General features: G+C 43.3%; 16 protein-coding genes, 1 non-coding gene and 1 pseudogene across 19 annotated transcripts; 11 read left to right on the forward strand and 7 right to left on the reverse strand.

Moving 5' to 3' along the window:
* Nucleotides 1-1501: 1501 nt before the first annotated feature.
* On the reverse strand, nt 1502-5419 carry LOC121054550. The gene is made up of 3 exons (XM_040524592.1): nt 3200-5419; nt 2441-2676; nt 1502-2353 (listed from the first exon to the last, which is right to left on the reverse strand). Exons 1-3 carry the CDS (start codon nt 5163-5165, stop codon nt 1781-1783), a joined length of 2775 nt encoding a protein of 924 aa, XP_040380526.1. The 5' UTR covers nt 5166-5419; the 3' UTR covers nt 1502-1780.
* A 2629-nt stretch (nt 5420-8048) lies between these two features.
* LOC102701550 lies at nt 8049-11929 on the reverse strand. The gene is made up of 3 exons (XM_006655511.3): nt 9747-11929; nt 8988-9223; nt 8049-8900 (listed from the first exon to the last, which is right to left on the reverse strand). Exons 1-3 carry the CDS (start codon nt 11710-11712, stop codon nt 8328-8330), a joined length of 2775 nt encoding a protein of 924 aa, XP_006655574.3. The 5' UTR covers nt 11713-11929; the 3' UTR covers nt 8049-8327.
* A 9018-nt stretch (nt 11930-20947) lies between these two features.
* LOC107304273 (serine/arginine repetitive matrix protein 1-like) lies at nt 20948-23175 on the forward strand. Its single transcript, XM_040524395.1, has 4 exons — nt 20948-20989; nt 21555-21915; nt 21992-22049; nt 22257-23175. Exons 1-4 carry the CDS (start codon nt 20948-20950, stop codon nt 22429-22431), a joined length of 636 nt encoding a protein of 211 aa, XP_040380329.1. The 3' UTR covers nt 22432-23175.
* A 2385-nt stretch (nt 23176-25560) lies between these two features.
* LOC102702102 lies at nt 25561-34039 on the forward strand (annotated as a pseudogene).
* Nucleotides 34040-37038: 2999 nt separating this feature from the next.
* On the forward strand, nt 37039-39963 carry LOC102713084 (serine/threonine protein phosphatase 2A 57 kDa regulatory subunit B' kappa isoform). Its single transcript, XM_006654695.3, has 2 exons — nt 37039-38797; nt 39329-39963. The coding sequence occupies exons 1-2, from the start codon at nt 37640-37642 to the stop codon at nt 39695-39697; spliced, it is 1527 nt and encodes a 508-aa protein (XP_006654758.1). The 5' UTR covers nt 37039-37639; the 3' UTR covers nt 39698-39963.
* A 1066-nt stretch (nt 39964-41029) lies between these two features.
* TRNAE-CUC lies at nt 41030-41102 on the reverse strand. The gene has a single exon. It is a non-coding gene; the product is annotated as a tRNA-Glu (tRNA).
* Nucleotides 41103-41182: 80 nt separating this feature from the next.
* On the reverse strand, nt 41183-43001 carry LOC102713363 (photosynthetic NDH subunit of subcomplex B 3, chloroplastic). The gene is made up of 6 exons (XM_006654696.3): nt 42706-43001; nt 42479-42592; nt 42299-42352; nt 42022-42084; nt 41820-41882; nt 41183-41379 (listed from the first exon to the last, which is right to left on the reverse strand). The coding sequence occupies exons 1-6, from the start codon at nt 42925-42927 to the stop codon at nt 41344-41346; spliced, it is 552 nt and encodes a 183-aa protein (XP_006654759.1). The 5' UTR covers nt 42928-43001; the 3' UTR covers nt 41183-41343.
* Nucleotides 43002-49318: 6317 nt separating this feature from the next.
* Nucleotides 49319-61983, forward strand: LOC102713634 (glutamate synthase 2 [NADH], chloroplastic). Its single transcript, XM_040524532.1, has 23 exons — nt 49319-49486; nt 50094-50575; nt 50698-50817; nt 50908-51021; nt 51132-51284; nt 51373-51473; nt 51782-51878; nt 52374-52483; nt 52625-52728; nt 52904-53083; nt 53169-53512; nt 53612-53676; nt 53752-54221; nt 54730-55599; nt 56980-57134; nt 57252-57413; nt 57627-59165; nt 59310-59528; nt 59721-59995; nt 60086-60391; nt 60538-60805; nt 60958-61212; nt 61327-61983. Exons 2-23 carry the CDS (start codon nt 50183-50185, stop codon nt 61588-61590), a joined length of 6564 nt encoding a protein of 2187 aa, XP_040380466.1. The 5' UTR covers nt 49319-49486; nt 50094-50182; the 3' UTR covers nt 61591-61983.
* A 2142-nt stretch (nt 61984-64125) lies between these two features.
* LOC107304204 lies at nt 64126-65129 on the forward strand. Its single transcript, XM_040524299.1, has one exon. It carries the CDS (start codon nt 64361-64363, stop codon nt 64793-64795), a length of 435 nt encoding a protein of 144 aa, XP_040380233.1. The 5' UTR covers nt 64126-64360; the 3' UTR covers nt 64796-65129.
* A 2710-nt stretch (nt 65130-67839) lies between these two features.
* On the forward strand, nt 67840-69717 carry LOC102713908 (60S ribosomal protein L35a-2). The gene is made up of 4 exons (XM_006654697.2): nt 67840-67999; nt 68098-68326; nt 68418-68460; nt 69456-69717. Exons 1-3 carry the CDS (start codon nt 67935-67937, stop codon nt 68457-68459), a joined length of 336 nt encoding a protein of 111 aa, XP_006654760.1. The 5' UTR covers nt 67840-67934; the 3' UTR covers nt 68460; nt 69456-69717.
* Nucleotides 69718-71470: 1753 nt separating this feature from the next.
* On the forward strand, nt 71471-76690 carry LOC102702382. Of its 2 annotated transcripts, none has more exons than XM_015837334.2 (15): nt 71471-71812; nt 71905-71976; nt 72106-72155; nt 72253-72306; nt 72503-72555; nt 72639-72711; nt 72987-73048; nt 73864-73932; nt 74141-74249; nt 74611-74678; nt 74917-75017; nt 75192-75287; nt 75412-75479; nt 76067-76112; nt 76205-76690. In XM_015837334.2, exons 1-15 carry the CDS (start codon nt 71633-71635, stop codon nt 76283-76285), a joined length of 1182 nt encoding a protein of 393 aa, XP_015692820.1. In that variant the 5' UTR covers nt 71471-71632; the 3' UTR covers nt 76286-76690. The 2 variants fall into 2 exon arrangements, with proteins under 2 accessions (XP_015692820.1, XP_006655576.2); XM_006655513.3 differs by having other exon boundaries at nt 71472-71812; nt 71899-71976.
* A 1193-nt stretch (nt 76691-77883) lies between these two features.
* On the reverse strand, nt 77884-84103 carry LOC102714186 (dynamin-related protein 5A). Its single transcript, XM_006654698.3, has 16 exons — nt 83727-84103; nt 83302-83365; nt 83109-83213; nt 82673-82774; nt 82366-82416; nt 82208-82269; nt 81871-81961; nt 81193-81257; nt 80737-80931; nt 80539-80658; nt 80342-80412; nt 79602-79827; nt 79416-79466; nt 78861-79089; nt 78484-78623; nt 77884-78302 (listed from the first exon to the last, which is right to left on the reverse strand). Exons 1-16 carry the CDS (start codon nt 83853-83855, stop codon nt 78174-78176), a joined length of 1830 nt encoding a protein of 609 aa, XP_006654761.1. The 5' UTR covers nt 83856-84103; the 3' UTR covers nt 77884-78173.
* A 4053-nt stretch (nt 84104-88156) lies between these two features.
* Nucleotides 88157-92729, forward strand: LOC102702663 (O-acyltransferase WSD1-like). 2 transcript variants are annotated; one of them, XM_040524212.1, is made up of 7 exons: nt 88157-88654; nt 90450-91062; nt 91172-91238; nt 91341-91422; nt 91512-91727; nt 91872-92009; nt 92331-92729. In XM_040524212.1, the coding sequence occupies exons 1-7, from the start codon at nt 88235-88237 to the stop codon at nt 92478-92480; spliced, it is 1686 nt and encodes a 561-aa protein (XP_040380146.1). In that variant the 5' UTR covers nt 88157-88234; the 3' UTR covers nt 92481-92729. The 2 variants fall into 2 exon arrangements, with proteins under 2 accessions (XP_040380146.1, XP_040380145.1); XM_040524211.1 differs by having other exon boundaries at nt 88158-88654; nt 90450-91064; nt 91331-91422.
* A 1035-nt stretch (nt 92730-93764) lies between these two features.
* Nucleotides 93765-96426, forward strand: LOC102714461 (cytochrome b561 and DOMON domain-containing protein At3g61750-like). The gene is made up of 4 exons (XM_006654699.3): nt 93765-94038; nt 94524-94920; nt 95382-95668; nt 95758-96426. Exons 1-4 carry the CDS (start codon nt 93880-93882, stop codon nt 96016-96018), a joined length of 1104 nt encoding a protein of 367 aa, XP_006654762.1. The 5' UTR covers nt 93765-93879; the 3' UTR covers nt 96019-96426.
* Nucleotides 96427-102240: 5814 nt separating this feature from the next.
* LOC102702944 (flocculation protein FLO11) lies at nt 102241-106917 on the forward strand. Its single transcript, XM_015837359.2, has 5 exons — nt 102241-102526; nt 103254-103910; nt 104945-105293; nt 105428-105505; nt 106436-106917. The coding sequence occupies exons 1-5, from the start codon at nt 102438-102440 to the stop codon at nt 106490-106492; spliced, it is 1230 nt and encodes a 409-aa protein (XP_015692845.2). The 5' UTR covers nt 102241-102437; the 3' UTR covers nt 106493-106917.
* Nucleotides 106918-109864: 2947 nt separating this feature from the next.
* On the forward strand, nt 109865-114285 carry LOC102714737 (T-complex protein 1 subunit beta-like). Its single transcript, XM_006654700.3, has 11 exons — nt 109865-109971; nt 110550-110606; nt 111020-111085; nt 111219-111330; nt 111573-111701; nt 112077-112148; nt 112374-112489; nt 112662-112738; nt 112920-113405; nt 113498-113813; nt 113903-114285. Exons 1-11 carry the CDS (start codon nt 109969-109971, stop codon nt 114047-114049), a joined length of 1581 nt encoding a protein of 526 aa, XP_006654763.2. The 5' UTR covers nt 109865-109968; the 3' UTR covers nt 114050-114285.
* A 1328-nt stretch (nt 114286-115613) lies between these two features.
* LOC102715020 (probable purine permease 4) lies at nt 115614-117200 on the reverse strand. Its single transcript, XM_006654701.3, has one exon. It carries the CDS (start codon nt 117138-117140, stop codon nt 116034-116036), a length of 1107 nt encoding a protein of 368 aa, XP_006654764.2. The 5' UTR covers nt 117141-117200; the 3' UTR covers nt 115614-116033.
* A 5408-nt stretch (nt 117201-122608) lies between these two features.
* On the reverse strand, nt 122609-127310 carry LOC102703220 (aspartic proteinase NANA, chloroplast-like). The gene is made up of 2 exons (XM_040523809.1): nt 126379-127310; nt 122609-123649 (listed from the first exon to the last, which is right to left on the reverse strand). Exons 1-2 carry the CDS (start codon nt 126975-126977, stop codon nt 122806-122808), a joined length of 1443 nt encoding a protein of 480 aa, XP_040379743.1. The 5' UTR covers nt 126978-127310; the 3' UTR covers nt 122609-122805.
* Between the last annotated feature and the right edge of the window lie 8453 nt (nt 127311-135763).

Below are 135763 nucleotides of genomic sequence, written 5' to 3' on the forward strand. Positions count from 1 at the left end.
GCGCGCCGTGGCGGCGTCCCTTAGGCCAATCTCAATGGAAGTTTCATGGGCAATAAATAGGGTGACATGTAGACATTTTTGATCATGTGGCAAAGTATTAATGAAGAGAGATGAAGTGAGTTTCATAAAGATGAAATCTTTTATGCACTGTTACCTAGATAGCTTGTGTCTTGCATATAACCTAGAAAACAACAATAGATGAAACTATACATTAAGAGGGGATGTTTTATCCTAGTCTCAAACTCTTTAGATGATATGTCATTCTAGGTAATAGCGCCCACGAGACTTACGTCGAATATGGCCTTAGCATACCTGCGTGCCGTGCCGCCCGCGCGGAATTGATGGGTGGGTCGGCGGCTGCTCCGTTGAGCTCTTGCGCACACGCGACCCGACCGCGAGCGGCACGGGGTTGGGGTTGCGCTGCGCCTGCGGGGGCTGGGGACGTGGGGCGCGCGGGCGGCCGCGTGCCTTTTGCTTGCGTGCAGTTACCGAAAATTGCCTGCCGCGGTGCACGTCACGCGCGGTTCGTCGCCGTGATGCTGGAGGGCAACGGGCCACGTCGCGCGCGGCGTTTCATCGGACTCGCCGTGGGATCGATCACGAGGTCCGTGTCGACCCATTATGCCATGCAGTCTCTCCAGCACGTGCTGTGCACGCGCCGGTACGTGTGGCCGGAGTCTAATGCCCGAGCGTGCGCGCGCTCTCACGATGCGTGAATCTATCCATCTTATTTTTTGCCAGGTAAACGTGTTAGGTTTTGTTTCATTTTTGGCCATATTCACGTTATTTTTGGGCTTGGGCTTTTGTTATTCTGCTAGCTGGCCAAACTAACTATGAATAGAGACCAACAACTTGGATCTTATAGGCCATATGTATGTTTTTTTTAATTCATTTCAAATTTATATCTATAGTTATAAATTTTCAATGCACAAATTTTATATCATAAGGTCCCTATCTATAAATTTTCTATGTGCATAATTCTGCGTAATGTTTCTTTAGGTCATATTGATACACTGATTTATATGTAAAAAGTTTGCATATAGAAAATTTATATATGTATACGTAAACTTTATAAACTTTTTACGCATAAAATATAGAAAATCTAACTAGCTAATAATTCGCTCATGGGCCTAAAAAGACGCTGGGCCATGTGGGCTTTCCTCCCAATCGGAATGGCATGAGCTTGAAGTGAAGGGGAAGATAGCGCATTAGACCGCCCCACTATTTGACACAACGCAACGAAGAAGACATCGGTTGATATCAGCTATGAAAATTTATTAATAAATGTGTTTCCTTTCAGAGCACGTAAGGTTCAATTGAGACCGGTATTTGCTGCGTATCACGAAAGTTACATGCCATATACTCGAATACTCGAAAATTCCCCGGCAACGGCGATATTTCTTTTTTTGGCTGCTTCAATTGATACCAGCATTTGCCGCATATCGAACATTCCAACTACAATCATCCACCTGAATTCCTGCACACAGGCACACAGCAGCACACAATGGAACGAAGACGAAATTTACATGCCATATACTTGAATACTCGGAAAATTCTCATTCCAACATTTCAGGTAAAACGGGGGCTGAAACATACCAAAACACAGCTCGCGCGCGATTCACATTATCTGAGACACCAATGGCAACAGTTCTATACCTGGTCTTTCAAAAAATGAAAAAAAAAAATGTGCCTGAACAATCAGGATATGAAACAGTCCGAAGTCTCGCAAGCTAAAAGGAAAATAGAACGGCAACTCTGTAAAAAGCCACACGGGCATTATCTACATGGACCAGGCAACAGTCAGCGAAAGCTGAGCGAATTGGAAGTCTACCTCCTGAGAGAACAATGCATGAAACTTTGGCACAAAACCAAGGCACCATGCCTTGCTCACGCCATTGAATACTCCTTCCAGGTAGATCTCCATGTCGCCATGCAGCTCCGTCGCCACCACAAACTGAAGGGAGGTGTTGTCGCCGCCACCGTATTTGCCATCAAAAAGCTCAATGTCATCATCTATCCAGCCTGCCCGAGCTGTGCAGCGCAAACCAATGCCTTCGGGAGGCAGAATGAGCGCCTGAAGCTCAATGGTAGCCTCGACGCCTTTCGAAATCATAGCGAGCTTCAGGCGCATCACTGGAGTAGAGTGGTTGCCACAAGGTAGAATGGACAGCTCATTGACTCTGGACCATCTGCGCCCCTCTAAACTAGGATGCTCTACTACTCCTTGGATCAGCTCATGGTAACTGTCAATGCCATCACCTGTTCTCTTCATCTCCAGGTTGAACTCAAGCAAGATATCAGAATTACTATCAATGGCTCTCCGAGGGCTCAATGTTGGCAGCCGCAAAACACCCTGAAAAGTTGATCAGTATTCCATAGTTTTCATCAATTACGTTTGGAGAAGTTAATAAGAAGATTGAGGAAGAGATGGAGTGCATACATGTTGTGATTGGACAGTCAATGGGTGATCCATTTCTCTGTTGAAAATGTAATTGCGTTGTTCATCTCGGAAGTCCCTAATAGCGACAAAACCGGATATGTCGAGTTTGCAGGAATGGAGAGAATCAGCTACAATGATCTCGAGGGTGTAGACTTGCAACATCCTGCTGGGTGAGCAAGTACACCACTCCAAACAAACAAGTCTAGGATAAAGCTTCCTCTTAGGATGCAACTTTGCTGGATTCAAAGAATTAATTAATTAGTATGGTATTATGATCTGCAACAAACAAAAACTAGAAACCAAGCAAACAATAACCAGTACCCAGACCTTGTCTTAGAGAAAAGAATGCAAGACTTGGAGAAAAAGTACGAAACACAGGCATATATTTAGTTACTTGAATTGCAAAGTTAAGCCTCCTTAGCAAAGCCCCAAGCAGTAACCGAATTCCTCAACTGGTAATAACATACAGCCAGAGAGTTAAGGAAAAGCGGCTGTTTCATTTCCCGAGTGTTATTTTTTTCCCTATAACACTACATTAAGGCTGTTGTTACCTTGCTATCTGTGTTACATTACATGAATTGGTAGGCGTTTTCTTATGTAAGCAGTAAGCACAATCCATTTTGCTATATAAAGTATGCTAATTAAGTTCACAACCAATATGTTGGTCATAGTGATCACCATTTTGTACCCAGGTTAACAAGCAGCAAACAAGTGGTGCTCATGGAGATGCACTTCAGATGAATATATATATGAACTTACATTCCAATTTGTCAGACAAGATCCAATAGTGGAACCCTGCGAAAGGTTCACGCACTGGGAGCTCTGCCCTTCTGGTGCTCCTGCTGCCTGGCTTACACATGAAATAATTCCAACCCCTCCTTGGTTCAGGCACCGGTTGTGTGATCGGCTCCATGACTAGCTTAAGCCGTTCCTTGCGCCACTCTTCCCTCATCCTAATTTCCTCATCAGTTGGAAACTTGGGTACATATGGCTCTGAAACCTTCACCCAATCAGATTCCCCAGGAGATTCAAACAACAAGCTGTACTCACCTTCCCCTTCCCCTTCCACTGATAGCTTCCCAGATAGGGATAACACATTATGCCTCAAATCATCATTTTCTTGTTGCATGTGGTGATACAAAAGTCCCTGGTCTTCCTCTGCTTCTGATGCAAAGATGGAACTAAGTCCAAAATCCTGTTCTTCCCTGCTAGTCATTGTGGCATTTACCTGGCGAAGCTTCCTATTGAGCTGAACAAGCAAACATGAACATGGTATGGGGTTTTTACCATCATTCTTCCATTCTAGAATTTGGTGTGTCGAGCTCTCTGCTGAGGTGCAGGACAAGAATGTGCAACTGTTATCATCATCATCATCATCTCCACAATGGATGCTAACTGTGATTCCAGTCCAGCCAGTAAGAATGGTTCCATCATTGAGCCGTATTGCTAGATTGTCTGCTAGGAACTTGAAACTCAAAATCTGATCCACCTGTGGTGACACCGACACCATTGCCACTGCTCTTAACGTCTCTGTCTGGCCTCTTTGTTCTATGAAGTCGAAGGTCTTTGGGTCCAAATAGCCTTCCACAAATCCCACTACCTGAAGCTCCACCGTTGTCAATGGCAGAACGAATCTGTCATAACAGGCAAGCCTCCAACGCATGTCCTGAGGACATTCTTGTTCAACAAAGTTGCAGAAAACTTCCCTGTTGGTGCCCAGTGACAGTTCAAACCTTCGGAGCATTGCTTCATCAGATGATTCCCACTTAATATCCCCATGACCTAGAGGAATGTAAGCCATGGGCTTCATCTCCAGCTCGTCACTTTTCCTGTTCAACTCTTCTTGCCTCCTCCTCTCCTGCTCTTGTTTCTTGCTAAGTATCATCTTTTCTTGCTCCTCTTGCTCATACATCTGGTAGAGCGTCCGGGCCAGCTCCTCCAATGTGGCCGTAATGTTGACGAAATCATGGCCGACCCTAGTGTACAATTTCTGCTCCGACCATTTAGAGGGGACACGGAACCATCGTTCGGAGAAAGTGATGGTGACTGTTGCATTGCCGGGGGGCAGGAGGAAGAGCTTGTCATGGAGGCGCACTCCGAGTCTTGCCGACCACAGCTTGGAGATGAGGGCAATGCAGTCGCCTCCGGGGCCAGGAAACCGCCTGATGACGGCCACCACCCTCATCGGCACGGAGTCTCGATCGAGCGTCTCTCCTTTGCCGGACAGCCCGGACTGCGATGGCTTGAGGCGGAAAAATGAGATGGCGCCCAGCTGGCCGCCGTCATCTTCCAGTTCCAGACGAGACCCGTCCGCGACGAGGCGGACGAGGCGGAGGGGGCCCCCGCCCTCTCGCTCGGCGCTGAAACGAGGGGTCTCCTTGTGCGACCACAAGGCCTGCCCTCTCCGGACGGAGAGCTTGATCCTGAACAGTCGGTGGCAACGACGCGGTGGCGCAGAGTCCCTCTCCTTGCCGCGAGTGGGTTTAGCGTGCATCCACTCCCGGCGCACCGGGTCGTCCCCCGGAACCAGGATGAATGGTGTGAGCAGCTGCTTCAACAGATGGAGATGAATCTCCTCCTCCTCTTGATGATGACCTTTCTCTTTCAGAACGATGGGGATGGAGAAGCCTCCATGGCTTGTCGCACGCGCGTCTGCTACTTCCATTGTGTCTGCCGCCGCCGCCGCCGCCGCCGCCGCCCCCGCCCCCGCCCCCGACACGATCATATGGAACTAGTTTTCTGAATCCAATGGAAAATACCTTCTCGCCGCGGTTGCACTCCGTCGTTCGCGGCCGCCGCAAATCCTGGGACCTCACCGTCTCACCGCGGCCGCCGCCTCAAACCCTCGCGGCCAACGATCTCTGTATCTAGGATCAGGTTCGCTCCGATTAAATCGGAACAAGACTATTGAAGCGAGACGGAAAGCGGCCGAGTTTGAAGCGAGTCGTTCGCAGGGGGGAATTTGGGGAATAATCTCCCTTCTTCGTTAGAAAAGGGCAGGAGCGGGTATGAATTATCCTTTTCTTTTTCCAATTCTTTTTAAGGGTTAACTAGGGATTTCCCGTACAGTTCTACACGGGATAGCTAAATTAGATTTAAAAATACATATGGCAAGTGAGTATAAGCCTTCTTTTAAAAGTTTTTTCTGGGATTGAGTGAGAATGGATCTCTCCCTCCCTTTCTAAATAGGGTCATGGCCTGTAGGGGTCACCATAGTTAACTCGGTCCTACCTCCTACTGGCAGGTAGATCTGTTAGAGATATAGTTACATACAGTTAGACATAAAAGAGTCTAACAGAAACTCTAGAGATAAAGATAAAATTCTAGAGAGATACGATAGAATATTTATCTTGTACTCTAAGTTTCTATCTCCTATGTACTCTATAAATATACCCACGAGGGTCAGTGAAAAAAACAACAGATCATAGATTTCTCTCCCATCTAATATTTTCCACATGGTATCAGAACGTAGATCCCAAAACTAGCTACCGATTTTGAGTCCTCGTCGGCACACCGGCGGCAAGCTGCCGCCGGCGAGCCCATCTAACCGGTCAGTTCAGACTTGCGGCTACAGTGCACCAATGGCAAGATCGTTCAGACCTCCGCTCGGTGGCAGCCATGCATCCCCAGCTATCCATCTTCTCCGCACAGCAGAGAGCAAGGCGGCGAGGAGACAACCAGTGTCATCCATTTTCAGCATGGATACAGTGCATGCATTCTACCTTTCAATTAGTTATGTAACTCAATATAACAATAGTTGTGTTAGATCAATTTCTTTTTAGCCACCATATATCATCTGTAGATTAGATTATATTTCTATCAATATTTAGTATTAGATTAGTTCCTTCTAGCTATTATAGAGACGAATCTTTTGAGCCTAATTAGTCCATAATTATCCATAAGTGCTACAGTAACACACATACGCTAATGACAGATTAATTAGACTTAAAAGATTCGTCTCGCGGTTTCTAGGCGAGCGGTGAAATTCGTTTTTTCATTCGTGTCTGAAAACCCCTCCCGACATCCGGTCAAGCGTCTGATGCGACACCCAAAAATTTTCATTTCGCAACTAAACACCCCTTAAGCTGTGCCGCGACGAACGTGACCGCGCGCCGTGGCGGCGTCCCTTAGGCCAATCTCAATGGAAGTTTCATGGGCAATAAATAGGGTGACATGTAGACATTTTTGATCATGTGGCAAAGTATTAATGAAGAGAGATGAAGTGAGTTTCATAAAGATGAAATCTTTTATGCACTGTTACCTAGATAGCTTGTGTCTTGCATATAACCTAGAAAACAACAATAGATGAAACTATACATTAAGAGGGGATGTTTTATCCTAGTCTCAAACTCTTTAGATGATATGTCATTCTAGGTAATAGCGCCCACGAGACTTACGTCGAATATGGCCTTAGCATACCTGCGTGCCGTGCCGCCCGCGCGGAATTGATGGGTGGGTCGGCGGCTGCTCCGTTGAGCTCTTGCGCACACGCGACCCGACCGCGAGCGGCACGGGGTTGGGGTTGCGCTGCGCCTGCGGGGGCTGGGGACGTGGGGCGCGCGGGCGGCCGCGTGCCTTTTGCTTGCGTGCAGTTACCGAAAATTGCCTGCCGCGGTGCACGTCACGCGCGGTTCGTCGCCGTGATGCTGGAGGGCAACGGGCCACGTCGCGCGCGGCGTTTCATCGGACTCGCCGTGGGATCGATCACGAGGTCCGTGTCGACCCATTATGCCATGCAGTCTCTCCAGCACGTGCTGTGCACGCGCCGGTACGTGTGGCCGGAGTCTAATGCCCGAGCGTGCGCGCGCTCTCACGATGCGTGAATCTATCCATCTTATTTTTTGCCAGGTAAACGTGTTAGGTTTTGTTTCATTTTTGGCCATATTCACGTTATTTTTGGGCTTGGGCTTTTGTTATTCTGCTAGCTGGCCAAACTAACTATGAATAGAGACCAACAACTTGGATCTTATAGGCCATATGTATGTTTTTTTTAATTCATTTCAAATTTATATCTATAGTTATAAATTTTCAATGCACAAATTTTATATCATAAGGTCCCTATCTATAAATTTTCTATGTGCATAATTCTGCGTAATGTTTCTTTAGGTCATATTGATACACTGATTTATATGTAAAAAGTTTGCATATAGAAAATTTATATATGTATACGTAAACTTTATAAACTTTTTACGCATAAAATATAGAAAATCTAACTAGCTAATAATTCGCTCATGGGCCTAAAAAGACGCTGGGCCATGTGGGCTTTCCTCCCAATCGGAATGGCATGAGCTTGAAGTGAAGGGGAAGATAGCGCATTAGACCGCCCCACTATTTGACACAACGCAACGAAGAAGACATCGGTTGATATCAGCTATGAAAATTTATTAATAAATGTGTTTCCTTTCAGAGCACGTAAGGTTCAATTGAGACCGGTATTTGCTGCGTATCACGAAAGTTACATGCCATATACTCGAATACTCGAAAATTCCCCGGCAACGGCGATATTTCTTTTTTTGGCTGCTTCAATTGATACCAGCATTTGCCGCATATCGAACATTCCAACTACAATCATCCACCTGAATTCCTGCACACAGGCACACAGCAGCACACAATGGAACGAAGACGAAATTTACATGCCATATACTTGAATACTCGGAAAATTCTCATTCCAACATTTCAGGTAAAACGGGGGCTGAAACATACCAAAACACAGCTCGCGCGCGATTCACATTATCTGAGACACCAATGGCAACAGTTCTATACCTGGTCTTTCAAAAAATGAAAAAAAAAAATGTGCCTGAACAATCAGGATATGAAACAGTCCGAAGTCTCGCAAGCTAAAAGGAAAATAGAACGGCAACTCTGTAAAAAGCCACACGGGCATTATCTACATGGACCAGGCAACAGTCAGCGAAAGCTGAGCGAATTGGAAGTCTACCTCCTGAGAGAACAATGCATGAAACTTTGGCACAAAACCAAGGCACCATGCCTTGCTCACGCCATTGAATACTCCTTCCAGGTAGATCTCCATGTCGCCATGCAGCTCCGTCGCCACCACAAACTGAAGGGAGGTGTTGTCGCCGCCACCGTATTTGCCATCAAAAAGCTCAATGTCATCATCTATCCAGCCTGCCCGAGCTGTGCAGCGCAAACCAATGCCTTCGGGAGGCAGAATGAGCGCCTGAAGCTCAATGGTAGCCTCGACGCCTTTCGAAATCATAGCGAGCTTCAGGCGCATCACTGGAGTAGAGTGGTTGCCACAAGGTAGAATGGACAGCTCATTGACTCTGGACCATCTGCGCCCCTCTAAACTAGGATGCTCTACTACTCCTTGGATCAGCTCATGGTAACTGTCAATGCCATCACCTGTTCTCTTCATCTCCAGGTTGAACTCAAGCAAGATATCAGAATTACTATCAATGGCTCTCCGAGGGCTCAATGTTGGCAGCCGCAAAACACCCTGAAAAGTTGATCAGTATTCCATAGTTTTCATCAATTACGTTTGGAGAAGTTAATAAGAAGATTGAGGAAGAGATGGAGTGCATACATGTTGTGATTGGACAGTCAATGGGTGATCCATTTCTCTGTTGAAAATGTAATTGCGTTGTTCATCTCGGAAGTCCCTAATAGCGACAAAACCGGATATGTCGAGTTTGCAGGAATGGAGAGAATCAGCTACAATGATCTCGAGGGTGTAGACTTGCAACATCCTGCTGGGTGAGCAAGTACACCACTCCAAACAAACAAGTCTAGGATAAAGCTTCCTCTTAGGATGCAACTTTGCTGGATTCAAAGAATTAATTAATTAGTATGGTATTATGATCTGCAACAAACAAAAACTAGAAACCAAGCAAACAATAACCAGTACCCAGACCTTGTCTTAGAGAAAAGAATGCAAGACTTGGAGAAAAAGTACGAAACACAGGCATATATTTAGTTACTTGAATTGCAAAGTTAAGCCTCCTTAGCAAAGCCCCAAGCAGTAACCGAATTCCTCAACTGGTAATAACATACAGCCAGAGAGTTAAGGAAAAGCGGCTGTTTCATTTCCCGAGTGTTATTTTTTTCCCTATAACACTACATTAAGGCTGTTGTTACCTTGCTATCTGTGTTACATTACATGAATTGGTAGGCGTTTTCTTATGTAAGCAGTAAGCACAATCCATTTTGCTATATAAAGTATGCTAATTAAGTTCACAACCAATATGTTGGTCATAGTGATCACCATTTTGTACCCAGGTTAACAAGCAGCAAACAAGTGGTGCTCATGGAGATGCACTTCAGATGAATATATATATGAACTTACATTCCAATTTGTCAGACAAGATCCAATAGTGGAACCCTGCGAAAGGTTCACGCACTGGGAGCTCTGCCCTTCTGGTGCTCCTGCTGCCTGGCTTACACATGAAATAATTCCAACCCCTCCTTGGTTCAGGCACCGGTTGTGTGATCGGCTCCATGACTAGCTTAAGCCGTTCCTTGCGCCACTCTTCCCTCATCCTAATTTCCTCATCAGTTGGAAACTTGGGTACATATGGCTCTGAAACCTTCACCCAATCAGATTCCCCAGGAGATTCAAACAACAAGCTGTACTCACCTTCCCCTTCCCCTTCCACTGATAGCTTCCCAGATAGGGATAACACATTATGCCTCAAATCATCATTTTCTTGTTGCATGTGGTGATACAAAAGTCCCTGGTCTTCCTCTGCTTCTGATGCAAAGATGGAACTAAGTCCAAAATCCTGTTCTTCCCTGCTAGTCATTGTGGCATTTACCTGGCGAAGCTTCCTATTGAGCTGAACAAGCAAACATGAACATGGTATGGGGTTTTTACCATCATTCTTCCATTCTAGAATTTGGTGTGTCGAGCTCTCTGCTGAGGTGCAGGACAAGAATGTGCAACTGTTATCATCATCATCATCATCTCCACAATGGATGCTAACTGTGATTCCAGTCCAGCCAGTAAGAATGGTTCCATCATTGAGCCGTATTGCTAGATTGTCTGCTAGGAACTTGAAACTCAAAATCTGATCCACCTGTGGTGACACCGACACCATTGCCACTGCTCTTAACGTCTCTGTCTGGCCTCTTTGTTCTATGAAGTCGAAGGTCTTTGGGTCCAAATAGCCTTCCACAAATCCCACTACCTGAAGCTCCACCGTTGTCAATGGCAGAACGAATCTGTCATAACAGGCAAGCCTCCAACGCATGTCCTGAGGACATTCTTGTTCAACAAAGTTGCAGAAAACTTCCCTGTTGGTGCCCAGTGACAGTTCAAACCTTCGGAGCATTGCTTCATCAGATGATTCCCACTTAATATCCCCATGACCTAGAGGAATGTAAGCCATGGGCTTCATCTCCAGCTCGTCACTTTTCCTGTTCAACTCTTCTTGCCTCCTCCTCTCCTGCTCTTGTTTCTTGCTAAGTATCATCTTTTCTTGCTCCTCTTGCTCATACATCTGGTAGAGCGTCCGGGCCAGCTCCTCCAATGTGGCCGTAATGTTGACGAAATCATGGCCGACCCTAGTGTACAATTTCTGCTCCGACCATTTAGAGGGGACACGGAACCATCGTTCGGAGAAAGTGATGGTGACTGTTGCATTGCCGGGGGGCAGGAGGAAGAGCTTGTCATGGAGGCGCACTCCGAGTCTTGCCGACCACAGCTTGGAGATGAGGGCAATGCAGTCGCCTCCGGGGCCAGGAAACCGCCTGATGACGGCCACCACCCTCATCGGCACGGAGTCTCGATCGAGCGTCTCTCCTTTGCCGGACAGCCCGGACTGCGATGGCTTGAGGCGGAAAAATGAGAGGGCGCCCACCTGGCCGCCGTCATCTTCCAGTTCCAGACGAGACCCGTCCGCGACGAGGCGGACGAGGCGGAGGGGGCCCCCGCTCTCTCGCTCGGCGCTGAAACGAGGGGTCTCCTTGTGCGACCACAAGGCCTGCCCTCTCCGGACGGAGAGCTTGATCCTGAACAGTCGGTGGCAACGACGCGGTGGCGCAGAGTCCCTCTCCTTGCCGCGAGTGGGTTTAGCGTGCATCCACTCCCGGAGCACCGGGTCGTCCCCCGGAACCAGGATGAATGGTGTGAGCAGCTGCTTCAACAGATGGAGATGAATCTCCTCCTCCTCTTGATGATGACCTTTCTCTTTCAGAACGATGGGGATGGAGAAGCCTCCATGGCTTGTCGCACGCGCGTCTGCTACTTCCATTGTGTCTGCCGCCGCCGCCGCCGCCGCCCCCGCCCCCGCCCCCGCCCCCGACACGATCATATGTAACTAGTTTTCTGAATCCAATGGAAAATACCTTCTCGCCGCGGTTGCACTCCGTCGTTCGCGGCCGCCGCCTCAAACCCTCGCGGCCAACGATCTCTGTATCTAGGATCAGGTTCGCTCCGATTAAATCGGAACAAGACTATTGAAGCGAGACGGAAAGCGGCCGAGTTTGAAGCGAGTCGTTCGCAGGGGGGAATTTGGGGAATAATCTCCCTTCTTCGTTAGAAAAGGGCAGGAGCGGGTATGAATTATCCTTTTTTTTTCCAATTCTTTTTAAGGGTTAACTAGGGATTTCCCGTACAGTTCTACACGGATAGCTAAATTAGATTTAAAAATACATATGGCAAGCGAGTATAAGCCTTCTTTTAAAAGTTTTTTCGGGATTGAGTGAGAATGGATCTCTCCCTCCTCTAAATAGGGTCATGGCCTGTAGGGATCACCATAGTTAACTCGGCCCGACCTCCTACTGTCAGGTAGATCTGTTAGAGATATAGTTGTATACAGTTAGACATAAAAGAGTCTAACAGAAACTCTAGAGATAAAGATAAAATTATAGAGAGATACGATAGAATATTTATCTTGTACTCTAAGTTTCTATCTCTTATATACTCTATAAATATACCCATGACGGTCAGTGAAAAAAACAACAGATCATAGATTTCTCTCCCATCTAATATTTTTCACATGGTATCAGAACGTAGATCCCAAAACTAGCTACCGATTTTGAGTCCTCGTCGGCACACCGGCGGCAAGCTGCCGCCGGCGAGCCCATCTAACCGGTCAGTTCAGACTTGCGGCTACAGTGCACCAATGGCAAGATCGTTCAGACCTCCGCTCGGTGGCAGCCATGCATCCCCAGCTATCCATCTTCTCCGCACAGCAGAGAGCAAGGCGGCGAGGAGACAACCAGTGTCATCCATTTTCAGCATGGATACAGTGCATGCATTCTACCTTTCAATTAGTTATGTAACTCAATATAACAATAGTTGTGTTAGATCAATTTCTTTTTAGCCACCATATATCATCTGTAGATTAGATTATATTTCTATCAATATTTAGTATTAGATTAGTTCCTTCTAGCTACTATAGAGACGAATCTTTTGAGCCTAATTAGTCCATAATTATCCATAAGTGGTACAGTAACACACATACACACATACGCAGTCACCAAGATGGAGGACCGAGATGACACAAAAGGAGATGCAGTCACCGAAGTGAAGGACTATCCATCAGAGATGCAATTGATGATGGAGAAACAAAAAAGAAAGATGGTGAAACATAAGATTTCAAATCCAGTAGCAATCGTTCGTTTCGCTCCCGTTACGATTGAGGGGGCATGTAAGAGATATAGTTGCATACGGTTAGAGATAACAGAGTTCAACAGAAACTCTAAAGATAAAGATAAAATCCTAGCGAGATACGATAAAATATATATCCTGTACTCCAAGTTTCTATCTCCTATGTACCCTATACCCACGAGCGTCAGTGCAAAAAACAACAGATCATAGATTTCTCTCTCATCCAATATTTTCCACAAGATCATCATGATGCTATGGCAGCCGATCCGCCGTCTTGCCGGGTCACCGTCGTGGTGACCTACTGTTGTCTTGTCGGTCTTAGTCCGTTAGAGGGTAGGTGGGCGTGTCAGCCATGTTGTCCTTGCTTGGTCCCATCTGTCAGAGGGTTGGTGAAGGAGGCGGCCACGCCTCCCTTGCCTGGTCCATCAGCCCGCGTCATCCCTAGGGTGGGCGACCGTTCCAAGCAACGGGTAGCCGTCCTCCTTCCTTCTTATGTTTGCCAGCTGTATTAAATGCGGCGGTGATGGTGTAGGGGTTGGTACCCTGACACATTAGAGGTGTGTCAGTCTTTCCAGAGGTATTTGACCATTCTTTGCCTCTTTTTCTGCAGAAGACGCCATCAGGGGCGTATACGTGCCTGCACCGCATTAAATATGGGGCATACGCACGTCTTCCTCTGCCACTCGGGTGACGCGTACTCTAGGTCATCTCCCATCGCAAATTCGAAGGTTGCAACCTAGGGCTACGCCCCCTCCTTGACACGTGGGCTTCGTAGCAGTCCAGAGACGCGCGGGTGTCGGGGCGGCCCGACCCCGCCCCTTGATCCGGCCAGGTATCTTTGGGGCTCACCGTGGGGGCACGTGTCTCTTGGGGCCTGACCCCCTTCCTAGGGATTCTTGGTCCCACAGCTGCCACACGCCGTACTCGCAGGGATACCCCCGAGCCCATATCTCTGACAGTAGCCCCCGGCATTTGGTGGGGCCCTCGGTTAAGCGCCGTTAAATGCCCCATTCTTCCAAAATGGGCCCGCACAATCTACCAGGAGTTGTGTGTGCTGCATGGACCGACATGGCCCAGGGATATCGTCGGATTGCAATGTTCGGTGCCGCTTAACCGTGGGTTGCTTGAGCTTCCATAAACTACATGCAGTGGTTTCTCTAGGCCAATCGCGCGAAAAAGGCGCACGGGAATCTAGGGGTCACCACCGCCCATGCAACCACTCGCACACGTCTGTCGTCTCTCGATCTCCCCGTGCATTATGGCGCGTGGGGATCGAGGAGCCGCAGTCGTTCGCCCGCCCGCCTGCATGCATCTGTTACTCGGTACTGCACGTCCGCCTGCACACGCCTACCATTTTGTGCCGCATCTTTTGCGAGAGCCGAGGCGACACGGATGTGACCGTAAGTGCACGTGGGAGTCGAGAGGGCGCATTGCGTGTGAAGTGGGAAAATTTTCCCGCCTCGCGCCTGGCACGTGGCCTCCACGGGGGCGAGGAATTCTAAAGGACGCCCCGGATAGTGGGAGCGCATCTCGGGGATACGGAAGATGAACGGGCACATTAGGGCAACCGACGAGTATAAGAGGGGGACCTTAGCAGCCTCGGCCTCCCTTTCTCGCTGCTAGCCGCACTTGTTTCCCAACTTCTTTCATCCACACTACTCTTCGCCACTTCTCCTCGTCGCTCTCATGGCGCGTGACAACACTCCGCTCCCAGGCTGTGTGCTCCCGTCGTCGCGGGTCCCATCCCGGGCGCAGACCGGCCTTCCTGAGAAGTTCATGCCGGCGGTGCTTGGGCAGGTAGTCGTCCAGCCGGGCGAGGCCCGTCCGGCGCCGTCATTCTCGGAGAAGGCCATCTTTATGGTCCCGTTCGCCTTGGCGGTACTGGTTCCGCCCTTCTCCTCCTTCTACGACATGTTGGGGTTTTACCAGATACAAATGTTGCACCTTGGTTCTAACTCTATTCTTTTTCTTTCCATCTTTGCGTATTTGCGTGAGATGTTTGTGAGTATGATGCCCTCTCTCCCCCTTTTTCGGCACTTCTTCATGCTTTGCCTACTGAAGGCCTCGTCGGGGATCGGGGGCTGCGCCTTTCAACCGCGTGTCAAGTGGACAAATGAGTTCAAAATAAATGGATGCAATTGATAACATGGAGAGGCTAGGGTTAGTTTGCATAAAGTGGTGATATGTAGCAAAAGAAGTAATTTAAATAAACTTAATAAAAAGTAAAGTAAATATTTGAATCATCCATTGTCCAACGTTACACCACATTGCGACAAGCCCAAACTACCAAGTGAACCATACAGTTTCAAATTAATCAAGTTATGAAAGGTGAGACTAATTTCGCTGAGTCTGGCAATTTGCCCCATAACCGCGGGCACAACTATTTGAATAGTTTTACTCTGATCAGAGGTGTACAACTTTACCCACAAGACATGATCTTACACACGTTACCGTGCACCGATGTATCACCACGATACCTCGGAATGGAAACCATGGTAGGATGTTTCACCTAAACCTCCTATCCAGTCGTATCCCACTGCAGGTTTCACCCACACCTTTACACCAAGACGGGCAACCCCTATTGTGCCTAAGTAAATTCAGAAGCAACATATGTCGTCGCAGGACCCATCCATGCTCCATCACACTCACTCTTGCCTAGATACGTCAGACAGAGATAAGCTAAGCTATGGGTCATACAGTTGCCCACTCTGCTTGGCTTATGGTTAGTATGTGTAATACTTCCAGGGATTCCCGAAAACCGTTCCTTAATTACCATGAGTGAGACTTTCAAAATTATGCACCCATAAACCACCGTGAAGCAATATTTTATTTATCATTAAACCTCACCGAGTAATTAATCATGATAACCAACTAACATTGTCCGGCATTAATTAAATGTTAACCCATGAGCTAGCTGAACTAAACATGGCTAAAAATTCCATAAGCCTAAATCTAATCAAATTACCCATGATGATAATCGATGGTAAATAATAGGTAAATGTCCGACAAATAAATAAAGTAAATTAAATAAAAACAACACATATTTGAATATAAAACTAGAAATTTATAAATGTAGGGTCAATATATTCAAGGTTAATGTGCCACTTCCCTTGTTCTAGACCTTGAGGAAGCTCAACAAAGACTTTGAAAAAGATCGGCGTGTCAGACGGATCGGAACTTACACGTCAAACAAGAGAAACAAGTAAAAATAGACTATAAAACTACTGAAACAGAGCAAGAAAATATTTCTAATAGATTCTCAACATTTTTATGGATTTAACGAAATTTGAATGGACTACAACGGACACTAGATGAATTTTCTGTGCATTTTAGAAGTTTTCTAGGTTTTTTAAGCTAAACAGAAAGTCCTGATTGATTTATTGCACAAATAATCGGAGGCGCTGACGTCAGCCGGGGAGAGGCGCCGACAGACGGGCCCCACTGGTCAGTGGTACCCGGTCTCAAGGCAAGCAGAGAGATGGGGAGGCCGGCTCGGTTCGGCCGGCTAGCCGACGGACGGGATGGCGGCGTGGCGGCGACCGGCGACGCGGCAGTGCCCGGCGACGGCGGAGACCAGTGGCGAGGGGCGGCGCGGCGACGATCGGTGGCGGCGGCGCACGGTGGCAACAGCGCGCGGCGATGCGACCCTAACGGCGACGCACGGCGGCGATGGCACGCGGCCACGCGGCTACGGCGATGTGCGCTAGCAGCGGCGGCGTAACGGCGTGCGCTACCGGCGACTACGGCGCGGTGCGGCGGCGGCGAGTGTGCACGGCGGCGGCTGGCGAGCACGGCGGCGAGAAGGCAACGACCGGCGGCGGCTACAGCGGGCGACAACGCGCGCACGGTGGCGAGTAGCGGCAACGCGGCGACGCCGCGCACGCGGGCAGTGCGGCGGGACGTGACTCCGCGGCGCGGGGATGACGCGATGGCGGTGAGCGGTGGCGGCAGCGGCGCAGCGAGCGGCGACGCGGCGCGAGGCGCGGCTGCGTGCGCACGGCGGCGACTAGGCAGCGACCGGCACGGCACTAACGCGGCGAGCAACGGCGCATGCGCGCGGCGACGGCTCACGCGGCGGCGCCAAGAAACCAGATATCTGTTTATGCGGCATATACTCACCAAAACAATTTTTAAGCAATTATTCACGAATAGAACGAATCAGCAATTAGTACAGAGTACAGTAAAGACATATGTAACGTCATCTTTAGTTCCAAAAAATTTTCTCCCAAAAACATCATATCGAATCTTTGACACCTAAATAAAGTATTAAACATAGATAAAATGAAAAGTTAATTATACAGTTATGTAAAAAATTGTGAGACGAATCTTTTGAGCCTAGTTAGTACGTGATTAGCCATAAATGCTACAGTAACCCACATGCGCCAATGATGAATTAATTAGGCTCAAAAGATTCGTCTCACGGTTTACAGGCCAGCCGTGAAATTCGTTTGTTTTATTTGTATCCGAAAACCCCTCCGATATCCGGTCAAATATCTGATGTGACATTCAAAAATTTTTATTTTACCCACTGAACACCCAACGCTCCGGAAAAAATATCAAGATCAAATTGTATGCGATGTCCCAGAGCAAGTAGAGACAGAATTCATTACCCACCGTCTACTGCAGCATTTGCAAAGCTCTTGCTAGCTACTCCGTAGGTCAGTACGTATATGCGCTGTACCAGACCTGCGACAGCTAGAGTTCAGAACAAATCTTCAGAACACGTAGATTCCTAGTAGATACTGTGATGCCAGTTCAAAATAACTGAATGAAATGAACTAGCTAGAAAGCAGGCAAAATTCCAATATCTTTTTGGCAGCGTTCGCTGGGTCGATAGTTAACTTATCCTCCTCATTTTCTACGCGCACGTTTCCTAAACGGTTAAACAGTGTATTTTTTGTAAAAATTTTTTATAGCAAAGTAGTTTTTTATAAAATCATATTAATCTATTATATATTTTTTAATAATTAATAATTAATTAATCATGTACTAATCTATTATTATGTTTTTCGCAGGTAAGTTAATTTATCCATGCCTCCAACCGAACGAGGCCGAGGCCATAGTAGTATACTGTAATGCAGCTATCAATACCAAATCTGTCAAAGAAAATATACAGAACACAAGAACACAGAGGCAGAGAGGTGGTTCCGTGGTTGTCGTCTGGCACTCTGGCGTGTGAGCAGAGGAAGAAGGCAGAAGCAGACGCGTGGTCCGGCGTGGATGTCAACGATATACCGGAGGCAGGAAGAGAGGTCGTCGACGTTGTCGACGCCGTCTGCCAGACCGCCACAGCCGTCGCCGCCGCAGCCACAGCCCGCCTCACCCGCCGTTGCCACCGTAGCCACAGCCGCAGCCCGCCACCATCGCCGCTCTACTCTCGTCTCTCGATCTGGCCCTACTGTACCCTAGGGTCAACTGGATTTGGCCGTCCCTTCGTCACTGCCGGGCGAGGCGGCGCCGCCATTCCCTTCGTGACTGCCGTCCGGCTGCTGCTGCTGGTGGTGCTGCGAGAGCTCATGGCGCCAGGGGCTCGACGACATGGCGCACGGTGACGACGGGACGAGAGAGGCGCGCGCGTGCGTATCTGTTCCCCACGCCCCCCGCATTCTCCGCCTCCTCCGCTCGCCGCCGCCTCTTCCTCCTCGTGGTCGGGCGGCACGGCGAGGCGTGCGGGAAGGCGTTGCGCGGACCAACCTCCGAGCTTGGTGATGGCGGGCTCACAGGGACGAACCGACGGAGTTCTGATGCAGCCATGCCGGCGTCGTGGCCGAGGCGCGGCGTCGAACACCCTCCGGGCGTCGCGGGCGTTTGACTCGGAAGAAACCAAGAGGGTCAGGCGGTCGGCGCCTCACGGACGCGTGCGCGAGTCGGAGTCTCGGTTTCACCGGCTTGAATCTGAGACGTCCGTGGTCTGTGGTGTCAGATCGGACGGATGGGAAGCATTGGTTGTGAATCACGGGATTTTGCTAAGCGTGCATCTGCTATAAATTACTCCTAAGCTAGTTCATTTTTTATGATCTCGAGCTAAAAAACAGAGAGAAAGAGAGAGAGAGAGCGCAAAAGGATAGAGAGAAAGAAAAAAAAATGAAGATTATCAAACATTTCCCGGTGTAATGTCTTCTCTCCCCGATCACCCCCAGTTCTTCCTTTTTGCCGGGATTTGGGGCTGTGCTTTGTTCCTGTTCGCCTTTTTTTTGTGCGCGTGAGTTTTCTCCTGCTCTTTGTACGTTTGTTTGGTGGTTTGTGCTTCTGCATTTTTGTTCTGGATTCTATTCTCTGCGCTGAATTCCGGATTTCTATCTCGTGTTCGGCCGTTTGATGAATCACTTCCATTTCGGGCCTCTGCTTGGTTGCGATTGCTATTCTGTACTCACCTAAGTTCATCGGTGTATGAAACCTCTTGCGTTCCGATCTCACCAAGATCCACCAAGTGATTCTCGAATCTCGAGTGTTTCTTCTTTTCCTTTTTGGAAAAAAAAAGGAAAACGCACGAGAAGTGCTTCTCCGTATTTTCGCATGAGGTTTTGATCCATAGCGTTTTGATCTTGACCTCTTCTCTTTCTCTTTACCCTTTGTTCGGTTCGAAGTTCGATGCGTGTGCCTTATTGGTAGACAATAACATTTCTTACTGTTGCATTTCTTACTGTTGCATGTTTGGTCTCTTGTTGCTGAGTTTATCGGCGTGTCCCACATAGTACATTCTTCGTTTGTTGACGTGGCTGAATAGATCTGCAAGAGTGTTTGTCTCGTCTAGGCTATTTCATTATTGTACCGTGCTGGATCTGGATGTTCCGCTATCGATTTTCTTTTGGTTCCTTCATTACTGTTTGGTTCGATCGCGGTGAACTCCATACGTGTCTCGAGCCAGCCAATGCAATCCGGTTGATGCATTATTTGTTCACTGTTTGGTCGCGAAATTTATATTGTGAAATCTCAGTGGATGTTTCTTTGTTACTGGAATATTTCATTGTTGTTGAGGCACATAGGCATCTTCATGGGATCTGGTCATCCGGGACAAGAACGAGGTGTTTTCGATTTTTCTTTTTTTTTTGTCCATTCCAGCTTCTTGGTTGATTCCTCGATAGTTTCCCTTAACAATTTGCTCGATCGCGATCAACTAAATGCGTGTGCGGAGCCATCCACACATGGATTTAGTTAATTCGTCCTAGTGCATTGGGCCGAGCAAATACCGTCGTGGATCTCGCAGGCTACTGTGTTCCGTATCCCTAGCCGGTCTTTCGTAATTTCACGCTCACGCACCTTGTTTATGTGATCTCCACGTTTCTTCGAACTACCGATCAACTTGTTAGTGTCGGAGACTTTTACTTTTCTTTTGGGAAGTAGCTGCTTCTTTTTTTTTTCCCTGCGTCAGATTTGAGTTTTAACTTTTTATGAATTTTGAAAAATTTGCAGTTCGAAGCTAGCACAGCTGGATGCGGAGGATAAAAGAAGAAATGCCGAAGAGGAGAGAAGAAGAAAGTCCGAGGAGGAGAATCCGCAGCAACAGGCATGAGTCGTTTTTATCCCTTCTCATTGACTCTGTTTGCTTTAATTAACTTGGATGTCCATGTTTATCAGCATTGTCAACGCGCATAATGGTCTAAGTGATACCATTAATCACTGCTTCCTTCGTGGTAAAATAACTTCATCTTTATATCATACTAGCTGAATTCTATGTTTTGCAAAAGATAAAAATATATTATGTTATTCCTATAATAAATAGAAATATATTTTTTATAAAATATGTGACATTTTTTTATATAGGAAATATCCATATCAATTTAATTTTACGTAGATATTACGAAGTTAAGAGGATAAATTATAAAAATGCAATAGGAGTAGGTGATTCACTCCCACTATCACTGGAGGCTTTTATAGCAGTAAAGATTATCATTTCATTCTATTGGTCTGCTAAACTTACTGGAATTCACGGGATGTGGGCCACTGGGCCCGATCACTCCATTTGCCGAATTTGGGTTAGATTTTGTCCTAAGTGGCATTTCATCTTTTTATGTAGGAATAAGTTTACCGGAGCTAAATTTAATATCAAGTTCATTTGAGGTCTTTTAACCCTAAAATAAAAAATTTCTACCATAAACTCGAATAAATCGTTAAAAAAATCCATCAGCAGTATTAGCTTAAATTTTATCTAATAGGTCCCACGTGTAAGGGTTTTCTCTGTTTTTTTTTCTTTTTATTTTCGGGTTCTCCTCTCTCTCTCCTTCCTCTCCTCTCTCTTAGGCTGGGGACGTACGGTAGGCTGAGGCAGGCTGGAGGTGCAGAGCGTGGCCGGCGGCCGGCGTGAGCTTGCGGCAGCCACGCGGCGGTGGCCCAGGGTTCAAAATTCCGGAATAAAAATTTCGAAACTTCAGCTGTTTCGGTGGGTCCCAACAGTAAGCGACTCTGGTTAAATATTTCGGTAAAAAAAAATCACCTAAATTTGGGGAGGTAACACTAGAAGGCCCGAAAATCCCCAATCCACGCGCGGCCAAAATTCGTCGTCTCCTCATCTCGCGTCGCTGTCTCGCCCACGGCCGCTAGCCCGCTGCCGGCGTCGGCGCCCGGCCTCCCCCAGGCCCCAGCCGCCGTCGCGTCGCTCCCCCACCCTCCGCGCGGCGGCGCCCGGCATCCTCCAGCCGTCGCGCGGCGGCGCCCGACCTCCCCAAGCCGCCGACGCGCCGCGCGCCGCTGCGGCGCCGCCCGGACTCCCCCACCGGCCGCATCGAGCCGTCCGGCGCCGCCGCGCGGCCTGAGCCGACAGCTGTCGCTCGTGCACCCTCCGGCCGCCGCGGCACCAGCGCTCGGCCTCCCCCAGCTGCCGTCGACCCCCACCCTCTGGCCTCTGCACGCCGTCGGCGCCCCACGGTCTGCGCGCCGTCGCCCACCAGTCCACCACCAGGAGGTAACTAGCAGCAACACTAGCAGTAAATGTTGAGTTCATCAAGTGCATCTTATGTGAAAATTTTACTGAATTTCAGATTCATCAAGTAAATCTTATGTGAACTCAACATTTACTACCACCACCAGGAGCAGGAGGTAATTAGCTTTTTTTTCTCCTCATATCTTGTCTTCTTTCTAAAGATATGCAACACCTTTTTATTAGCAAGCACTACAATTTAAAACCTAGTCAGCGAAATCATATAAATCATATAACTTTTAAAATTTAAATTAAAATATTGTTTGAACAAATTTCGTCCGAAATTTCTGAAATTTCGGTGACCCATTGGTAGCCTCGGTCGCCAGGACGGAGCGCGGGCTCCATGAAGCTGGCGGCGGGACGATCTCCAAGGACACACAGGCGATGCCGTTCACGCTGTTGATTGTGTTCCCATTCGGTGCCATGGAGGCGGAGTCAGTGGGCGCTGTGTTACCCGTGCACATGGACGAGCGGCTGGAGATGGTGCTTGTGGAGGGGTAGGCGACGTAAGTCCGCTTCTACACGAGCGTGTGCGGCAAGACGACGACGGAGCAGTCGGAGGTGGAGATGGGGAGCTACAATCTGCAGGAGGAGCTGCTCAACGAGAACTTTTCCGTGTTGGGACTGAGGGAACTGGCAGAGACCTTGCCCGATCCATGTCGACGGTGAACGGTGTCGCCTGCGCGTCCTTGAGCGGCGTGTCCAGCTTCACAGAACCTCGTCAGCTGCACGCCATCGTCGCCTGCCTGTCGTGGCCGCGGCACGTGCTCCGTGTCTCATACCTGGCTTGGCCGTCGCACGCTGTCGTCGCCCTCCTATCTTGACCACTGGACGTGCTTCGCTCCTCTTGTTCGCCTCAGCTACCGCACGCCATCGCCGCTGCCGCCTCGGCCACCGCACGCCGTCGCCATTGCTGCCTCGGTCGCCACTTCCCCCGCGGTTCTGTCGCAACCCACACCCCACTCACTGGAAGCCCGCGCCGGCCGCCGGCCGCGCGCAACCCAGCTCGAGAGAGAGGAGGGGAGAGAGAGAGGAGAGCCATATAGAAATGAAAGAAGAAAAAAAAGAGAGAACCCTAACACGTGGGACTTATCATATGTCACGTTAGCAAAACAGGTCAAAAATTGAGTCAATATTGCCGAAGGACCTTCTATAAACGGTTGAAGCCCTGTTTAGTTAGGGAAAAGAAAATTTTTGGGTGTCATGTTGGACGTTTGATCGGACCTCGAAAGAGGTTTTTGGATAGAATGAAAAAACAAATTTCATAGCTCACCTGGAAACCACAAGACGGATCTTTTGAGCCTAATTAATCCTTCTTTAGCTCATGTGAGTTATTGTAGCACTTATGGCCAATCATGTATTAATTAGGCTCAAAAGATTCGTTTCCCCCCCTAACTGTGCAATTAGTTTTTTTGTTTCATCTATGTTTAATACTTCATTTAGGTGTCTAAAGATTCGGTGTGATGCTTTTGGGAACTAAACGGGGTCCTTTACAAGTTTAGAGGCATATATTTCTGGTTTTGAGGTTAACGGAGCGGATTCGTACGGATAGTGGTCATACCATATCCTAAACCATAATTTTTAAGCAGATGCGGAGCAGATACGTATGTTTTTGGATGCGGATGCGGATTGTTGCGGATGTTGGAAATGGTGCAGAGTTGGCTCGAAAATGGATTATTATGACCAGATGTGATACGTACATGTGATCAATACATTGTCATGTAATATTGAATGAAAAATACTTGAGCTATTGATGGGCTTTTGATTTAGTGCTTTGTGAGTTAAAAAAAACTCGGATTATCCGCTAAAATGACTGTCGGATAATCGGGTAAAAAAATCGGATAATCCGCATCCGGATACTAATGATACCACATCTGTATCCGAATTCGCATCTCACTGTCCGAATCCGACTCCGTATTCGCTAGATAGTTGCGAACCACTACCATATGCTCAATTCGGGCGGATTCGGATCGGATATTATCCGATCCGTTAACACCCCTAGGTTAAGGGGCCTCAAATAAACTTGACGTTAAGTTGAGGGACCTCCGGTGAACTTATTTTTTCCTGTGTTTGCATTAGGTTTAGACTCCGATGGTTCATTAGATTTGTTTAATACAGTAACATATCCTTTTGCAATTATTTATTTATGGTTTAATGATTTTATAAGCAATGCCATGTGCAGCAGCCTCATTTTGATTTCACGCATGATCAACTAACTGGCTGTAGAGATAATCCCATCATCACCATTGATCTAGAGAAGAGATTGACAAGAAATAGGGTGAGATTTTACTGCAAGAAACTGATGAGTGCAATATCTGTGCGATACTGTACCCAGTTTACTGCAGGCAACAAGCCTATTTTACCATCAGAACCTACGTTAGCAAGCATAAGAGTTGATTATCTAGAGAATCACGCCTTTCTATGCTTAGATGCCTCTAACCTGTACTGCAAAGGAGTTTGGGCCAACGATAAGTTCCACGAAGCTAAGACATCCCACGCAATTGGAGGGATGGTAGAGGGGGCCCAAGCATTGGGGCAAGGGCACACCTACAAAGACCTGCTTGGAAATGATGATCCAACAATGGAACTTACAGAACAGGCAACGATTGCTGCATTGTCGGAGTTTTTCAAGCTTAACACTCCTCGGCAATGTACGGGCAGAGTGTTGTGGGCACTTGGATATTTCTCTCTCACCTTTATAGAACCATGTAGACAACGCTACATGTACCAAAAAGTCCTGATGGGTGAACCGGGTGAGCTTATCCCATGTCCCAGGGACACTGACCAATTCTATCATCGCCTAACCAGAGAGTGCTGGGTGGAGATCAGGTCGTGGGGGCACCGTTGTGATGTGCTCCACGATCACGATGACATTGATAAGCGAGTAAAATGGAGTGAGCTCGATGTGGAGGATGCACGAAAAAATGTTTTGGTTGTAAACAAGGGCGGCAGCAGATACAGGAGTAGCTCCTACCGGCTTGATTTACCCCCGAGAAGGGGGGTTTAGTACTTTTAGCATACATCAAAAAAAAAAAAGGAAAAAAGAAAAAAAAAGAGAAAAGTGTTGAAAATGAAAAAAAATCTTTTTTAGAAATTAGATGAGCGTTTCTGTTTCCTTTTTTAGCTACAGAAAATGAAAAAAGAAGTGTTTTATTGTGCTTCTACCAAGAAAGCAACAAGTCCCTACAGAAAGAGTCAAAGAGAGGACCTCTCTCCCTGGGTCAAGGCCTTCTTCCTCTCGCCACTTCTTCGTAGTGCCTCGAGCCCTCAACTGGATACTGGAGGTGGAGGGCCCATAGCCCACGCTGCACACGGTGCCCGCTCCTCCACAGTCCAGAACCGGTGCTCACGCTTGTTCATAGGCACAGCTGCTTGTACATGCGCCGCCCTCTCCTCCATCTCGTCGCGAAAGGTGATTTGTTTTTTAAAATGATATGGCCTTTAATGTTATTCACACTATTGCAGTCCCAAGCTCTAAATTTCTGATACTATGTTACCACTTGCTGCAATGCTGCCCCTGATTCAGGCCCTGATCAAGATGAAGGGTTGATTTTGAGCAGCAGGTCATTTGATCTAGATTTCATCTGTGTCTGTTGTTCCTTGACTTCTTTTGGTTGGTTGCAACTGCAGATGTATGTTCTACGGAGGTTCTCAATCATGTCCATTCGAGAGGCTCTAGGTGTCAAGAATGGTGGACCAAAAGATTTCTACGTGTGCTCTCTATCTTCAAGGTTCTGTGTTATCATCTCCTTAAAATAAAAAGTGTGGTTTAAAGTTTCCAACCTTGTAATCTGAAGTGATAGCCAATAAGGGTACTTCTTTGCAGACTTAGGCGATAAGAACTTCACAAGTTACATGGCACTGGTAAGTACATAACCATTTCAATTTTATCTGAATCTGAATAATAAAATCCATGATCGTAGTCGGAGTATGGGATTGCTAGCATCAGGATGGTTGTTAGGCCATACAGTGCATCTAAGTAGGCAACAAATATCCTATTTTCTTATGATAGTATGCTTTTTCACTCCTGGTTCATGACGCCTTTGGCTTTAGCTGTAGAAACTAGAAACTATGTCAGCTGATGCCCAATAAAAAGTGTGCACACTTCAGAGTCCTTGTGTAGTTCTGCTATTATCAACTGCTTTGCCAGAATGTGTATCCCAATTAGGTGATTTAAACAAACTTTATTTGGTATGAGGTAGCTTAGGTTCTGGAACTGTTTTACATGGATAATAGCATATAGAATAGGATTCAAGGGTAGATAGCACTGAACTACTGGGTATTTATATGAAAGCATACTAGTCATAGTTGTACAAAAGATGAAACAGGGTATGGTTTAAAAGTCATGCATGCAAACAGATTCACTCAAGATTTTCCACGAACACCTTCCCTAGTTGGGATCGAGCACAACCAATGCGTGTTCTGGGGCATAACGGCGAGATCAATACCCTTCGAGGGAACAAGAACTGGTAATTTTGCTAAACATGCTTATCTTCCTATTTATCATTTTCTTGTCAGCAAGAATCTTTGTATGCCTGTGAACGATGGAGCATGAATTTTATATATTTATATGCTAACTTGCACTGTTGTCCCATTTCCATGTTTGGTAGGATGAAGGCACGTGAGGGTCTCTTGAAATGTAATGGTCTAGGTCTAACAAGGGACGAAATGTTGAAACTTCTGCCTATAGTGGATGCTACATCTTCGGATTCAGGTTGTTGTTCTTTACCACAATTTACACATGATAAAAATAAAAGTATTGTATGCTGCTAGCTTGATGTCTAGGAAACAGTGTGTATATTTGGCATTGCATATCCCTTTTTTACTTGTCAAATGAAAGTATAATCATTTTTGCAAAGTTAATTTATTGACTGATGTTGTAAATTTAGGTGCAATTGACAATGTTCTTGAACTTCTCATACAATCTGGAAGAAGCGCACCAGAGGCTGTCATGATGATAATGATGATCCCTGAGGTGTGGCAAAACGATGTTAACATGGACCCTGAGAGAAAAGCTTTGTATGAGTTCTTTTCAGCACTTATGGAACCTGGAACCTTGGGATGGACCAGCTGAATAAGCGATGTACTCTACGTGGCATGCTGAAACTTAGAGAAACTCCGATCAAAATTTCCTTGGACGAGGTAGAACCTGCAAAGGAGATAGTGAAGCGTTTCTGTACTGGGGCAATGAGTTATGGATCCATTTCCTTGGAAGCTCATGTTTCCCTGGCTGAGGCTATGAACACACTTGGAGGAAAATCAAACACAGGTATCTCCTACCACATGGGGGACCTGATCTTTTGTTGAGTCAGTTACTTTAAAATGCTATGTGTTGCGTGCTTGCTATATAGTTCTAAGCTTCCTTGATTTTTCACATGATAACTTAGTTGGCTCTTTTAGACCATTTTAACATTGTTATTAAAAGATCACCTCAATTTGCTAACTTAGAATTATGAGTTAGTACTAGCAAAGTACTCATGCTTTCAAATGGAAATATATTACAAAATGTCAGATTCACTGCCACCATCAGTAGAGACATTTAAAGTAGTATAAATATATGCCTGAAATGTGATAGTTATATAATTGTCAAGCATGGGAGCAAAGGCCAGTTTACAACTATGAACCGTCCTTCTTACCTGGCATGGATTAAGCCTAATAGTTGGCCAGACTACACTTAAGTGGAAAGTTAGAAATCTAACATCCCCATTAGTTTCTAGAACAACTTTGGATGGTGTAGATTGAAGGGGTTTGTGCATATCGTTATTAGATAGTAGGAGAGTGACCACATAAGCATACAGTTGTAACACCATATGGCCCAGAATTCGTCCAATTCCTTGGCCTTCTGTGGCCTGCGGGGTGGGCCATTCATGAGTAGCACCACACTTGGGCTTTCCCTCGCTTCACCAAAAGGTTGATAAGATCATGAAATGTTATAGTTTTTGGTCAACAAGGCTTATATGCTATTTTAACTCTAGGTAAACAGTCATTGGTGTTTTACATAAGTGAATAAATCATGGGATCCTTTGACAAGTGTATATGGCTTTTCTTAGTTGATATGGCATTTAAATCATTGTTCTCCATTTTCAGGGCTAGTTGTCATTTGATACGAACCTTTATTTTTAATATGTTAGCTTGTAGACAGATGACTCCTGAACTCTTCCATATGCTACTCAGAAACAAATGGGAAGAAGCCTGTTGTTGCTCATTCAAGCACAGCAGCTAGGCTGATACAAAATTATTTATCAACTTTTGTTCATTCTATTCTCATTCTCTCTAATATTGCACCTCGCATCTGCAGATATGCATCTTATGTGAACCTGTTTATGACTTATTTGTTAAGAATATCAACTTACTAGTGAATTTGGCAACTGATTCCATTTTATATGTTAATTGGGATGCACATCTAAAAAGGTGAGGGAGGGGAGCAACCTTGTCGTATGGAGCCTCTTCCCGATGGTTCAAAGAATCCAAGAATAAGTGCGGTCAAGCAAGTTGCCAATGGAAGATTTGGAGTTTCCATTTATTATCTGACTAATGCAGTTGAGGTGCAGATAAAAATGGCTCAGGTGTTTGACCAGATTGGTTCTTGAAAACTATATAAACTACTTCTGTATTATCCGCGGAACACTGGTCTGGCTATTCATCAGGAAGTAGAAATTTATATCTTGTCACTAACTGTACAGGGAGCTAAACCTGGTGAAGGTGGTGCGCTACCAGGTCACAAGGTCATTGGCGACATTGCAGTCACTAGAAATTCTACAGCCGGTGTTGGGCTCATCAGCCCGCCTCCTCACCACGATATATACTCTATTGAGGATCTCGCACAACTTATCCATGACCTTAAGGTAAAGTCTCCTTTGTTTAAAAGGGAAGGGTATAGTCTCATGGTGATGTCTCATAACTACTTAGTGCAAGACTTTATTTTGCTACTTGCACATTTACTTCCTTATTAATTACAGTTCATGTCTCAATGTTTCAAATTAAATAACCTTTTTAATTGAAATCATGCGTGTTGCACATTACAAATTTTTGCTTGCTTATGCGTGTTGCTTCTTTCTACTGTAGAATGCAAACCCAGGAGCCAGAATCAGCGTCAAACTAGTCTCTGAAGCTGAAGTAGGAATTGTCGCTAGTGGTGTGGTGAAAGGCCAATCAGTGTCAAACTAGTCTCTGAAGCTGGTGTAGGAATTGTCGCTAGTGGTGTGGTGAAAGGCCATGCAGACCATGTTCTGATCTCTGGACATGATGGAGGCACAGGAGCCTCCAGGTGGACGGGGATAAAAAGTTCCGGGCTTCCTTGGGAGCTTGGATTAGCTGAAACACACCAGACTCTGGTGATCAATGGTCTGCGTGGCCGAGCTGTTCTATAGACAGATGGACAGATGAAAACTGGTAGAGATGTTGCCGTTGCTTGTTTGCTTGAAGCTGAGGAATTTGGATTTAGCACGACCCCTTTAATCACACTTGGATGCATTATGATGAGGAAGTGTCATACCAACACTTGCCCTGCTTGTATTGCTACACAAGATCCAGTGCTCCGTGCAAAGTTTGCTGGGAAGCCAGAACATGTCATAAACTATTTCTTCATGCTTGCTGAGGAGGTACGAGAAATCATGGCACAGCTTGGCTTCCGCACCGTTAATGAAATGGTTGGGCGATCAGATATGCTTGAGGTTGATCCTGAGGTACTGAAGGGCAATGAGAAACTTGAAAACATTAATCTCTCACGGCTGCTGAAACCAGCTGCTGAAAGTAGTCCTGGGGCTGTTCAATATTGTGTGGAGAAGCAGGACCATGGCCTTGACATGGCATTAGATAACAAACTCATAGCCTCCTCAAGAGTTGCCCTTCAAAACGGTGTTCGTGTTTTCATTGAGACACCAGTCCGGAACATTAACCGGGCTGTTGGCACTATGCTCAGTCATGAGGTCACAAAACGATATCACATTCATGGATTGCCTTCGGATACCATCCATATTAAGCTGAATGGGAGTGCTGGCCAAAGTTTTGGTGCTTTTCTGTGTCCTGGGATCACCCTTGAGCTTGAGGGGGACAGCAATGATTATGTGGGTAAAGGACTGTCGGGTGGAAAGATTGTTGTGTATCCACCAAGAAATAGTCGATTTAATCCACAGGACAATATTGTGATTGGTAATGTGGCTTTATATGGTGCTACAAAGGGAGAGGCATTTTTCAATGGTATGGCAGCAGAAAGGTTTTGTGTCTGGAATTCAGGTGCTCGAGCGTGACAGGAGGTATCGCTGTTATTCTCGGAAAAACTGGTAGGAACTTTGCAGCTGGCATGAGTGGAAGTATTGCTTATGTTTATGATGTGGATGGGAAGTTCAGAAGCCGTTGCAATTATGAGTTAGTTGACTTGTATGATGTAGTTGAAGAAGATGACATCATAACATTGAGAATGATGATACAACAGCATAGACTCCACACAAAAAGTGATTTGGCCAGATATATGCTCTCTAATTTTGATAATCTTCTTCTGAAATTTGTAAAAGTATTTCCAAGAGATTACAAGCGGGTTTTGGATAAACTAAAAGCAGAAAAGGCTGCTGAAGAAGCAAAGCAAAAGCTTGAAGCAACTAAAGCTCCAAACGGTATTTCAGTAAAGACAGAGGTAAATAAGGAATAAGCAGAATACTTTGTCACTCTGTATCTTTGATACTTGACTGGTGGAAGTTTATGATATCATTCCTAAAATAGTTATAGTTGTAATTATGTGAGCTTTCTAGTCTGACCGCAATTTTTTTTTATGCAGAAAGTGATAAACGAAAAGCCATCAAAAGGACCATCATGAGTTTCAAATGCTGTAAAGTACCGAGGTTTCATAACATATGAGCGAGAAGGGACTTCTTACAGAGATCCAAATGAGCGTGTAAAAGATTGGAATGAAGTTGCAATTGAATTGGTTCCTGGGCCACTACTAAAGACACAATCTGCTCGATGCATGGATTGTGGCACTCCTTTCTGTCATCAGGTGATACTTCAGTTTTTTTTCCCTTCTGTATCGGGCAGCTAGTTTTTTTTTTTGGCATAAATTACAATTATGCTTTCCAGTGCAACAGTTTTATACATATGTTGATTTTTGGCTCTTGATTTTTTTATTTTATTTTTTTGCCGGGAGGCTCTTGATTTCTTATACATGTACAATTGTAAAGGTTCTTGGTATGGTTTCTGTATTTTTCTTATATCAAACTTTTGCAGGAGGGTTCTGGTGCTGGTTGTCCTCTTGGAAATAAGATCCCTGAATTCAATGAATTGGTTCATCAGAATAGATGGCGCGAAGCCTTGGATCGCCTACTTGAGACAAACAATTTCCCTGAGTTTACTGGACGTGTTTGTCCTGCTCCTTGTGAGGGTTCATGCGTACTTGGCATTATAGACAATCCAGTATCCATAAAGAGCATAGAGTGCGCCATCATAGATACAGGATTTGAAGAAGGATGGATGGTACCACGGCCTCCACTACAGAGAACAGCGTGTGTGTTTTTAACAACTTTTTACTTGCTTTCCTATATAAGTTGAAACATGTAACAATAGCTGCATCTAAGCTACTTATTTTTTTGCAGAAAGAGAGTTGCTAGGCCTAGCTGCTGCGGATCAACTCAACAAAATGGTTCATTTTTTGACTGTGTTCGAACGTGCTGACCGTATAGGAGGCCTTATGATGTATGGGGTTCCAAATATGAAGACAGACAAAGTGGGCATTGTTCAGGGACGTGTTGATCTAATGACTAAGGAGGGGGTTAAATTCGTTGTGAATGCCCATGTTGGAAGTGACCCTCTGTATCCATTGAACAGCTCCGTTCTGATAATGATGCAGTTATTTTGGCTTGTGGGGCTACAAAGCCGAGGTGATTTAACACAAAAGCTAAAAAAAGTGGATTTTGTAGTTCTCCTTTGTTTACATATTTCTTGTCACCAGTTTTAAATTCTAAGCTACACAGTTTTATCATCCTTGAAACTCGGCTAAGTTTTAGTGCATTATACTTGAGCAGAAATCTCCGTATCCCTGGACGCAAGTTGTCGGGCATCCATTTTGCTATGGAATTTCTTCATGCCAATACCAAAAGTTCACTTGACAGCAACTTGGAGGATGGTAACTAAATATCAGCACAAGGGAGAAAGGTGGTTGTCATTGGTGGTGGAGACACAGGTACAGATTGCATTGGGACATCCATTAGGCATGGTTGCACCAACCTTGTAAATCTTGAACTTTTGCCTGAACCACCAATAAAGAGGGCACGTGACAACCCCTGGCCACAGGTTAGTTCCCTCATCATAAAAAAAGATAGCATCTTTATATTTTTGTAGTGAAAATATATTTACATTTTTAAAATTTAAGCATTGCTTTGCTCAAAAAAAAAAGCATTGCTTCATTACCATTGCCTGAACTTTTACTTACATTTCTGTGTTCTGATTCGATTATTGCCTTCAGTGGCCCAAGATCTTCCGTGTAGATTATGGGCACCAGGAAGCTGCTAGCAAAGGCAGAGGTATTTCAGTAAAGACTGCTGAAGAAGCAAAGCAAAAGCTGCCAATTGAAGCAACTAAAGCTCCAAACAGTAATTCAGTAAAGACACAGGTAAATAAGGAATAAGCAGAATACTTTGTCACTCTGTATCTTTGATATTTAACTTGACCGTTGGAAGTTTATGATGTCCTTCCTAAAATAGTTATAATTGTAATTATGTGAGCTTTCTAGTCTGACTGAAAATACTTTTTTTGTATGCATAAAGTGATAAACGAAAAGCCATCAAACCGACCATCACGAGTTTCAAGTGCCGTAAAGTACCCGGTGGGTCGCATGTGTAAGGGTTCTCTCTTTTTTTCCCTTTTCTTTTCTTCTCCTTTCTTTTTTACCGGGCTCTCCCCTCTCTCTCTTCTTCCTCCTCTCTCTTGGGCTGGGGCGCGCGCGGCGACAACAGCGTGCGGTGGCCAAGGCAGGCTGGAGGCGTGGAGCGCGTGCGACGGACGAGGCGGGTGGCGATGGTGTACGTCGGCCGAGGCAGGTTGGAGGCGCAGGGCGTGGCCGGTGGCCGGCGGCCGGCGTGGGCTTGCGGCAGAGCCTCGCGGCGGTGGCCTCGGTCGCCAGGACGAAGCGCGGGCTCCATGAAGCTGGCGGCGGGACGATCTCCAAGGACGTGCGGGCGACGCCGTTCACGATGCCCAAAGCCGTCGCCCGCGCGTCCTTGAGCGGCGCGTCCAGCTTCATAGGCGCGCACACCATCGCCGCCCGCCCGTGAAATATAGTGCGGTGAAATATGTAAATAAGATAAAGCATGCCCTTGGCAGAGTTAGCCGAAATATGTAAATAAGAGAGCGTACCCTCGCAGAGTTTTGAACTGCTACTCCCATGCAAAACCTGTTGTTAGATGGCTCCTCCTAGGAATGCACTTAATATTGTTTGCTTAACTTACAATGTTATAATTGAAATACCAAAATTGATTAACAAAATTGTCATAGACAAACTTAAAAGCATATGTTTTTTTAAGCATGACTAAGTAATGCTGTTGCCACATTCTGAAACCATATACGAAATCTCTTGCAGGTTGAATTTGCACACTGTGGAAGATTGGTGATGCTAGCCAAAAGGTAATTACTAGTGAATTACTGCCAATTTCGGCAGTATATCGCTGAGAACATGTTATTGCCAAGCTTTGATCTTCTGCAGCTGTTCAAGGACAACATCCTATATTGATTTCTCGTTTTCATTGTAAAAACCATTTAATGCAAGAGTTCTTGCGTAGCATTCAAGTAGATTTGATTTGTGCATGTACTGACATTGCTATGGCTATCTGATGTGCGCTTGCGGGGCAACACAGGTTCTCAGCAGATTGTGATCGAAGGGCCCCCGTGTGAGGACAAGTACAAGTTCTATGAGCTTCTCATTCTCAGTTCTACCTTCCGAATCGTCGTTTTGATTTTGATGTGCAAAGAATGAGCGAATAGTCAGTCGGAGGAGCCATTGATCAAATTTGTTCTAAGTTGTACTTTTCGCATGATCTGAGTGCGAGAATATGCTTTCTGCTTGTTGCCCACCCGGCCCAGTTTTAGTAAGCTGATTAGAGAGGCCCGAAAGATAAATGTACTGATAACAACTCTTATTATTATTATTATTATTGTTATTGTTATTGTTATTGTTCTTGTTGTTGTTCTTGTTGTTGTTGTGCACTTGATAGAGGTTTGTTCTTGATGTTGTGACTTTCGTCTTCTTCGAAACACTGAACTTTGCGCACAGAGTAGGTATTGTTGGAAAATAAAATAAAAGTACTCAAAGTGTAACGCGAATTGATTAAGTTTCCGAGGTGTCTGCTAGTAGCATATTAGCAGCAGCGGGTTGATCCCCATATTTGTCGATGGCCTCCGCCATGGCTTGCCTTGTAGCAATAAAAAATGCATAGTGATAGAATACGGGTCCATGAGTAGCGCTTCTGTGTGATGATTGTCTGCCCATAGATATATTTGTAAATGAAAAATAATTTATAAATAAAATTTTTATATATGTGTTTTAGTGATAAAAAATAAAATACGATAAGAAAAGTTCAAATTAAATATTAAAACCTTTAAATTTTGGCTTATGTTTACCTAAACCGAGCATTTGGGATAAATCTAAACATACTATTAAACCAGTTCTGTCTTTGCAAGCTGGCTATATTTTTGGACCGAGCTTATTATACTTATAAGCTATAATTTAAATTTTTAATTTTAAATTTAGATGAGACTTTTTATATTTTTCATCGTAGTTTATTTTCTAATGTTATTTTATACCACTAAAAACACATTTATAAAAATTTTATTTATAATTTATTTTTTATTTATAAATATGTCAATCATACACTCCCACAAAGAACATCCACAGGCTCGCGTGGATCGTCGTGCGGTCCCAACCGTCGGCAACCGATGCATGGGGTCAGATCGTCAGGGAGGTGGTCGTGGTCCGTCCGGCCACCACCGCCACCCCGTGACGTTTGCTCGCCATCGATTCTGCCCGCGGCCGCACCGCTCGGCTCGGCCGGACACGTGTACGGCGCTCCCCGCCCGTGCGGCCTGCGGGTGCCACTCCCCCATCGGACGGTCGAGGTTGCTCCGCCCGTGACAGCGTCGTTCGAATTAAAGGGGCTTCCGCCGACCGGGCCCGTCTCCTCCTGCCCGTGCTGATGGGCCGGGACTCCAATTAAAGGAACGTGTTTTGCGCATACCATGATACCACCCCCAAAGTTCTGAAAAATGCAGTACTAGTACTTTGTTGTTTTGTCGCTTTCGTGGGGCATTAGGCTATCTTAACTTCAATTCAAGAGATGTCTAAAATTAATGTGAATTTGGAGAATTGATCTATAGAATATAGCTCCAATAGTCTACCTACCAAATACATTCCTAATATTTACCCATGTTTAAAATTAGCTTACTTGTATTCTAAATTTGTGGCAATAATATATGTTTATAATACAAGTTATTCATTTTTATATTTCTGTTGGAGAAGTGTGTAATTTTTATGCCCAATAATTTTTAGATGAAACCAATACAAATTTTTAGAAAGTGACATTCTTTTGGAGATGCTCTTAACATTTTTATTATCTAAAAACTTATATTGGGTTCATCTAAAAAATATTAGGCATAAAAATTACACACTTCTTCAACAGAAATATAAAAATAAATAACTTGTATTAGGAACCCTTATTTTTGCCCCAAATTTAAGATATAATTTAAGGTAATTTTAGGCATAAGTAAATATTAAGAATACATTTGGTAGACTGTTGGAGATATATCTTCTAGTCCGATTACTAAAACTTGGGTTTAAAGATTAATTTTAGACGTCTGTTTAAGATGCCTGAGGTGCTTGACTACTGGCTAATCTCTCCTTGTAAACCAAGGATCTGGACTTTAATAAAGATCCAGATTTGCAGTTGTTTTTCTAATCGAAACATGGACATCGTCCTGCGTGCACAGCGCTTCTATAATCATCATGTCCGTACTACTACCCCACGTGAAAAAAGAATATAGAAGTAGGAGTGGTACTGTTCTACTAGAGACGACAACAAAGTACCCATTCTCTACCGTCCAGACTGGATGGTGATAAAACCGGCGAAATCTCGCTAAATTGATTTCAATATATAAGTCAAAAATTATATACTATTACACCATTAGCTAGTTTTATTTAGAAAATGCTATAAAGCGAGCCAATCTAAAAAGGAAAATACGGTGGCTGCTATAACTAATCAATAGATGGTTTACCATACCGATATAATTCAATTCAGATTTATTTACACCACCATCTCAAATATTGATTGTAATTTTATTAAAAGTAGAAATCAAAATCAATGTGTAAGTTATATTGGTTATAATATTGACAGTAGAATACTAGTCTATCTGTTTCAAGTTATAAATTGTTTTGCATGTGTGCTAAGTTAAATATTTTAAGTTTGACTAAATTTATATAAAAAGTAGCAACATCTATAGCATCGAATTATCTTTACTATAAAAACAAATTACCTATTAGACTTTAAAACCGAGTCAAGAGTATAATTATTTCCCATCAGATCAATTAAATCAGGTATATATACATCTGCATCCTGCCCTCAAATCCGAAGAAACCCATATCATGTGAAGTCCTGTTCACCAATACTAGTAACAACTTTGGCTTTATCTGCACATGAACGGGCACCATTGGATCCAACTGTAATTTTATCCTCTTCGAGGGTTCTTTCGCCATCTCACGATTCTGTGCCACATTTTCAATCTTGCAAGGGCCATTTTGTAAAAGCTTGCCACACATTTATTTTCTTTTAACTTTCCTCATCTCTTTCACACACCCTCGCTCCGTCCCTTCTTCTAACCGCTCATCTCAATTTTATCATTCATATCTTTATTTAATGATTATTTAAAACATTTTTATCTCTCATATCCATTTGTATTTCAGTAGATCATCTATATATAGCATCCTCTATATTTATTTGAAGGATTGAAAAGAGAACATCTAAATATAGAGTTTCTCTCTTCTAATATAAATGATATCTAAAAATAGATGATGACATAGATATCTGCTAGAGTTTAAATTTTCCTTGGAGGATAGGATAGATGAGTAGTTGTTGAGGATGCTCTTTATCTCCTCTCCTCTCCTTGGCGAGTCCAGTGCCCAATAGCAGCTAGAGGCGCCGGCCGCCATTGCTGCTCCCTGCACGAGCTGCTCGCCCCGCGCCACGGAGTTCGCCGCCGGCCGGCCCCAAGTGCATCTCAACCTACGCCAGCCTGTGCGCAAGCCCCTCCCCTTGCGCCGCCCTCCTCCGCCGGTGACCCACCCGGGCGGCCCTATCCTCTCCACCTGACGCCTCATCCTCTACATTGCCCCGCCCTCCGCTGACGGAGTCGCTGGCCTCGCCTGCATCTGGCATCCGAGCCTTCCCACCCTCCACCGACGTCGCTTGGCTTCGCCGGGACTCTCCGGAGGTGGCCTGCAGGCTCGGCGACGGCTGCTCACGGTCGGAGGAGCTCGCTGGTGGCCTGATCTGCCCAGTGGGGGTGTGGTCGGGGCCGACAGGCTCCCCGCGGACCAGATCAGGTGGGGGTGAGGTGGAGATTAGCTAGATCTTTTGGTTAGCATCCGCCATTGTTGTTCCACTCGGTGCTGGCCTTGATACGCTGGCTTGAAGCCTTGCCTGCGGCCATGGTTTTGGTGTGAGAAGCTTGGTGCAAGATGTGGAAAGGGTTCCTCAGCAAGCTGCCCCGGAAAAACTCGTCCTCTGGGAGAGGCGACCTCGACTCCGGCCAGTGCAGCAATGGCACGGCGAATGGGAACCCGATACAGCGCACCAGCAGCTGCGTCAGCATCCCGTCTGCTCGCTCCACTTCGACCATCAAGCGCATGTCATCCGCCATCTTCCCATCGAGCGTCGTGGCCGGCATTGAGCCCCTTGTTTCGTTCAAGGACGTCCCCAACTCGGAGAAGCAGAATCTGTTCGTGAGCAAGCTGAATCTGTGCTGTGCTGTCTTTGACTTCTCGGATCCGAACAAGAGCTCCGCGGAGAAGGATATTAAGAGGCAGACATTGTTGGATCTTATAGATTTTGTCGATTCCAGCAATTCCCGCTTCTCTGAGGCCGTGATTGCTGCTAGCGCTAGGATGTTTGCCGTCAACTTGTTCCGGGTGTTTCCTCCAAACTACAGGTCTGGTTCAGGTGGTGGCGAGGGTGATGAGGAGGAGCCGATGTTTGAGCCTGCATGGTGCCATTTGCAGCTTGTGTATGAGCTGCTACTGAAATTCATTGGAGCCTCATCCCTGGATGCAAAGGTAGGGAAAAAGTACTTTGATCACTCCTTCATTGTGAAACTGCTGAATCTTCTTGATTCAGAGGATCCAAGAGAAAGGGATTGTTTGAAAACTATTCTGCACCGGATTTATGGGAAGTTCATGGTTCACCGTCCTTTTATCCGGAAAGCAGTAAGCAATATATTCTACCACTTTATGTTTGAGACTGACCGGCATAATGGAATTGCTGAGCTGTTGGAGGTATTCGGAAGTGTTATTAGTGGCTTTGCGTTGCCTCTGAAGGAGGAACACAAAATCTTTCTTTGGAGAGTTTTAGTTCCTTTACATAAACCAAAATCAGTTGGCGTGTATCTCCAGCAGTTGACATACTGTGTGACACAGTTCATAGAAAAGGATCCGAAGCTTGCTAGCTCAGTGATAATTGGTTTGCTAAGATATTGGCCGATAACAAATAGTCAGAAGGAGGTGATGTTCCTGAGTGAGATCGAAGAGATCTTGGAGGCTACCAGCATGGCTGAATTCCAGAAATGTATGGTACCTTTGTTTAAGCGCATTGCTCATTGTATCAAGAGTTCTCACTTCCAGGTAACTTGCCCAAACAAATGTTTTGTTGCAATATACATTTCCCTCACCTAGAAAAGCAAATACTCCATATAAAAGTAGGCGCTGGTCCTGTGTGATTGATCAATTGCATGTTGATGAATTTACTATACTAGTCTCTACCACTTCACCTGGACATTTTATTATATAGGTGGTAATTTTTTTTATAGGTAGGTGGTAAAAATTTATGTAAACATCACTCAGTTGAATGGTTCATGATTATAAACATTCACTCAGTATATAGATTATTTTTGGTCACATTAGTTATGCAAGGTATGTAAATGTTAAATATGTTGACTTGCAAAATGGATGAGATAATAGATGTCTGATGGTCTGAAATAAATTTGGGCAGCAATAGTGGGCCATTGTGTTCTGGATATGGGGGTTGCTCTGTACTGTTAATATCACAAATGCGAGACATTTGAACCATAATTAAGAATTGAAACTGCCTCTTTGGCTGCCATGATCAACTTTTTTTTAATCCAAATAATTGTCTCAACGAGATGTTTCTTTCAGGTTGCTGAACGTGCGCTTTTCATATGGAACAACAATGCCATTATTACCTTGATTACACAAAACCGCCAAAAGATCATGCCTATCATTGTTCCAGCATTAGAACATAATAGCCAGAATCATTGGAACCAAGCTGTCCTGAATCTCACAGCTAATGTAAAGAAGATGTTTTCTGAAATGGACGAAGAACTTTTTTCGGCATGCCTGATCAAGTACAAGGAGGACGAAGAAAGGCAAGGTTCACTGGAATCAAAGAGGATGCTAACATGGGAGAGGCTAGAATCAGCTGCAGCTTTCCAGCCAGTGACAGGCCATACAGCCGTCCTGGTAGGCCGCCAACCGTCAGCAAATTTGATTGCGACCCTTATTTAGAATGTGTTCAGTGCAGATGAAAGTGCCTCACCTTTTGGTGATGCTCGCCAACTGAACAACTTCAGAGTTCACTATTTTGCCTTTATTTCCTTTTCATCTGTCTGTATTAGTAAGCAGTGCTGTAAGTTGTAACTATTTTCGTATGTTTATGCTCTGAAGGCAAGCATACCTGTAAGAGTACCCAGTGCTTACACTCCTTACTGTATCTTTGCCTATTTATTTATGAGCAATTTCCTACAGCTAAACCCACTCTTCTCATTGTTGCTCAAGCAACTTCTAATGTGCAGGGACGGGCACGGGTCGGTCCTTTGTTAATTTAGGATTGCATTTAGTTTGATAAGTAGTTCAATTTATTCAGCAAGTGTCGATCCTCAATTATCCGCGGTCCGCGGGCCGGGCCGACACATGACCATCCCTGCTAATGTGTTGGTTCAGTTTGATAATTTTCCCTATGTGGTATTCTTTCAAACCTACTAAATGAGCATTTGGTGTGCTTGAAAACAAAATTTGGTATGATCTTGGTGATGGTTCTCACTTTTGATTAGACATTTAGCTTTGGAGCAGTTTTGCTTGAACCTGTTGTTTCGCACGACCATTCATTCATTCAATGACTGTGTTTGAATGCAAATTCCTCTTTCGTGAGATACAACACAATATTTTTTCGTTTTTGCTTATAGCTATAAGTTAAATTATATAATTTTTATCTTAAATTTAGAGTTGATTTCGAGATATGTTTATTTTAATTTATTATTTTAGACTTTGCTTCTAGATCAATAAAAATAGATCAATAAGAATACATGTATAAAAATTTTATTTATTAATTATTTTTCGTTTGCAAATATATCTATTGATTTTTTTTCCACCAACCATCCAAAAGATGGGCGAAGAAATTGGAAGACAATTACCTCCATCTGTTATCCTCCAGCTTATTAGCCACAATGAAAATTAACAATTTTAGAGTTGATTTAAGTTTTCTTTTCTCAGAGGTTAGGTTGCTTTTAAGTCGCCATTCGAAACCAAACTGCGTGAGCGTGAATAAGTGAATACCTCCATCTGTTATCCTCCAGCTTATTAGCCACAATGAAAATTAACTTAATTTTAGAGTTGATTTAAGTTTTCTTTTCTCAGAGGTTAGGTTGCTTTTAAGTCGCCATTCGAAACCAAACTGCGTGAGCGTGAATAAGTGAATACCTCCATCTGTTATCCTCCAGCTTATTAGCCACAATGAAAATTAACTTAATTTTAGAGTTGATTTAAGTTTTCTTTTCTCCATTCGAAACCAAACTGCGTGAGCGTGAATAAGTGAATAACTAGCATTAAAAAAAATAAAAATTCCGTTGCCGGGACTCGAACCCGGGTCTCTCGGGTGAGAGCCGAGTATCCTAACCAGCTAGACTACAACGGATTGCTTTATAACATTTCATATGTAGCATAATTGTCTGTGAAGATCTGCTAGTACTTCATACAACTGAGAAGTAAAATTTGTCTACCGAAGTGTAAATTTCCATGACCTGGTATAATTTTACATATGGCCAGTAAATTCCAAGAGCAAAATCATTGCGTGCTTACGTGTTCAACAGTGCATAGCAGGTAGTACAACTTGATCGCTGATCACATGCAGTTAGTACATCACGTGTGCAGTACAATCATTTTTTCCATTGGGGCAGCCGTTGGACGACAACCTGCGCAAATAATTATAATCAACCGTATAAATCTCATTGAAGCTACTGTGAACAAATGCATTTTCGTGGGCCAAATTTGTTCGCTGGAAGAACACAAGTTCACCACCATTTTTTACAAAACAAGGAGACACATTTTCAGAAAGGCTCTTGCAAAAAAACTACCCATGCTCGCATTAGTTAGCAGTATTGTTTTTATTATTTCAAATTTGACTACTTTTAGTTTTATATGGTTAGACTATCATATATGAAATTTTCATGCTTATGTATAAGATGCAACACACTTGGTTAATACGTCACTACTTTAAGAATATATATTCTTTTTGCAAAAGAAAGTCAAGTGGCAAAGCGTACAGACGGATATACTCAAGTTAAGTGTCAAGTATTTGTAAACGAAGGGAGTAATGCTAACGAGAGTAGTTCAACGTGTTAAGGAGACATGCCTTGCCGGAATTTTCTTTGTTTCCAACAATAGTCTGACAAGCAAGCCTCCATGACTCCGGTTTCTGGCACAGACAAGAAACACAAAAGACACAATCTATTGGCAACTGTTTTAGAATAATCGGAAGCACATAGCAACAGCAAAGTTCAGGACCTCTAGAAGCCAGAAACAACATTGCCCAACTGAAAATGAATGCTGCATACCTTCTTCAGGTACCGATTCTCAGTGTTAGTTCTTTCATTCAAGAGCTCCTTACCACCAACTATCTGTGCGACATTAATAAAGACAATGTCTGGTTAACTAAGCCAGCTAAAGTTTTTAAGTTGCATGACTAGTAAGTACTCTTAGTAAAGTGAAATACTGAAATGTTTCAGGAGTTTCTATTAGAATTCAGATCATGAATCCACTGCAGGCTCGACCAAGCATTGGTTGATGCAAGAACTAGTGATGCCATCGATTAGGCAGAAGACAGCAGGGTACCTCGACGATGCAAGTGCCGCAGCTTCCGCCGCCGCCGCAGTTCATCACCTTCCCCTGAAAAAGAAGCAAGGCAACCCTCTCCGTTACACCGCAGCTTGGCCAGAAGCAATCTGACAAGTGACATTGGCACCAACAGCAAAATGTTCAGAGAAGGCCAGAGTGGGCGAGAGGAAGCCTCACATATGGCGCGTAGAGCTCGATCTTGTTCTCGAGCATGACGTCCCGGAGCAGCTTCTCGCCGCTGAGCGCCGCCGCCCGGTCCACCGGGAACAACCCATCGGCATCCGCCTTCGGCTGCGCATCACCAGGCAGGCGTCCATGACAGCACCCGAATTATCAGTCGGCCACATCACAAGCAATCGGGCGTATCCCTCACCATGCGGGGGGGGGGGCAACTAGGAACTTACTCCGACGAACTCGAGGTCGATTTGGGGCTTCGGCGCCGGCGCCGGCGCCGCCTCCGCGGGGGACACGTTCGGCGAGGCGGCGTTGGAGCACCTGACGGGGGACGCCCTGAAGCTAGCCTTGCGGTGGTGGTGGACTCGGGTGGAGACGCGGGAGGTGGTGGCGGAGGGGAAGGCCAGCGAGAAGAGCGCCGTGGAGGTGGTGGTGGAGCTCGTGGCCGCCATGGCTTCCCCCTTTTCTCCGGTGCGGACGTGGCTTCGCTGCTTCGAACGGCACGGTCTTTTTTTTAGCGGCAGGAGGCGCGTCCACGGTGGATGGGTGGAGGCCTCGCGCGCCACACGGTTTGGCTGCGCCGCTCTCGCCTCGTCTCGGCCTCGTTGGAAGCGCCTGGCTCTGGGCCGGTTTCTCGCGGGCCCACCCGAGGCGAGGCATTGCTGGGCCGCTTGCATGGATTGGGCCGGTTAGGCTGTGCCAGCCCAGCTACATTCAGGGGCGGCGTCGAGGTGGTGTGGTGCTTCCGGCCCATACAGATCGAGCTGCGTAGACCACACCAGTTCTCTCCGCAATTTAACAGCATTTCTGTTCTGCCAACATGAGTGCTACAGGCTACAGCCGGTTTTTAAAATATATGATGTCACTGAATTTTGTATATGTTTGATCATTTATTTTATTTGTAATTTTATAAGCTAAGATTAAAGCACGTGTAACGATGAATCAAGTCAGCACAGAATAAGTACTCAAAAACGTGTGGCTAAAAGTATTAAAAGCAGACGGAGTATCGGTCCATTCTCTGAAGATATTCTTCTCGGCTATGGCTGCATGGGAAATATCTTCATGTCAGCTTGCAGCGAATAGTACATTGCATGGAGATGTTGATATGAGTCAAGTTTGCTAACTAGCTAGCTAGCCACATATACGTCCCCGGCCAGGCTATCCGATACTGTTTGACGCAAATGTCCTTTTGGTCACAGAAACGGATCGACATCAATCAACCTGAACAATAGCTGCGGGCCTGCGGCGTTTGCAGCATCATGCCCGAGATGGTACATTACATATATGGAAAATTCCATCGACGACACGAACATGTTTGTCTGCAACCGCGCGCCACAGCCTGACCGGTGGTAGGATGGGAACCGATCAGTTGACGAGTAATCTATGGCCGATTTTAGTTTAACCAATCTTAAATAACCAATCTTAAAAATAAAAGTTGGTTTATTTAGTTAAATTAAATTTAACCATAGCTATCTACCGGGTAATCCATGCCTATCCCTTGCTGATTGTGACTCTAGTTTTTTTTTAAACTCACGCGGAGCTCAATTATAGTAGGTTATTTGTAATAAAATGACTATTACGATGTTCATATAATTAAATAAGCCGTTTTATAGAATAAAAGACAATGTAACGTGTGAGTAAATAAAAAGAAGAAGAAAAACATGTTTTGTATAAGACATGATTTATATATACACAATACCAGGACATAATGACATATAAATAACATTAAATTTTAAATTTTATGTGAATTAGTTGTGTTGCATTTAAGAGTGATGTCTAGTATTAGTTTATTGATGATATGACTGATATAGAAATAATGACTATTAGGATCGCTAGTATAGCTAATTTTCTCACTCGGACACTCCACTCCGTTTCTTATATTCTTGGACCCTGACACTTTGGGTGACGCTTTGGACATGCATATGGTTAGAGATTCTACAACCATACAATGCCCGGGACAGTTAACTGATCCAAAATTTCAGATCAAACACTCGGACATATACTAGCTAAACCCGCATCCTCATCGATTCTTTTTCTTTCCATGGATCATCGTCTGGATTCCGGATGGGTCAAGACGACATATCCTGCTCCTGCATGCATGGATCAAAATATCCTGCAGGTTTGTGGATAAACTCGAGGGCAATGACTGGCTACTAGTGTTGCGTAGCCAATTGGCGCCGCAGCCACTACCTGTCTACCGCTGACGACACGAGTGGCACTGGTATCATTCATCCCGATTAAAAATATTATATTTTTAGCCTTAAATTTTAATTAATATTGATTTTTTGTTAAAGTTTATTTTGGCTTCTAGATTGTTACGAATACGTATATAAAATCTTTATTTATAAATTATTTTACGTTTATAAATATATTGTTTAACTTTTTTTATAAAATATCCAAACAATCACCCGAGAAGACAATATCAGCTAGCTAGCACGGATTGCACTACCACATTGGTTGTCATCAGTTCAGTGAATTCTCTCGTCAACCTGGCCTTTCGATCTCTTCCAGGCTCAGCACGCCGAATCGCCCAGCAGCTAGCACACCGGAAAAAAAAACTGACTTCACCTTCAGTATGAGTCATGCATTGACGTCGTCCATCGCTAATTAAGCTAGCTGCAACTCAAGGGGAAATGGAACACCTCAAGCAGCTTTTGTAGAATCAATCAACATAATGGTGGTCACTTTGGCTGAGGGAAGACATAAACGTCGCCGCACACTATCATATCTAATGCAGGAATGATATACTCTCACCGTCACGAAATGTCTAACGTTGTTGACTTTCTTTATACACGTTTTATTTATTTATTTAAACTATGTAAAGTTATATATATGTATAAAAGTATATTTAACAATAAATAAAATGACATAAAAATAATTAATAATTATGTATTTTTTATAAGACAAATAGTCAAACATGTATAAAAAAATCAATGACGTCGAACATTTAGGTACAGATGGAGTATTAATATTAACCCTGATGCCAACTTGGATTATCCTGTAGGTAATATGCACGAATGGACGTGTGTTAGTTTGTAACCATGTCGTGTAAGTCCAAATTAACAATGTGAGACATGTGTAATCCTTCGCTATATATGTGGGCGGACGCAGGCTAGTCGAAGCCGTGAAGGGATCAGTTGATGGTGAAGTTTAGATCAGTGGATATATATTTGTGATCTGATCGACCTGCCTTTGTCGTTGCAAAGGTAGCAAGCAGTATATGGGATTATTTTTCTCTTTTTTAAGGAAGAAAATCTGGACTGGATGATACTATATCCACTTTACTTTGTTCTGGCAGGATCTTGAATCTATGGGGAGTTTTTGTAGTTGCAGCCAACTGTTTAAGCAATGGGATGCTTGTCTGGTGGTTGCCCCTTCAGTTCAGACGTGTCAGGCATGAAAATGATATGGGATTCATGGCACCTTCTTCTAATATACTGATACGCGAAAAGCTTTTCCGTGGTCATGAAAATTAAAAGATTTGGGATTATATGGCTCGATCAATTACAAATCGGCTGTCAGGGTCTCAAATTTCAAATAATGTTTATATTTTGATTTCTTGGGAATTATGGATGGAACGGAACAGAAGGGTTTTCCGGGGTGAAGAACTGCAGGTGCATCAAATTGTCAGCGGAATCAGGGACGAAATCAGCACCTGGCCTGGGCGTCTTGTGGAGCTAAACATCTAGCGAGAATCCCAAGTTAGGCCTTGTCAACGGCGCTGAAAGCGCAGGTTCAGGGGTTCTCGCCCTCTGATCCCTCTCCTCCCCTCCCTTGCTTCTCTGGGCCGCGGCCTAATGTATATACTGCTCATTTTGCCAGTGTCTTAAAACAAAAATTGATTGACGGTTAATTGGATATAAGAGGACATGACTGACAAGATAGCGCGATTATGACATGGCGATGAAAATAGATGCGGCATTTAGCAGGTGATTCGTACTTCCTTCCAATCTAGTAGTATCCAAGAGACTGAAAAATTTGCTGAATGGTGATTGGTTCTGACAGTAGCAGCTCGGGCCGGCGGATCGTCCAATTGGCCTATTTGGCATTTCATGTTCATGTTGGGTAATACTATGAACTGAATTAAATAATTAATCTGAACCAGCGTTCCCAAAGATTGCAGTACAGTACATCCTTAATACTTGTGGATTCGTAGTTAAACATGCGAAGAACATGTAATTCACAAACAGAACTCGAATTTCAATTCCAGTACGGCTAAAACTCAACTGTTCAATCGAAGAAGATGATCTTTTTGTTGACAATGTTTTTCCCCCTTGAAAGGCATCTTTCTGTAATTGAAAATGACAAACTGAACATCATAAGCGGTTGACATATGCATATGATCGATCAATTGGCTTAGAAACACTAGTATGATACAAGAGAGGTCATTGGCATCTACTAGGGCCTAAAGATTAATGTTGAATGTGTCTAGAGAGGAAATTGAATTTTTACTTCTATTATCTAAGAAACATCTGTTAAGTTGACAATGACGATAGCTACATTTTCAGTTTAGGATCCGGTTACATATGCATGCAAAGAAAAACCTCGATGCACTTTACCACACTTCTTGTCCTTTGTCCTGTGGACAAATGTACCCATTGGTTCTGGAGCCATTAGTCGGGTTCGATCTGTATCGATTGTGATATAAACATTCGAGAGAGAAAAAAAACTATAAACAGAATGGTACATGACTCATCTGCATTGTTTAACTTTCTTGTTGTAGGTTGACGACATCTATATCTAGTTTCTGAAACATTCAGAACTATGAGCCTCTCTGCACTTGGTTTCTCAGGCTAAATCCTTTGTTCTGTAGCGTTGCAGCGTATGATCTCACCAAATAGCATCATGCACAATTGTAAAGTATCATATTTATGATTTTTATTTTATTTTATTTTTTTGCAGAGATCAGATTCCTGATCCCATTCATGCCGTGCTTGACACATACTCTTCTCGAGGCAGTGGATTCCCGTGCTCGGTAGGCTGACCTGAATATACCAGTGGATTACGTGAAGACAACGAGAACAATATATTAATCTCGACAGCTGCAAATTCAACGCTTTCACCTCTCTAATCACAGCTGCAATCCTGCAAATCTCTTTCGTCCACGTCAACTCCTTTGGTGTGCTAGGTATGGTCTAGAATAAGGCAATTAACCTGCCTGGTCAATTTTGTGGATCACGGTAATGCCATTGGCTGACTGCTTATGTAGTTATAGATGCGTCTAGGTAACTGTCATCTGTAAATATGGGTTAATTACTTCATTACAGACGAACCAATCAAGCTGTGTAGCTTGCAATTGTTAAGGGTTAATCTACTTCTAACTAATTAAATTGACCTCTACCAATTCTGTGAACACGGCAGCATGAAACAATACTTACCATGAGCTAACATGCATGGGCTGAGATTGCAATCGCGTTAGTTAGGGGACACAAAATTATTCAGCTAGTGAAAATTCTTGCACCATTATATTTTCATTCCTGCTTATTTTACAAGTCAAAATTTAAATTTTAAATTTAGAGTTGATTTTAAATTTTTTTTCATCGAAGTTTATTTTCTAGCTTTGATTTTTATATCGCTAAAAATATATAAAAATTTTATTTATAAATTATTTTTTGTTTACGTGTAGGTCCAAAGGTTCGGTTTTTAGCCGTTGCTTATCCAAAGAAATTTTCGCATGTGAATCCCGGGTTTCTGTTGCCACAAGCCGTTTTGAAGCCTGCATGGCTGCACGGACTGGCCGCGTGTCAGCTCTGCTGGTGCGATGCTGCACACGCTTGGATGATCCAGGATCGAGATAGATATCCGATCGATCAGCGGCGGCCTGCACGCGCGTTGCTTGCGCCTCGAGCGAGCGGACAGCGACGTTGCGAACTGCTCCGTGGTGTAGTCAATGATTTGATTAAAAAGCAAGGGCGAGGCGAGAAACAACTGGGTTTCGCCGCCTAATTGAGCTGAGCGCGCGGCTTTGGCTCCCCGCGCGCGCGCGTTTTGGCATCGGCTGCCCGGCCGGGGCCTGCCTTTCGCCGTCGCGCGCGCGGGGCCCGCCGCACCGCACGCCGTTTCCCGCGGCGTCGCTCTCGCGGTCTCGTTGATGAGCTAAAGATTTTGCGTCGCCATTTGCGTTGAACACCCTTCCGCGTGTAGATTATCACTTTTTGGCCATCGCTAATTTTTTTTCGGTTACATGAAACACAAACCACCTGTATCTAAATGGAGATTTGCTCCGGTTCAATGAAAAATATCATTTCTTACTATTGAATCTAGCTGAGTAGAATGTGCGTTATTTTTTTTTGTTGAACTATAAAATTGCTCATCTAAATGTCTCTTTTAACATGGGTTAACATGGGTTTAAAGAGATAGAAACAAATAACATATATCATATTCTCTATAACTCATTTGAAAACACACTTATATATACGTAATATTTGTGGTCACTAGAGTTTAAACCCTAGTGTATAAAATTATACCCTATGACTACACCATCACACCACAACCTTTTTCCATTGGCCCTTGCTAATTTTCCCAGTTGAAATATAAATTTGAAATCTGCTAGAATTTGAAGTATAAAATTGAAAATAATCGACTATGGAAGTATTTGTTGTAAACTTTGGAGTCTCCCTCTTCCCATAGTGTATTAGGAAAAAAAAACATTGATGCCAACTGCAAGGCTGCAACAAGATATCAACGAAGAATCAGAGAGAAAAAAAAGTGCAGGAAAATACCACACGAAAATCTACGGAAATGTAGGGAGTATACGAGCTGCTATTGCGGGGCCCATAAAAACTATCCCTATAAAAACGAGGGCGTGTGCTGCTCTGTAAGTTCAGAGACTTCAGAGCAGAGAAGAGGGGAGCGAAGCAAGATACAGAGGTGAAGAAGCAAAGGCGACGAGCGATACAACTACCAGGGAGAGGGGAGAATCGGCCGGCGCGCCGCCGCTCGCCGGCGATCTCCATTTATCCAGGTGAAGAGGAGGAAACAGCAGTTCAAAGTTTTCCAGAGAATCGTGAGGTATATCGGTTGCTCGTATCGAATCTCTCGCTTTATATTTTTCTGTTACGGTGTCATGCAGTGGAGGATTTTTTTTTGTCTTTTTATTTATTATACTTATCCTTTTCTGATCCCATCTAAAAATGAAAGAATTTATCTTGCTTTTATCCATTTCCACTTTCCTCCATCCGAAGCAAGTTATATTTCTCAAACAAGAAAACTAAACTTTTTTGGACTAAACTAAAAAGTTAGCCTTATTTTGTGACTAGATTCTCGTAAAAAAATTTTAAACCATAAGAATAAGAAAAGATAACATAGTAAAAATGTATGCATATATCAATTCACGAGAATTTTCTCAGGAGTTCTAAGTGGATGATAAATTTCCTATGTTTTATCTCCCCAAAATGCAGAAAAGAAAAGTTTTTTCCCTATACTTCATTTCTCCAAACAAAATAACTTTTATATAAATCCAATTATTAGAAATTCAATCTTTTGTTTTTTTCTCTAAAACAAATAAATAGTCCTAACAGGGTAGATGGGTGCAGTTTTTTCGGAAAGATTTCTTTGATAATTTAAACAGGTTTTATATCTTTAACGTTTTTAGTTGGATTTGCAATTTTGCCTACAGATTTAGCAATCTTACCCTACACCTACAAGCGGAGTAAACTACACGCCTGAGCGAGCGGAGGCGAGGGGGCATTCGTTCCCGCGCGGGCAATGTCGGCGGCGCAGGGCCTTGCTCTCAAGCTGCGGGCCGCGCCGGCGGCGGCTGGCGGCCGCGGGGAGAAGCGTCGCCGCTCATCGGCGACCGCTGTGTCGTCGTACGGAGCAGCGGCTGCGGCGGCGGCGGCGCGGGCTCGCCACGGCCTCGTGTCACTGGAGGGCGGGTTTCTCGGCGGGGCTCTCCCTGCCGAGGACCGAGTGGCGCCGCGGGCATCGGTGTCGTCGTCGCGCCAGGCGGAGGCGGCGGGGGAGGTGCGTCCTCCGCCTCCCAGGTCGATGTCGAAGATCCCCGAGAGCAGCATTGGGCTGTACGATCCCTCCTTGGAGCGCGACTCGTGCGGCGTCGGCTTCATCGCGGAGCTCTCCGGAGAGTACAGCCGTAAGACGGTGAGGTTTTCGCGGCGGAGCATGCTGCTAGAGTTGATTGTCCGTTGCAAACAATCGAAACTCCAACGCGGCGTGCATGTCTGAAATTCTGGAATTGTTCGCGGCGGCTTTCGTGGTTGCAGGTCGACGACGCCATAGAGATGCTCGAGAGAATGGCTCACCGTGGCGCCTGCGGCTGCGAGAAGAACACAGGCGACGGCGCAGGCATCCTCGTTGCCCTGCCGCACGGCTTCTTCAGAGAGGTAAACCTTCTTGAAGTTTTCAGCCGAGAAATATGGATTTTTTCTGCATTGGGGAATCATCTTTTCTGCCTCTTTTTTGTGTTCTAACAGGTCACGAAGGACGCAGGTTTTGAGCTTCCACCGCCTGGCGGGTACGCCGTCGGGATGTTTTTCATGCCCACAGACGAGGAACGCCTTGAAAAGAGCAAACTTTTGTTTCGTGAGGTTAGTCTAGTGATAGAGCAGAACGGTAGAACAGTTCAGTTCAATCTGATAGCAACTGATAGCATTCTCACTTTCATGTTGTATCTTTGGATTTGTTTTGACTCACGCAGAAAGCGGAGTTACTGGGACATTCTGTACTAGGCTGGCGCCGGGTTCCCACAGACAACTCTGGCTTGGGTCAATCGGCGTTAGATACCGAACCTGTGATTGAGCAAGTGTTTGTCACCAAAAGTGCACGTTCAAAGGCTGATTTTGAGCAGCAGGTCATTTGATGATCTAGAACATTTGAACTTTATGGATTTCATCTGTGTCTGTTGTTCCTTGATTTTTTTTGGTTGGTTGCAACTGCAGATGTATGTTCTACGGAGGTTCTCAATCATGTCCATTCGAGAAGCTCTAGGTGTCAAGAATGGTGGACCAAAAGATTTCTACATGTGCTCTCTATCTTCAAGGTTCTGTGTTATCATCTCCTTAAAATAAAAAGTGTGGTTTAAAGTTTCCAACCTTGTAATCTGAAGTGATAGCCAATAAGGATTTCCGTTACAGCTTATCTGTATCAAGTAACAGTAAGCCGTAAAAAAGAAAAGAAAACATGTTTTAGAAAAGTTTCATTTTGATAACGAGGAGCATAAGAAAATTTTTGGTTATTTTTTTTACTTTGTGATCTGATCTCGCTCAAGTTTGATTTGGTAAAATGTGCACGCATTCCATTTTCTGCCAAGCAATTATTTGCTGAAAATTGTTTTTGATATTTTTTCAGGACCATTGTTTATAAGGGTCAGCTTAAGCCAAGCCAACTCAAGGGGTACTTCTTTGCAGACTTAGGCGATAAGAACTTCACAAGTTACATGGCACTGGTAAGTACATAACCATTTCAATTTTATCTGAATCTGAATAATAAAATCCATGATCGTAGTCGGAGTATGGGATTGCTAGCATCAGGATGGTTGTTAGGCCATACAGTGCATCTAAGTAGGCAACAAATATCCTATTTTCTTATGATAGTATGCTTTTTCACTCCTGGTTCATGACGCCTTTGGCTTTAGCTGTAGAAACTAGAAACTATGTCAGCTGATGCCCAATAAAAAGTGTGCACACTTCAGAGTCCTTGTGTAGTTCTGCTATTATCAACTGCTTTGCCAGAATGTGTATCCCAATTAGGTGATTTAAACAAACTTTATTTGGTATGAGGTAGCTTAGGTTCTGGAACTGTTTTACATGGATAATAGCATATAGAATAGGATTCAAGGGTAGATAGCACTGAACTACTGGGTATTTATATGAAAGCATACTAGTCATAGTTGTACAAAAGATGAAACAGGGTATGGTTTAAAAGTCATGCATGCAAACAGATCCACTCAAGATTTTCCACGAACACCTTCCCTAGTTGGGATCGAGCACAACCAATGCGTGTTCTGGGGCATAACGGCGAGATCAATACCCTTCGAGGGAACAAGAACTGGTAATTTTGCTAAACATGCTTATCTTCCTATTTATCATTTTCTTGTCAGCAAGAATCTTTGTATGCCTGTGAACGATGGAGCATGAATTTTATATATTTATATGCTAACTTGCACTGTTGTCCCATTTCCATGTTTGGTAGGATGAAGGCACGCGAGGGTCTCTTGAAATGTAATGGTCTAGGTCTAACAAGGGACGAAATGTTGAAACTTCTGCCTATAGTGGATGCTACATCTTCGGATTCAGGTTGTTGTTCTTTACCACAATTTACACATGATAAAAATAAAAGTATTGTATGCTGCTAGCTTGATGTCTAGGAAACAGTGTGTATATTTGGCATTGCATATCCCTTTTTTACTTGTCAAATGAAAGTATAATCATTTTTGCAAAGTTAATTTATTGACTGATGTTGTAAATTTAGGTGCAATTGACAATGTTCTTGAACTTCTCATACAATCTGGAAGAAGCGCACCAGAGGCTGTCATGATGATGATCCCTGAGGCGTGGCAAAACGATGTTAACATGGACCCTAAGAGAAAAGCTTTGTATGAGTTCTTTTCAGCACTTATGGAACCTTGGGATGGACCAGCTCTAATCTCATGTAACAAGATAAAAATAAACTCTCCTCTTAATATTTATGCATGCATTAAGATGAGTATCGGTTCTGATCTGGTCTTCACACACAGTTACTGATGGACGTTACCTAGGCGCAACCCTGGATCGTAATGGCTTGAGGCCAGGCCGCTTTTATGTGACCTACAGTGGCCGTGTAATTATGGCTAGTGAAGTTGGTGTGGTTGATGTTCCTCCTGAAGATATTTCAAGAAAAGGTAGGCTAAACCCTGGAATGATGCTTTTAGTTGATTTTGACAACCATTGTGTTGTCAATGATGATGAATTGAAGCAAGAGTACTCCAAAGCTCATCCGTACGGCGAGTGGCTAAAGAGACAAAGGATACAACTCACAGATATTATAGAATCTGTAAATGAAACTGAGAGAGTTGCACCACGCATTTCAGGCACACTTCCAGTAAGTTAATTATCTTGCTGACTTTTTGAGTGTTCTGTAGGTTAGGAGATTGCCATGCGAGGCAAGCTATTTTATGGTTTCTTTTATACTTTGATGCAGATTACAAATGAAAACAAAGCAGACATGGGTCTCCGTGGAATTTTGGCCCCGCTGAAGGCTTTTGGGTAAGAAACAATCAAATCTTAGTATGTTTGTTCTCATCTTTTTTGTTGACAAATTATCTATTTGGTTGGATTCAGGTATACAAGAGAAGCCCTGGAAATGTTGATGCTACCTATGGCCAAAGATGGAGTAGAAGCTCTCGGATCAATGGGAAATGATACTCCCCTGGCTGTGATGTCAAACAGAGAGAAACTGACATATGAATACTTCAAGCAGATGTTTGCACAAGTTACAAACCCACCGATTGACCCGATCAGGGAGAAAATTGTCACATCTATGGAGTGTATGATCGGTCCAGAAGGTGACTTGTCTGAAACAACAGAGCGACAGTGCCATCGGCTCACGCTCAAGGGTCCTTTACTGAATACAGATGAGATGGAGGCTATTAAAAAAACGAACTACCGGGGTTGGCGCAGCAAGGTGCTTGACATAACTTATCCTAAAAAGAATGGAAGGATAGGCTTACAACAGACTTTGGATAAAATTTGTGCTCAAGCACGAGAAGCTATTCACAAGGGCTACACTATTCTAGTTCTCTCTGATAGAGGTCAGTAAGATTTATCAGCATGAATTTTATGATCCATGAATTTATCAGCATCTGGATATAGTTTGATGCACATTAGTTTTATTATATATTGGATCTTTTCCATGTTCATCAATACGACTAACATTGATCTGAATGTGCTTGGATATCTGTTGTGCTGTTATTGCAGCATGTGAGATATCACGATTTTATTTTATTTAGAGATCATGAATAAGTAAATATCTAGTGCAAGTTTTCATAACAGCATGTTAACAGTCAACATCTTAGTTTCATCTCAGGCTAGCTTGACCTTAGTTTTTCTTGCTCCTCTTGGATAAAGTGTCAGCATAGCTCTTTTCACTTTGAAATCAAGATTTATCCTATTTATTTTTGTATCTGAGTTCAGCTTTCCCAAGCTTGTCACCATGGCATGTGCTCTGCATTTCAATGGTTAATTCTCAAAATTAACTTGCCTCGTCATCAGTCTCATTTGGACCGAAAGATTATTCTTTAACTAGAAGTTTGCATACAGATTTTTCTTCAGATCGTGTAGCTGTCAGTTCCCTATTGGCAGTTGGAGCTGTTCATCAGCACCTTGTCTCAAATCTTGAGAGGACACGCATAGGGTTGTTAGTTGAATCGGCTGAACCTCGTGAAGTGCACCATTTTTCTACCCTTATCGGATTTGGTGCTGATGCTATATGCCCTTATTTAGCTATAGAAACAATATGGCGGTTGCAAATTGATGGAAGGATTCCTCCTAATGCTGATGGAGAACCTTATACACAGAAACAACTTGTTGAAAAATATTTTTATGCTTCAAACTATGGAATGATGAAAGTTCTTGCGAAGATGGGAATATCCACACTGGCATCTTACAAAGGTGCTCAGATTTTTGAGGCCCTTGGTCTTGCTTCAGAAGTGGTCAGCAAGTGTTTTGAAGGTACTCCTAGTAGAGTTGAAGGTGCAACCTTTGAAATGCTTGCACAAGATGCTCTTCGTCTCCATGAGATTGCGTTCCCATCAAGAACTTTACCACCGGGAAGTGCAGATGCTAATGCTCTTCCCAACCCTGGGGATTACCACTGGAGGAAAAATGGAGAAGTTCACCTTAACGATCCTTTTTCCATAGCAAAATTGCAAGAAGCAGCACGAGTTAACAGCAGGGAAGCATACAAAGAATATTCTAGGCGCATTCATGAGCTGAATAAGCAATGTACTCTACGTGGCATGCTGAAATTTAGAGAAACTCCGATCAAAATTTCCTTGGATGAGGTAGAACCTGCAAAGGAGATAGTGAAGCGGTTCTGTACTGGAGCAATGAGTTATGGATCCATTTCCTTGGAAGCTCATGTTTCCCTGGCTGAGGCTATGAACACACTTGGAGGAAAATCAAACACAGGTATCTCCTACCACATACGGGACCTGATCTTTTGCTGAGTCAGTTACTTTAAAATGCTATGTGTTGTGTGCTTGCTATATAGTTCTAAGCTTCCTTGATTTTTCACATGATAACTTAGTTGGCTCTTTTAGACCATTTTAACATTGCCATTGAAAGATCACCTCAATTTGCTTACTTAGAATTATGAGTTAGTATTAGCAAAGTACTCATGCTTTCAAATGGAAATATATTACAAAATGTTAGATTCACTGTCATCACCACTAGAGACATTTAAAGTAGTATACATATATGCCTGAAATGCGATAGTTATATAGTTTTTTTTGCCGGGTAGATAGTTATATAGTTATCAAGCATGAGAGCAAAGACCAATTTACAACTATGAACTGGCGTTCTTACTTGGCATAGATTAAGCCTTACAGTTGGCCAAACTACGCTTAAGTGGAAAGTTAGAAGTCTAATATCCCCATTAGTTCCTTAACAACTTTGGATGGTGTAGATTGAAGGGGTTTGTGCATACCGTTATTAGATAGTAGGAGAGTAACCACATAAGCATACAGTTGTAACACCATATGGCCCAGAATTCGCCCAATTCCTTGGCCTTCTGTGGCCTGCGGGGTGGGCCATTCATGAGTAGCACCACACTTGGGCTTTCCCTCGCTTCACCAAAAGGTTGATAAGATCAGGAAATGTTATAGTTTTTGGCCAACAAGGCTTATATGCTATTATAAGTCTAGGTAAACAGTCATTGGTGTTTTACATAAGTGAATAAATCATGGGATCCTTTGACAAGTGTATATGGCTTTTCTTAGTTGATATAGCATTTAAATCATCGCTCTCCAATTTCAGGGCTAGGTGTCATTTGATACGAAAGAGAGATGCCTCCTGAACTCTTCCATATGCTACTTAGGCCGCGTTCGGTAGTTGGAGGGAGGTGGGTTAGTTATCCGGCGCAGAAAACGTACTAATAGATTATTACATGATTAATCAATTATTAAAAAAATAAAATAGATTAATATGATTTTTTAAAACAACTTTCCTATAGAAATTTTCGCAAAAAATACACTATTTAGCATTTCAGGAAGCATGCGCGCGGAAAACGATGGGGTTTAGATATCATATCATGGGTGGTGAACACGGCCTCAGAAACAAATGGGAAGAAGCCTGTTGTTGCTCATTCAAGCACAGCAGCTAGGCTGATACAAAATTATTTATCAACTTTTGTTCATTCTATTCTCATTCTCTCTAATATTGCACTTCGCATCTGCAGATATGCATCTTATGTGAACCTGTTTATGACTTATTTGTTAAGAATATCAACTTACTAGTGAATTTGGTAACTGATTCCATTTTATATGTTAATTGGGATGCACATCTAAAAAGGTGAGGGAGGGGAGCAACCTTGTCGTATGGAGCCTCTTCCCGATGGTTCAAAGAATCCAAGAATAAGTGCGATCAAGCAAGTTGCCAGTGGAAGATTTGGAGTTTCCATTTATTATCTGACTAATGCAGTTGAGGTGCAGATAAAAATGGCTCAGGTATTTGACTAGATTGGTTCTTGAAAACTATATAAACTACTTCTGTATTATCCGTGGAACACTGGTCTGGCTATTCATCAGGAAGTAGAAATTTATATCTTGTCACTAACTGTACAGGGAGCTAAACCTGGTGAAGGTGGTGAGCTACCAGGTCACAAGGTCATTGGCGACATTGCAGTCACTAGAAATTCTACAGCTGGTGTAGGGCTCATCAGCCCGCCTCCTCACCACGATATATACTCTATTGAGGATCTCGCGCAACTTATCCATGACCTTAAGGTAAAGTCTCCTTTGTTTAAATGGGAAGGGTATAGTCTCATGTGGTCTCATAACTACTTAGTGCAAGATTTTATTTTGCTACTTGCACATTTACTTCCTTATTAATTACCAGTTCATGTCTCAATGTTTCAAATTAAATAACCTTTTTAGAAACCTGCATGTTGCACTTTACAAATTTTGTTGGCTTATGCGTGTTGCTTCTTTCTACTGTAGAATGCAAACCCAGGAGCCAGAATCAGCGTCAAACTAGTCTCTGAAGCTGGTGTAGGAATTGTCGCTAGTGGTGTGGTGAAAGGCCATGCTGACCATGTTCTGATCTCTGGACATGATGGAGGCACAGGAGCCTCCAGGTGGACGGGGATAAAAAATGCCGGGCTTCCTTGGGAGCTTGGATTAGCTGAAACACACCAGACTCTGGTGATCAATGGTCTGCGTGGCCGAGCTGTTCTACAGACAGATGGACAGATGAAAACTGGTAGAGATGTTGCTGTTGCTTGTTTACTTGGAGCCGAGGAATTTGGATTTAGCACGGCCCCTTTAATCACACTTGGATGCATTATGATGAGGAAGTGTCATACCAACACTTGCCCTGCTGGTATTGCTACACAAGATCCAGTGCTCCGTGCAAAGTTTGCTGGGAAGCCAGAACATGTCATAAACTATTTCTTCATGCTTGCTGAGGAGGTACGAGAAATCATGGCACAGCTTGGCTTCCGCACCGTTAATGAAATGGTTGGGCGATCAGATATGCTTGAGGTTGATCCTGAGGTACTGAAGGGCAATGAGAAACTTGAAAACATTGATCTCTCACGGCTGCTGAAACCAGCTGCTGAAAGTAGTCCTGGGGCTGTTCAATATTGTGTGGAGAAGCAGGACCATGGCCTTGACATGGCATTAGATAACAAACTCATAGCCTCCTCAAGAGTTGCCCTTCAAAACGGTGTTCGTGTTTTCATTGAGACACCAGTCCGGAACATTAACCGGGCTGTTGGCACTATGCTCAGTCATGAGGTCACAAAACGATATCACATTCATGGATTGCCTTCGGATACCATCCATATTAAGCTGAATGGGAGTGCTGGCCAAAGTTTTGGTGCTTTTCTGTGTCCTGGGGTCACCCTTGAGCTTGAGGGGGACAGCAATGATTATGTGGGTAAAGGACTGTCGGGTGGAAAGATTGTTGTGTATCCACCAAGAAATAGTCGATTTAATCCACAGGACAATATTGTGATTGGTAATGTGGCTTTATATGGTGCTACGAAGGGAGAGGCATTTTTCAATGGTATGGCAGCAGAAAGGTTTTGTGTCCGGAATTCAGGTGCTCGAGCAGTAGTTGAAGGGATCGGCGATCATGGATGTGAGTACATGACAGGAGGTATCGCTGTTATTCTCGGAAAAACTGGTAGGAACTTTGCAGCTGGCATGAGTGGAGGTATTGCTTATGTCTATGATGTGGATGGGAAGTTCAGAAGCCGTTGCAATTATGAGTTAGTTGACTTGTATGATGTAGTTGAAGAAGATGACATCATAACATTGAGAATGATGATACAACAGCATAGACTCCACACAAAAAGTGATTTGGCCAGATATATGCTCTCTAATTTTGATAATCTTCTTCCGAAATTTGTTAAAGTATTTCCAAGAGATTACAAGCGGGTTTTGGATAAACTAAAAGCAGAAAAGGCTGCTGAAGAAGCAAAGCAAAAGCTTGAAGCAACTAAAGCTTCAAACGGTATTTCAGTAAAGACAGAGGTAAATAAGGAATAAGCAGAATACTTTGTCACTCTGTATCTTTGATACTTGACTGATGGAAGTTTATGATAGCATTCCTAAAATAGTTATAATTGTAATTATGTGAGCTTTCTAGTCTGACCGCAATTTTTTTTTTGTATGCAGAAAGTGATAAACGAAAAGCCATCAAACCGACCATCACGAGTTTCAAATGCTGTAAAGTACCGAGGTTTCATAACATATGAGCGAGAAGGGATTTCTTACAGAGATCCAAATGAGCGTGTAAAAGATTGGAATGAAGTTGCAATTGAATTGGTTCCTGGCCCACTACTAAAGACACAATCTGCTCGATGCATGGATTGTGGCACTCCTTTCTGTCATCAGGTGATACTTCAATTTTTTTTCCCTTCTGTATCAGGCAGCTAGTTTTTTTTTTTTGCATAAAATACAATGATGCTTTCCAGTGCAATAGTTTTATACATATGTTGATTTTTACCTCTTGATTTCTTATACATGTACAACTGTAAAGGTTTCTTGGTATGGTTTCTGTATTTTTCTTATATCAAACTTTTGCAGGAGGGTTCTGGTGCTGGTTGTCCTCTTGGAAATAAGATCCCTGAATTCAATGAATTGGTTCATCAGAATAGATGGCGCGAAGCCTTGGATCGCCTACTTGAGACAAACAATTTCCCTGAGTTTACTGGACGTGTTTGTCCTGCTCCTTGTGAGGGTTCATGCGTACTTGGCATTATAGACAATCCAGTATCCATAAAGAGCATAGAGTGCGCCATCATAGATAAAGGATTTGAACAGGGATGGATGGTACCACGGCCTCCACTACAGAGAACAGGGTGTGTGTTTTAAACAACTTTTTACTTGCTTTCCTATATGAGTTGAAACATGTAACAATTGCTGCATTTAAGCTACTTAATTTTTTGCAGAAAGAGAGTTGCTATTGTTGGCAGTGGCCCAGCTGGCCTAGCTGCTGCGGATCAACTCAACAAAATGGGCCATTTTGTGACTGTGTTCGAACGTGCTGACCGTATTGGAGGCCTTATGATGTATGGGGTTCCAAATATGAAGACAGACAAAGTGGGCATTGTTCAGCGACGTGTTGATCTAATGACTAAGGAGGGGGTTAAATTCGTTGTGAATGCCCATGTTGGAAGTGACCCTCTGTACTCCATTGAACAGCTCCGTTCTGATAATGATGCAGTTATTTTGGCTTGTGGGGCTACAAAGCCGAGGTGATTTAACACAAAAGCTAAAAAAAAGTGGATTTTGTAGTTCTCCTTTGTTTACATATTTCTTGTCACCAGTTTTTAAATTCTAAGCTACACAGTTTTATCATCCTTGAAACTCGGCTAAGTTTTAGTGCATTATACTTGAGCAGAGATCTCCGTATCCCTGGACGCGAGTTGTCGGGCATCCATTTTGCTATGGAATTTCTTCATGCCAATACCAAAAGTTTACTTGACAGTAAGTTGGAGGATGGTAACTACATATCAGCACAAGGGAGAAAGGTGGTTGTCATTGGTGGTGGAGACACAGGTACAGATTGTATTGGGACATCCATTAGGCATGGCTGCACCAACCTTGTAAATCTTGAACTTTTGCCTGAACCACCAAGAAAGAGGGCACCTGACAACCCCTGGCCACAGGTTAGTTCCCTCATCATTAAAAAAAAATGATAGCATCTTTATATTTTTGTAGTAAAAATATATTTATATTTTTAAAATTTAAGCATTGCCTCATTACCATTGCCTGAACTTGTACTTACATTACTGTGCTCTGATTCGATTATTGCCTTCAGTGGCCCAAGATCTTCCGTGTTGATTATGGGCACCAGGAAGCTGCTAGCAAGTTTGGAAAAGATCCAAGAAGTTACAAAGTCCTCACGAAGCGGTTTATCGGAGACGAGAATGGAAAAGTGAACAAACTTGAGGTAATACGTGTTGAATGGGGAAAAGTGGATGGAAGGTTCCAATTCAAGGAAGTTGAAGGATCAGAAGAAATTATTGAGGCTGATCTTGTCCTATTAGCTATGGGATTCCTGGGTCCCGAAGAGGTTAGTTTTCCTCCCTTTTCTCTTATTATAGACGAGAATAGCATTACACAATTGTGCATGTAGCTGTTTTGAGATCAAACAACATATAGTGCCTAACTGCATATCCTTCTACAGACTGTTGCTAAGCAGCTGGGTCTAGAGCAAGACATGAGGTCAAACTTCAAGGCTCAATTTGGAAATTTTGCGACTAATGTGGACGGCGTGTTTGCTGCTGGAGACTGCAGACGTGGGCAATCCCTTGTTGTTTGGGCCATTACAGAGGGACGGCAAGCTGCAGCAGCCGTAGACAAGTACCTGTCAAAGGATGAAAGTGAAATCAACGGCACAGAAGACATTGCCATGTCAAGTGAAGGTCTGGTCCAACCCGTAGTTGCATAGACGAAAATATTTCTGCAACTTTGGTACAGCCGTGGTGAAAAGATAGTAGAGATATGCATTCTTAGCTATATATAAAAGGAAAAATAAAGGACTCCTGAATAATTTACAAGAAAAGAGGGCCCTTTTGTTTATATAAAGTATGATAAAAGGGAAATTTTGCTGGCCGCTATATTTTTTTCCCTATTTCTTCTCGTGAAGAGATGCAAGTTCTGTAATTATAAGAGCAATGTATAGTTTTTGTTAAATAAATATAAGGAAGATTTTGTTTAAACATTTGGACATGTATAAGTACATACTAAATTCTGAAGGTGCTCTTGAAGTGTTGGCATTGACTGGCACAGGAGTAAACAAAAGCACAAGGTATTTTTTTTATTTCAGTGATAGAGAAGTGCATATGACACCAAACCAGTCTGTTAACAGTGTGACTGCTAGTTTCCAGGTTTCTGTTGTGCTGGAATCCTTCCTTTATAAAAAAAGAAACTCAATCCTCGTGCGACAGGCTAGGATATTATTGATTGTTTTATGCATCGTATAATTGGAGATTTGGAGCTAAGTCATGCGCTATTAGTCTAGAAGATATTAGTGACAACACTTGATGCAAAGGAAATCATATTTGATATGCCTTGTTCTAGCGTCTAATAATTCTCATTTGAACATCATTTTTTTTCTTTTCTAAACCGGCGATGCCGTTACGAAAACAGTAGGGTCCATTATTGACTGCGTACTCGGCGACTATTGATTATTGGGGTAACAAGATTGACCTTAATCGACAGGTGCTTCAATTTGCAGATGTATTGTGCCTGTTAATTCTAAACAATTTTATGAGAATTTCTTTAAGATAAGTTATTGCTAACGTAGTGGTAGAGTGTGCAGTTCTCTATGGTTCCATGTTTGACTCTCAACCAGGGTTCACAAAACCGCGCACGTATCGCCAAGATGCGATAGCGGTTTTGGCGATACGGTTCCACAAATATCATCCTAATTCAAAAAATTAGAAAAAATTTAGTAGAAAAATCTAAAAAAAATCATGGTTATAGTTATGCTTATCCTAAACTTAGTGGTAAACAAAATTTCAAAAACAAGATATGAATCAATTAAAAAAGGTTAAAAGGTGAGAAAAAACTAAAAATCTCATTGTTCCTGAGGCCCAATACGGTCCAATGCGGAGGAATTCAAAATTATCGCGATAATCGTAATAAACCGTGCGATAATTGCAGAAAACCGTGTGATTATCGTAATCGAATCCATGATTACAAAATAGCATGATAATCATTCCAAACCACACGATTATCATGATCGAAGCTGTGATTACCGTCATCTTCAAAATCGCCACGATAATCGCACCAAACCACACGATAATCGTGTCAAACCGTGTGGTTTGACATCCAAAACCATGACGATTTTTTGAATTTTGAGTTTTGAATTCGTACGGTTTTTTTAATGATAACCGACCGGTTTTTGTCCCCTCCACCCAGTTCTCAACACGATCACACTTTCTTCTTAATTATTCCACACCAAATTCTGAATTTTAGTTACCAATCCTATGGGTGATTGTTTGGCTTATTTACGAAAAAATTAAAAGACATATTTATGAATGAAAAATAATTTGTGAATAAAAATTTATAAGCCAAAGCTAGAAAATAAATTACGACAAAAAAATAATGTAACACGGTCATTTTTTTGGGTGCTTGAGGAAAAAACCAAACGATATATTTGCAAATGAAAAATAATTTATGAATACAAATTTTATATATATGTTCTTGGCGATCTAAAAACCAAAGATGAAAAAAAAGTGAAGTACACCAGCGGTCCCTAAACTTATGTGCATGTGTCATCTAGGTCACTAAACTCTCAAAATGCACTTTTAGGTCTCTGAACTTGTCTGGGGTGTCATATAGATCCAAACGGGCTCCGACCTGCTCCATTCGTTGACGTGTCATGGTGGTACCTACGTGTGCGTGCGCCCGAGAGTGGAGGAATTGAGAAGAGAGAGAAAAGAATAAGAAGGAGAGAGATACTGACATGTGGGACCCACATAACTCCACCAACACGTAGGTGCCACCGTGGCATGCCACGTCAGCGGATGGAGCGGGTCGGAGTCCGTTTGGACCTATATAACATCCCAGACAAGTTCGGAAACCTAAAAATGCATTTTGAGAATTCATGGAGCTAGATGACACATACACATAAGTTTAGGGACCGCTGGTCAATAGTATACTTCACTCAAAAATAAACTATAATAACCTTAAAATCAACTCTAAATTTAAGGTTAAAAATTATAAATATAAACATAAACCAAAACATAATCAGACACGATGGTACCGCCTCGAAGACGGTAAAAACCACTAATACCGTTATATACTTATAACTTGAATACACATGTACATTCTGCAGTATATATTAGGATCTGTTTGGTAAACACCATTATGATTGCAGCTTACAAGCCGAAGACCGTGGACAAGCAAGTCAACAGTCATTAGCGTACTTGACCATTCCACCGATCGAGGTTACACGCATGATCGAGGCTATTAGCACCGGGCCGGCCTTGTAGAATTAGAATTTCTTTTTCAGGCAAAAAAAAATTGCATCGTAATTAATTTTGGTCTTGATTGCTAACCCATCGTGTACGCCCTCTTCTTCTTCTACCTCTGAACAAGTCAAGCTCCTCTTCACCACTATATAACGCCCATTTCACCAACCTACTGCCACTCAAAGGTAGCTCACACCCACACACATCGTCGCTTGCTAGCTCTAGCTAGAGGCCTAGATTATGGGCAACAGCTTGCAGCTGCCATGCCCGCCGTGCCAGGAGGCCACGGCGGTGGCGGCCGCCGCGGGAGTCGTCGAGAAGAGGAGGAGGAAGAAGCAGGCGCCGGCCGGCGGCGGCAGGAGCGACAAGGCCAAGGCCAAGGCGTCGAGGTACGTGGTTGTTCCGGTGCTTGACACGCCGGAGCGGGAGATGAAGAGCGCGTGGCCGGGGTGCCGCGTGGAGACCGGCGGCGACGGCATGCGGGTGACGGTGGTGATGAAGAGGAAGGACGCGGCGGAGCTGATGGCGAGGCTGGAGGTGCGGTGCGCCCTCGAGAGGAAGGCCAGGATGGTGGAGCTTAACGCCGGCCTCACCGGCGGCAGCAACGGCGGCGTGATGAGGCCGTGCCGAGACGGGTGGGCGCCGCGGCTCGCGAGCATATCGGAGATCAACTAGCCGCAGGCATGGCTAGCTAGCTCCGATGTGCTGCTTGATCTCCAATCTGCCTGCACATATTTTTTGGATCACTGAAAAAAGTTGTGAAATTATAGATATCTCAGGTATTTTAGCTAGCAAGTTAGTGACAGGGTGAATTGGTGATTTTCTCCTCTTCCTCTTTGGCTTCTTGAGAAGAAGATGTCTCTGTCGGTTTCGCCATGGCGCAGCACACTGAAAGTGTATGCAGAGAGTTGTCAAATTGGACAGCTTATGATGAACATGACATGTGTGTAAATAGTGATGTTCTTGTTTTTGTAAGACGCATGCTTGGCCTCATGCTTACTTCATAAAAGCACAGTTTTTTGTAATTTCTTGTGATATTATTTAGCCAATAAGATGTATTGATTCATAAAGAGGGTGATTGTTTGGGTTATCGATGGAAAAACTAAACGATATATTTATAAATAAAAAACTGTTTATGAATAAAGCATTTATATATGTGTCTTTAGCGATATAAAAAACAAGAATAAAAAATAAAATACATAATAAACCCTAAAATCTATTCTAAATTTAAGGTTAAAAATTTAAACTTAATAAGTATAATCATAAGCGAAAAGATGGGGCTGATATGTTGCAGTTTTAGCACAACTTTTTTCCTTAATTCTCTAAATTACTTTTGGGATTAAATGGGAAACTTGATCGCCCTATCTGGGTCGATGCTGCCTACTACCTTCCTTCTCCCAAACTTATCCTAGATATTGACATGTTGTTGTCGGTTGGTCAGAGCTGGCAAGATTCAGACAAAGGAGCAATCGCTTGTGTTCTGTCGATCGAGGCGAGACGTTACCACAGCTAGCTATCAGTTATCAGCAAAACACTAGTGCTGCCTTCGTCACACTGCCATTGATGGGTGAAGCAAGTGATGGATACTAGGCTCCAAAGCTCGTGTTGGCATATTGTGTGGTTAGGCAAAATATTGACCTCTTCACTCAGATCAAGATAGCTCTATGCCTCTTATCATATGCAACCTGGGCAGTATCTTTTGTGTCCATAATAGGTTCAGACTTCAGAGGAGGCAGCTGGCTTTGCATGACCTGTTCAAGCTTCAGTTGTCCATGATTCTACCTGAGAATTAAGCTGTGATTACCATTAGAAATTGTTATCTTTGCATGCGTAATCGTTGAGAAAAATTTCGGTCAGATAGTCAGGTCGTAAATCGTAATAACACCGACACTGGCTGTATGGAGAAACTTAATTGAGTGATAATTAACTTGAATCTGTTTGCAAGCATTATTGTATTCTGTTCACACCAATAACTTGTCTGAATATGAACATTAATCTATTTTTTTATCCCTTATCTGGTCATTGTCATGACTGTAATAAAAAAATCAGAAGTAGAGAAATTGCAAGCAAATGATTTCCCTATGAATTGAATATAACATTTGTCCAAGTCAGCTCAGGAGAATTAGTCCACAACGCTTTATTTGTCTATTAATTTTTTTTAAACCCAGAGACTGATGAATTATCATGTCACAGTTACATCATCATTGCATAAGGAAACCAAACATCTCAATCTGCCGAGACCTATACCTGCAAGTCTCGTCAGCACACAAGTGATTTCGACTTCGACACCAACGCACCACCATCCAGAGAATGAACAGAAGCGTAAACACGCAGTGTAAATCCATAATATGACGAATACCATGTATACACAATCTCAGTTTTTAAACAACTCACGCAAAAATCAATTCCAATCCTTTTAATATTATTGAATAATGTACGTGTATGTTTATTTATGTTCAGAAGTTATATCATGTTTTTTTATATTTTATAGATGAAATGAAATATTATGTCATAATCAGAGTGTCAGCTATCTAAAAAACAGAGGATTATTAAGCGCACGTTTGGTTTATGAGCGAGGTTGGATGATATATGATGATGCATATTTTGCCAGATATGATTATCTAAGCTGATTGTTTGGTTAGGTGGTGGGATGAGTTAGTTTTTTAGTTTTGTTGATGGACAAGAGTGGATGAAATAAAAATAGTAAAATATTAATACATATCAAAATATATAATTATTAGTTATCTTACCATAATTAATATCTCTTTTTTTTAATCTAGGTTTGATCATTCATCTTATTCAATTGTGTTTTTTTAATCTAGGTTTGATCATTCATCTTATTCAATTGTGTTGCAAACATGCAAAATTATAATCATAAAGCACATTTAGTAATAAATAATTATATTTTTTTATGAACAAGACGAATGGTTAGACGTAGATTTAAAATTTTATGATATAAAAAAGCAAATACTCAACAAAATATATTAATTATCCCTAATCAACGCTAATCTTAAAGTAATAGTCACTAATTAATATCAAAGTACGCTAACAATCACTAATTGGTTGCTAATGATTATGATTAGCAATGACAGATAGTTTGGACGAATTCATCCATCTCACGTATTTAAGAAATTCATATGCACCCTCGACTACGGACCAAGCACTAAAAAGAAAATCACATCTATTTACGACAGTCCCATCGGTGTATTAATGATAGTTTCTATCCTTATTAAACAGCTTACACATAAGCAAAATGATGATATGATAACGTAATTTATAAAGAAAGACAGGAAAAAACTTAAAATTGGTTTGTTCGTGAAGAAACCAAGTTTTCTCTTCAACCAATGCACCATGAAAACATAAATTTACTATTGGGGAGACACCACTAGTTTTTATGGGACATGTGTTATACTCACCATTGGTAAAACAATATAGAGTTATGAGAAAAAAGAAAAAATAATTATTACTCCAAAACACATTTATTATAAAAAATAGTTTCTCTTATTCGAACTGCACCTGTTATGTTCTTCCAAGCAAACATACCCTAAGAGGTTGACCTACTAAAATGCTGAGCCAGCCCATTATATCAGCCCATAGAATAGATGGGCCTCTCCTCTTGGGCATTCTCCGACGGGGATCTCGATGCACATCCCCCGTCCAGCTGGACGCAATCTAGACCGTCCAATCTACCACCGGAAACTTTTTAAAACCCCTCATGCCCTAGGGCTCATTTCACTCCCCTGCGCCGTCACCAGAACCCCTCCCCGCTTCCCGCCGCCGCCATCTCCTCCCTCTTCTCCGGCCGGCGGCGACGATGAAGGGACGGCAAGGCCAGCGCGTGAGGCTGTACGTGCGCGGCACCATCCTCGGCTACAAGAGGTGACCACCTCTCCTCCCCTTGCGTGGCGTCTCTCTGGCTCATCCATCTGCGCCGTGGAGTGGTGTTGATTTGTTGCCTGCTTCGCTTGCTCGTGCAGGTCGAAGTCGAACCAGTACGAGAACACGTCGCTGCTGCAGATCGAGGGGGTGAACACCAAGGAGGATGTGGGGTGGTACGCCGGCAAGCGCATCGCTTACGTCTACAAGGCCAAGACGAAGAGCAGCGGCACCACCTACCGCTGCATCTGGGGCAAGGTCACCCGCCCCCACGGCAACTCCGGCGTCGTCCGCGCCAAGTTCCGGTCCAACCTCCCGCCCACCTCCATGGTAAAATCTCGCTCCCATTGGCATCCCTCCACCCGTCTGATCCCTACCATTGCGCTTCTGACATCTTTGTGTGGGTGATTTTGTGGTGCAGGGCAAGAAGGTCCGCGTCTTCATGTATCCCAGCAGCATCTAAGGTATATAACACCGTGCCTAGTTGAAGTGATTTTGTGTTTCAGTGATTTGTGCGTTTACAATGTTCGATATATTGCATATTCCTTCTAGTCCCATACCCATATTGTTTATTAGTACATTACTTTTGTTTGCACAGTTCAATGATTGTTAATCCAGCGGGGAGTTAGTAGTCAGTTAGTAGTCGCAATCTTGTGTAGTTGTCCCCCCTGAATTCTAGTGTGGTGGTAACCAATGTCAATTCAACTGAATGGTGCATTGTTAGGTTCGGGTGTAGTAATCATTATTATTATGTTCAAGGGCCCCATGCCAATGGGGGAAGCTCTTCTGCTAGCTTCGAAATACCTGCAGGTTCTCTGCAGGGTGCTCGGAAGTTGGGGCCCTAGATAAAATGCAGCGGTCTCATAGTACGAGGCTGTGCTTTGGTTTATGGGATCTCTCATCAACCTGTTTCTCACAGCCTTGCCTCCAATGACCTCTATATGGATTCATTAATAATGCCAGTGTTCTATTGGTCACTGATGTTCAAGCGTTTTCAAGTGGCATGAAGTGAGCTGGAGGGTTGTAAACTCGTTATACTATATGCTTTGACGTTTATGGTATAGCTTATTTCAGGCAACCAGGTCTAGTTATGTTTGGATAGAATCCCTTATATCTAGACATGTAGGAAGCGGGTGAGTCTTAGCGTTAGAAGTTGAAAACGATAATGAATATGAACTGGCTGTCTTTGTTAGCTTGCCCAGCGATCCTGGTTTACACAAATATCTGGCTCATTCATAGTGAAACAATGAGCTTTTGGGGGTATTGTGGTATAATACTATAATGAAAACATACCATTGTGGCATTATGTTGATACTATCTTAAATGCATAATGCACTCTGTTGGTTAATACATTTTCTAGTATATTGCATTCAAAAGCTGTCATATTGTTTTTGCACATCGCTCTTTTGCATAACAAGTCAAAAGTTGAAACTAACAGCAACGTTTTAAACTTAAACAGGTATCTTGCTTAATTTATGCAAGGCAAAACGATGTGGAGGCTTTACCAGCTAGTCACTTGGTTAACCAATCAGAAGAATTTAAGCAATTTTGAGGAGTTTAGCTTTTCCTTTTTTACTGCACAGACTATTGATTGCATCTTGTACAACGCATGCCAATCACTCATTTGCCTTGAAATGATATTCATGCAGTGTTAACTTTTAGCTGTAATATTGTCTGGTTGTCATGGTGGCTGTCAATTGCAACATAGATAGCTGTCCGTGTTCGTCTCCCAGAACCAAGAATCAGATGCCGTGTGATCTATATAAACATAAAATCACTATTATCGTCCAAACCATTGTATCAAAACTGTGGGCTTAAAAAGATTCAGGACAGTGAGCTTTCAGCTGCCAAATTTTCATTTCTACGATCTCTTCTATTGTTTGATGCGTCAACCGTCGAGGGTCACACATCCGTGTGACTGGATAGAATAACTTCGTGCTGGACTTCTGTGTCGTGCGTCAAGTGAACTGCGTGTTGTGCCAATAATTCTAGGAGGCCTCCCAGTCAATCCTGGGATTTAGGGGGTGTTTAGTTGGTGAAATAAAAATTTTTGCCGTTAGTATTGCCTTGCGAAGAGCTTTACTTGGAGAAACAAAAGGAACATGCAAAATTTGGGAGTGTGCCACACGAATATTCTACAATAGCAGGTATCGAAGAATCGGTACAAGAAATTTGTCACATCAAATGTTTAATCGGATGTCGGAAAAAGTTTTTGGATAAGAATGAAAAAACGAGCCTAATTAATCCGTCATTAGCGCATATAGGTTACTGTAGCACTTATGGTTAATCATGTAGTAATTAGGCTTAAATGATTTGTCTCACGATTTCTTACTAACTGTAATTAGTTTTTCGGTTTATCTATGTTTAATAATACTCTATTTAAGTGTCCAAAAATTTGATGTGATGTTTTTGTGTGAAATTTTTTGCTTAAACTACTTGGGAACAAGAGAGTTCCAGTCACCACAGGAAGTTTGCTACTTGGGAACAAGAGAGTTCCAGTCACCACAGGAAGTTTGGTAGGCAGCACCACAGGAAGTTTGGTAGGCAGTAAGGTTTGTTACATATGGAATTTAAATACTCACTCCATCATAAGATATAAGGCATAACTAACACTAATACTAATGTAAGGCGTAACTACCAAAAAAAATTATAATCATCATCTTGTTTAGGCTAAACATTTTCGTCCTCACCCATCACATGGAATCTCTAGAGACATGTATAGAACATTAAATATAGTTAAAAAATATCTAATTGTATGTTTTGGAAAGAATTTACTTTACAAACCTTTTGAGTCTAACTTAAATTAGTCTAAGATTAGTCATAACTATTATTCATTCACATGTGCTAATGACGGTGTAATTAGTTTTTCAATTTTTTAATTAGTTGTAGCTTCATGTATGTATATATGTATGTATATATGTAATGTGGTTGGACCTAAATCAAATTTAGGTAAAGAATAGGTACTAGTTAATGTATACAGCTATATCTTATATTATATGATGGGGTGCTGGGAGTATTCAATTTTTAAATTCAATTCGAAGACGCCGCAAACATGTGAGTCAAACCGTGTTGATTTTTTTTTGCTGGTTTTTACATGCACACTTATTGAACTGTTAAATGCTATATTTTTACAAAAAGTTTTATACAAAAATATATCATCTAGTTAATTTCTCGTTTATATCATTAGATAGCTATTAAAAATAGATAATTTTATCTACTTCATCGCTAAAAACAGACACAAATTTCTTCTTAACCGCTCAGGTGCTACGGTTTGCAAGCAAACCGTTCCTTTTAATGTTTGGATGACGCTCAAAATTAAATTCCGGTTGGAATTTATAATGTTTTTTTAATAAATTTAAACATCAAACAGTAAATTTAATCAAAATTCGACAGGAAAACAACCGGTAGCCCAGCCCACGCGGCGAGCGAGATCGATCTAACACAAAACCACGGCTGAGCCGGCAATTTTCCCGTCCCAACGCCGCACGCGGCCACCACCTCCGCGGATTCGCGAGCGAGAGCGCTGAGCCGGAGCGCGACGGCCGCGCGTAGTACTAGCTTTTCTTTCAACTTGGTTCGGTTGGTTGCCGTGCCGTCCCGCGCTGCGCTGCTGGTGCGAATCCAAGGCTGTAGGAGATGGAGATTGGTCGCCTCGTGCGAACGCAACCCGGGTGGGCACCAGCCGCCGCCCGAGGGAGGAGCCGACGACCGCTCGCGCTCTCGTCCAGCGGCCGCCGGGGGGCGCGGTGCCGCGCCATGGAATCGCCGGCGTCCGCGTCCGTCCACGCGGTCTCCATCCCCTTCTCCGACCTCAAGGTAATGAGGAACCTGCTCACCTGCTGCTCGGCTGCTCGGAGCTTGGCTCCTCTGAATAATTCCGAACCCTGACGACGCTGATGCAGGAGAAGGATAGAGACCTGGGCGGGAAGATCGAGGAAGGCCTCGGGCCCAGCGGGCTCGGGATCATCTCCATTGCTGACGTGAGTGTGTGACGCGCTCGAAGTTCAGACTGATTTGCGCCGCGTTTCTGGCTCTGCGGAGAAATTTTCGAGTGAGGCAGTTGGTTCCTGAACTAAATTGTAGCCGTTTCTTTGCGTTGGTGCATGCAGGTGCCTGGTTTTCCCGTGCTGAGGAAAGCATTGCTGCGCCTGGCACCAAAGTATGTTCTTCTCTTATGTCTCTCCTTGTCGTCTCATTCTAGTGTTCAGGGGATGCACATTTCAGTTTCAAAATTTGCTTGTTCCGTGTTTTTTTAGAGTTGCAAACCTTCCTGAAGATGTGAGGAAAGGATTTGAAGACCCAGACAGCAGGTAGTTACAGAATTGCATGGCGGTGCCAGTTGGTCATGTTCTTAATCACGAATTTGATGTGGTCTGTTCTGTCTTCCAGTTGGGAGCTGCTAGTAGTCAGGATCATACGCCTAAATTGTACTTGTATCCTGTTTGACAGTCTAGAGTACACAGCAATGATGAGTTTGCTACGTGTGCATTTCTCCTTGCTTTGTAGGTTTAGCTTTGGGTGGAGTCATGGGAAAGAGAAATTAGAGTCTGGGAAACTCGGTAAGCACTTTTGCACTTTATCTCATTGTGCATCTTCCATATGTGAGATATTGCACTTTATTGAAAAGATCAATATGAGGCAGACACATTCAAAGGCTCCTTTTATGCCAACCCAATTTTGGATGTTCCAACCACTGATGATGTACTTGTGAGAAGGTGCGTATTTTTATACATATATAATTCTACTCAGTTTACTGTCAGAATTTAGAACTGGACAAAACCTAACGATTTGTCAACTTCTATTGTTCTAGCTCTAACAAATTTAGTATGATCTGAGTTAATTGTGGTTTAATTATCTTGCTATGGTCGATCATTTATATCACTCAAAATATCCTGTTTTATTGTGACCGCAAAAAAGTTGTATCATTTACTCATAAAGACCAAATAAGACCCTTATTATAGGTGTTTTACATGTAATATTGAACCAACAGGTACCCGTCATATTGCCGACCAAATATATGGCCCGCCAGTCATCTTCCTGAGCTTGAAATAGGTATGACTGACTGTCTGACCATATGTATGCCTTTTTAGGAAAAAAACACACTATATCAAAATATCCTCAAATCCTTTTATCCGAGACCTGAGGGCTATAATACATATTTGTTACTACCTCTGTCCCAAATTAACTGTATTTATGGATTTTTGTATCCAACGTTTGACGATTCGTCTTATTTAAAAAAATTATGATTTTTTTAAAAAAATAGTTATACATAAAGTAATATTCATATTTTATCATCTAATAACAATAAAAATACTAATCAAAATTTTTTTTAAATAAGACGGACAGTCAAACGCTAAACACAAATAGTGCAAAAATGAACTCTTTAAGGGATGGAGGGAGTACATTTTATCATATTATAATAACCCATTACTACTTAATTTGGCCGTTAAATTAGTGTAATCTGGTACCCTCCTCTTCAAACTTCCATACATTTTCTGTGTATGGTCTTGTATTTTGTTGGCACTTTACAGATGTTTTTGTATACGAGTACTTGCCATAGCACATGTTTATATTTTATAAATTAGGATATCTGTATCAACAGAGGTTGTACTCCATTGACCTTACTTGAGTCTTGTATCTCGAGGTGCTAAATGTAAGATACTCAATGGTTAATGTTCATTTTCAGTGCCTCGTTATCATTACATGCTGAAATAAGACGGAAGGTCAAACTTTGAACATAGAAATCGAAAAATGAAGTTTTTTTGGGACGGAAGTAGTATTTTTAAGTGTCTGGTTTTTATAGTACTTTTTTGGTGTTTACATACTAGAATCCAATTCGTTTTTACGATATTTTTTTTCATTTGTAGCATTTAAAGCTCTTGGGAAGCTGATGTTGGAAGTTGGTTTGATGTTGGCTTATCATTGTGATCGCTATGGTATGTACTAGAGAACCCTATAGGCTTACCTGAAATGTGATATCTCCTTTAAAAATGTCCATGGACAAATCACATCCGTTCTGCTAAGTCAGATCTCCATTATTTAACCTTTGGATTGATTTTAATTGTCAACTCTTCACTTGGGCAGTTGGGTCATTAAATTTGGTATCCCATTAGTGAATTGGACTAACTTCTGTTTGTTTGTCAGTAATGCAGCAAGGAGTGGGAACATATGATGGTGAAAGCCTTGAGCAGACAATTGCCAGCTCAAGGTGTCACAAGGGCCGACTTCTGTATTACTACCCCCGGCAATTTAGGTACATATGATGCATATACAGTATTTGTGACAAGAAAAGACATGCATGAATTGCATCTCTAGGTACTAAATTCCTTTATGACCTTATGTATTTTAGAGTTAAGATTTAGAGTGCATAAACAGGATCAATGCCATATGATTCCAGTAAACAGCGAGATGGTGCCTGTCAAGTATTACACAATTGATATGTGATACCATTGTGCTTGTGCATATGATAAGGCATTTTACATGTGCTGTCCATGCGGATCAAAGCTTTCTAGCATTACTTACCGCTGTTACATTCAAAATGTTTTTTCGATCCAAGATTTTTTTAGGTTCTAACCATTTAGTTGCAAGAATTGATGCTTGCATGTCTTATTCAGTAAACAGGAGGAAGGTGATTCTGTTTCATCGTGGTGTGGATGGCATACTGACCATGGATCTTTAACAGGTAATACATGCTATCCCTGTGGTTGAATATTTTCAGTTGTGCAATAACTCCTGAACATGAAGCATGTGGTGAAAGTCTGAATCCATAACCTTGCTGTATTATACATATATTGATAATATCATAAATGACCTCCGTTTTGTTTCCTACTATATTATCTATGCTTTCAGGCTTTAGCATTTTATAAAACATTTGTTTTAATTTATAATTTTTGAATTCTGATCATGCATGCTGCATGCAGGACTTTCATGTGCCTTGTTTACTAAAAATTCATTGGAGATCCTCTGTCCTGATAGTGCTGCTGGATTGTACATAAGGACTCGTGATGATAAAGTTGTTAAGGTGATTTCCTGTTAATCCATGATGTATCAGTGCTTGCAGATCTCGAAGTGTAGCCAGACACTTGGAAACAATGTTTAATCATTGTTAGTTGAATAATTGCCTGTGAATTCCATTAGCATATTATCCCAGGAGAACGCTATGTGCTCTGCGCTAATTGTACTTTTACTGCATAAGGTTACATTTGAGGAGAATGAATTGGCATACCAAATTGGAGAAACGACTGAAATATTATCAAGAGGTCGCCTATGTGCAACTCCACACTGTGTGAAGGTATTGTATTATAAATTGATAGTCATCCTAATCGGAACGTCTAATTGCACCTGGTTTTTAGTGTACTGGGTAATCAGCATTCCAAGTTCCTGCAGCTGTAAAGTTCTTTTACTATTGTCTCTAGGCCCCCAGCAGCGAAAACGCATCAAATGTTGACCGTTCGACCTTCGCGATGTTCATGCAACCAGATTGGTATGTGCTTTTTCTTGACCAAATTTTGTGTTCTTTAAGCTATCTTACTCTCAGCATTTTTTCTCAGTTTTTGCCCACGCGTTTTCCGAATTACTGCTAAACAATGCATTTTTTATAAAATATTTCTTTGTAGAACATCATTTTATCTTTCTAAAGTAGATTTTCAATTTTATAGTAGTTAATTTTATCATTTATACCATTAAATAGCTATCACAAAAATTAGAAAATCTTTCATCGAGAAAGAACACAGCCGTTTTCACATATTATCTCACGTGGAGAACTTCGAGTCCCCTGTCCCACCTACTTGTGGTTTGCCACTTGCCAAAGCTCCCAACCAACTTCAAAACATAACGTTATCTCACAGGGAGAACTGCTTTTCCCTCTTCATTATCTGTGTTACGTGGGTTTATTCATTCTGCTGAATAATAAGCTGTGTCATGTAAAAGATAGAATTTATGCAGTCAAAACTCAATAGTGAATATGCTTGTCGTTATGCATTGGGCACATAGACTTTTCAAAGCCTAGGCTGATTGATGTGGGTTTCAAATCTTGCTCACATTTTCTTTTCGTTCTGAAATATTTCGTAGGGATGAGAAGCTCAAGTTTCCAAGTGAAATTCCTTATCACCAAGAGGTTTGTTCTCACTACTAATCGGGAACTGGTATTCAGTGCTCCTGCTTGCCTTTTTCTAATACTAACCCAGCCTATGTTTTAACTCCTGGCAGTTGATCCCACCGAATGGAACTCTTACATTCGGGGAGTATTCAGAAAGACTGGTGAACAAGTATTATCAGGGAATGACATAACGATGCATTCATCCTACTTCTAGGTGTTTTAGCTTACGCTCTGTGCAGGTATAGCCACCGTGAATAACAGAATTCATTGCAGAAACAAACTGATATGAATCACAGAATCAGAATAATGTCACTCTTAATTTACTCCCGTGATTCTGATGTAGTTGGCATGAGAAAGAATGTTGAGGTTTTCATCTATAACTAGGGGTAACGCGGCCATTTTAAGATAATTTAGAGGTCAAGTAACGAAATGGACGTGTAGGAGTTCAATGTAGAAACATATGGGCATAAAAGTGATTTGGTAAAACTTATGGCATAGAAGGGGTTGAGTGAAAATTCAGGGAGTATATAAGGAATTTTCTCATTACGGAGACTTTGGCTCATTTGCACATGCCCATGAATGAGAATGGTAGAATTTTTTTATAGTCAGAAAACCTAATATTTACTGTGTATAATATCACATTGCTCTAAACTAATAGTTGTATGATATATAGCATATATAACATAAATTGAGTATATTTTCATAAAATTTAGCATAAATAAAATTGCTCCTAATTAACAATTGTTTAACATATCAAATATATAGAGGCTAGAAAATAGCAAAATGATAAGAAATCCTATAAGTTCAAGAGGTACATAAGAATTGTTTGGAGACTTTGGATCATTTGCACATATATGGAAGCTTTTGATCGAATAAAGCATGGATTAATGCCTTTGAGCAAAAAGAAAGATTAATATGCCTTTAGCCTAAAACTTTACAAGTATTAGCCTTTGTACTAAAACACGAGTAGCTTTTACTCCAAATTTTTCGTGAGTGTGACAGCTGGGTTGAAGTCACTATAATTCCTTGTGTCCGCATTTGACACATTTTTAGTTAACCTTTGGCCTATTTACCCATGTATGTAAGATTTTGGCCATAATAAGTCATTATTCTTGAGTATAAACTTCTGGTTTGAGTGTCACCCTTTGGTCAAATAACGTGTACGTACAAGACATTTGGCCTAAACACGCATAAGTATTAGAATTGGGCCAAAAATATGAGTATTAAATCTGAGCACACATTATTATTCAGATTCACACCTAGAAATTTCTATACTCCAGTTCTTCTGACCAATGTTAAAATTATGTGCTATATATTTAACATGATGTTTAATAGGAATTCATCAGACGACTTTGCTTATTCAAAGGGTGTCATATAAACTTTTAGGTGGCCTCGGAAAGCCTAATCCCCAAACTGAAGAGCCCTAAGACAAACCATCAAATATTCAATCAAATTAGACTCGACTCTTATCGATTTGGTAAATAGTTCATCCAGTTATAACACCTCAGCACTGGTTCAACTAGAAAAGAAAGTGTATGCGACCTTCAGATCTTCGTTCGCAGCAGTTGACGCAAAAGCTGTGGGTCTAAACTCTAAACTTGGTACAGTTTTCGCTGTACATCGGAACTTCATGCTCAAACCTTACATTTATTTTCCCGACTTCCCCTATACTTGTTCAGTTTCCACTGTACATCACAACTGAGATGGAACATCTATACTGACTAAAATACATACACAAATAATAACACAGCTTAAACGAGGTGACAATAAAGGGAACGAAAGAATGGTGTAACAAAAATTGAACCGGACATATGTAAATGGAACGAAAGAATGAGCTGTGACAAAAATTAAACACGATATATGAACTTGGTCGTAATACAAAAGGTACAGCAGCCTGGTGCCTTCTAGATCCTCAAGCACAAGGAACAAAAGCACAAACCAAATGATAACTCACAGCTGCGTTGATCTATGAATGGCCTAGAACGGGGTAAAATCAGCTATATATGCCCCCAAGATAGGGGGAGAATCACCAACAGGGAGTAAAGGAGAAACATGGGTATCATAAGTAGGTGATCAGGGCTATTTGGACCATGCAACTGCATCAATTTCCGCTTGGGCACTCCGATATAGTTCCAGCCTCTTTGCAAGGTTAGTCCTGCGTTCCATGACTGCCGGGTCTTCATCAAGAAGCTTAGAAAGTTGCTTAATCTGCAGAAAGGTAACAGCACTATTAGTTATGAGAATTTCATTAGGCCAAATGGCCTTCCATCAAACGAAATCTAAAATCTGCTCAAGTAAACCTATCTGTCATGTAAACCTGTCAAAAGTATTTTACTAGACTTCCAAGACCCAAAAACCTATCATGTGATCTAAGAATGAAGAATCTCACCTCTCTTGCTCCCAATTCAGTAAAGAAGTGATCGAGCAGTGAGCGTTTTGCCTCCCGGACTTGACAGTAGACGATAGATTTTGGGATGGAGTTCCTCAAGGTTGAACATACCATATTAACATATGCCAGAACAGTTGTTCCTGTTGAATGTGATGTGCAGAGAGGTTCAGCAGCAAGTAACAGTAAAATAATTTAAAAGCAGCTATACAAAGACCTGTTAGATGCTTATACACCACATTAAACAAAACTAGTGTGCAATATTGCAGAAGGCTGCAACGATATGATAGAACGACTTCTTATTTCAAAAAATGGTCATTGTTGCAAAGCAGTAATAGCAAAGTACATTGAATAAATACAAGGCATGGTTGATAACTTACCAATTCGTCTAAGATAAGAATCATTGTATCTATCAAAAATAGAGTGGCTTGGATTTCCACCCTTCTCAACATCCTGAGGAAGTTTTCTGAAGAAATCTACAGTTAAGTAGCTGCATTCCATATCAACTAGCTTTAACGTGTTTTTCTTGCTTTCATCCCTCATTCTGTCCAATGACTCAAAAGCCGCATTGCCTACTTCCACGCGAAGAGTGGGGAATTGCTTCAACTCCTGCAGATATGTAGATCACATTTTTTTTTAAGATGCTTGCACAGTTATACTAGTATATGACAATTTTACAAGCATGCACATAATTATCATACTGCTCTCTTTTTTTAAGTCGCTTCCATTTATCTATTGTTCATTGTTTCCTACTAAAAGTTCTGTAAAATTTTTCATTTAACAACAAAAGGCTAAATTTTCATAAATATGATTGAATAATGTGCTCCCACATTAACCCATAGTACAATCAGTTCATACGTCATGTACAATATGCACATATTCCACACTAAAAGTTCTGTAAAATTAGACATATTTGTAACAATACAAACACTTACATGTGTTTCATTGATAGCCTTGTGCACTAATTCCTTGAGTATCGCATGGACCTGTCAGTACAGCAAACATATAATTAGTGTAGACGTTGCAGTGCACATTTTTCGACAATATATGGCATGTGAAGTTAGAAATCCTCAGGCTATTTTGTTAGAGGAAAAAATAGATTGAATTAAGAGATAGCATACCGCATCCACAGCTGCCTCAGCAGGACCTCTGATACTAACAAGACAAGACTCTATGAGGCGTCGATATCCTTGCTCTGGAGCTATTAAATGGGGCTGGTATCCATCAGCCTCGGTTATGAGCTTTCTCACATTTTCCATTGCCAGTTGTTTATCAAACTGCAAACGTTTGATAGCTACAGGAAATTGATTGTCGAAGACATGGTAAATTTTCTCACCACCAGGACGCCTGGACATCAGAATTTTTGTTGGTAAGCAAGAGAAAGGCTAACATTCAATTTACAAAAGAATGAGCAGATAAAGGGAGGATAGTGTGAATAACATATATCTATCTGCAAGTTAAAACTGTGTTAAATTACAAATATTAGTAGCAAGAAAACATGCCAGCTTTAATAGCAAGAACTTTTTTAAAGGTTCTCATGTAATCATCTCTTAAGTTTTAGGGTTAAAACGGTTCCTATCTCTTGAAAGAAAGCAGCCAGAGATACTACATACATCTAAGCCCAAGTAAGCTTATTCCATGCCATATTATATTCAAAAGAAACATAAATTTCTCGTTTAAAAAATACAAGATAATTTAACAGGTTACTTTGCCAAGGGCCTAAAAAGGCTAAAACAGCCCACGCGCATACAGATCAAAGAAGATAAAACATTGTCACTTGTAATTCAGGAAGGCACGCCACATAGCTACCATAACTTCTAAGATAGCAATTAGCAACAGAAACATAAATTTTGATACATACACTCCATCCAGATGTTCTTTATAGATACCATCAAACATGCGGCATATTTCCATGATCGTGTACAGTTTTCCCTGCATGACCAAAATGTCCATGAGCACGGTGATCAAGAACATTCACAAAAATGAGATTCACATTGAGCTAATCAGAAAATGAACACCGCGCAGCATCAAAGCAGGATTTCAAAACTCCAGTCTTACACCAGCATCTGTAGCAATGGGCTTCCCAAGTCGATTAAGTTCTGTCTCCAGCTCAGCGATTGTCTTTGTTATAAGAGATTGGAGCCCTGGGATTCTTGATTTAATAACAGACTCCAAATGCTGAAATACACGGAAAAGGTTGAGTCAAGGAATCAAGGAAATTTACAGGTATTCTATACTAGAAAATGGAAGGCGTACCTTCGAGAGCATCTTTGCTAGATGTTCTGATCCCATCCTATGGGAAAGGTGTTTGTATTCTGGCGTAGTTGAAAAATACTCACGCTCTCTGCGCCTGGCAGCAATCATGTCCACATTCTTGTTGATATCCTGCTGGGATCGATTGACGACACCAACCCATGGTTGTTGAAGCCGATAAGACCTTCCTTCCAATATCTGCATAATTGAATTAGGTAAGAAAAAATAGTTCAAAAAATTAACCTACAATCCACATTAGCTAAAATTTTATCTGCCAACATATATAACCCAAGAAGATTGAAAGTATGGGAATTAAAAGGTCCCAAAAGCCAAAGGATCAATAATTCATGTTGACAAACTATTTGTTAGTTAGCTACCTCATTTGACATCTCGGCGGACAAAATGTCTTAATCATATACTAGTTTTTAGCAAATGAATTTTAGCTGGGACAGAACTCACATCAACAGCATCGGTACCCTTGTCCATTAGATCGATTTTTGTAAGCACACCAAAGGTCCTTTCACCTGAACAATAATAGTATAATTACAAGTAGACAAGACAAAGCTCCATGGTATATGAAAAACACACGATTACTATGTTGGCCTTCCTTCTCATGTAAGCAGTTATACAGGATCAGATAAAAATGTTCACAGAAATAAAGAATATTTCTGCATAATATGGTTACATTCAAAAAAAAATGAACAAGGTCAAAGTAAATGACAATCAGATAATAGGTATAGCAAACTAACTAAAACTAACAATATTACTCCCTCTATTTCAAAATACCGGGCATATTTTGTTTCTTTAGGACAAATGTTCGACCAAAGATTACTTTATTATGATATAATTTTTATGACACAATTGATATTATTGGATTAGTATTCATAACTACTTTCTTATGATTATACTTTTGTGTCACATAAGTGATGTGTTAATAGAGTAATCTTTGGTCAAACCCTTGTCCTAAGGAAACAAAAACGCCCTATATTTTGAAATAGAAGAAGTACAGAACTTCTTAACATATATTGAAAGCAGAGCACATGGAATAATAAGCATTTGGCACATTCATACCTATGAAAACAGTACACACAATTAACCAATATAATCTTTATCCAATTGGCTACAATAAAGGCATACCTTTGGGATCAACTTCCCGTGAAATCTTGATTGCATCAGAAGTTGCAAGATCCTGATTGGCTGGAGAAACAGCCAGAATGATACAATTGGGCTGAAATAAACCAAAAAGAATTGATATATTTTTAAGTTCTGCAAATTTACAGGCATGATGCATAACAAGATAATCATAGCTCAAAAATTACAAACATGATGCATGATAAGAAAAACGTGTCAAAAAATATGCATTGAATATTGTATATATGTGAACAATGATATGGTGCCAATTTAAAGCAAGCATAGTCAGCAATGACAGGGATGAATAGTGTTCAACATACAAGCAGATTACAGGGGGAAATACCTTTTCAATGAATGACCGAACCATGTTTTCAATGTCCTGAACAATACTGTCAGGTTGACCCTCTGTCAAGCATAAAGCCAGTAGCAAATTAGGAAAAAGGTCTCTTAAAAAAAGAACAGAAATAAAATAGCTCATGACTGATAATGGATAATACAAACCAACAGCAACTTTAGTAAGCCCAGGAAGATCGATAAGAGTCAGGTTCACAACTGCAAAAGAGCGAATATTAGACGCTAAACAAAAAATAGATAATAGAATTATATAAATCAGATAAATCATGCACACATAGAGTGAGAGATAAATAAGGCATGGTCGTCTTATCAATTACAGAGATCTTACTAGGCAACTGACAAAGGTAAAACGCTTAATTTCAGCATATACATCCCAGCAAACAATAATTGAAGGGAAACAAGATAACTGTGGTAAAGCAATATAGACCAACATTCTATATTATTGTTATCTTACCATATGGAGAATATATGCTCAAATGAATAGGGACAGATGATATTTGCTTTGAACGACCAGTTTCTCTGTCAGTTTCATCAGCTATCTCCTTCCTTACAAGGGCTGCAAGAATACAACTATCGTCATGAAACATGCATCATTTGGATAAAACTTGTAACAAGCTCAAAACCAATTTAGCACTTGAAAGACCGTTGCATCAACAACTGCCAGAGTAAGCTTATGGTTAAGGAAAGTTAAAAAAACTGCATGTCAACAACAGCTTGAATATTTGTGGAATCTCACAGAATGTTTCAGTGAACCTCAGAAACATAACGTGCATGTTTGACTATCATCAAAATTAGGCAGACTAGTTTGATTTCGATGTAAGATCTCCATATTCATGCAATTACTACAGAATCATATGATTGAAAATGAGGGAAAAGGCCAGATGGAGTACCGAAATCAGTGAATCTCTTCCTGGGAAGGTGCATGAACTCTGCATATTCTCTGTCTCCATCAATCCTATGAAGCTGCAGCACCAAGGGACGACGGGTGACAATGCCTGCAGGATACCATCAAATCCAAATCAGATAAAACAGGAGCAACAGCACTGAATTATATACAGGCTCTTGCTATTGGAACCACCATACCTGAGCCTCTTGGTAGGAAATCCTTCCCAACAACGCTCTCCAACACCGAGGATTTACCCGAACTCTATCAAACGTATCAGGAAAGTTCAAACGTCAAATTACACAAATACACCCATTCTGCACAGAAGTAAGCTTAGACCATTTCGTAACAACGCAACTGCACATAGAATTCCATCGAACTGGATAGCTTCGTTAGTTGATCCCAACTAGCTAAAAATTAACAGATTACGTTCACGCGTCCAAAAATAGGCTCCAGGGAGCACAGCAATCGCAGATCCAAGCACAGCTAAACCGCATCAACTACCAAACCGATCAGTTCTACCAGCAACTCACGAGATCCAGGCCTCACAGCTGGGGCACCAGGGCCAGATCCAATCGAGAAAAACCGGGCAAAAAAAAAAAACGGGCGAGGAAACTAGGGGCACCTGGCCTCCGACGACGGCGATGGCCGGCAGCGAGTCCCAAAGGGTGGGGAGCGCGCTCTCCTCGCCGTGGTCGCCGAGGGCGGTGCAGGCCCGCTGCAGCTTGTTGACGAGCGAGATCAGGTTCTCCATGGCCGCTGCGGCGCCGCCGCCGGTTCAGCGAGATCTGGCCCGGATCGCGCGCGCGCGCGGGGGCGGTCGGTGGAGAGGGGCGAGATCGAGGGGGGAGATGGGGGTGGAGGTGGCGGTGGCGATGCCGAGTGCCGAGCCGCGTCTAGGGCGCCGGTCCGGGGCTCGAGCTAGCTGCTGCGCGGCCCCGAATGGTGGTGCGCCGCGACGGTTTGGCGGATGGATGGGTGGGTGTGCGCCGAGTTGATTTGGACTTCGGAAACAGGCTTCTTCGTGGGGAAGAAACGAGTCTGTTCGAGCGCGTGGAGGATGAGAGGGCAGTTGCGTAATTTCGAATGTCATTTTTGTACCAGTCTTACCGCCTGGCTGAATTGAATAATGTTCTCAATAAAGTTTTAAATTTATCTCGCTTTAATTTATAAATATGACATCCGAGACAATTAGTTTTTGGCAAAACTTATTGAAATTTTCATTAGATTTTTGCCTAGTTGTGATAATCGACGAGGTCGCTAGAGCGATAGAGGGAGTGATTGTTTGGGTGTTTTATGAAAAAAAATAAAAAGGAATATTTGTAAACGAAAAATAATTTGTGAATAAAATTTTACATATGTATTCTTAGCAATCTAAGAGCCAAGGTTGAAAAATAAACTTCGGTGAAAAAACTCCAAAATCAACTCTAGATTTAAAGTTAAAATTTTAAATTTTAGCTTATAAGCATAATCAAAAGACGGGGATGGTTGTATTCTGTCTGCAAATGATTTTCAAAACCTTGGCATGAATAATACAGTCTCCAAAGGCAGCTTTCGAAGTTGACTATGTCACCATGGCTAATCATCGCACGTAAAACGAAGAAAGCCATTAACACATGATTAATTGAGTATTAACTTTTGTAAACTTGAAAAATAGATTAATCTGATTTTTTAAACAACTTTGATACAAAACTTTTTTTAAAAAAATACAACGTTTCACAGCTTGTGAAGCGTGCGCGCGGAAAAAGAGAAAAAAGTGTCGCTCGTTGGTCGGTTTCGAACTAGGCCAAAGCTTCCCATGTGCTCAGTTTGAGAGTTTCTGGTAATCACCGTTTATCTATTTTAACCTCGTGCTTTAAAATATCTAGATTTTTAATACCTTTGTTTGAAAATATAAACATTTATATGCTAGTACTTTAATGGTTATCTAAAAATCTTAATTGATTAGATTGGTAGATTGGCTCTGTAATTATTGTACTGATTAAAATCGCTAAAAAGTTACTAATATTGTGGTACAAAACTTAAGTCACAGAAAATATTTATATTTTAAAACTGAGTGAGTATGTACACTTTTTAAAAAGAAGGTAATGGTGGTGGCAACGAATCTACCACCTCACCACCTACATTTTCTTATTTTGTTTACCAATTACTCTATGTCATTTAGTATTATAAAATAGTGTTTCTACATGTTATTAATATATTATTTTATCTATAGAATATAAGTTTATCCATCTCAAAGAATTTATGAAACATCTAGTGTAAGTTGCAAGCATGGATACTTTGCAGTTTAGATTGAAATTAGTAGCTACAAAAATTATAAAATAAACAAGAAGGCATAAGTTGAGAAAACCGGAGGGGTTAAGTGCGTAATGGCCAGGTTTCACTTCGGGTTCGATTTCGATTTCGAATTCGGAGCTGGAGTGCTGGACAGGATGGCAATGTCGAGAGCTAACGGACGGGGTCCAGACTCCAGACCATCCGGCGAACGACGAGCGAGCTACCGGAGTTGGTGGGCTCTCACGGCGGTGGCAAACTGGCAATGGCAACTCGGTGGCATACTGGCGTGTTTCCCTCGAGTTTTTTTTTCCAGCGAACGACGTGGTGAGTGGTGACTAGTGGCTGGCCGGGGACCCACCGGCCGATCTGGACCGCCGGTGGGGGTGGGCAGTCACCTCACTGTCGTCCGCTCTGTGGGGCCCACGCACCTCGCGTTTGAATTTGCAACCCGGCCTAGCTCATTCTAGCCGTTTGATGCAGCCAACTAGCCATAGATGGTTAATGGTTAGTGTAGTACTACCGTCACGTGCCAAGTGAGGTGCACGGTGCAAACGGTGAGATTTGGGCAGCATTTACGCACCTTGGAGCGGGACTGCACGTTGCCACGCGCACCTGCCAGTAGCTCTACGTCTCGTGTGTTACTGTAGCGTGCTGTACAGGTGGATGAGGATTTGAGGAGTTTTTTATTTTTAAAATATTTTTAATAAATAATTTTAATAGTAAATCTTTTGGTGGCATGAACAAAACGAAATATTTTTTTCGATGTTTAGTAGTTAAATTATTTAGTAACATTAAAATGTTTAAAAATAAAAAATCTACTAGTATTTGAGAAAGAGGCAACCTCGGCCTGGTTGGATCATTTCGGCCCATAAAACCTGGCCCTGCTGCCTCGGGCCAATTCAGGGACAGGCCGTCTTTAGTTCTACTAGGCCCAATGTACAGACTAGGTCTGGACTAAGGGCGAAAAGTCTAATTCGCGATCGGTCGCGAACTCCGTCCTCGCGCGAACACGTTTCCCTCCAGTCACAGATAGGCAGGTCCGTGACGTCCGTCCTCACACGAACATGTTTCGCTCTACAGCCACAGATAGTCAGGTACATCACACTTGTATAAATTTTACATACATAAATTTACATGTATAAAAATTTATATATATTAAGTTTATTTCTGTATTTTTTATTATATAATATATATTTTTATATAGAGAATTTATATATATATATATATATATATATATATATGTGTGTGTGTGTGTATGCACATCTGTATGTAAGTATGTATGTATAAAGTTTATGTGTATAAAGTTTATATACGTAAAGTTTGTGTATAAAGTTTATGTGTATAAAGTTTATATGCATAAAGTTTATGTGTATAAAGTCCTAAAGTTTTTATATATACCTACGTATATGTATACATGTACGTCTAAACTCTAAACCGATCGCGTGACTCAATTCTTATTTGGGCCCAACTAGCTGGGCTAGCGGACCTTGGCAAACCAAAAAGGGGAAAAAATTAAATGGGAAAAAAAGATGCGCGGGCTGGTTTCACGTGGGCTGGCTACGTGGGCTGGTCTTCACGTGGGCTACATGGGCTGATCTTCACGTGGGCTGCGCAAAAAGCGTTCGCGCGCGGAGCGCCGCCGCACGCGGTCGCGTATTAGCCCCGAACTATTAGGCCCATGGTTCGCAAGCCCATTTGCTCAGCACGAGTGTACACGAGTCGGCTCGACCGCTTGATCCCTCCCTGTCGAAGAAAAAATTGAGTCGCCCCTCGACCGACTGGGCAGAGAGGAAAAGAAAAGAACATATCCGTGTCCAATCAAATCAGATCCAAACCTTCTTTTTTATATAAAGATCAGATCTGTTTTCTTTATTCCAGGTCAAATGATGCCGTGTTTAACAAATGATCACACTACTGCTGTTCTAATAGTCCATTTGTTCAAAATATAAGGAGTACACACAATATATAGTTTAAATTTTATCATTCTGCAAGTATTTTTAAGCTAATTTCCATAATTTCGAATGTTTGAACAGGGGACCTGTCAATTGAAAATTCGAAAGTTAATCATTAAGATAAAACGGAATTTAGTTTTCACAACATTTATGTTTTCTAAATAACTTAAAATGACTTAAGAGCATATGGGCATGTATTGTCTATAATATTCCATCTACTCTACTGTTCACTACTCTCTGTCTTCCCATAATATAAGACATACATAATTTTTCTCTATCTCATAATTAAGACGCACATATAAATATGCATTAACTAATACATATCATTTCTCTAAATTTATTTTAAATTCTTTACCATTAAAAAGTCAAATCATATTATATGCAAACATATAAGTACATAGATAATCGAAAAGAGAAGAAAGTTACATCTTATATTATAGAATAGATGAAGTATCATATAACCTCTACGGCTCTACGTGCTTCTAAGTGCATATGTCACGGACCAGACGCTCGGTTCAACATGATCCAGTTCAGAGGATGTATGTGTATATCTAATTATTAAGATTATCCTTAAAGTTAAACTTTGTTTTTTGAACTGTGAGAGTAGCGTGGAGTAGCACTGTAAGCGTAGTAACTCCTCCGGTATCCGTCACCAATCAGGTCGTCGGCGCCCCGAAACGCCGAAGCCCAACCAACCAACCCCGAAGGCGCGGGCGGGCGGTCGGGTCGTGCCAAGTCGCGTCGCCTATATAGAATCGCAAAGCGACGACGCAGCAAATCGCGCGCCCGCACGCAACCCGTCCCGCGGTCCTCCCCTCCCGGACGTACGCCGGCCGGAGTCCGCAAGCTCCCAAACGCCGTCGGTCGCTGTCCCCACCGTCAAGCCCCCGGACCGCGTCCACACATGCCGCCGCCCGTACACGCGCCGATGGATCATCTCTCGACGGCCCATCCAGCCAGTTCGAGCGCTTCCAGTTCCACCCACTCCACCACCACCCCCTCCTCGCTGCGGAAGCGGGTGCTCTCGATAGACACGTCGCCGCGTGGCGCGCCCAGAGGCAGCAGAGAGAGGGAGAGCAAGGCGCAGCAGGAGAGCGCGATGGCGGAAGCCGACCAGGCGGCGGCGGCGGCGGCGGAGACGGAGTGGGAGAGGGACGTGGAGGCGGCGGTGCCGATGAGCCCCGCGGGGCGGCTGTTCCGGGAGACGCACTTCAACTGCTACATCGTGGCGGTGATCGGGCTCGGCTCCAGCGTGGACGTCGCGGCGGCGCGCGCCGGGCTGGAAGCCACGCTCGTCCGCCACCCCCGCTTCTGCAGCGTCCAGGTACCCGCCTTGGCCATACCCACCCTACCTCCATGCCTCCACCCATCAACTCCAATCGCGCAACTTGCACCCAAAAAATGCGCTCGTTTGGTGGCAAAATTAACTTTGGCGCGGAAGCGTCCGGCATCTTGGGCCGAGAGAGAGGGAAAGCACATGGTGTTGACCGCCGGTGCCGCCGACGACGACGCTGACACGCGGGGCAGGGCGCACGTTCCGGCAGGTGCAAAAAATTTCTGGGGTCGCCGGCAACATTGATTTCTGCTTCCTTTTTTACTGGTGGATGCGACGACGCGCCTGGCACCTCGTCGGCTCAATCGCCGTCGCCTCTGCCGAGTTCTTGCGGTTGTCTGGTCTAGAATGGCTGCCTCCGAGGATACGCACGGTGGGCAGTGACTCCGGCAAAAACAGAAGTCCAGCAGGAGCCGGCTGTGCTTTGCACGGTGCTCCACTGCTCCTGCTTCCCTTCCATCTAGAAAAGTTCGCTTGATTTCTCGATTGCTACCAAGCATCTGGTGCTTTTAGCCGATCCATTGGTTCACCTAGCTTTCATTCCGGCGAGAGATGCCCGCGAATCGGTGAATCACCGTCACCTTTAGCCCCGTCAATTTTGCTTTAACCATATTTTATGACCTGATTTTATGGCTGGATCGCGAAGTCGCTGGTTCAGCAATCGTAGCGTTATTGCGGGCCTTGTGGCCATGCCCGCGTATTAATGCGCTCGCAGAGGCAGAGCTGGCGTTTTAGACCATCCTGCTCAGCTATCCGTTTGACATGAAAATTGTCACGAGGGAATCATGCGAGAAGCTGGGCGTTCGTCCCGGTGGATCCTCCACGCTTTCCGGGCGAAGCAGATGCCGGACATGTGGAACTGTGGATGATGACTCCATGATTTTTGTGAGGGCGAAGGCATATCAACGTCAGAATTAAGTATCGTCACCGTACGCACGGGAGACTCGCTTTCTTGCTTAATGCTTAACCCTGTGTCTGGATTGCGATCGAGCCAGGTGTAACAAGCCTTTGTAGTGTGTTAAAACAAAACCTTCAGATTCTTTTCTGAGATTAAACTAAGCATGCTATTCTCAATTGAACGAAAGTCAAACTTTATAGTGTTTATAAATTACTCAACCATCCCATAATATAAGGGACTGTGCTTTTAAAAAAAACAAAGAAATATCAATAGAACAAGTTAGTGATGTCACAAAAGATGTTAGGCATGAAATAAAATAATATAAAAGTTAATGATGTGAGATAAAATGGTATAATAGTTGGTACTGATGTGTAAAGAATAAATTAGCACAAAAGTTGATTGATGGGAATAAATTATTGTTTGGGAATAATAAAATCTCTTACAACATGTGACAAATTTAACCGACAAAATACCTTGTACTGTGATACGAAGGAGTATCATATTATGAGTTTATCTTATTCGTGCAAAGAAGATTAAATGAAAAATCTTTACCGTTCAGTCCATTATAATATCATAAAGTGTAAATAGCGGATCTTTTTATAGGTTATAGAAATGCTTTGTCAGTTCATTTTCATTCTATTTGGACCCCTGGCAATGTTTGGACGCCTCCGGATCAATTGCAGATTGTCATGTGATCAGTTGCTTTCGAATAAATCCTTTAGAACAGCGTTGCTCTGCTAGTTGCATACGTCTTCATACAGACATCGCTAATGCTTGATCCACTGTAACACTATTTGCTAATTGCTGATCCATTATATTCGTCGTCTTTTTCTGAACCTGTCGCGTTCAGCAACCGGTGAAAAAAATTGTAAAAGTGCATTGCTGCAGGTGTCGAACGAGGCGAGCAAGCGCGCGAAACCAAAGTGGGTCCGGACGACGGTTAACCTGGACAACCACCTCATCTTCCCAGAGCTGGACCCCACCGCCACGTCGGCCAACCCTGACCAGGTCGTCGAGGACTACATGTCCACGCTGTCCACACAGCCGATGGACCACTCCCGCCCGCTCTGGGAGTTCCACGTCCTCGACTTCCCGACCGCCGAGGCGGCCGCCACCGTCGCCGTCCGGATGCACCACTCCCTCGGCGACGGCGTCTCGCTGCTATCCCTCCTCATCGCGTGCACCCGCAGCGCCGCCGACCCGGCGAGGCTCCCCGCGCTGCCGCCTGCGCCGCCGCGCCACGACGGTCCCGCGGCCTACGCCCGCCGGCGGCCGCCGCTCTCGGCGGGGCTCCTGGCACTCGCCGCGTGGGCCTGGTCCTGCCTCGTGCTCGCCTGGCACACGGTCGTCGACGTCGTGTGCTTCGTCGCGACGTCGCTGTTCCTCCGCGACGCGCGCACGCCGCTCATGGGGGCGGAGGGCGTCGAGTTCCGCCGCAAGCGCTTCGTCAACTGCACGCTCAGCCTCGACGACGTCAAGCACGTCAAGAATGCCATGAAGTGTGTAAGAGCATCTTCTCCTCGTTCTCGCTGAACTACATACAACTCTCTGTCAGCTTAACTCCTCTGAAACATCAAACGAAACGCAATCTCCCGGTGGTGTTTTTTCAGACTGTGAACGATGTGTTAGTTGGAGTAACTTCTGCAGCATTGTCGCGCTATTACTTCCGCAAGACCAGTGAGTATTTTTCTGCACATTTATCGTGTATGTTGTTCTATGTACTCTGCTTCTAGCTGCATCTTGTCGTCGTTTTTTCTGAACTTCTTCAGGTGATAACAGCAGGGAGAAGCGTACGCGACGAAAGAATATCCGTATGCGGTCCGCTCTTCTTGTTAACATCAGAAAAACACCTGGCTTACATGTAAGGAAAGGCTGTGACTATGATCAGTCCACTCGTGTATACAGGCCGGTACTGAACTTTTTGATTATATTTGGTTCTGCTTTGCGCAGGCATTGGCAGAAATGATGAATTCCAGCAAGAACAATGCTGCGAGATGGGGAAATCTAATTGGCTACATCGTACTTCCTTTTCGTATAGCCATGTACGATGATCCTCTTGAGTACATTCGTCAGGGAAAAAGAACAGTTGACAGGAAGAAGAACTCGCTAGAAGCAATCTTCACATACTGGAGCGGAAATCTAATAGTCAAACTTTTTGGCATTAAGGTATTGATCTCTCTATAAATAACGATTTGCTAGTAATTAGCAATGAAGTTTTATTCACTGCATTTTGTGGGCCATTGTTTTGTAAAATGTTCTGTAACTGGAGATGCTAACTAGGTGTAATAATGTGAATGGCAACTTTTGCAGACTGCAGCTGCTCTCTGCTATGGCATGATTGCTAATACCACTCTGTCATTCTCGAGCATGGTCGGTCCTGCAGAGAAGGTCGAGTTCTATGGGCATCCTATAGAGTATATTGCCCCAAGTGTATATGGGCATCCACATGTAAGTGCTCGTTTGATTCCTTTTTTTAAGGTTCATTTGAGAAGTTGCCCATTAGCTTCATTGATATATTGTCACTAGCTTTGCTTGAATCACAGATAATTGTTCAAAAGTCACCATTTTAAATTAAATATAGTGCTGACATGTAGGCATAACTAAAGTGAGGCATAACTAAAGTGAGACTTTCCCAGATGATAATTTTCCATGTTGTGAACTTGTGATTGGAAAGCCTTTTTTGTCAAAGCGACATGACTCATGAATGCTTCGACTTTTAACGGTAGCCACACCTGAAAGCAACCAATCATTTCATTTGATTATGTGCAGGCACTGACAATACACTACCAGAGCTACATGAACATTATCAAGCTTGTCCTGGCGGTGGATGATGCACAGTTCCCAGACGCTCACCAACTACTGAATGATTTCGCCGAGTCCCTCAAGCTCATCCGTCAGGCAGCTTCGACAAAATCATAGTTTCTCTTTTTTTTTCCCCTCACATTGAGACCGATGATAAGCACAAAATCGCAAAGTGCACCTTCCAATCAGTAAACTTGATAGATGTACTAGTACTACCACATTTTTTTGCAATCAATGTTGTTATAAAGTGCTTATTCGAGTTCATCAAAAAATTAGAGGAGTTGAATGTTTCCTATAAAAACTACGTAAAACTCATGTGTTCCGAATGAGTTATAACCATTAAATCGGCACTATATGGATTGCCAATTTTTCACACATCATCTGCTTTTCAGATTAGGCCCAATCTCTGGTTACTTTGTTCTTTTTCCCCATATTATTTATTGACTCCTACGCATATATTTTTTGAACGCTTAAACGGTATATTTTAAAAAAGATTATATATAGAAATTGATTGTCTTATATTTTTAAAGTAGATTTTTAACTTTATATTTTATATTATAAAATAGCTATAAAAAATCAGATAATCTTTTATCTTTATATAAAAAATATATGGTTAAATCCAAACGAAATATTTATAAATAAAAATAATTTATGAATAAAATTTTTATAAATGTATTCTTATCGATTTAAAAGCAAATACTGAAAAATAAACTTCGATGCAAAAACTTGAAAATCAATCCTAAATTTAAGCTTAAAAATTTTAAATTTTAGTTTATATTTAATAAACAGAAACTAAAATGCGCTCAACCTTTCACATTTGTAGTTTGACTGAAAAACGGCTACGATTTCTGCAACCCTTCCATCAAAAGCAGCCAGAATCTTACCATACCGGTACACGCGTGCACCACGCCATTCACGCGATGCCTCACTCCCAGGAAGAGAAAAACGCACAGACGAATATACGATCCAATATCACGTGCCCACGGCGTACGCAGCATAGCAGCAAACAAAACGAGCGGCAAAAACCGTACGCGACGACGGGTACGTGGGGTCGTGTGCCGCTTTTCCCCGTTCTGCACTCCATCTCCCCCCGTGCGAGCGAGCGAGCGGTCCGTCCCGCTCGCTCGCTTCCAGATCTGGAGGCGATCCATCCATCCATCGAGACGGCGCGGCAGCAGCAACGGCAACGCGCGGAGAGAGGGACACCCAAACCGTAGCACCACCAACCCCGGCGCCCTCCGGTGCACCAATCATACGCGCACCCGCCGGCCCGCCACGCCATGGTCGGTCCCAGCCGCCAGCGACACGCCACCAGCAAATCTCCTAGCTAGCTCAGCAAGCGCCACCAACTGACGGCAACCTCTCATCAACCTCTCTCTTAGCTTCGCTGCTGCCCACTCCTCCTAAACCTGTGCAGCTCGATCTCTGCCTCGCGCGAGCCGAGGGGGGCACGGTCGCCATTGCCATTGCCCAATTTGCCGTTTCGGCTTCGAGGGTGGCTGGCTAGCTAGCTAGCATGGCGCGTGCGGCGGCGGCGGTTGCCGTGCTGGTGGTGGCGTTCGCCGCGGCGGCGACGGCGCAGATGGAGAGCTGCAACACCGAGCTGCCGTTCGTGCTCGTCGGCAACTACTCCGGGCTCGCTTGCCAGCCGGTCTGGAACAACTTCGTGCTCCGGGTACGCAGTTTTCTTGCGACTCCATTGACGAGCATTTCGTGTTCTTGCACCTGTACTTACCACCACGTAACCGAGGTTAAGTTGTGCTGCACCACAGCTGCAGTGTCGTTTGAGCAAATCTAGTTAGCTAGCTAGCTCCTCCTGACCTGTAGCTCAGTACTCTGCGTGTGCTTGCAATGAGCTAAGATCTGCAGGAATTTCAGGTGGATCTAGCATGTTCCTACCCTGCTAGTACACTGCCAACTGCCTAAGCCTAACCGAACCTGATGAGTCGTTGGAGCAGCAGTAACTTTTTCAATACCAGTAAAACAGTGAATTCGAGCCAGTTCAACAACACAATCTTCCCCAAAACAAAAAAAAAACTCAAATTATTACAATTGATTTAGATGCTACCAATCCAAAACAACCTCAATTCAAGCTCACAGGTCATAATTCGATCCTGCTGTACTCACATTCTCATCCAATGCACGCATGTATGAATGCAGTATCACCAGGACAAGAACAACGTGCTGAGGGTGGTGCTGTCGACGATGTACAGCACGGGGTGGGTGGGGATGGGGTTCTCCCGGGACGGTCTCATGGTGGGCTCGAGCGCCATGGTCGGGTGGATCGGCCGGAAGGGGCTCCCCCACGTCAAGCAGTTCTCGCTGCGCGGCAAGACCAGCGGCAAGGTCGTCGCCAACCGCGGGTTCCTCGTCTCCAACGACCGCGACCACACCGTCGTCGTGCAGCAGGCCAGGATCTACCTCGCCTTCCAGCTCAAGTTCTCCTACCGCCTCACCAGCCAGCACATCATCCTCGCCTTCGGCTCTAGCATCCCCGTCAACAACAAGCTCACCAAGCACCAGGACAAGACCTCCTTCACCTTCGACTTCACCACTGGTACGTATGCTTCTCCTCGATTTTATTTGATCCAATCTTCTCCTGTCAGTTCAGTTTGGACGGGTTTTCCATACATTTTAAGCATCACTAAGTGTGAGGTTTGGAGTGAAGTACGTCCCAGCTGGTGGTTAGATTTTTTGTACTAGCTTTGATGAATGACATGGCACCTAACTGGGGGAAACAAAAATCAAGAGTAGGACAGGAAAAACAAACTGCAGCTGAAATCTTAGTCCATCGAAAATATATGTCTTGAAAAATGAGTTGACAAGATCACTTGAACTGTAAGTAATGTGTCAATTAGCGAAAAGGTATTTGATACTTGAAGCTTCAGTCGCCACCTTTTTCTGTTGCCACATCAACATTCTTCCTTGATGGCATCATGTGTACAATTAAAAATCTTTTTTCTTAAAAGAACTACTTTTAGAAATCAATTTTTCACAGCACAGTTGATGAATCTGTAGGCAAGACTTTCACCGACGGGTCATTCCCCTACGGTCTGAGGAGGGCACACGGGGCTCTGAACCTGTTCGCGTGGGGCGTCCTGCTGCCGATCGGCGCCATCCTGGCGCGCTACTTCCGGCGGATGGACCCTCTCTGGTTCTACCTCCACGTCGGCATCCAGTTCGTCGGCTTCATCATCGGCCTCGCCGGCGTCGTCGCCGGAGTAGCCCTCTACAACAAGATCCAGGCCGACATCCCGGCACACAGGGGCCTCGGCATCTTCATCCTCGTCCTCGGCATCCTCCAGGTTTTCCATATCCCCAGCTCACTTCTTGGCTCTTGCAGAATGCAAGGTTACTGACGATGGTTTCTGAACTTGATGAACTGTGCTTTCAGATTTTGGCGTTCTTCCTTCGTCCCAACACCGACTCCAAGTACCGTAAGTATTGGAACTGGTACCACCACTGGTCGGGCAGGCTGTTGCTGTTCTTCGCCGCCGTCAACATCGTGCTCGGGATCCACGTCGGCGGCGGTGACAACTCGTGGAAGATCGGGTACGGATTCAACCTCGCCATCCTCCTGCTCGCCGTCATCGGGCTGGAGTTCATGCTGTGGACGAGGTGGTCCAAGGACAGCGAGCCCACGCCCTCGTACTAGGCGCAGCTAGCGCCGGCAGGGCACGCCGGCGGTCGAGGCGTCGATGCCGCGAATCCACACTATTTTTTGGTTTTTTTTCTGCCCCCCTCCTGTGGGTGCTGATTGTGTCTTAGCTCCACCTGCTGATTGTGTCTTAGCTCCGGTGGTGTTGTGATATTTTTTTTTTGGGCATTCTCTGTGCTGGTCGATTTTCTCTACGTTGCTGTCAAATGAAAAAGTGTAAGTGTGAGCAGGTGCAATTGCACTATTGATAGGTTTAGCTTTTGTTTATGAGGTGCGGTCCTGGTGAGCCCCGGTGTATCCGAGGTGGAAAATGACGTGCTTAAGCAGCAAAAGTCACCGCCGTTCACTGCTTACCATAGACAGTATATTTCACGATTTTCAGGACATCTAAATTTGCAAACTTGATACACCGGTAGTGTTGTGGTAGACTTTGTCTCCATCAAACAAATATTGAACAAAGTATAAACCTGTCCAAATTCAAAAAATAACTATTTGAAGTTTATATTTGTATTCGAAAAAAGTAATGGATATACTCCCTCCATAAAGAAAACTCTAGTTTTAACCCACCCAAACATACCAAAACAAAGACAAACAGAGTATAATGACATTTACTTTAAAAACTCCTGTTCCCTCCATCTCATCTCAAAGTATAAACACTTAATACATTTGAATATTCCACCGTAATATTGGACACTATTGACAACATAACTTTTCCCATGGGTGACGTCTCATTTAAAATATTTTAAATTTTATTCTTACATCCTTCCATGGTTTCACCATGCCCATTTTTTATTTATTAAGGGACAACGTATTTTTTCCTTCTTAACCATAATCTTGTTAAACAATATAGAAATGTTTATATTTTAAAATGGATGGAAAATGTAATTGTCCCTAACTTTCATAAACTGCCATAATTCGTCTCTCATTTTAACAAACACCAATGTACTTAGTTAATTTTACAAACTCCAATGCATTAATGACAAAAAAAAAAGTCTCTTGGGACAACTGTGGAGGATAAAAAATAATGTTATTTTTGAAACGGAGTGATGCAATTAAAAAACTAATTTGTAAATAAAAATTTTAATGATATAAAATTGAATACTGAAAAATAAATTAGAATAAATAATCTAGAATTAACTATAAATTGTAGTTTTAAAACTTAAATTTGGCTTATAAACGAAAATATAAGGGGCTGCATGTCCACACCCGGAACGGTCGAACAGATCACCGCCCAAGATTGGAGCAGGCTGCGAGGGGTGCGCGGCTGGCTCAGGTTCGTACGGGCCGCGCGGTGCCGCCCAACCCAGCAAAAGCAAAGCAAATTAGCCGCAGCAGCCCACGCGCAGCCATGCTTCCACGCGGCCCGCTGCATGGCACACCGCGCAGTCCGCAATGGCGCGATCCGCAGTTCCGCGTCAGCGACTGCAACCGCTGGCTGTGGCCGTGTGGCGTGGCTCATGGCTGCCCTCGCTGCGGTCAGCGTGTTGGGGGTGTGGACTGGCTAGTTTGCGCGAGACGATTTGCTACCCAAGCCCCAAGGCAAAACCAGTTTCTGGTTTCGTACCAGCGAGGCAAGGAAACCGATCCAACTGCAACAGAGCCTAACCGTACATTAAGGTTTGGGTATTTTGTAAAAACTTGAGGCAATTCTTGAGGGGGATTAAAACCTTAAAATGTGTATCTCCACTGTTCTGTCCGGCTCGATAATTGCTGATGTTTAGGAATGATACGATCTTCGAAGCATATATATATATATATATATAAGTAAATTAATTAATTTTATAAAAATATTTTCTAAGACTAATCAATACACCGTGTTCTAGTGTTGTGAAGCTAAATATTTAAAAAAATTAATAGTTAAATTCTAATAGTTTGATTTTAAATATGTCAAAAAAATGTCAAGAATTAACCATATGAAGTACAGTAAAAGCGAAGTAGCCATTATTCCTTTCTACCCTCCCATCCACAAAACCGATGTTCCCATGATTTAAGAGAAAACCGGAAAAAAAGCTAACATTTGTCTGTCCTTCTCGAAATCATGTTGCAATCCATGAAATGTTAACTAATGAATTTGTTGAATGTGCCCCATTTATTTATTGCTGTTATGAATTAAACTAGCGAATGTCCCATCAATTACGCGGCTGTCATATGTATAAATTTATGAGTTATTTTAATTTAGTGTAAAATTTTGATACCTTAAGATACATTGCAACTCGAGATATTAAATTTTTGTAAAAAAAAACTCCACGTTATACTATATAGCACATTATATGCGCTTTTGTATACTCGCCTACCCACGCGACCAGTGCCCGCCGCCCTCTTCGTTGGTATTGAGATATGTTTGGATACTGTATTTTGTTTGCAGCCTTTGAAATTGTTTGGCTACGGCGGGTCTGTTTCAACCACTACTCTTAATCACTTTTAGACCGGAGTTTGGTTCAACAGTATATCTTTACCAAATTTTTATTAGAACAATATAATAATTATATCAATTCAATAACTCTCTGATACCTATTATATCCAACTGATCTATACCATTGTAATCAACCATATCATGGTGTAAATAATTATCTTTTTTCTCTTTACAAACCGGTGAGGAAGTAGTTTGTTCAAGGGGAATCCATATCCGAATAGGACACTGCAGCGATGTGCTTGCCGAGAACATACATGTTCCATAAGGAAATTTCGGTTTAGATTCTATCTGTATGTAGTCGATTTCAACCGCTATAGCTTGGTCTAACCATGATCTAACAATCAATATCTATCTTTTTTTTAATTAATGTGATAATTTCTAACCTTTAGAACGAACGTGGTGGTTTCTTTTTGAGCTATCTTCGTAACATAATAGATGACTTGTTTACTTTTGAACCCAACTATGGTTGTGTTTATTTCTTGGTGTTGGAAACTCTTCCCCTCTAGCATGCAAAACAAAGCTTAATATTGTTTTTAATCAAACAATAATTTAAAACAAAAAAGATTAATATTGTTTTTAAAGTAACGTTTCTTTGCCTTTCTTTGTAGAAATGGTATCGCAGTTTAGGAAGTGTAAACGTGGGAAACGAGTGAGGGAACCTCTAACGTCGAATATAGACCATATTTTTTTATATCTAGGCCCCTAGTCTTCATTTTGTTTTCCCATAATAGTATTCTAAATTTTGATTAAGTTTATTTCCTCTTGGAATATTCCATTATGGGTATCCCAGACTGGCAATGGTTTAATGCCATTATAGCAAATTAACTTGCATCCTAATTGTGGGTGGCTTGCTTACATAGACCATATTTTTTGACATTACAAAGTTGGCGATTATAAATTACCATATAAAGAACAAATTTTTATCATGGGTATTGAATTTGATGATTGTGTGACAAGTGGTAATGCATGAAATACTTTGTGTGTCTTTCTCTACTTATGTACCTAATCTCGTAGATACACCCTAATGGTGTTGATAGTCACATAGTACATACAATAGTTAGAGATATATTAGGACAAAATAGAATTGCATCAAACACTTCCTTATCACTTTAATCTTTGTATATAAACCACAACTCGAGGCTCAACACAACGACCAACATTACACTCTACATCTCTCTCATACAAGCATTCGTACTATCAAAGTGTGTGATCTAACGCCACTCCCCACCACTACCCCATGAGTGTGGGTCTCTTGGGGATGGTTCACCTCATAAAGGCTTTTCCCTTATTCACCTAATGATGAACCGCTCTATTGGCTGCATTAATACATTTGATAGGCAGTCCAAAGACCTTGTCTATGTTGCCCGCTCACCCTAGGGAGGTGACCACTAGCATCGAAGAATGGAGCCCTGCCGCTAACCACATTAGCTTTCTTCAATGTCCTCTGTTGCCCGCTTCACCCAGATCAACTTTGGCTTTGCTTTGCCATATTCTCCCAAGCTTCAGTTTCTTGCCCCGCTTGCGCTACCCTAGCCTTGTATTTTGGCACCGCCATCAAGGAGGGAAGGGGTAAGGGGGTGTCTCCTCTATTATTCTAGAATTTCTTTGGTATCCTTCTACTCCACTTTTATTATGACTCCAAAAAAGTTATTGAAGTATATGTCCGTGTTTTCTCTTGGAGGTCTAAGGCATCTTGTATGTTCATCTATATTTTTTCTCAGAAGTATTATTACAAATTCATTTACTTTTTCTATAATAGAAATAAACACCCCAATTTGCTATTTCCACTTCATATAGGGCCTCGCTATTCATGACATTTAATTGGCGGTATCTTTATGTGTTTGTTTTCTTCGGTGGTGCCTAAAGTATGAGCACTGGTGGAGGCATAAGAAATCAAAGCATTGCTCCAATAGAACATGTGCATACATAATCAATCTATAGGATTTTACCAATGCTAGTTTGTCCTAAAAGTTCTTTCCGTCAAACTTTAGCCAAAAGTTCTTCAGTTTCCTCTTTAGTATACTATGACTTAAGAATTTATTCAAAATTCATGTACTTTTTCTATAATAGAACCAACCACATGAAATTTCCCCGTTTCCACTTTCCATAGGGCCTCACTACTGATGTCACTCGGTTGTCACATTTTCTTGTTACTTAGTTTTCCCAAATCATCAAGATATCAATCCATTCTTCATATAGAATAGGAACACAACTCTTCAAATAGTTGGACTCATTTATCGAAATGGGATATGAATTTGTGACCACATGATTAGAATCCAACGTGCCATAGTCCTTCCATTTTACATATTGTCTCGTTTGGACGTATCTACCGAACATGGCAATTTCAGCTGTGAGCTCACGATATCACCACCTCCCCGCTCCTTCCTTTATCACACGTATCGCCGCCCGCCTCCACCTCCCCACTTACGGCCACCGGTTGGTACAGACGTTATATACCTCCTCCATCTGCCGGTCTACTTACATTTCCCTGTCTCTATTGCCCTTGCACCGTTCTTCTTCGCCTATGGCGATTTCCGTCGCTAGATCCCCCAACCCCAACCCCGCTATCGTCACGGGACCGCTAGCTCTTGATACCCTTGATGTTTCCTCTACCTTCCCCCTCTCTCCATGCAACTTCGTTCCTGCCACCATCGCCTTGCCATGCCTCATCGGTCGGCACGGGAGGTGCTACCTTCTTCATCGAAGTTCATCGGGCTTGCTAGAGACGGGGGAAGTTACTACGTCATGAACTGCACAATAAATCATGAGGTTAGCGATCTGCAAGATTTTGGTCCTAATTTTCGTTCTAATATTCTTTAGCAATTCCGTTTAGTCGATCCCGCTACTTACTTTGCCACTCCAAAGAAATCTTGGGCATTGGTTAGTTCCTAAACAACATTCCTTGTTTTCTACTTATTGTATTTTTTTAATTTCTTAGTTTTCTTAACTCGCATGGTAAAGATGGCTTATCTCTACGTTGAGTCAATCCATTCCTCGTACAGAACAGATGCCTAGGAAATCCATCTATAGAATTTTACCATTGCCATTAGTTTGTTCTAAAAGTTCTAAGCGTCCTATATTTAGGCAAAAAAAAATATTTTTTCATGGTAACTGAACACTGAAAAGTAGGAAACACTGGAAACCGGCGTCTCCTAGCACCCCCGCTCACATGATCCGTCAAGCCGTGACGTGGAGGTGGATAAGCACGTCCACGTCCTCACGCTATCCAATCCTGGCCGTCCATTCACAAGTTACGACCCCAGCGTCACGTCTTCTCTTACCTGAATCTCACGAGGGGTATCACACACTGCTTTCCTGGGCCCACGTAGTTGCTGGCCCCACACGGCAGCGACCATTTTTGTCCGGGCGGGTGGTGAGCTGGGACCCAATGTCAGAGAGTGGATCATGTGGGGTGTCACTGGGCTGGGTGGCGTTAGGCATTTTTATCGGTTGGCTTGCAGAACGGCGCAGAGAGCACGGGGATGAACTGAAGAAGACGCGTGGTTATGCAATCCGGCCCCGGAATTCTGAGCTAATCGCGCGGTGTGGCATGGAGCAGGTTTATGCATTAGCGCAGGGGATTTGGGGCTAATCACACGGCGTGCCATTGGATGATTTTCCGCGGACGCCACTGGTTCTTGCGCTAATCACATCTACGCCCTACCCTTGCGGGTGCACTTGGTTGCAGCCTCAGATGTGGCAGAAGTGAGAATAGGTGCGGAGAATGGAGGGCATTGTTGGAAGAGTGGAAACGATAAAGCCTCGGGCCGTCAGGCTCGGGTTGGTTCTTCTTCTTCATCGCCATTGCTGCTGCTCGCTGCTTCTCTCTGGTCGCGAGCGCTGTCAGATTCACCAAGAAACTCCTTTCTCCTGTGCAATTTCTCCTCAGTTTCTCGGTTCGAGATGTTTGATCTGTAGAGTGGGGCAGCGCAGAGGTGGGAGGCAGTGTGTGTGATTGGGGGCGGAAACTGGGAGGAGGGGTAGGGGGAGGAAGGCCGATTTGATGCGTGGCTCCGGCGAGGCCGTCGCCGTTGCTCGAGACGTCGCGTCGTCGAGCCCAGCGAAACCCCCATCGGCATTGGACATGATGAGGTAGGGCTTGGAATCTCGCAATCCTTTTGATGCGTTCGTCGCTGCCGTTGAAAATTTCTGCTGCGGTGTTTCGTTCGAGAGATCAAGGTGTGATTTTTTTTTCTTCCTCTCGATTCGTTCTGTTTGTGTCGCTTCGGCTCTCGCCGGCCGATTTAGGCAAGTTAGTTCTATCCTTTTTCTTTCTCATCGTCGGTTTTGTGTTCGTTTCCTTGCCGTCTTGATTTCCTGGTTTCACAAAAGGCATCCTTTGATCTGTGTTTGTCCATTTGTCTGGTCGAATTCTTCACTTTCGGTCGCTTCTATCGTCGTTGAAGTAAATTCGTTGCCTTTTTCCCCATTTCATGGCTACTTTGACTGGTTTCTGAGTAACCAATCGATTTCGTTTTGTTCTTGTTCTTCGTCGGCTCCGTGCTGCTGGAGATGAAAGTGCTCATGGCTGACGATTTTTCGTTTCTCGAGTGATTGTTTCACATCTCGACGATTTTCATCGGGATTTCGAGTTTGTGTGGTGTGCTGGTTTGCGTCGAACAGATCTCTGAATCGTTAGTTGGGTATTCGATTTCGCGGTTTGTAGACTGGGGGGTGTTCTAGTGTTTTTTCTGTCTCGAATTCTCGCCAAAAGGAGAGTTTTTGCTGTTCGTTTCGTCCTCCATTCTGAAAGGACGACCTTGTTCTTGTCTGATCCAATCGCTCTTGCGTTTTTGTGGCTGTTTTGATTTTGCTGCAGATTTCAGAGAGTCGGTCCGGATTGTCTCCCGCTCCCCAATGGCAGCGGCGGCAGCGGGAGCCGGAAGCCGACGGCGGCGACCAGATCGAGCAAGGACGACGACTCCCCGGCCGCCGCCAGCGACAGCAAGGGCATCGGACCGTACCTCGCTAGCGCATCGGCGTCGGTCGAGTCTAAGCCGCGCACTCGAGCTCCGCCGCCGCCGCAGCCTCCACAGGCGGCGGCGCCGGCCCCGGCCCCGCCGTCGTCCTCAACGGCGGCCGCAGGAAGGAGCCCTGCGCGCGACCACGGCCACCACACCTCCGACTTCGCCGACCCCACCTCCCCGACCTCCACCGGCGGCGCCGGCGGCGCCGTGACCGACTCCGCCGTGCTGCTCCAGTGGGGCCACAACAAGCGCTCGCGCGGGCGGCGCGACGCGTCCGCCTCCGCCTCGTCGGCCTCAGCGGCCGCGCCCTCCCCCCAGCGCCGCCAGGCCGCGGCCGGCGCGGTCAAGATCCAGCGCCGGTCATCAGCACCCGCGGAGAAGCTGATGCCGCCGCCGAGCACGACGCCCTCCCGCGGCTCCACCCTCCGCGTCGCCTCCTCCCTCCCGGCCCGCGGCAGCGCCGGAGACGCCGCCCACCACCACGGCCGCACCACCCTCCCCCACCACAGGTAGTACTCACGCACTCACCCCATCCATCCTTCCTTCAGTGGATTGCCTGGCCGGGCGTCGTCGTCGTCGTCTTCGTCCTCTTTTCCTTTCCTCGATTTTTTTTTCTCTTCCGCTTTTGCCCCTCGGACCGAGCCGTATTCCGGCTCGTGGGCTCGCGTCGTCGCCGGCGTCGGGTCGCTTCCGGTTTGGTTCTTGTAGTGGGCTCGGTTCGGGTCTCCCGCCCTCTCACACTCTGGTGGTGAGCTGAGCTGTCACGCCCCCTCCATCTTTAGCAACCGAGGTGCGTTTAGATGATAAGATACCTTCTCAACTTTTATTTCAACACCCTTTTTTTAATTTTTTGTAAACACCAATAGCAACGATTTTTTTTTTCTTATGATAGTATGTAGTATTAGCAAACATCCACTCTGTTGCTCCAGCTTTTAGAATAGGGGCTTTGCAAAAAAGTTTTTCTCATTGACGATTTTTCAGATCCTTTAGGCAACAAATTTTGTACTGGCTTCTGTCACCCATGTCCATACCAGGATCATTGAACGGGAAGAGAGCACTTTCCCCTCTTTTCTTGGCTAATCTGTGGGGGCGCATCCCTTCATGTCGATCTAACACTTCATCACCATTTCCAATCCGTGTCCATTAATGGTTTCCTCTTGGTTCATCCGGGTGGTGACGTGTCGTGTGTGTGAGAGAACTATCAACAGTGACATCAACAGCAGGAGCTGATATAGAAGGTCTTGGTGTAAATATGGGTATAAAATAGGACACACACATGCATACACCCCATCTCATTCTCATCTCTGCCGCTTTATGCGGGTGTCATCTGGCAGTGACTTTGCCGGTGCTTTGCTTTGCTCATCTGCATCCACCATTGCTCCTTACTCCTGTTGATAGAGCTGGAGTAAATTTGATACTAGAAAGAAAAGTTTCTGTTTTTTTTTTTTTGTGATTTGTCTCCAGCAACCACCGGTGCAGTGGCGACTTTGGTTTCTGCTGCTGTTTGTTGCTGGGATTTTGACAGTATGATGATGGTGATCAGATCCGGCGAGCAGTCGGCGACGAAGGCGGAGAAGCAGCAGCATCGGCCGGCGTCGGACAGCAAGGCGCACAGGGCGGAGGTGGTCATGGCTTTGGCCAAGGCGGACTCCAAGTTCCAGCATCACGCCGGCGGCAGCGGCCACAGCCAGGCCGCCGCCGATCACCACGGCCCAAGCTCGTCGTCGAAGGCGGCGGCGGCGGCGACGCCGGTCACGCAGAAGTTCGAGCTGCCGCGGATCTACACGACGCTGTCGCGCAAGGAGAAGGAGGAGGACTTCATGGCCATGAAAGGCACCAAGCTGCCGCAGCGACCCAAGAAGAGGCCCAAGCTTGTCGAGAAGCAAGTCAACGTATGGATATTCCACTCACACACCACTGCTACTACCAACTAACACCAACGAAATTATTTTTTTTTCGTAATCGTCTCAACAAAACTGACATGATATCCTGCATTTTTCTTTCTTTTATCGCTGTATCTCTGCAGTTCATCTGCCCAGGAATGTGGCTCTCGGATGTGACCAGATCCAAGTATATCGTCCGCGAGAAGAAGTGCACCAAGAAGGTACGCACAGATGCTGCATCAATTTTATCCACATTCATCCACTTCCTACGATTTGCATTAGGTCAGAAAGGTGCCCAAAAATCGATAGGTTCAGTAATAAATATTTAGAATGCACGAACTTAGCTAGAATTTGGGGGAATTTCTCCCGGTCGAAATGGGCTTTGGCTGAAATTACCGCGAAAGCCCGGGCAAAAAAGCATCAAAGCGAAGAGCGGGCAGAAAGAAAAGCGAAAGGAACCCGCCCGTCCGTCCCCTATGTCGAGTGGGGCCAACGCCCGTGAATGCGCGAGGGAGGGTGCTCATTGATGACTGTGCTTAACCTGCATCTCCGCACTTTATTATCTTTTGCCGACGGCGAGTGGGCGGGCGTGGGCCCCGGCTGGCAGCGTCCGAGGCATGTTGTCCTAGTCACCCTGCAAGTGGGACCCACCCCAAGGTTCGGTTCTGGGTCGCTGACACGTTGGCCCCAACTCGCAGTCTTGCTGCTGCTGGCGTGTTCTTTGCACTAGGATGGTGTATGTTTGGACACGTAATCAGCATCAACTGGATTGCCTTTAGTCGACTTGTCTAATTACTTGTGCCAAGTAGACATATTTCAGCCCAATCAGTTTGCTTTTAATAAACATAAGCGAAACTACTTAATAACAATTGAAAAATAATTTAATAACAATTGAAAAATAATTTATAAGTAAACTTTATATATGTGTCCTTAGCCATCTAAAATAAAGGTTAAAAAATAAAGTACTTTAATAACACCCAAAATTAACTTTAAATTTATGTTTTAAATTTAAAATTTGGTTTATAAACATAAGTAAAAATATGTGGGCAAATTCTGTTGTGTTGTACTCTGCTGTTTAGTTGTGTCGTGCAAATCTGCGTTGGCCTGACGAGAAATCTCTCTCTTTTCTTTTTGGCTCTTCAACTCCGCAGCAACAGAAGTACAGGGGCCTGAAAGGGATGGAGAGCATGGACAGCGACTCCGACTGATCGCGCAAGCCTGGAGCGGAGCGCGCCCACAGGTGGGTGAATTTGCTGGCATCATCTAGAGAAAAATCGCGGAAAAAGGGAAAGTGAAGATCAGTAGAGGGGAGGAAGAAGAAGACGAGGAGAGGTCAGGGATGGATGGATGGCGATGCATGAGCCCTCTTTGGGTTAGGAGAAAAACAAAACAAAAAACAACAACAAAAAAAAGATGAAGAGAACTTTCATTGGGCTGTTCCTTCGATTCCATTTTGTATATCTGGGTGGTTAGGGGCGCCTCTTTTTTTTTTTCCTTTTCCTTCTCATTTTTTCCTCCTCTTTTTTTGGTGACATTTGGTGGGTTACATCCATGGCTATTTCCATGTGGTGATGGTGGTGGGCTGTGCATAGTTTTAGACTCTCAGGAAGAAGAAAGGAGAAGACTGATGTTAGCTCGCTCGCTCGGTTCTGCTTATCATTCTTTTTTTTCTTTTCTTTTGTTTGGCATCGACTACCTGCGTTCTTGATCACCGTGCACCGCCACATAGGAATATTTGCCGGCAACCCCGTACGGCTTCAGCAGATGCAGATCTACCTCTCGTTATATCATGCCACAAGAAGCGACGTGACCCGTGGTCACAGCTTTGCGGCTAATGTAGCTGTGGGGATCATGATCTCGCCAGGAGCTCCATTGTCTCGTGTTGGAAACTTGGTATCACAGTTTGTGTAAATGTGAACTTGTTTTTTTTTTATTTAGATGAGACCACACTTAGTTAAAAGGTTAGTGATCTCAATGGGCTGGTGCACTGGTCGCAACTCCTTGAGAATTTGGGATGCCCTCAGAGCCCAGGGGTAGCAGTCACCAGCAGCCATATTCTTTTTTTGGTGAAACTAATCACTGCTGGTCTACGAGGAAATCATGGTTCATGTAATTGATGGTTACTGAGAGGACAGGACAGGGCACGGGCAATGTTGGTGCTTGATTTGGGGCTCTGTGTGAAGACAGAACAGAAGTAACAGTACTTGCTACGAGCGTAAGAGTATTTGCCGCTTCTTTTTGGGACTTTGGGTGATGAAGGTGACACTAACCACCACTGGTCTACAAAATGCACAAGATGCAGTACTCGTTACAATGCAGGCAGATTAGCCGTTCGACCAAGTGCTACAGATTAGTGTTGGGTGACACTGACACAGTTTGGTGGAGTGCTGCCTGCTCACCAAACGGCTTTGGATCCTTCTCTGCATGGACATCCACATCCGTGCAAGTGTGCAACAAACAAAAGGAAGCTCGGGTTGCCTCGTCCACGGCCGAAACGGCAAAAAAAGAGTCCCCTGCACAGCTGCACTGCCACTTGCTTTCTGCGTGGTGGGATCTCATCGGCGTGTCGGCGGCCTGGGCAGCGAGACGACGCCGTGCCGCCGGCCGGTGACCGCTTTCGTGTGCTGTGGCTGGACGGCGGCCGGCCGGGCCGACGGGAGCCACGGCGAGCGAGACGTCAACGAACCAACCGGCCGGTACGTGGCGTTCGCCATCGCCGGCGCTGTGACTGACGGATAGTCCGAGACGGCGAGAACGACGTGCGGCTGGTCCTCCTCCTCGTCCTGGATCACCCGTCGCGTCTCCCCCGGCGGGGCGCAGAAAACGTCAAGCTTTTAAACTCAAATCCAAACCCTTGTTCGCCGGAGGTTGCGCCCCGGCCTCCGGACTTGAGGTAGATATATAGTGGTAGTAGTAGTAGTATGATGATCCGTGGTCCACGGCGATCGACAGCGCGGAGCCGGCGATCGATTCGATTTTATGAATGAAATCCATACGCAGCGTACGACTGTTGGTCGGTCTCAGCTTGATGAATGGATGTAGCCATTTACTGAGAAAATTTTCAGGACCATCTCGTGAGAATTTCTCTACGGCCTTGTTTAGAGGGATTTTGGCAGCTTATGGTTCTTGCAAAATCCCCAAATAGCATTTGGATTGTAAGAATGTTGTTGTTAAAATCCGCCTGCTTTTCGTAGTCTTAAACTCACTTGAATATGATTACATCTTGGTTGGGCATAATTGAGGATGTATAGGTTACCAGTGTAAACTGATAACCTTAAAATTATTTGTTTCTTTTGGTCCGTGATTGAGTACTTGCCTAATTTAAGCCGATACTGCTCCATCCTAAACGATAATGGCACACACAAAAGTGCCTATTAGCTGACTATCTCAATCGTCACGTAAACAAATTTGGTGATGTGGAGGAAAGAAAGCGAATGAGAGAGATCATGTATGGCAACGGCTTAGAGTCGACTCATAGCATTTATTAAAGAAAACTTTCTTCCATGAGAATATATAAAAAGAAAACTAGTTTAATAAAAAATATTTTATTGCATTAATGAAAAGATCACACCTGACTCTATCTTTGCATGTATCTTTTTAAAATAGATTCTTGTTGTTAACGTAGCTTGAGATAGAGCTCACAATGGACTCTACTGTTGAACATGCCCTAACGAGATGGAAGATCGACGACCTGTGGATGCGATTAATAAACTCAATGCCTCATGTTTTTCTATTTGTCGAATTTGTGGCGTCTATTTAATCTTTTAAGCATTGCTGGAAAAATTGCCTGCCTTGATGGAATTTGTGACTTGAATTTATATTCGAATCTGTTGAGCATTTATGAGAAGTTTCAATTGTGCTACATCATTTTTCTCCTGTTCAATGGTCTGTCTTTCTTTTTCCTCCATCAACCTCATTTTTTTCTGCTTTGCTTATAAATCAAAATTTGAATTTCCAATCTTAAATTTGGGTCTATTTCTAGGGTCCTTTTATCGTAGTTTATTTTTAGCTTTTGCTTATAGATCATTAACAACAATAAAAGTTTTATTCACAAATTATTTTTTATTTGTAAATACGCTGGTTACGCTTTTTCACGATAAAATCCAAACAATTAGGGACCTTGTGTTCTCGCTAGAACTCTTCTTTTTCTTTTTTTTTTCTTTTGTGTTCTCGCTAGTAGTTGTTCGCTAGTTCCGGTGCATTAGATGAAGCACAAAGGTCAAAGGACAAGATCAGCTCTTCTCTTCGCCGTTTTTTCAACTTTAGGATGCATGTCTTCTACGTTTGCCTGATAATTTCTGAAATGTCCGTCGTGTTTGAGTTATTTCAGTGCAGTTCAGCCATAAATTTTCCTGATGAGTTTGTTATCACCCAGGGAGATCGAGATACATCATGTCAAATTCAGCTAGGGCTATAGAGATGCTTTCGATACGATGGGCCGGAATCCCATTTTGCCCATACACGTGAATGGGCCGTACTTGGGCCTGGCCGAAAGGGGGCCCAACTTTACGGGCCGGAAACGCGGCCCACCCGCTAACCTAAAAGGCGGCAGGCCAATTTCAGAGCCTCGCCACCGATCTCCCTCTCTCGATCTCTCGCCCGCACCGCCGCCGCCGCCGCCGCCGCCACCACTGCAGCTTGCCGCCGGCTCCTCCTCCTCCTCCTCTTCCTCCACGCCGACGAGATGGTGCGTATTCCCTTGTCTACTCGATGGCTCCTCTGATCCTTGCTCCCCCCACGGCTGCATAGCCTTAGGTTTTTGGCCATTTCTCGTCGGAGCCTTCGTGATGATTTGGGTTTTATGCGAGTGACGCCGCGCCATGGAGATATGGCCTTTTCAGTTGTATCTTCCGATGGTTTTGGCTTGTTTAGAGTGTAATGATGCTCATAGTCATCTGCTGTTCGTTAGATCCAGGGGTTTTGCTTTTGCGATTCGTTTTTGTGCTTGATATGAACTGTGCCACTTGAAATCTGACGGCACTATTACTTGTTGGAAATGCTAGCTGCTGCCATCCGAAATGCCTGATGAATTAAGTTATACTGATTGCTTGAGCTCAAATGTTCGATGATGTCCATATCCTCTATAAAAACCGGAACACCTGTAGCATCTAACAGCTCAATCGATCTTGCTCATAGTGGGCAGGCATTTCATCCTCCGGTCCATTACATCCCTGTTTGAGTTGTTGCTAATTTGTCATTTTTTCTCTCCCCTTCGCACCTCGCTGTCGTTTGTGTGTTTCATTTGACTGTCCTTGTATATTTCAGGTTGAGAGATTGCTCAAGGATGATGCCACCGAGGAGAAAGGAGAGCGTGCCAGGATGGTGAGTTCAAAATTGTGGCCCCTTCAATCCATCCATCCTTGTTTCTGCAATGTTTTGCTATGATGTTACATCCATTCACATCACGTTTCCTTGGGTCCTGCAGTACCAAATGCTGCCTTTAATTTGATAGAACGACCAAATGCACTCTAATTCCTGGTTCTTTCTCACCCTTACAATTTAACAACCAAAAACTCTCTACCTGGTTTGTCTCCCAATGCTGACCAACCTTTTCTGCCTTGCTGATAATGCTTTACTAGTAATACAGATTGCTTTTCAAGTCACAACATTACATTTACTAGTATATCTGATCGGATTCTCATTCAGGATTGGTGAATGATCTGATAATAACGAAAATTATTAGACTCAATACTTTTTCAATCGTGTCTTGCATGCCTAACCTTTTTATTATTTAGGCATCCTTCATTGGTGCTATGGCAATAGCGGACTTGGTCAAGACCACTTTGGGGCCAAAAGGAATGGTATGCTCAAAAATCTAAAGCATCTGGTTTCCTTCATTTTTTTTTAAAAAAACCACCACTCCTGGTGTTGGCTCAAGTTTTTATCCATTCATCAAGTGGCACATTTGTAACCACATAAACTGGCTGTACTCAGGACAAGATCCTTCAATCAACTGGCAGGGGACGCAGCGTTACTGTTACAAATGATGGTGCTACGATTCTGAAGTCTCTTCATATCGACAACCCAGCTGCCAAGGTCCTTGTTGGTATCCTTTAATTTCACCTTTTTGATTGCTACATCCTTTTGGTAATATCACTATTCTAAACCTCTCTCTCTCTCATATGTATGAAGTATTTTTTGACTTCATATTTTTCCTAAATTATTGGATCTTGTTGTTGGCTACTCTTTACCCCCCCCCCCCCCCCCCCCCCCCCTAAATTATTGGATCTTGTTGTTGGCCACTCCTTATAATGCAAAAAAAAAAGTCATTCCTTAATATGGGCTCAGACATCTCAAAAGTACAAGATGACGAAGTGGGTGATGGAACTACTTCTGTTGTTGTTTTGGCTGGTGAGCTTTTGAGGGAAGCTGAAAAGTTGGTAAATATGAAGATACATCCAATGACAATTATTGCAGGTATATCTCAATTCTATCAATACACACCAGAAGATCTATGCCATGCATGCAGGAGTTTATTACTTAACAATATCACTCATATTTAATTGGAGTTTAGCTTATCTGCTCACTTTTTAAGTCATCATTTATATCCCAATTGGAGTAGATTGTACCCAGGAGAATTATGTGCAATGCAGTGCACATATTCTTCGCTAGCAAGTTTGTAGTGTTGTTGTCTTCAATTGCTCATAGGCTGTCTTAAAAAACAAAAATGTTTGCAAGGAGTTCATGTTCATCCCTGTTGTGTAGACGTGTGATTCACCATCACTGTCTGTACACATGGGTCACCTTAACCTTTTTATTTTTGGTCCAATGGATTTGTTTCACTTATTTCAGGGTTCAGGATGGCTGCTGAATGTGCTCGTGATGCTTTATTACAGAGGGCCATGGATAACAAGGAAGATTCAGGTTATTTACATTTCCTTACACATGTGGTTTAGTGTTTAAACTGAAGATGACCTAGGTCTTACTTTTCCTGGCTTCATGATTTATTCATGGATGTTTGCTTATGTATCTACATTTGTTACTTGCTTATTTGTGTTAAATTGAACAACTCCTATAAATTGGTCTAGCATCTCTTCCATAAATTGAACGACCCCTATAATACTTAGCTTCAATTCCTTGTTCCTGCAGATAAATTTAGATCAGATCTTATGAACATTGCTATGACAACGTTGAGTTCGAAGATACTTTCCCAGGACAAGGAATACTTTGCTGGTCTTGCAGTTGAAGCTGTTCTAAGACTCAAGGTACTGAAATGGTTATTAATTTATACTATATTGTTGCACTTAGTAGTTTTGAACTTTTGATTTCTGATTGCTACTGCTTGCTCCGTTGTTATATTGCCTTAAATACTTTTCAGCATACTGCCATTTAAGTCACTGCAGATGCTGAGTTGTGTGTACTACCACTGAATTTCAGGGCAACACCAACTTGGAAGCAATTCAAATTCTTAAGAAAGCTGGAGGCTCTCTTAAGGACTCCTTTTTGGATGAAGGGTATGCCAGAATTGTCTTTGAAAACCTTTATTGACCCCACCAGCTGTTGGGTTCAGGAATAGAGTAGCACATGAAACTTAGACACTGCAGACTAAAGAAAATTTGAAACTATGTAGACTATCAAATGTTGAAAGCATGAACAGATCAAAACGAAGTCCCATCATGATTTTGTCTTTTGTAGGTTCATTCTAGACAAGAAAATCGGACTTGGTCAACCGAAGAGAATCGAAAATGCCAAGATTTTGGTTGCAAATACTGCTATGGACACAGACAAAGTTAAGATATATGGAGCACGTGTAAGGGTCGATTCAATGGCTAAGGTTGCTGAAATTGAAGCCGCTGAAAAGCAAAAAATGAGAGAAAAAGTGGAAAAGATCATAGGTCATGGAATCAACTGTTTCGTTAACAGGCAGTTGATCTATAACTTCCCTGAGGAACTCTTTGCAGATGCTGGCATACTGGCTATTGAGCATGCTGATTTTGAGGGTATTGAGCGGCTTGCTCTTGTCACTGGTGGTGACATCACCTCGACTTTTGACAACCCAGAGTCTGTCAAGCTTGGTCATTGCAAGGTCATTGAAGAGATTATGATTGGGGAGGACAGGCTGATTCATTTCTCTGGGGTTGAAATGGGGCAGGCCTGCACTATTGTCCTCAGAGGAGCAAGGTATGCATATGCCTATAATTGGACTCTTTTCCTTTTTTTACATTTATTTATATTCTATCTTGAGCATGTGCCAACTGTGTTTTTACCTGTAGTGAGCATGTGCTTGATGAAGCAGAGAGGTCACTGCACGATGCCTTATGTGTGCTTTCACAAACGGTGAATGACACCCGTGTGTTATATGGTGGTGGGTGGCCTGAGATGGTTATGGCTAAAGAAGTAGATGAACTGGCAAGGAAGACACCTGGGAAGAAGTCCCATGCTATTGAAGCTTTCTCCCGTGCTCTTCAGTCCATTCCAACCATCATAGCGGACAATGCTGGTCTGGATAGCGCTGACCTGATCTCTCAGCTTCGAGCAGAGCATCACAAAGAGCAGAGCACTGCTGGAATTGATGTCATTTCTGGCGGCGTAAGTTACTAGTACAGCAGTGCAAATAAGAAGTTGCATTTAGACTTATTCTAGTGGGTTGGTACTGATACTGAAGACTTGTTCTGCAGGTTGGAGACATGAAAAGGCTGGGGATATCTGAGTCGTTTAAGGCGAAGCAAGCTGTTCTTCTGTCTGCTACAGAGGCAGCAGAGATGATTCTCAGGGTCGACGAGATCGTCACTTGCGCTCCACGAAGAAGGGAGGACAGGATGTGATGTATCTGATACGTGTGTTCTTCTGAGGATGTTTGTTTGTTTCAGTATTTTGTGCCAGTTCCGTTGGTGGACATATTGGACGGCCTGGTCTGTATTATCATGAAAATTGAAAACTTGTCCTAACATCTGAACATTTGTTGAATGGGGTTTTTATTTGCTTCTTTACTCATCTCAGACTCGGTTTGATTTCACTCTTAAAAAGAGTAGTATTCTATTGTTATCTGTTTTGATCATCATTTTTTCTGTACTGAACATTCCTCCCTTTTGGTTGGGCATGTCACATGCTTACTGACAAGACTTGCATCACATCCATACTGAGCTAACCTTGGACAAAAAAGTCACTATCAATTGCATTCTTGAACTCTTTGAACTCCACTGGCCTAGATTGCTCTCATCAATGATCCATTGTTTCTTGTTTATCTGATCATCCAGTACTACACGCGCAAGTCTGCTTATTGTTCATTTGCAAAGGCAAGGGGATATAGGGGATGGTCCATGCACATGCTATGCAACACACACAGGAGAAAGTACGGCTGGAATGTAAAGCACTGTGCCTGGATAACGAGTCATCACGCGACAACAATGGATGATAAAAACAGTTTCAGAGCATGCAAGCCAGAACTAATCATACAATGCACAAACATTTCATGGAAATCACGATCTATCTCCAGCACTGACATATCACCGTCAAACAGTATGCACCCTCGTGCTAAAAAGTTAGGCTGGTTGAAGGACAGCAGGTTTGCAATGTTACATGTTTCATACCGTATATCAATAGCTTCTATACTCATTATGTTCTAAAATGTAGCTCTAGTATCCGTGATCAGCAACATAATGTGTTGAAGTTTGATTAAAAAAAATCCTGAATCAAAGTTGACTCATCATACTGATCAATATGGGTAAGAATTTAAATTCTAGACCAATAAATACTTATAAAATCCTACACATTATAAAATCCTACCAATAAATACTTATGCCGTCGTGCTCTTGACGCTCAGCTCGGCATGAGTATCAATGCTAGTATTCAAGTGTCAACGAAGCCGACACGAATTTGGTATAAATGGTAGAACGACAATTATATGCAAAACCGATATGGTTTTAGAAATGGAATTAAATGGTATGATGATGAGCTTTTACAAAACCGATACGAATTTAGATGTAAAAATAAAAGAACGTCAAGCTTTTACAAAACCGATTTGTATTTAGACATGAAAATAAATGCTAGAACGAAAAGCAGTTTTCTTTAAAAACAAAACCGACACAGATTTAGACACGAAAGTAAATGCTATTACGATAAGCATATAAAAACCAACACATATTTAGGCATGAATATAAATGCTGGCATTTCAAGTGTCAACAAAGCCAACACGAATTTGGTATAAATGGTAGAACGACAACTATATGCAATAAATGGTACGATGACGAGCTTTTACAAAACCGATACGAATTTAGACAAAAAAATAAATACCAGATGATCAATCTTTTACAAAGCCGGCACATATTAAGACATGAAAATAAATGCCAGAACGAAAAACGTTTTTTTTTAAAAAAAAACCGACACGGATTTAGACACGAAAGTAAATGCTATAACAACAAGCTTTTACAAAACCGATATGGATTTAGACCTGAAAATAAACGATACAACGACAAGTATCCATAAACAGAGAGACTACCCATACGAGGACCGAACCTCGCAACTAGCCACACCACCAACTAGCGAGCACTGCACCAAACTAAGCTAACCCATCCATCTATCAGTTACAAAGCTAAGACAGCAGGTCTACTGATCCATGCAACATTTTTGTCCCTTGCAAGTTAGCCTAATCCATGCAACATTGTATGACTCGACTACACCTAATGCGTTGCATCCTGCCATTTTTTTGATGCTTCCGTTCTCTTTTTCCTTTTGGTTGCACCGCTTCCTTCGTTTCAGCGCGGCGCGGCGCGGCGCGTCACATGGCAGGCGGCGCAGGCGCTGCCTCGTTCAAACCGCCGAGTCGACTTGGCCTCCGGCCGCGCCGCCACCTGTCAGGCTCTTGTGGACGCTGCCCTCGCCGTCGGAAGAGCTCTCCTCGGCGGCGGCGGCGGCCATGGAGGCTTTCTTGGTCTTGGCGTACTCGCCGTAGAGGTAGGAGGAGAAGCCCCACGCGCAGAGCGCGGTGGCGACGGCCTTCTCCGCGCCGAACGGGTCGCCGAACACGACGACGCCGCCGAGCACGTTGAGGGTGAGCACGGCGGCCATGCAGACGCCGCTGTGGAGCGACGAGGTGAGGTAGATGACGCCGGCGGTGCCCATGAAGCACGCCTGCCACGTCAGCACCAGGGTCGCCACCACGGCCCAGTACTGCGCCGGCGAGCCCTTCCAGTTGGACACGTCGTCCGCCACGCCCCACGACGCCGCCAGCCCGACCGCCGCGACGAGGGACGCCATTGCCTGCATCACCGCCTGCACCTCCACGGCCAGGACGAACCCGCCCGACACGGCCTCGCGGTACAGCAGCTCCATCACCGGCAGGTACGCGGAGAAGAGCCCCGCGGCGCCCAGCGTGACGACGAAGCCGAGGAGGTAGCTCTTCCCGCCGCCTCCCTCCGGCGTCTCGCCGGAGTCCCCCGAGCGGAGCGCGAGGAGCACCGAGCTGAGCGTCAAGAGCACGACGGCATTGAGGTTGACGAACGTGGCCGGGTGGCGCACGATGATGACGGCGAGCACCAGCGTGAAGGCGAGCTGCGTCGACATCAGCAGCGACGACGTCGACACCGGCAGGAGCGACGTGCTGTACGAGAAGAGCAGGTTGTTGGCCCCCATCAACGCTCCGATGACCACGCAGACGGCGAGGAACCGCCGCGAGAACCACGTGAACGGCCTCGGCGCGGCGGCAGGCCGGCCGCCGACGCCGAACACGGCGGCGACCAGCAGCGGGAACCCCGCCGACTGGACCAGCGTGACCACCCACCGGTTCCTCCCGCCGCGTATGAAGTAGAACCTCGACAGCAGGCTCGACGCCACCGACCCCACCAGCAACGCCGCGTAGTTCGCCATCAGCAGCAGCATCCTACGGCGGCGTGGCCCCCCGGCGGCGGCGATTGCCATCGATCACTCAGTGCGTCGTTATCGAGAGCAAGTGTGCGTAGGCGGCGATGGCGATGTGAGTCTCCTCGTGTTTGAGATGAAAGGGGACAAAATGGCGTATTATATAGATGATTTTTTTTCTCTCTCTTTCATTTTTTTCCAATGTGTGACGGTAGCAAATTAAAACTGAAAACATAAATGAAGAAGGCACTGAATTTGGCCACAAAAGAAGACATAATTTAACTGCTGGAGACACAAGAATGTGCTGTTCATGAGCAGATAGTTCTCAAACTGGAGAAAATAAAATCAGACATAATTATGGCTACAGATTGATACATGGTCAGTAGTCCATATCTCTTCATGATTTGATGAATTAATTTGATCGATATTCCAATGTATCCGTTATGGATTAGCTGGAATTAACGTATGAGTATATATATATTATTCAGCAATATATAGATTCCATTTTCGGTGTGAACCTGTTCTAAAATAGATGTATATATGTCTCTTCTTTATCAATGAATCGAGTTAGAGCTTATGCATTTTGTTTCTATAAACTTGCAAGATGTCCGTACTTTACAACGGCGGTAGGCTATTGAATGTTCTTAGACGACATTGGGATCTACTGTAGAAAGAAGCGGTTTTTTTTTTTACTGGTTTTCTCGAAGAGAGTCCACTTTACACGCAAGGGAGCCAAGAGGAACGACAGACGACTACACTATTAATAAGTATCATTAATAAGTATCAAGATATAAGTTTTAATATAGCAAAAGACAAAAAATTATCTCCAATTCATGTGCTATCTATCTACACCGTTTAAAACAATGATTGAGATTCTCTAACTTTATTTCCTTCGACATAGAGACTGACACATAGACTCCACACTTATCGGGTCCACGTGATAGCCAACAAGCTAGAATATAGCTACGTCAGAGGAGCATCATCCCCAAACCAAATACATGCAACAAACATGCAGTAACATATATAGCAGCTCTTACAGAAAGTTTCAGAATGCCAGTGCACTAGTAATTAATCTGCAGTAAAACCCAGCTGCATTTTACGCTGACGTGATCTCCGTCCGTTTGCTCTACCTGCATTCGCTGGCAAGGCGACGGCCATGCATCACCGGGCCCGAGATCCGGCCGGCCGGCCGGCTCGCCGGAATGCAAGCATGGATGGCTGCAAAAATGAACAAATCTCAACACACTCCAAAACAAAAGCTGAATAATAACCGAAGCGTTCGATTCTGTGTGTGTGTGTGTGTTTTCCCCCAAATTCAGGCCAGGCGATCGAGCAATCGAGCTCGACACTTGTCATGGCAACCGGCAGATGCGACCACGGGAGATCGGAGGCCGGTGCCGGAACGGTCCAAGAAAACGAGGAGATCACCATGACTCCTCCTGGCTAGCTACTGCAGATCACACTACATGATGTATGTCTGTCTGTCTTTATCTGATGACGACGACGACGACGTCCTGCCTCACCAGCTAGCTACCTAACAACCCTCTATGGACATATCATATATAGCGTGTGATTATACTACATTTGGACATGCAGGGCATGTGCCAAGCTGTCTGAAACCTTCACGATTACTTGATGTTAATTCCAGCCTGTATGTATATGTGTGTTGTTAGCTGGATGTGAATATATGTGCTCATGCATCTATTTATAAGATGGCATTTGTGTTGTCGTCTAACGTTTGTGTTGTAAGTTGAAACGGCTCAAAGAAAGGATGAGATATTGTCAGAGATGGAGGCCGATCGAGAGGCATATTTTCGTGGGTTTGGGCATATGAATGGCAATTGTTTTGTGAAGATCACGTTCAGGCAACTGGCTGTCGAGCCTTTCTTGGATTCGAACGTGTTGAGAAATGATAACTAAGCTGGATGGTTTTTCACTGGTTCAACACGTCACGGCGAACACATTCAGACGTCAATCTTTTCTCTCTCTCTCTCTCTCTCTCTCTGAAAAAAAGGGGGTAAATGGAAGCAAATAACTTGATCAGATGGACGTCTACATCTGTTACTAGTACCTAGGATGGAAACTGCAGGATAATGCATGCAGTAGTTAGTTCAGTCGCCAGAAACCTTCATGTGTCTTCCAAGTTGGTGCTCATGTAATTATCTAGCACAGTAAGTAGATTGCAGCGTTCTCTCTGCCAACTATGCCTTTTGGATATATACAGAGAAACTGGGATCAGGTTTCTGAATTATTTGCTCTAAATCGAATGTCTGATAGTTCTCAACTTGGCAACTCTACCTTTGCGTCCACTGATCCTGTAATCTGCTAATTCCAACTGCAACTGACAGGGAATCAAACTGAGATCATGCATACATCATCAAATGATATAATTAACACAAAAGGCCACGTAGTATCGATTGGTCACTTAACTTGAATCTTCTGGTTTCGATCACCAACAGCACTACGGCCGCCAGGAAACATACACAGTACGATGATCAGAGAATTTCAGAATCAAAGTTACCTAGTACTGCAGGTCTGCAGGTATGGCAGAGATGCACATAGCTCAAGGATAACATCAACGAACTGTACATGTACTAGTAGTACTTGAACATCCATATGATTGGCGCCATCATTCATGCAACAAAAATGCGTCCATCTTAAGGTTGGCCATTAGACATTCACTAGCTATACAAACATGCTGAATTGTTGCAGACAGATAATCCGTCAGGAAGTTGAGGATATATAGCTAGCCATTAGCAGCTAGCTAATGTTAGAAAACGATCTGCAGATAAACAATGTATAATAATAGATCAATCACAGATGACACTGGATTTAACTTGGAAAATCCTCCTAAAACAGGAGAGAAAAAACCACAGGCACCAACCAGCAGATATCTTTACTGTATCCGGCCCAAGCCTCCGGTGACAGGCCTCCGCTTCGCTCCAGTGAAGTGGCCTTTATACGAGCGCAGATGAATTTGGATCACAACTTAACAGGAAGAAGAAGACGACTACTCGATCTGTCTACTTCTAAATTGGATGATAGATGTGTGTTCAAGATCCGTTTGGCGTCTGACAACGAGAGCTAGCGCATGCTGTGTTTTTGTGTGGTTAAGAGTCTTAGAGAGAATAAATGAGTGTGATTGGGGCCTAATAATTGCAGTTGACATCAAAGTAAGCAGTGGGTTGACTATTGCTGTGGACCTGGTGACATTACTGTTCTTCTTCAATTGATGATAAGAGGGTTTCTTTTTCAATCGCTATATATACAAGCTTTTCTTTTTGGAGATAACAACAGCAGAACCATGTATGCATGCACCACACCACGCACACGCAAGGCGTAATTACAATTGTGTGCTTGGACAGATGGGGATTGGCCAATTGGACCAATAGTTTGGTTCAATCCCTTCCTATTTGACCATAATTATATATCAAGCTAACAAATTATGCCTCCTCTATCCTGCAAATACTTTGTTTGTTCCATGAAGACTTAAACTTTAGAACAATCATTGTATTAGAATTTGTAAAACTGGGTGACAAATGCAGTGGACCTCGTGTAAGTTAAGGGTAATGTAGTTAGTTTATCTTTATATTGACACGTGCAGGATGGAGAAAAATAATATCTTTTTAGGACAATGGGAGTAATATTTAGGAAGATCTTAGCAATTTAATCTAGTTAACCGGTAGTTATTGAAAGTCAAGATACAATCATAGTTTACCACATCAGTCCTTATAAAGAGTTTGGAGGAAATTTTTGTAGGTGTATCATATTTCTTTAAGAAGTAACAAGAATACTTGATGAATACAACAAAACATTTTTGATCCATTATTCATTCGACACAAATTTTAGTTAGGCACATTATTTCCTTAGGCCTTGTTCCAACCACCTATGTGGGCCGAGGCCGACACAGAATTGGTTGTATTGGACTACCTAAACAAGTTCTTGTAAAATTACTAAGGGCCCAAACAGAAACTAAAGCCAACACCCTGCAAGGTCGGAAGGCCACCTCCGTCTATGGAATCATAGCGAAGCCCAATGTCACCGCGCAGCAATGGGGTTTACAGTAGGTCTAGGTCCTGTTTCTTTCAGTTTAAGATTTTTATAATCTAGATTATTGAGTCAGATTATTATAAACTGGGTTGTTATAATCTATAGTAGAATAAGCTGTGAGTTGTTTCTTTCCTAGATTATTATATCCTAGATTATTGGATTTGCAAGTCTGAAGAGGGAGTGAGGTGGCATGGTGGGTAATTTTTCACCCAATAAGCTAGAAAAAGCTTACATAAATGAGCTTATCAGATTATAATAAGCTGGACTCCAGATTATAATAAGCTACTTTAATAAGTTGTTTGTTTCTTTCAGCTTACACCCAATAATCTGAATTATAATAATTCCAAGCTGAAAGAAACATGGCTTTAATCTTGTGGTATTTGTGCAGACGAAGCGCACCAAGAAGCTACGATGTTGGCAAATATGGTAATGGCATTGTAAATCTGCATGTTATTCTCTATTTTGTAACATCATGAAATGTTTGCTCAGTCTTGTTAACATGTGCCCTTGTGATGTTATACAGGTAACAGGCATGGTGCCAGTTTGCGAAAGCAGATTACCTAATTCTGCGGCAAGGTAAGGTAATTCTGCCAAGGATGTTAATGCTTACTCCACTAGTCTTCATAATGGTTAAGTGTCTTTGGACTTGCTTGACTGTAAATTTATGCTGCATTATGCTTGTTGTCATATGACTAATTGACAGCACTGAAAGTAGCGTGATATTAAAAAGAACATCTTGTTTTGTTCTATCCTGCATGATGTCTGGTTAGAGGGAACCTGAATAGCATCATACCATCAATTTTGTATTGCAAGCTGATTGACAGAATGTGTAGACAGTTGTGACCATGCTACTCTACATCTCTTGTCTAATCTTTAGTTACTCTTCTTACGTTAGGTTAGTCATTGCCGTTCAAAAATTTAGCTCAGCTCTCTAGGTGTGCAAACAGTACGGTACATAACAGCGTATGGTTGTGCAATATGCTCACTTTCTACAACCGTTTTCCCTCTTATTCAGTATGCAGTACTTCAAGTATGTTTTGTACTAGTGGCATTTGCTTTCGATCTACATGGTTCTGTATTGTGACGTGTTGTTAACCATGTCTGATACTATTATTGACCGACAGTTTGCTGTGAAAAGGAAAGCAGTTGGAATCTGAGGATGCAAGGACTGTGGGAAGGTCTAAGGTTGGTGGTGATCACACCGTGAAGTGATGTATCCGTTCTAAAATATAAATATTTTTACAGTGTTATCATGTACTAGGATGGTAAAAAAATCTGTTTTAGAATGATTACATCTTTTTAAGCATTTGTTTAGCTTTAAATTTTATCAAATGCGAGTTGAGTAATTGCTTGATTTGCGAATTGCGATCCTGATTCTTAATTCAGAAACCATTGCCATTCGTTTATCAGCAAACGTTTGTCAGCGGCTTGTATTTGTCACTCTGAATATGTGCTGTTCGTAGTTCATATGCAACAAGTTCATCGAACATAACATCTCTTTTTAGATTTGACTCGAATTCATTTTCAGTTGCACTACGCTCTTCTTCCTTTTTTCTTCTTTTGAGAAACCGATGCATTAACATTTTTTTAATAATACGATCGCAAAATGATCACAATTACAATAATAATTGAATAATATTAATATCTTGGTCACGAATGAAGTGAAGTGAAGTGGTCATTGGGTGCAACGCGTCTGCCTGAACCTGAGCCACCGGTTGGTGATGTCGAACTCCCAGAGGTGCTCCTGCTGCAGGATGTTGCCGATCACTGACACCCCCGGCCACGCCCCCTCCTGCACCCCGATGCACTTCACGCCGGGCGCCGCGTCGATCACGTAGCTCTTCGCCGGCGGCTCCAGCCGCGCCGACCCGGCGAACTGCAGCGACAGCTTCGGCACCGGCACGGCGAGGTCGCCGCCGCGGGACGTCCAGTTGTAGCAGAAGTCGAACGGGTCCATGGTCACGCGCGGCAGCCCGGCGAGGTGCTGGCTCAGCGCCGCGACCACCGCCTTGTACGCCGGCGAGGCGAGCACGGTCAGGCTCGTGCCGGAGTCGATGATGGTGCCGCCGTTGCTGCCGACGTCCCACACCTCGGCGGGGATGTCAAGGGCCACGCCGTCGACGGAGATGGAGTCGACCGTCACGGCGTAGAAGGGGCGGACGCGGGCGTCGAGCAGCAGCGGCGTCCGCGCCGCCGCCGACGAGGCCGAGCTGGACGACGCGTCCGGGCCGGTGCCGAAGGTGAGGTAGCTGGTGGCGTTGCGCGGGGCGAGGTGGTCGACGAGGCAGTAGGAGAAGCGGCCGCCGAAGCGCGCGGCGGCGCGCGACGCGAAGGAGATGTTGCTGTACCCGAGGCTGAGCACGCCGTCGGAGGCCTCGAAACCCTGGCCGTCGTACGCGGCGGTGCACCCCAGCACCACCCCCTGCAGCTTCGCCTTCCGGTCGCTGCGGCCGCCGGAGAGCGCCACCGTCGCCGAGTCGGTGCCCACCACGCCGCGCGCCGCCGAGTTGTCGTTGTACCTGCCACGCGCACGCGTACAGTTAGTTAGCCACCGTCAGTTTAAGATTCGTGCGTGCACATGCAGAGATTCGTGCACTGAACATCGCTACACAAAATGAGAAAAAGACAAGGCGTCAAACTTTAGAACTAATCAACATTTTGGAACTAAATCATATGTTTAGCTCAAATTGTGCTCTTATGTGCTTAAATTAGAACTGTTAGTGACACGACTGGGGCCTGCCAACTCAGGAAGGCGACAGGATGATGAACAAAGAACCAGCTTGTAAGTTACTCATCTTCTACGTGATCTGTATCAGAATCATTGAACAGGTAAGACATATCTTTTCATGAACTGTAAAGCACAGGGAAAAGATTAGCCGAAACTGCAGAGTCATCTCCAGTTCTCGATAAGGCAGCAATAACTGTAGCGATAAATCTCGCTCATCCATTTTATCTAATGGTTGAGAGGTATACCAAATATAAATTATCGTAGCACATCTGCATTCTGTACTTAAATGCAGAGGATTTTATCCCCATGTGAAGACCCAGTCTCTTGTCGACAAAGAACAGTAAGGTGAATGTGACAGGCAGTATCAGTCTCACGAAGTCGCCACTAACAGTGTAGTTATATATTACGCCTTTTAAGCTTAAAAATCAAAGATAAGTATTCAGGAAAGGAGAGCAGTACATTTGTCGTTTCCATATTAGTAGTAAAAGCGATTGACCGATCGATTTTTGCTAGTAAAAACCTCAGTTGGGTACTTTTGTACACGGCACAGTTTGGATATGGTCATTTGGTCAGTCAGACAGGTTGAATTAAGTCACCGTAACGTGCTTCATCTAGTACTCGTACAGGCTAACTTTGGGTTTAAGAAAACCATTACACTACTATTATACGATACTGATAGGTACAAGAATAGTAGTTTACGTGGCAATTCAACAGCGTTCATTTGCTACCCAAATATAAAAGATTATTTATTTTTTATAGATTAATACTAGTATAAATAATAGCATTAACCACAATAAAATTAAATTGTACTTTAGAAATAAAAGATAATAAATAAATATCTTAAATTAAAATATTTTATAAAAATACATCGTTTAGTAGTTCAGTTAACCACAGTGAAAAATGAAATAAAATAAAAAAATATAAGATCAGTCTCAGTGAAAGTTTCATGGACAATAAATAGGATGCATGTAAATATTTTTTATAATGTGACAATGTATTAATGAAGAAAGATGAAATAAATTTCATGAAGATAAACCATGTATGCGTTGCATAGACAGCTTGTGTCTTACGTGTAACCTAAGAAACAACAATATATAAAACTATACATCGAGAGAATGGTGTTTTATCCTAGTTTTAAACATTTTTAGATAACATGTCACTCTAGGTAATAAACTTACATTGAGAGCAGGTATAATAGCAGTTATAAGCCAGCTATAAACATATTTTAAAAAAATAAAAGAGGAGAAAGAGCAGTAAGTTACTAATTTGTAGCTAACTATAGCACAGGCTCCAAGACGCACTGTATGTATGACATGGGGACCATGTATTAATATCTTATAGCTAACTATTATATGAGTTAGTTATTAAATTAACTATAGATGAATTGTAGCTAGCTAGTGGTTGGGGTTTACTGTTGAACTTGCTATGAGAACGGCCTAACAAAAGAAGGCAGCCTCGTATCGCTTCGGGAAATTAGTCAATCAGCCGCGTTTACAGGTGCACATATGCACATAATTCCTCCGTCCTAAAAATACTAAAATTTTTTTAGTTGTTAGTGTCGAGCGTTTGACTATCCGTCTAATTAAAAAAATTAAAAAATTCTTAAAAAATTAGTCACACATAAAATATTATTCATGTTTTATCGTCTAATAAAAACAAAATTATAAATTATAAATTTTTTAAAATAAAATAAAGAGCCAAACATTATATTTAAAAACTTTTTTAAAAACTTTTGATTTGTTTTGGGTGCGAGAGAGTACTCAGCATTTTTTGTCCTGAATATTTTTTGCTTCGTTCTCTGCGACGTCGCCGGCCGCAGAGCACGAGGCGTCGTCGCGTACGGCGCAGCACATGGCGGCCGCGACCGCGGCGCAGCGGCTCGCCCACTGTTCCACTCGCCGCGCGCCGCGCGGCGTCGCCAACTCGCCCACTTGCGCAGCGCTCCTCCCCCCTCCCGGACCCCGGCCGGAAACGAGAAAAGCGACAGCGCGTCGCCGCTCTTGCGTTCTCGCCACGGCCACACCGCGGTGTCGTGCAACGCAAGCGCGCGGGGCAGAACACCGTGACGACGGAGTAAATGTGCGCCACCACCCGCGGCGACGCGACATTAACTCCGAGACCACGATAATACAAAGAAAAAACCGTGACCGCGCCACTGGAGAAAATTCCTGCAAGATTGCAGTGTACCACACGCTCCGTACCGTACGAGCTGTACTACTGTACATGTAGGACTCGCCCGTCCTGCTCTGCTTGCTTCTGCTACGCCTACGCGCAGTTAATGGTCTCCCCGGACGGAGAGCTACTCCGCCACCTTTCGACCAGCTGCTGCTGCTGCTGCAGATGGAGACGATGGAAAAAACCTCGCGAAATTTATGGCGCGCGCGCGAGATCCCCCGACCCACCCAACAACCCTGCACTTACTATGGCTTGCAAGCACGAACGCACGAGCACCACCCCCTGCATCGCGAGATCTACGCGCGCGCGCGCGACGTGAGCGTCAATGGCGAGGGGAGTACTGACCGGTAGTCGTAGGAGCAGGCGGCGGTGGAGCTGGAGCAGTTGGCGAGGGAGAAGGGGATGGACAACTTGCACGCCTCCGACGAGCACGGGATGGGTGTCCATGTCTTGGAGTCGCTGGGCCGGAACACCCGCGGCGGCGACGGCGATGGCGATGGCGACGAGGCGTGGGAGGGTGAAGCCGATGGGGCGGCGCCGTCGCCGCGGCACTTGACCCAGGTCAGGTCGCTGCCGGTGTCGGCGATGAGGACGAACGGCTGCGCCGGGGTGCCCACGCGGAACCGCACGAAGTACTGCCCCGTGCCGGTGTACGCCCCCGACGAGAGCGGCATCGCGAACGCCGACGCCGCCACCGCCCCGGCCGACGACGGCGAGGTCTCCTCCGAGCGCCGCCGCCGCGCCGCCGCCAGCCTGGCGGAGATGTGCGCGTGGCGGTGCCGGTCGTCCCTCGCCCGCTGGGCCAGCGACGCGTCCGGGGCGGCCGGGAGCAGCTGCAGCCGCGCCGACTTGCCCCGGCGCCCGCTCCTGTGCCCCCCGGCGCTCGCCGCCGCCGCGAGACCGACCAACACGAGCACCACCAACACCACCTTCCCGCACGCCATTCCTCCTCCTCGCTCGCCCTCCCGATCACCTCACCTCACGTCCACCACCCCCAATGGCGCCGACGCTGCAGGACCAAGAACCGCACAGCTACCTCCTCCTCCTCCTCCTAGAGCAGCACAACGGCACGAGCTGCCATTGTCGCCGTCGTGCTGTGAGCAACACTACTGCAACGATCAAGCTCGCCGGCAAGCTCCTCTCCTCTGCTTCGATCGTGTGTGCTCGTGGTTGCTAGCTAAGCGGAGGACGCTTTTTGGCTGTGTCCGGCACGGCGGCGATGGGGGGGAGGGGGAGGGGGAGGGGAGGGGAGGACGACGGCGTCTTTTATAAAAGCCGACCTGCCGTGCTGCTGCTACTGATCATGGATAGAACGCGCTTCTGCAGCGGTCGGTTTTATGCGCGCTTCGTTGGCAGATCGCCGCCCTCCGGTTTCCTACCCGATTTTCGGTTCGACCCGTCATGGTAGGACCGGTCGATTCGGCGGCTCGGCGATCAGCCCGCCCATTAGCCGGATAATTAGCACACGATGATTTATGTATTAAACCATTTATAAATAGTTTTGATAAGGTATTTTAAGGGACTTTTATATAGTTTTTTTTAGAAATTGAACCATTTAGCACTTATGGACTTAAAATGCATGTAGGAAATAAATATAATCACACATTAACCCTATTCGAAATCGCTCGCTCGGTGAGCTACTTGTTCACTACAATTGGCATGTTTTTTAAATTTATATTTACACTGTTCTAAACTAAAATTTATTTTTACCTAATCTTTTGTTACAAAATATAGCTTTTTTTATACATCATCATTTTATATTTAATTTTCTCATCAGCATTCTTTTCCTACTAATCACAATATTTCTCTAACTGTTCTTACCTATTCAAACTGTCGTGTCAATTTATAAATAATAAAATTTCTGAATGAAGAGAATAATATTAATAATTAATAATTCATTAACTATATTTCATGCGACTTATGTGACAAGCTATAAGCCAAAAAAGCCTTTGTTCTAAAAGATATATTTTTTTCTACCGGCTGTACTTTTGAAAAAATATTTTTTCTAAAAGAAAATCAAAATTATATTTTAATTTATAATAGCTATACTTCTTAATTAATTTTGCGCTAGTGAGATTTCTCCTTGACATGCCATAGTTAGGCTCAGATCAAAAGTTCATTCGAAAACCGCCACGGTTCAGTCTACAATACACTCGCTCGGAACTGTACATTTGCATACTAACAATTAAACTGTCCTATGAATTTAATTTTAAAGCATAGTTTAATTTTATAGATATTGGTAATATGTTAGAAAAAATAATGACCAAAGTACTACAAATGCAGTACGTGTTATATTTTGTGTGAACGTATTTTTACTAATTAATATCAAAATGTCTTCGTATATTGGGAAAAAAATTGATCGGTGGCCGATCTTGTTCCGGTCCGTTCTTTACTTTCTCGACGTATTTTCGGCCCAAACTCTCGTGCCGACTCAGCAGGATCAATCACGATCTCACCTGCCGGATTTTGCTATGCATTTTAGCCGATGATTATTCCCAGTCACTCACCAGGAACAGCTCCGATCCGAAACCGTGTTCTGATCTCTCGCAGATCAGAACGAGCCGCACGGCCACGGCATGTCACTCGTTTCTCTTGTTTTTTTTCCTAATTACGCGAACATATTTTTCCAACGTAATGAAACTACGTAACACGCATACACCAGAACAATGACGCCCCAATTGAATCATATCAAATCATAGGCCTAGGAAAATCTCGCAAAAACGATGAACCGGGCATGGATTATTTATGTATGACTTATTTCATCCATCCTAAAATATAAATATAGTAGTATTTAAATTTTATATCATAATATAAGTATTTTTATACTTATTCCTATGATTTCAAGTGTTTATTGATTTTAGAGCGAATAAGATACTTGCAAAGATAATCTAATCAATTTGAAGTTCAAAAATTAATTATTAAATTGATTATAAGAGAATTTTTTGATATGTTCTTCGTCCATGATAAAAACATATAACTATGTGAGTTACACGTATACACCGAGTTGCTATGCGAAAAAATAGAAAAGACTTTCTACGATGAACCCTGCACGCTATCTCCCACACCAGCCGTGCCGGCCAACCATTGGCAACCCAGTGAAGCGTGCACACGTACGTGTAGACGACGGTTTAGCTCGTGTCACTCTAATTGTCCTATGTCTCGTAGCACCGTACAACGTTGACGGTTTCTATCTCCGGGTCATCCTTTCGTTTCTTAGAAAAAAAAAGTCAAACAACGTATTTATAAAAAAAATATTTATGAATAAACTTTTACATACGTGTTTACAATGATCTAAAGTTAATGCTGAAAATAAACTATAATAAAAAAATAAATCAACTCTTAATTTAAATTTAAAAAATATAAGCAAAAGCTAAAACGCGTCTCTTAAAGCCGACCAGGAATGTTTGTTTACTGCTGTTGCCACGTGTTAGTTTAGGCACTGGGTGAGGCCACGTGGCAGTATTGGAAGGGGGACACTGGTTGCTAAGAACAGGTAAAATAGCAAAGTTATAAGCCAGCTGTAAGTATATTTTAAAGAGAGAAGAGAGAATAGAGGTGAACTATTAATTTGTAGCCAGCTACACACAGGCTCCAAGACAAAATGTGTGTATACTATGTGAAGCCATGTATTAATGTTTTATAGCTAACTATTATATACATTAGCTATTAGATTGACTATATATGAATTGGAGCTCCAGTTGGACTTGTACTAACGCGTGCAGGGTGAGGAGGTGGATAGATGGCCGGTGCACGTCACAGCCTTGCCGGCGACACGTCTGCGTATGTGTGCAATGCACACGCGTTGTAGAAAATAAGAAGCAAAATTTTATATATAAATATTTATTTTTAAAAAAATACACACGGAACATACACGCCAAAAGAAGAGTTGAGAAAAATCTGACAAATAAAACGCCGCCGTAATTTGGAGATCGATCGGCAGCATCATCAGTCAGCAGCAGTAAATCGGAGGGCATAATGGCCCATGCAACTCGTGCATGCATGCAGAGTTCAGTCGTGCAGGATCATGATGGCGATGGACGAAAGCAAGCTAGCCTGGCCGCCGGTGAGAAGGTCCCGCGACGCCGGTGGCCGGCCGGTGCTAGTACGCGCGTGCATCTGGTGGGGATGGTATTGTTCGGTGACCCCGGCCCGGCGGCGGCGGCGGCGACGCTACGTTATGTATGTATAAAAATTCAAATGGTATATTTATAAATAAATAATATATAAATTATATATATATATATATATATATATATATGTCTTAGTGATGTTAAACATACTGATCAACGTACCTACAGACAGCGGCACGGCGCGTGTTCTTCTGTACTAGCAGCACTGGTTGGGATGTTTAATGTACTTAAAAAAATGTTTTACACAGAATTTTAACATCTCACGTGTTAATGGAGAAATATTTTTAACTTTATAATAATTAATTATACCGTTTATATCAAAAAATAACTATTACGAAAATAAGATAATCTTATTTCCCATTCTTCATCGGTAAAAAGAACTCAACCTAATTGAATAACTGATTAATTTACGATAACTATTCGATGGTAAATCCGTCCATCGTCCTATATATATTCACATCACAAGTAGATGTACATAGCCAAATATTACAAAATGTTTTTTTTAAATCTCATGGCTGTGAAACGATATAATAAAAAGGAAAAAAACAGAAGACTAAACCTTAAGGTTCTATTTTTAGCTGCGAGCCCTACTGTGCCAAAAACCACACCGTGTTGATGTTGATACACAGCCCAAACTCCTGCATCCTCAAGCGTCTTCCATTCACTTCTGACCAACTCGTTCGTCAAACCGCCCTACAAACATATGAGTTGACTGTTACTATGTAATATAATAATGTTATAAATGTATTTAAAATGGTCTTCTACAAAATTCATAATGAGATTTTTTTTTTCTTTTTGCAAAAATAGCAGTATTCAAGAGCTTCGAAAGTGCATGCATTAATCCATTCTTTTCATTAAAAAAAGGGACATGCCAAGAACACACCTCGGCCGCAGCGCGTCGTAACAATTCAGTTTTAAGCGCAACAGGGTGTATCAGATAGGTTGTACATGTCTGTCCTCAATTTATATACAAAGTCAATCCAATTCTTAATTTCCTGCCATCAACAATGCAATCAGCTCGCTAAAACCCCAGTGATAGTGCACCGGTATGTGATCAACGACTGGAGAGAGAGAGAGGGTACCTCAATGATGATCATGAAGTGGAATTTGGCTTCTTTAAAGCATCCCCAATAGTTTATCTATCATATACTCTATCCTGAAAATAGAGGATGAAGACTACAAATTAAGCTCCAACAGAACGACTATTATATCATCTATTTTTAGATGTTATTCGTATTAGGAGAGATAAACTTCATACCTCCAAAGAGATATAGAGGATGCCATATATGGATGATCTAGTGAAGTACAAAGAGATATGAAGGATGAAACTAGTTTAGATGATCATCCAAATAAAAATATTAATAACCAAATTTAGATGAGCTATCGAGGATGCTCTATTTATGATAGAAAGGGGGCACAGTATGGTTCTCATTTTCAGTATATTTGCCAGCTGGCCAGAAAGCCTCTTCAGGGCCCCGGTGAGCTCGATCGACCTGTACAATTTACCTGCATTTCAAGCGATCTCACCTTACACTTTCCACGACATATTGCATGCCTGGGTTCGATTTGGACACTGTTAATCATCTCGTTGCTTTGATCCACCTGGCCTTGCTTTCATCATTGGATGCATCAATCGCCATGATTTGCTTAACACTAGGCTATGTTCCAGCTAGCATATATAAAACCTGTGATCTTGTTGGTCTCGTTGTCACTCATGATCGATCACTATATATGTGTTTCTTATACTGTGAAAGAATCATGACCAACCAGTGCAAACAGTTTGCTACTTTCACAGTTTCACTGCCTTGTAGTAGTAATTACATTTCATTCAGACATCAACCAAGCTAGGAGATTAATAAAGTTCTCTCTTGTGCTGCTTTTCTGTGCTGACCATTCAGCCGAACCTGCATGTGTTGCCATGCTTTTCTAACTTTGCTGAAAATACAGGCAGGCAGGAAGGCACCTAGTCCTATTCTCATCTACTAGTAGCTGCTGAATGCAGGTTCATCATGCTGGTTATTCGCTTCAAGTTCCCAAAAGGAAATGCCACAGCTCACGAGTTGGATATTGGCCCTAACTGCTGATCGATATGATCGTTGGATTGGTTGGAAGCAAGGCACATGCACTGCAAAATATTCTGTCAAGTCACATGGCCAATAGAAAGAAAGGTAGTAGTAGGAGGAGGAGAAGAGAGGGCCAAGAACACTCGTTTGTGCTTTCTTCGGGCTAATCATCGATCCATTGACTACAGGGAACCACCGTGCAGGGACCAAGTACACCACCACATGTTCAGTACTACTATATCAATCCTATAATAAAAGTGTGTCTGCTTAGAACTTATTCAAGGATTAGCTTATTGAAGGATCAACTGAAAGTTTACACATGTAAGAACAAAAGTACAAGTTTCAGGTACTACTATAGTATATCTACACATGTTTGGTGAGTTCAGTTAGCCTCACAGCTTTGCAAAGGCACCTGAATTTCCCTAGTCTAATTCATGTAGGCGCAGACCAGGAATTCACAGGGTAAGAATGTTTGGTTTGCCAGGTTATTACATGCTGCAACTTAGTTGGCATTTGGCTGGCGGATGGTACAGATTATAGACTAGAGTATACTCTTGTGGAATGCTATTATGTCACCAAAGGTCCAAGGGAGAACAGACAAAATTGGCCCCTAGTAACATTTATGCATATGGAAGCTCTGCCCTCCGGTGACCCTTTTTTTTTAAAAAAAAACATGTATGCATATGGAAGTACTGAAGATTTTAAGCTCTGAAGTTTCAGATTCTCATCAGGTAGAGATATGATAATATACATTATCATTGATTGCAAGATGTGATTGTTCACTTGTCCTTTACCAAAACGACCAATACGCGTGTTTTCCAGTACTCCACGTCGGCATCATGTGTGTTCTTCAGGCTACGTAAGTCATGAACTGCAATCCCAAATTCCGGTGCTGTTCACTGTTCAGGACTTAAATTTGCCACCTCACCTGCAAATCGCAGGTTTCACTTGAAGTGCACATAAAAGTTGTTGGCCCTCAACCATAAATCCAGGGTGATCATGATGAATGAATGAATCCAGAGTGATCCATGTATATGCAGAGGCCTGTCAGCCTAGAACTTTCCCTTGAATTGGGAAGGACTGTGACACTATCTGAAGATTCAAGATGCAACTTCCTGCATTCTTATTGCTACTGTACTTGTCATCGAGTTTGCAGACTATCAATATCAAGAAAAGAAAACGAAGATGCAGGGTTGCACTGTTGCTGTCTTGGGTACAGTCAGACAAGAACATGAGAAACAGGTCAAGAGTTAGATACAGTCCTAGCACTCCTGCAGAGAGTTGCATCCAACTTGATTTGCAGTTGACTAGTATATGAGAGATGCAATCGTGTATCCATCCATGATACATGTAAGTGGATGAACAGGTTCTATCAAAAAAAAAAAGTGGATGAACAGGGTTTGTGATAGAGCCGCTCGAGTGCTTCAGACTGTTGTGCTACATGAGAAGACGACGGTAAAACTTTCAGTTCTCTGTAGCTCCATCTCCATCAGCTGAAGGTTGATGATGATTGGCCTTTGGTGTACAATTCCTGTACTTTGCATACAACCTGCATATCTATCACTCTCGCAATTCTTTTACGAAAATCACAAGCATACATGACACGAGCAAACATGAAATTTGGTGAAATTTAAAGGAAGGCATGGACCGGTGGTGACAGTAAATCTATCGCCCCACTCTCATTGTAGTCAGATTACGCGTTGAGTTTATTAACATAAAAAATCATTAAGAGTAAATTACACTTTGCACTAGGTAGATTGACAATATTTTCTTTGTAACTGGTTTGACTTATAGTTTCACTTTGCGTCAGGGATGTCAAAGTAACTTTCACATAACACCACCTTGGCTATGTTCGGCGGTATTGTTAACCGGCGCGGAAAACACGGCAATAGATTAGTACATGATTAATTAATTATAAACTATAAAATATTAGAAAAAACGGACTAATTTGAATTTTTAAAGCAATTTTTCTATAAAAAATTTTAAAAACATATTTGAGTACCATATGCGCGTGAAAAACGAAAGAATTTAGGTTAGGAGGGAGTAACAAACGAGGCCCTGGTATGTTTGGGCTCAAACCAGGTGCACCAAAATTCATCCATGTTGGGTCGAGCCCCTCGCCCATGCTGGCAAAGCAGTTCCGACGAGTCACGAATCGTGGCGGAATTCCCACGATCGGTTGCGGGAGATACCCGCTATCACAAAAGCAATAGTACAATACAAACCTAGAGTACGATAGTAAATCATCACGGGAGTCAGATTCTCTGCCTCTACAGACTATAGTTATGGTGACTTTGTCACTAATACATAGGTTATTCGATCCACGTGCTAGTGACTTATGCTAGTGACAAAGTCACTGTGACTAGTGAAATAGTAATCCGTGGATGTAAGGTGCTCATTTTTGCGTAGGTGGAGCCCAAACGTGGAACATGGTGTTATGCGAAATTTAATTTGTCATCCCTTGTGTAAGTATATGCCAAACCCGATACAAATTGCATTTACTAAAAATCATATCTAAATATACAGACATATATATTATAGTAAAAGGATGGAAAAACATTTATAAAATATCTATCTATTATATATATATAAAGTAACAGGAAAAGAATACATCACGTATGCTCTCGCGGGCTAAAAAATCCTACATTAATCAAGAGAAAATAAGAAAACCGAGGAAAAAACGTGATCTTTAGGAGAAAAAACAATGTGATTTTTTTTATAGAAAACGAACGTGAATTGTTTTCTAGAAGGATGAAATTTTTTTGATCGATTCAGATCCCTACGAGTATATTGTGCAAGATTAAACTAAAAAAGTTTTCTCATATGCCTAAAAATATTTAATTTATTTTATAAGTGAACGCTATGTTATTTGAAACAGGTTATGAACAATCAGAAATAATTAATATATTTGAAAGATATGTGTGGAGAAAATCCTATGTTCGCTCTCACAGACTAGAAAATCCCATATTAATCGAGATAAAATAAGAAAAAAGGAGTTTTTTTTGGAAGGAATGGATCGGACACTGAGAAAAAAAACGTGATCTTTAGGAGAAAAAATAATGTGATTTTTTTTATAGAAAACGAACGTGGATTTTTTTTTTGGAAGGATGGAAATTTTTTTTATCGACTCCGATCCCTACGAGGATATTGTGCAAGATTAAACTTAAAAAGTTTCTCATATGCCTAAAAATATTTAATTTATTTTATAAGTGAACGCTATGTTATTTGAAACAGGTTACGAATAATCAGAAATAATTAATATATATGAAAGATATGTGTGGAGAAGGCGGGGGAAGAAGAGATATTATGCCATAAACTTTATACAATTTTGATCTATTGTAGTATTATTTTTAGATCTGTTATATTATTAATATAATATAAAAGAAGTCACGGTTTTAATTTACGTGGAGCATTAAATATAAAAGTTTGATCAAAGTTAGGTCCGAGTTTAAAATTATATTGCCACTTTAATATTTATATTTTATAATATAATATAAAACTATAGTTAATATTACATAAGAAATTTCATAATGAAGT

This window comes from Oryza brachyantha, chromosome 5 (genome assembly GCF_000231095.2).
Source record: "Oryza brachyantha chromosome 5, ObraRS2, whole genome shotgun sequence".
In the NCBI taxonomy this organism is placed as follows: domain Eukaryota; kingdom Viridiplantae; phylum Streptophyta; class Magnoliopsida; order Poales; family Poaceae; genus Oryza; species Oryza brachyantha.

What these genes read in the sequence shown, in the direction of transcription:
- LOC102713634 (XM_040524532.1), top strand. Translation starts at nt 50,183, where the DNA reads ATGTCGGCGGCGCAGGGCCTTGCTCTCAAGCTGCGGGCCGCGCCGGCG. An exon ending in TGCTACATCTTCGGATTCAG is followed by an intron (nt 52,729 to 52,903) that starts GTTGTTGTTCTT and finishes TTGTAAATTTAG; the next exon opens with GTGCAATTGACAATGTTCTT. An exon ending in GCCCCGCTGAAGGCTTTTGG is followed by an intron (nt 53,677 to 53,751) that starts GTAAGAAACAAT and finishes GGTTGGATTCAG; the next exon opens with GTATACAAGAGAAGCCCTGG.
- LOC102702944 (XM_015837359.2), top strand. Translation starts at nt 102,438, where the DNA reads ATGCGTGGCTCCGGCGAGGCCGTCGCCGTTGCTCGAGACGTCGCGTCG. An exon ending in TCGGCATTGGACATGATGAG is followed by an intron (nt 102,527 to 103,253) that starts GTAGGGCTTGGA and finishes ATTTTGCTGCAG; the next exon opens with ATTTCAGAGAGTCGGTCCGG. An exon ending in TTGTCGAGAAGCAAGTCAAC is followed by an intron (nt 105,294 to 105,427) that starts GTATGGATATTC and finishes GTATCTCTGCAG; the next exon opens with TTCATCTGCCCAGGAATGTG.
- LOC102701550 (XM_006655511.3), bottom strand. Translation starts at nt 11,712, where the DNA reads ATGATCGTGTCGGGGGCGGGGGCGGGGGCGGGGGCGGCGGCGGCGGCG. An exon ending in CTTGTCTGACAAATTGGAAT is followed by an intron (nt 9,224 to 9,746) that starts GTAAGTTCATAT and finishes CTTTGAATCCAG; the next exon opens with CAAAGTTGCATCCTAAGAGG. An exon ending in TGACTGTCCAATCACAACAT is followed by an intron (nt 8,901 to 8,987) that starts GTATGCACTCCA and finishes TCAACTTTTCAG; the next exon opens with GGTGTTTTGCGGCTGCCAAC.
- LOC102714461 (XM_006654699.3), top strand. Translation starts at nt 93,880, where the DNA reads ATGGCGCGTGCGGCGGCGGCGGTTGCCGTGCTGGTGGTGGCGTTCGCC. An exon ending in GGAACAACTTCGTGCTCCGG is followed by an intron (nt 94,039 to 94,523) that starts GTACGCAGTTTT and finishes GTATGAATGCAG; the next exon opens with TATCACCAGGACAAGAACAA. An exon ending in CACCTTCGACTTCACCACTG is followed by an intron (nt 94,921 to 95,381) that starts GTACGTATGCTT and finishes ATGAATCTGTAG; the next exon opens with GCAAGACTTTCACCGACGGG.
- LOC107304204 (XM_040524299.1), top strand. Translation starts at nt 64,361, where the DNA reads ATGGGCAACAGCTTGCAGCTGCCATGCCCGCCGTGCCAGGAGGCCACG.
- LOC102713908 (XM_006654697.2), top strand. Translation starts at nt 67,935, where the DNA reads ATGAAGGGACGGCAAGGCCAGCGCGTGAGGCTGTACGTGCGCGGCACC. An exon ending in ACCATCCTCGGCTACAAGAG is followed by an intron (nt 68,000 to 68,097) that starts GTGACCACCTCT and finishes TTGCTCGTGCAG; the next exon opens with GTCGAAGTCGAACCAGTACG. An exon ending in ACCTCCCGCCCACCTCCATG is followed by an intron (nt 68,327 to 68,417) that starts GTAAAATCTCGC and finishes TTTGTGGTGCAG; the next exon opens with GGCAAGAAGGTCCGCGTCTT.
- LOC102714186 (XM_006654698.3), bottom strand. Translation starts at nt 83,855, where the DNA reads ATGGAGAACCTGATCTCGCTCGTCAACAAGCTGCAGCGGGCCTGCACC. An exon ending in AGGCTATCAATGAAACACAT is followed by an intron (nt 79,090 to 79,415) that starts GTAAGTGTTTGT and finishes ACATATCTGCAG; the next exon opens with GAGTTGAAGCAATTCCCCAC. An exon ending in CTGAATTGGGAGCAAGAGAG is followed by an intron (nt 78,303 to 78,483) that starts GTGAGATTCTTC and finishes ACCTTTCTGCAG; the next exon opens with ATTAAGCAACTTTCTAAGCT.
- LOC102703220 (XM_040523809.1), bottom strand. Translation starts at nt 126,977, where the DNA reads ATGGCGTGCGGGAAGGTGGTGTTGGTGGTGCTCGTGTTGGTCGGTCTC. An exon ending in GCCTGCTCCTACGACTACCG is followed by an intron (nt 123,650 to 126,378) that starts GTCAGTACTCCC and finishes TGCGCGTGGCAG; the next exon opens with GTACAACGACAACTCGGCGG.
- LOC102702382 (XM_006655513.3), top strand. Translation starts at nt 71,633, where the DNA reads ATGGAGATTGGTCGCCTCGTGCGAACGCAACCCGGGTGGGCACCAGCC. An exon ending in TTTGAAGACCCAGACAGCAG is followed by an intron (nt 72,307 to 72,502) that starts GTAGTTACAGAA and finishes CTTGCTTTGTAG; the next exon opens with GTTTAGCTTTGGGTGGAGTC. An exon ending in ATGTTCATGCAACCAGATTG is followed by an intron (nt 75,480 to 76,066) that starts GTATGTGCTTTT and finishes AATATTTCGTAG; the next exon opens with GGATGAGAAGCTCAAGTTTC.
- LOC107304273 (XM_040524395.1), top strand. Translation starts at nt 20,948, where the DNA reads ATGTGGGCCACTGGGCCCGATCACTCCATTTGCCGAATTTGG. An exon ending in CACCAGTCCACCACCAGGAG is followed by an intron (nt 21,916 to 21,991) that starts GTAACTAGCAGC and finishes ACTGAATTTCAG; the next exon opens with ATTCATCAAGTAAATCTTAT. An exon ending in ACCACCACCAGGAGCAGGAG is followed by an intron (nt 22,050 to 22,256) that starts GTAATTAGCTTT and finishes CTCGGTCGCCAG; the next exon opens with GACGGAGCGCGGGCTCCATG.
- LOC102702663 (XM_040524211.1), top strand. Translation starts at nt 88,235, where the DNA reads ATGCCGCCGCCCGTACACGCGCCGATGGATCATCTCTCGACGGCCCAT. An exon ending in TCAAGAATGCCATGAAGTGT is followed by an intron (nt 91,065 to 91,171) that starts GTAAGAGCATCT and finishes GTGTTTTTTCAG; the next exon opens with ACTGTGAACGATGTGTTAGT. An exon ending in GTGTATATGGGCATCCACAT is followed by an intron (nt 92,010 to 92,330) that starts GTAAGTGCTCGT and finishes GATTATGTGCAG; the next exon opens with GCACTGACAATACACTACCA.
- LOC102714737 (XM_006654700.3), top strand. An exon ending in TCCAATGACAATTATTGCAG is followed by an intron (nt 111,702 to 112,076) that starts GTATATCTCAAT and finishes CACTTATTTCAG; the next exon opens with GGTTCAGGATGGCTGCTGAA. An exon ending in AAGCTGTTCTAAGACTCAAG is followed by an intron (nt 112,490 to 112,661) that starts GTACTGAAATGG and finishes ACTGAATTTCAG; the next exon opens with GGCAACACCAACTTGGAAGC.
- LOC102715020 (XM_006654701.3), bottom strand. Translation starts at nt 117,140, where the DNA reads ATGGCAATCGCCGCCGCCGGGGGGCCACGCCGCCGTAGGATGCTGCTG.
- LOC102713363 (XM_006654696.3), bottom strand. Translation starts at nt 42,927, where the DNA reads ATGGCGGCCACGAGCTCCACCACCACCTCCACGGCGCTCTTCTCGCTG. An exon ending in TCGACCTCGAGTTCGTCGGA is followed by an intron (nt 42,593 to 42,705) that starts GTAAGTTCCTAG and finishes GGTGATGCGCAG; the next exon opens with CCGAAGGCGGATGCCGATGG. An exon ending in AGAATCGGTACCTGAAGAAG is followed by an intron (nt 41,883 to 42,021) that starts GTATGCAGCATT and finishes TGTCTGTGCCAG; the next exon opens with AAACCGGAGTCATGGAGGCT.
- LOC102713084 (XM_006654695.3), top strand. Translation starts at nt 37,640, where the DNA reads ATGTGGAAAGGGTTCCTCAGCAAGCTGCCCCGGAAAAACTCGTCCTCT. An exon ending in TCAAGAGTTCTCACTTCCAG is followed by an intron (nt 38,798 to 39,328) that starts GTAACTTGCCCA and finishes TGTTTCTTTCAG; the next exon opens with GTTGCTGAACGTGCGCTTTT.
- LOC121054550 (XM_040524592.1), bottom strand. Translation starts at nt 5,165, where the DNA reads ATGATCGTGTCGGGGGCGGGGGCGGGGGCGGCGGCGGCGGCGGCGGCG. An exon ending in CTTGTCTGACAAATTGGAAT is followed by an intron (nt 2,677 to 3,199) that starts GTAAGTTCATAT and finishes CTTTGAATCCAG; the next exon opens with CAAAGTTGCATCCTAAGAGG. An exon ending in TGACTGTCCAATCACAACAT is followed by an intron (nt 2,354 to 2,440) that starts GTATGCACTCCA and finishes TCAACTTTTCAG; the next exon opens with GGTGTTTTGCGGCTGCCAAC.